This window comes from Caloenas nicobarica, chromosome 21 (genome assembly GCF_036013445.1).
Source record: "Caloenas nicobarica isolate bCalNic1 chromosome 21, bCalNic1.hap1, whole genome shotgun sequence".
Classification (NCBI taxonomy): domain Eukaryota; kingdom Metazoa; phylum Chordata; class Aves; order Columbiformes; family Columbidae; genus Caloenas; species Caloenas nicobarica.
In genome coordinates, this window is record NC_088265.1 from 2841698 (window position 1) to 2979796 (window position 138099).

The 138099-nt window shown below is 50.7% G+C and overlaps 7 protein-coding genes across 10 annotated transcripts; 3 read left to right on the top strand and 4 right to left on the bottom strand.

Moving 5' to 3' along the window:
* Positions 1-28516: 28516 nt before the first annotated feature.
* On the bottom strand, positions 28517-43490 carry TAFA3 (TAFA chemokine like family member 3). The gene is made up of 6 exons (XM_065649615.1): positions 43425-43490; positions 38258-38342; positions 37871-37986; positions 30756-30905; positions 29672-29796; positions 28517-28589 (listed from the first exon to the last, which is right to left on the bottom strand). Exons 3-6 carry the CDS (start codon positions 37983-37985, stop codon positions 28578-28580), a joined length of 402 nt encoding a protein of 133 aa, XP_065505687.1. The 5' UTR covers position 37986; positions 38258-38342; positions 43425-43490; the 3' UTR covers positions 28517-28577.
* Positions 43491-49954: 6464 nt separating this feature from the next.
* PPM1J (protein phosphatase, Mg2+/Mn2+ dependent 1J) lies at positions 49955-58809 on the top strand. 2 transcript variants are annotated; one of them, XM_065649273.1, is made up of 10 exons: positions 49955-50001; positions 51881-52007; positions 52514-52837; positions 53360-53472; positions 54540-54624; positions 56131-56249; positions 56448-56511; positions 56693-56800; positions 56926-57077; positions 57341-58809. In XM_065649273.1, exons 3-10 carry the CDS (start codon positions 52583-52585, stop codon positions 57486-57488), a joined length of 1044 nt encoding a protein of 347 aa, XP_065505345.1. In that variant the 5' UTR covers positions 49955-50001; positions 51881-52007; positions 52514-52582; the 3' UTR covers positions 57489-58809. The 2 variants fall into 2 exon arrangements, with proteins under 2 accessions (XP_065505345.1, XP_065505344.1); XM_065649272.1 differs by lacking the exon at positions 49955-50001 and adding an exon at positions 50315-50565.
* A 1402-nt stretch (positions 58810-60211) lies between these two features.
* RHOC (ras homolog family member C) lies at positions 60212-70227 on the top strand. Of its 2 annotated transcripts, XM_065649274.1 has the most exons (6): positions 60212-60331; positions 61540-61612; positions 67662-67819; positions 68478-68598; positions 68800-68930; positions 69399-70227. In XM_065649274.1, exons 2-6 carry the CDS (start codon positions 61606-61608, stop codon positions 69570-69572), a joined length of 591 nt encoding a protein of 196 aa, XP_065505346.1. In that variant the 5' UTR covers positions 60212-60331; positions 61540-61605; the 3' UTR covers positions 69573-70227. The 2 variants fall into 2 exon arrangements, with proteins under 2 accessions (XP_065505346.1, XP_065505347.1); XM_065649275.1 differs by lacking the exon at positions 61540-61612.
* An 827-nt stretch (positions 70228-71054) lies between these two features.
* On the bottom strand, positions 71055-77916 carry MOV10 (Mov10 RNA helicase). Its single transcript, XM_065649692.1, has 22 exons — positions 77740-77916; positions 76533-76629; positions 76289-76422; positions 75972-76210; positions 75652-75892; positions 75288-75410; positions 75028-75181; positions 74794-74948; positions 74518-74694; positions 74285-74432; positions 74034-74195; positions 73836-73939; positions 73519-73616; positions 73140-73259; positions 72952-73054; positions 72659-72782; positions 72383-72574; positions 72166-72240; positions 71933-72058; positions 71722-71810; positions 71464-71591; positions 71055-71154 (listed from the first exon to the last, which is right to left on the bottom strand). The coding sequence occupies exons 1-21, from the start codon at positions 77871-77873 to the stop codon at positions 71471-71473; spliced, it is 2916 nt and encodes a 971-aa protein (XP_065505764.1). The 5' UTR covers positions 77874-77916; the 3' UTR covers positions 71055-71154; positions 71464-71470.
* Positions 77917-80046: 2130 nt separating this feature from the next.
* On the bottom strand, positions 80047-91199 carry CAPZA1 (capping actin protein of muscle Z-line subunit alpha 1). The gene is made up of 10 exons (XM_065649456.1): positions 91146-91199; positions 86500-86563; positions 86187-86238; positions 85272-85335; positions 84297-84503; positions 83844-83923; positions 83344-83422; positions 82779-82850; positions 82062-82124; positions 80047-81492 (listed from the first exon to the last, which is right to left on the bottom strand). Exons 1-10 carry the CDS (start codon positions 91182-91184, stop codon positions 81352-81354), a joined length of 861 nt encoding a protein of 286 aa, XP_065505528.1. The 5' UTR covers positions 91185-91199; the 3' UTR covers positions 80047-81351.
* A 346-nt stretch (positions 91200-91545) lies between these two features.
* On the top strand, positions 91546-113495 carry ST7L (suppression of tumorigenicity 7 like). Of its 2 annotated transcripts, XM_065649518.1 has the most exons (16): positions 91546-91741; positions 92518-92600; positions 93838-93997; positions 94507-94561; positions 95224-95339; positions 96855-96933; positions 97752-97906; positions 98308-98405; positions 99031-99145; positions 100861-100933; positions 101580-101682; positions 104748-104898; positions 105105-105197; positions 107789-107928; positions 112661-112738; positions 112973-113495. In XM_065649518.1, the coding sequence occupies exons 1-15, from the start codon at positions 91549-91551 to the stop codon at positions 112712-112714; spliced, it is 1668 nt and encodes a 555-aa protein (XP_065505590.1). In that variant the 5' UTR covers positions 91546-91548; the 3' UTR covers positions 112715-112738; positions 112973-113495. The 2 variants fall into 2 exon arrangements, with proteins under 2 accessions (XP_065505590.1, XP_065505589.1); XM_065649517.1 differs by lacking the exons at positions 112661-112738; positions 112973-113495 and adding an exon at positions 109151-109779.
* A 6725-nt stretch (positions 113496-120220) lies between these two features.
* On the bottom strand, positions 120221-137741 carry WNT2B (Wnt family member 2B). The gene is made up of 5 exons (XM_065649200.1): positions 137284-137741; positions 124695-124915; positions 122418-122695; positions 121736-122000; positions 120221-121251 (listed from the first exon to the last, which is right to left on the bottom strand). The coding sequence occupies exons 1-5, from the start codon at positions 137445-137447 to the stop codon at positions 121022-121024; spliced, it is 1158 nt and encodes a 385-aa protein (XP_065505272.1). The 5' UTR covers positions 137448-137741; the 3' UTR covers positions 120221-121021.
* Between the last annotated feature and the right edge of the window lie 358 nt (positions 137742-138099).

Consider the following 138099-nt stretch of genomic DNA (forward strand, 5'->3'; position numbering starts at 1 on the left):
GAGATTATTTCCACTTGTAGCTTTGCAATTCCATAGTCCCAGTACCCACGTGCTGCCATTTCTCCCAGGTCGCTCTTGAGTGTCTGGGACTGCCAGGGATTTCGGTTTTGTTTTGCAGCAGCAGATGGTAAAGCCCAAGCACGTAGCTCACGGAAATTTGATCAGAGACCAAGAAAAGGAGAAGAGCAGCACTGTCCTCGAGGTACCCAGAGCTCCTGATGTAGCGGCTGTATGCAGGGAAGGCCCTGATCAAATTACCTCCCGAGCACACTGACTATATTTGCCTAGAAACCCAGCATTTATAACTGCATATTTTAAAATTGAGAAAACTGAGCTGTCTGCTTTCAGCATCCTGTTTCAGCTCCTGCCTGGCTGGTTTTATCACCAGCCAACACTGCTCCTATTCACTCATACCTGGATGTTTTTGCTGTAGCTGGTGTTCTGTGATTCATGTTTTTTGGTTTCCCTAAATTGGATTATTGCAATCTGAGGCCTTTTGGGCTGCCCACAGTCTGCTGCAGCACAACGCAGCGCTGTAGCTCAGCGTAACACGCAGAAGTTCCAGCTCTGATCCTTGTTATGGTTAATCTTCACCAGCTTCCTTGCAGAGAGTGGATTGAGCTGATGTTATACAGGATGCTCTGCGCTGCTGACCCCGCGGGAATCTCCTCGCTTCATCTTATTCGTGTAATTTTGAGCCAGCCGTAGGGTTGCAGAGCTGGGGCATGTCCAGTTCATCAGCTTAGCCAAACTCTGGGCTTACTTAGAAAACGCCATCAGGTTAAACAGGTTTTTTCCTTTCTGAGCTGTTCTCAGTCGGGGTCTGGCAGCTCACACACCTCCTCCATGCTCAGGATAACCCATCCTGGGCTGAGCGCGGTGGGACCGCGGTGACAGCCCAGCCCTCATCCTGCCACCCCCCTGCTCAGCCAGGAGTATCTAAAACATCACTGTACGTACATGGAAAATACAACAAACATCTCGTCCGGGGAATAAAAAAAAATATTTCCTTTCCATTCCCCTTTATGGTAGTTTGAGCTGATTTCTGGTTTGTCACTGGTAATTAACAGCAGACATCACTGCTTTTTCCTCATTTTATTGTCCTCTGATGCAAACAATTTCCATGGTATAAGAGCATTTTCTGGGCTGTGCCACACGCTCACATGGGTGGGAGACTACATGGCATTCACTTTGCAAAGAACTATTAAAAGTGACTCCAGGAGTCAATAAGCTATCAGCATCACTTCGGTTGCTTTATCAGTATTGATTCAGCTAATAATTATTTATCTTAATCCTAAGGCCCCCAGCTGCTGCCAGTTTAACCCTTTGGAGGAGGCATTTGATGGAGTCAGGCTCCCAGGCTGCAGGGGGGTGTCTCTGTAATGAAATTCCGCAGTGATTTTCTGCTGCGAGAACCCGAGCGCTCTCGCCCGATGACTGATAGGAAGCCCAGATAGATGGCAGTGGAAGGTGGGATGCCAGCACCGATCCTGCTCAGAGGCAGCGGGGTCAGGAGGGACCAGAGCATCCTCATGCCCAAACCTCATCTGGGTGCTGGCACCCAGTCCGTGTCGCCCCCCTCCACCCCAGCCAGGCAGGATCCTTGGTTTTCTGGCAGAACATTTGCGCATGGCATTGCTGGGCTTGACTCTGCCCCCTACCCACCTTAACCTCCTATGCAATACTTTCCTCCTCCTCTGACTCTCCAGACCCAGTAGTATTAAACACTAATTTCCCATTTATTCTCAATAAAAAAAATGTTCTTTAACTTCTAATAGCTTTCCTAAAGCCATAACCTGCTTTGTCTGTTGTTTAATAGGAAATCAATATTGTTGTAATACAATGAAATTACCATTGATTTATCTCATTCTAACTGGCAGCTAAACCAATAAGGCATTAGTCCATGTGCTCCTTCCAGGAGGTCCAGCCAGCTTCTTCAAGCCTGATGTGTTTCTCTTTGCTAATAATTAATTACAAAAATCAGGCATAAGGCTTGCAAAGGGGATTAGGCAGAATAACTACTCGCAGCACTTTTCTAAATTAATGCAAGAGTGGAACCTATCAAACCGAGATGCATTTTAAGTGTGGCCATGCTGGCAGGCGCAGGCAGCCTGAGCAGAATCCTGCTGCACGAGCATCCCCTGACCTGCAGCTTCAGGGTGTAAATTGTTCATCCCATCGGACGGGGATGGACCTGCCCGCCCTGGGATCACGCAGGCGATAGAACAGGCAGAGGGAAAAGGCCATAGTCTTGTCGCCTTGCTGGAGCTTTTGCTCCAATAGCTGGTGGTGGATCAGCCAGCAAGAAATGAGAAGGTAGAAGTAGATTTCTGGCCAAAGAAAAATGATATTTGTCTCTCACTCAGAGGACTGGGAGAGCCATTTCTCATTTTAATAATGCAGTGATTAACTTTGAGGCAGGAGGGAACGCTCCTCTGAGACAGGAACGCTCTTGACTGCAGTTTACATGGGATCTACAGTAATTCTGTTGTATTAATATAATTACCAGAAAATCCATTTCAATAACATAATCACGACCCATATTTCATTCCTCAATTACTGTTCTGATTAGAACAGTTTCTAAGCCATAACCTCCACACAAATCCATCACTAAAATGATTTTTAAAAGAGAACAATCCGATAATTACTCTCACCATGTTAAGCCAATTAGCCCAGTGGCAATGGAGCAGAAAGGTACTTTTCTTACTGGCTACTCATCAGCAGCGGAAAGAGAAGTTTCAGTGGAAGAACATGTCCCTCTTCAGAGGCCTTTTTTAAAAAACTTGCGGTCTTTCAAATAACGAACACGCTGGGACAAATCAGCCCTGAGCAGCAGAAGATGATGCACTGATGGAGTTAGAATCACAGATGGTTTGGGTTGGAAGGGACCTTCAAAATTCCCCCAGTGCCCCCCCTGCCATGGGCAGGGACATCTGCACCAGCTCAGGTTGCTCAGAGCCCCGTCCAGCCTGGCCTGGGATGTCTCCAGGGATGGTTCAGCCACCACCTCTCTGGCCAACCTGGGCCAGGCTCTCACCACCCTCAGGGCAACAATTTCTCTCTCATGTCCAGCCTGAATGTCCCTCCTTCAGTTTAAAACCGTCACCCCTTGTCCCATTGCAACAGGCCCTGCTCAAAAGTCTGTCCCCATCTTTCTTATCAGCACCATTTAAGTACAGAAAAGCCGCAATAAGGTCTCCCCGGAGCCTTCTCTTTTCCTCAAGCGAGATGTGGGGGAAAGGAAACCCATGGCAGGTTTTTGACACCTTAACTGAGCAAAATGTAGAAGCCAAACTGTCAAACTCGGTGGGCTGTTCCGGGCTGGGGGGAGCAGGTAACGCCACCCCCACGCCTCTGGGTCCTGGGGTATCACCTGGTCCAGATATCAGCCCTAAATGTCCTAAATTTAAACAAATTACATTTCCAGCTGTCCGGGAGATCACAACAACATACGAGGGATGAATCCCGCTTGCCTTAGCACTGGGATTAAGGAGTAGAAATACGATTGTTTGCCGTAAGAAAGCAGTTCAGAAAGCTGCATATTATACTTTATCGTGTTATACATGATGGTTTTGCACTGGAGTCCTCCGAGATCGTAATGAATAAAATCTTGACAACATTCTCTCCTGCATTAAACATTTTAAGCTGATCCTACAGGATACAAGGGCAAATTAAATTCCATTTGCAATTTCATGCATGACGCACAGGCACGGCCGGTGCCTGAGCCAGCAGTTTTTCAGTAAGACAAGCGTGTAAGTTGCAATTATGCAGTTACCTTCTCCCGTGTGCCAACACTGTTATTACTGACAAATTTATAAATGAAAATGTATGAATGGTATTAAATTCTCCTTCAAGGATGTAGCAAATTAAAATGAATAACTTGTAAGACTGTATTTGAAAAAAAAAAAAAACCCCCAACAAGACAAAACCCACGAGCCAACACAACCGTGTCCCACTTTGCTCCCATCAGAAGCGCTGGGGGAGAACCCCTGTCCCCACGCCGGCAGCACAGGGATGGCTGTTCAGGACAGCAGCCCTGGCCCAGGTGGGCTCTTCCAGACACTTTCTGTTTCTAGAGCTTCCAGGGAGCTTTGTTCTTCCTCTTTAAACTGTGAATAACTGGAGGAGCCCAGTGATGCAGAACAGCCAGGGCTGCAGAGCTCATTAACAGCTTCTGAAACAAAAGCAAGACCTTTTTTTTTTTTTTTCTTTTTTTCGTCCCTCAGCATTTCAAAGATCCTTTCATTACTGGCAGAAAAGCACAGGGCTCCTGCTTCCACCTGCCTTCCGCTCCAGTGGCTGGACCACGCCAGGGAGAGCCGCTGTCCCCACCGGCCCCTGGGCACCCCAGCAGAGCCCCCCCCCCAGCAGAGCCCCCCCCCCACCCAGCAGAGCCCTTCACAAGCCCCCCAGCGCCTGATGGAGCCGCCCTGGGAATCCTTTTCCTGCAGAATTTACAGTCACCCTCTGACCTGTTAAGGCAACAACCTGTCACTTCTGCAAGATTAACTGTATGGGTTCCGGCTGACAGAGGCTCATGCCGCTAATTTTACACAATCCACAGCCCTCATGTCTTTGCACTTTTGGAGATGTGCGAGAAGTGCAGCACGTGCAAGCTGCCGTATTGCTGCATGGTCTTTCTAAGCAGTGGAACACAGGCATTTATTAAAGGTTTCTATCTAATACACATCTCATGAGATGCCGTAGCCCAGGCTTTTCTTTATTTTCCATCCTATGTGACTGGGTCCCATGCAGCCTTCTCCAGCCTGAAGGCAGCTGGGACTTTTTTTAGGCCAAGAACAATACCGATGCAAAGTTCTAGCTTACCTTCACTAAGCAAACACAACAATTCTCTAAGCAGCAGTTAATTGTACCAGTGTATTTCACACCCTTCCCACCCCCTGGCAATACCAGCCAGCTCTGGAGAGCACAAGAAAGGGGCAAGATAACAAACCTTTGTCTCAGAGATGAACTTCCCTTTGGAGGAATTAAATTCCTGCCTAAGTATCCCCAGCCAGCCAGCTCGGTGATCTCCTGTCCCTCTCCATTGCTCAGCGTATGCTGATCATGCTCCATGCAAAAGTTCAAAGCCATTTCTGGATGCATTTGTAAGAAGGTCTGCGTTAATCAGGTTATAATGTAATACGCTGCTTAGTCCTCTGGAGGTGAAACTTACACTTTTCTTCAAAGCAGTTCTCTCTGATAACTTATAACCTTCCCCCCCTCTGCCTTCCTCCTCCTTCAGTGTTATTTCCCCACTGGGAAGAAGCGATTTCTGTGAAGTTATCATGTACAATATCATACACCAGACTCCTCCGCTTTGGTCTGTCTTGGTGCAGCAAGAGCTCTGCAGCAGAGCCCCAAAAACACGTGGGGCGGGAGGTGCTGCAGCAATTCCCATCCTGTGCCCACCTTCTTGTCCCCATGGGCTTTTGCCCACCCCCCCCCCCCCCATTGACTTAGATTAAGAAACTCATTGCCTCAGACTGCAAAAAGCCCCATAAGACCCTGGCAAGGAGAAGGCATCAGTACAGATCACAAGGCAGTGCTCTCCAGCCTCTTGCATCCTTTGTTTTCCTCTTCTTCTCTCTCTCTGCTCTCTGGCTGTTATTTATCCATGCAATTAGATCAGCCAGCTCTGCAGCAGGAGTGCATTTGCATGAGAGATTATCTGTCTCCCACCACCAGCTCTGCAGGAGCCAGCAGCCGCCAGCCCCATGGAGCAAGACCTGGTGCAGGCTCTGGCACTTCACAGCAAAGAGGTTTCTCCTCATATTCAGATGGAATCTCCTGTATTTCAGTCTGTGCCTGTTGCCCCTCACCCTCACCACTGAACAGTTTGGTCCATCCTCTTGACATCCACCCTGGAGATATTTATCAGCATCACTAAGATGCCTCTCAGCTTCTCTTCTCCAGCCGAACAGCCCCAGCTCTCTCAGCATTTTCTTATCAGAAAGATGCTCCAAACCCCTCAGCATCTCTGCAGCTGTACTCACAGAGTCCCCACTGCAGGCAGCTCCTCTCTGAGGGGCTGGTACTTGCTAAAACAAGCTGCAGAGACACCCTAAGCCCAGCACCCTCTGCCCCCAGCCCTTTAAAGCCATGCCCAGGTGTGGTGGGCTGCAAATCCCGCAGGTGGGCTCCACCGATGCTCAGCCGATCAGCAGCACCTGAGTAAAGCCACGTAGCTCCCCACCATACCTGCTCACCTCTCGAATTTACCTAACCCTGAAAACACCGTCCTAATTAAAATATTGATGCAGGGAGGTGGAATCAATTGGCAGCTGGCACAGCAGGACACGCTTTGCATTAAATAGCAGGCGACTGGGTTGTTATGGACTCCTCAGGTGACATTTAATGGCTGTTTGTACAGGAGAAGAGGTGACCCCTGCCTCGGCAGTGCCAACAATTAGCAGAGAGCAAGCCACAGTGTGCGCGATATTAATGTCGAATAAAGACTCCAGGTCCTACTCCCCTCAAGCAACGTGGCAAAAAGCCGAGCACTTATTTTTCAAGGATGACAAAGGTCCCATTTTTGGGGTCCTGGGATGCAGCTCTGCATAGCTTATGCTGGGGGGGTAGTTATCGGTTATTGCCCTGGGACCTGGCACACCTGAGGGGACAATTTCTTGGGTGTCTTTAGGCAAAAGGCTGTGAGCTGGAAATCGGGGGGCTCAGCCCCATTCCTGCACCAGGAGCAGTGCCTTCTGCTGCTGAAAAATGTAAAAGCAATATTACAGGGAGCATCAAAGGGCTGGGGAAAGTATTGTTAACCTACATCAAAGATGGAGGCCCGAGCAAGCGGCTTGGCAGGGGTGGTGGAAATCACGGCAGCAAGATCAAAAGGAATAAAATACCAAGATCTGCAATATTTCTTTGCCAGCCAGAGAGATAACTAAGAGAGCTTCAAAGGCATCTCCTGTGCTCGTGACTGACTGATAAATAAATAAATAAGGCAGTTGGCTCCTTCTGAGCTCAGCAGCCAGGGGATGAGGAGCAGCGAAGGGCTCCTAACCCCGCTCGATGGGATCGCTCCCTGCCTTCCCATCTCTGCTCCATGGAAGAGCAATAATCTACAAATGGGTGCAGGGGTAAATACTCAATGGGAAACACCACCCGAGGTTTTCCTACACTATACATTCATTTTCCATGCATGGTCCAGGAGTTTCAAGCCCGGAGAGCGGCTGTGGGTGCACGACCCAGCAGCAGAGCATCCCTGGGCATCCCCGGGCAAATCCTCTTTGGCTGCAGGCTTAAGCTGATTCTCTTTGATATTGCTGTGACTCCTTGCACAAACCTTCCTCCCAAGCGTTATTAAAGGGGCTATTAAAAGACTGACAGAAGTGTAAGTTTTCACACTCTTGTTACAGCTGATGTCTGTCAGCAGCAGCACCCAGAGCTAATTAACAGCCCGTTATCAAAATATGAAACTCAATACTTGAAAGTAACCTCTTTCTTTCTCCCAAAGTATGCTCATAAAATGACACATCAGGTATTTTTTTTCCTTCCATGCGTTACACGCAACTTTCTAGGTATTTTGAGAAAGCACCACAGATTTCATTCTTTGCTGCCTCCAAAATATCGATCCCTTGTTCTGGGGGAAAAGCCCCAAGGGAGCAGAAGCACTGGTGGGGTGGGGGCACCGGGGCTGGTGCCCACCTTGGTGGCACCGAATGGTCCTTCCCAACACACAAACCCTGGCGGTGTCTCAAAATCAACCAAATGGTCAGCGTCACCCAGAAGAGGCTCTTGCCCATTGCCTCCTAATTTTTACGGCGTGGCGGGGTGGATGCCAGACATCTCAGGCTATTTGGTTTAATCCAAATAGCTTCATATTCCTTCTCTCCTTCATACGCATGGGCTGGGTCACACATCCACCAAAAACCATGGGCGCAGGAGTGACAGTGCAGTTCCCTTTGGAGGCAGAACCCTATTTTGGATATTCTGCTGGTTGTTGGTCTTCCTGTCAAGAATAAGCTCCAGCAGTAAACCCACAACTGCTGTTGAACAAAGGAGGCAGTTCTTTCATCTAAACGGCAAATTCAGATAATAAGCAGGGAAACAGCTCGGCTTAAAAAACTCTGAACAAACTGCAAATTATTCTGTTTGAAAGAAAGGAGCCTGTTCTCGACTTTCAATTGGACAGTTCAGTTTTGACTGCTAGTGGATCAAAAGATGCATTTCCAAGTGTGGGAAGGCAGCGGAGCAGACTAAGCCCTGTCTAAACCCTGCCAGCTCCCTGCCTGGGCTGGTTCTTTGCCCAGTGGCTTTACCAAGAGTTCACTCAGGCTTACCCGTGATTATTGGGTCTTTAAACTAGTAATGATTAAAATGAAATAAGGCAGAAGGCAGCAGAAGGCGGACTGAACTCCCTTCACTGCAAACACATCAGGCCCCTCTCCCTCCTGGGGTAACAAAACACATAAATAGTCCTTTTAACACTGGAATGCAGCCAAACAGGAAGAAATTTATTCATGGTGTTTTTGCAGCTTTTGTTTGGGGATCTGCAGGGGGGGATTTCAGTGTAAACCTGCCTGGCTTTGCTTTTGTTAACCCTTATCTTGCTTTCTTTTGAGGGAAAGGGAAAGCAGCAGAGCTTCAGGCAGACAGCGGGGGTTTGTGTGTCCTGCAAAAAGAAACAGGTATCCGAGTCATTCCTGGAAGAAATTTCCATTGAAGTGAGACACAAATGCAGATGCTAAAACCAACAGGCTCCTGCTGGGCTTGTGGGCTCACTGGTCTCAGCGCTTTCTCATCTTTCCATTTCTGCTTAAACACCAGGATTTATTTGTGTTGTTTCAGCATTTGTGTAGGAGAAATATCACCCTGACATTCCACAACATCTCCATTGTCCTTTGCCAAAATCAACAAAGCAGAAAGATACCTCATTGTGCTCACATTTCTTTGAATAATAAAACTTTTCCCACTTGCAATTTTATTTCCGAAATGTTTTCCCTTTCATAGATGCTCTGGTAGTGCAGAAATTGTGAGGAACTGGGAGACACGGTCTTGCACATCATCCAGACTGCCCAACACTTGCTTGTAGCCTCCTTGGAAAAACCCAGCCAATGACTTTTGTACCAACTTATTTTATTGCTGCTTTAGGCTTAGGAATGTTTACCGTCACCTTGGACATTTCACATTTTTTATGACTTGCATATGATATACGTGCAGCTACCCTTCCTAACAAAAGCACAACAGAGAAGGTGAAGAACATGAAAGGGTTAAACGACAGTGACAATTCATCAGAAAAGGTCTAGAACCCGCACTCCCCCCAGTGCAGAGGGACCACATCCCTGCCCCAGAGCCAAAAACTGGAGCTGAAGGATGGGAGGGAGATGCCTGGATGGGGAAAAATGTCGTTTCCAGCTCTGGGTGAAAGTGTTCAGCCCCCACCACGAGTGGTTTGAAGTACTGTATATTTGCATTATGAAGGACCAGATTATACATTTTGTTTCAATACCATCTCTAAAAGCTGGTGAAAACTGTCCTTTCAAGAAGTGACTCCTGTGATAACAAACCTGTGTCCCACTCACAAGGAGCTCAACCCCTTTGCAGAGCAGGGACAGCAAAGGGGTGCAATGATGTTCCCCAGGGGGGTCCGAACTGTCCCCTGCAGGGAGCCAGCTGGCTGCTGGGAGCAGGGCAGAGCAGCTCAGCTCCCATGCTTGGGAGCATTTGTCTCTTACAGGCCTGGGAGATGATTATTTCCATTCTGGGTGTAATAAAATACACAGGGATGCATGCTGCCAAAGTGCTCCCTGGCTGCAGTGCTCAGCGCCTGTCTCCGTGGGAGATAATGTGGTTATTCCACAGCTGAAATGATATACAGAGGTATAGGAATTCAGCCTATAGTACCTGAATTACTGATCCCTGAAAATGTGCCCAAATAGTAGAATTACAGAGTCATAGAATCATTTCGTTGGAAAAGACCTCAAGATCATCAAGTCCAACCATAACCCAGCCCTGGCAATGCCCCATGTCCTGAGAACCTCATGTCCGTCTGTCCAACCCCTCCAGGGATGGTGACTCCAGCACTGCCCTGGGCAGCCTGTTCCAATGCCCCACAGCCCTTTGGGGAAGAAATTGTTCCCCAGATCCAACCTCAACCTCCCCTGGCGCAACTTGAGGCCGTTTCCTCTGGTCCAACTTGTCTCTGTCCATTATACGCTGGGGCTGCTGTCAGCACAGGGACATTGTCACCACCATCAGCACAGGGACATTGTCACTGCTGTCACCCTCCCTGCCTGGGCTCGTCCTGTCCTGCTGTGGGGACAAAGCCATGTCCGGGGGGGTCCCACAGCCCTTGTCCACCCGCAGAGACAGAGGGTGAAGAGAAGCTGCTCTCTGCTAATAGCACAGCTGGAAAAATCCCTTTTTCTGTCTGTGTGCTCGGGAAGATGAAGGGGTAGTTTACGTACTGGGAGCCATAATCTGCAGTGTGATTTACGTATTTTTGTTGTCTCCTCTAAACATATTTAGGGGATTAGAGAAAGCCCACATCATACAAGGGATATAAATGTTATTAAGGGAGATGTATCTTTCAGCACAGGCTGCCTGAAAAGTGTGCAGCCAACAGTGTTTTAAATACCCCAGTGCAGTTATTCATAGAACATGCTTTTTTTTTTTCCCCTTTTTTTTCCTACTGTAACTGTAGTCATTATTCAGCCTTATAACTATAATGGATGGTTGCTAGATGCCTTCCAAACAAGCCAGCACAATGAGATACAGACGGTTAACCCAAGGCAATTCTCTAAGGAAATTTCATGTTGGGCCCTTTAATACACTCTTTTTGAAATTATTCAGATAAGTCAGTGCATAGGGCACTGCTGCAGGGAAAAGATTGAACCTGGAACAAAGTGGAATGAGATTTGAAATAATAAAAATAAAGAAAAAACACACAGGCAAGCTCCAGGTACACCTCGAAAATTCAAATGAGCTCATTTGCAGAGCTAAAAATTTCCCAGGGACTCAAGTTGATTCAAAGAGAAATGTATTTAATTTAAAACAACTCACTTCAGGGAGCTCTGAACTGGGATGAAATGTATTAAATAATTGATCAACCAGGGAGTAAGAAAGAGGAGGAAAAAAAGAAAAAAGAAGGGAAGAAAAAAGGCACCTGGCTGGCGTGTGGAGCTGGGGTGGAAACACCCAGTTTAGAATTCGGTGGGGTTGGGGACGCATTGGATCAGGGGACCCAGAGCCACCCAGCGCTGTCCCCAGGCCTCGGTGACACCGAATTGCCAGCAGCCAAACCAGGGGCATGGGGGGGAACCCCAGGACAGCGTGGGGACGGTCGCCTCATCCCAGCCGAGTGACACGAGCTTTTATTACATTTTCTTCCAGCCGCAAAGTCACACAGAGCATCCATGTCCTCTGACTTGGTATTGGTTTCCTTTTTGCTTCGCCGGGTATTTTACAAAGCGCTTAAAATAAAACAAATATATTTAGTCCTTTCTCCTCAGCAGCTCTAAGGGCAGATTAAGATGTAGCTGGTATCAAAACACACATACCAAATATTTTTCTGCAGTGGTTTGGATGTAAAATGGAAACACACTTTTAGTGCTTGGATGTAACACTGCCGTGTATGTAAACAGCAATTAAAACCTGCAGCTAAACTACATAAATCCACCAGCAACGGAATAACTGCAGTTAAAGCGGAAAAAATGAAAAGGAACTGCAGTTCATTTGCATTTTTTGAGAGTAATTTTGTTCGGGCTGCAGTCGCACTGAATGAAATGTAAGTTCTAAGTACCGTTTCACTGCGCCGAGGCCACATTGGGATGCAGGAGGCTCCGAGCTGCGGCCGGGGGACCGACTGGTCCCCATCAGCTCCCAAACCCTCATCCCCACCGAGCCCAGTTGAACTGGGGAGGGTCCGAGCAGCCCCACAGCCCGTCGGACAGCACTGCCTCCTTAAATCTTACTTCTGTTGAATTTTACTGAAATAGCTTCCTCGTATTTAATTAAACCAAGAGGTGGCACAGCCTTCCAGACAATGTGCCAGCAGCAGCGGGCAGAGGAGTTAATGAACCCTGAATTTAAGACACGTCTCTTGACTGCGCGCCTTACGTACTCCTCCCTCCTCACATGGGCTGGTGTTCGTGGCAAACACCGGGTGGGTGCGCTTGGAACTTCAAATAAATTAATTAAATTAGAGGCATAAACGTAATTGTTATCCACTTCATTTACCCTTGACTGCAATATTCCTGCTCAATAAGGCTCGGCGAGGGAAACGTGTGATGCACCCTGGATCGCGGCTGCTGGGGGGTGGCAGAGCCCCCCCCAGGCTCCAGGTGTGACCAAAATGGAGCTGGTGTCACTGCCTGGGGACAGCAGCCGCATCCAGCACGTCCTCCAGCCACGTCCCCCCGCACGGCTCCTGCTCTCAGCAGCATGACTAACGAAGGCAGGGGAAAGCAGCATCGGAAAGGCTCGGGCTCAAATGGATGCTGGACAAAGGGGCAAATCTCTTTTCCTTTGGACTGGCACTGGGGTGCCCAGCTCCGGAGCCGAATTCCTTGGACAAGGAATTACTGGAGAGAGTACAAAGATGCTGAGGGGTCTGGAGCATCTTTGTGCCGAGGAAAGGCTGAGAGAGCTGGGGCTGTTCAGCTGGAGAAGAGAAACTGAGATGGATCTTAGTGATGCTGATAAATATCTCTAGAGTGGACCAGCCCCTGTTCAGTGGTGCCCAACACCAGGGTGAGGGGCAACGAGCACAGACTGAAACACAGGAGGTTCTGTCTGAACACGAGGAGAAACTTCTTTGCTGTGAAGGCGAGCTGAACCGATCTGAGCCGAGCCAAACCGAGCGGGGCTGAGCTGCGGCTCTCCCCAGCAAAGACCACTGAGCAAATGACAAATAAATGCTGCTTGCTGTAGAAGATGAACTCAAATTGTAGGTCTCATACAGAAAGATGAAGCAGGTGATGGGAATGGTGGAGATAAGAAGAGGCTTAATAGCAGATGATGAAGCCAGGTTTACTGTAGGCTAATAATTGGTAAGGAAACTGATAGTGGCTCTCCCTCAGTTAGCCTGAGCCCAAGGGTCTGTATTTCACACAGGCTTGGACACCCCCAGAGCAGCGCTGGCAGGAGCCAGAAATTTAAGAAAAAAAAAAAAAAAGGGAAAAAAAAACCACCCCAAAATCATACAAGGCCAAACAGCAATCTTCTTCCACTCTTTAGGAAATACCAGCAGGAATTACCCTGCGCCCTGCAACACTCATGTGCTCTGCTCCCTTTCTGAACCAAATACATCCCGTGGAAAAAGTATTGATGGCATAAATACGGACTAACGAGAGGCAGGCAGCCCCAATGAAGGCAGTTAATTGCTTATCACACTTTCCTTTGGCTGGCCCCTGGTGATTTTTTTTCACCAATGAATAATTCAACAGCCACTGACACATAAGTAATATCTCCCGATTTGCATTGAGCATCGTTCATTAGGAAGAGGAGGAAAACCTCACTTATCCTCCAGCTAGTGCCAGGGAAATGAATATGCCATCGGTTCAGCTTCTTCTCTGGGACCTGGAGACACAACGTGTCATTTGGCAAACAGGAGGGGAGGAACGTGTCCCCTCCCCAGGGAACCCATCCAGCCCCCGTGATCACCAGCGCAGCAGGGATGAGGGCCGTGCCTCTCAAAATCCACCTTATTTCCAGCATCAGCCTCCTGGCATTTTTTAAAATCACTGAGCACTACACAGAGCTGATAATCAGATTTACTGGTGGAGCTCCTCTGTCTCAGAGACCCAACAAATCCCTTTTAATCCTTTTCTTAAACTCTTTCTTACAAGTGCTTACAACAGAGTTTATCTGTTAGCTTTGGGTCTAATTTTGGTTTCTAAATGCATTTTCTTTTCAAACGAGGCCATAGCTGCACTTGTTATTTCTAAGTGACTGAAGTGGAGCAGATTCCACAGACTTTACAAATATTCCACCACCCTCCCAGCCCACATACCATTCTGGAAAATCCATCCAAACCCGCAATCCCTCATGTGTGCCAAAGGGGCCAGGAAAGCACCGACACGGAGCCAGGCAAAGCTCGGGGGTCTTTTTCAGGAGAGATGGGTGGGTTTGTGGCATGCGACACAGTGACAGGACAGGGACACCGCAGTCCCATGGCTTGGCTGGGTCCTTTCCACAGCTGGGAAAAGTCTCCCATGTGGAAAAAAATAGTGCATTTTTAACCCGTGGCCAATACTGGTAAGCCAAATTCAGGCAAGGGTAAGGGGAAGAACAGTATTTTGGCTTCACACCAGCAGCAGGTGCTCCCCGCGCCTTAGCAGGGATCTTTGTGAGTGACGTTACAGGTGATTTAGAAACCAGCAGACAAAAATCAATCACCCACTCCATTTATTTATTTTTTTTCTTAAAGTAGGAGCTACAATCGTTGCAACAAGTGATGAGATTGTTCTCCTGTGAACATCTCCTCATTACATCCCAACTCAGGCTCCGAGGCACCTTCTGGGATGGCTGCAAGTTATATAAAAGCCCAGCCTGAGTCACACCAATTAATCTCTGCATCAGCAGCACCACTCACTGCTTTTCCTGCACGTGGTTTTCTAATCAACCAGTTCAGCCTGTTCCCATAGAAACCAAGCAGCACATCGCTACAGAGTCACGGCTTCTGGGGTTTTTTGAGTTATCATCAGACCTTTATTCTACCCCTGATAGCTGGAATTGGGGACAGCCACTCTGCCTTGACTGCCAGCAGAAAATGGGACTCGACCATGAGTGCTCCTGTGCAGGGCACCTGGAGAGCTCGTCAGGCTGCACAAAGTTTGCTGTCAACATCTGCATCCCACCCATCTATTCCAGCTGTGCCTTTGTGGTTTGCATCTGCTGCCCACAAGCATTCGCTTCTTCTCTGGTTGATGTGTGCTGCTAAATGTGACTTTTTCTGGGCACTGAAACTCGTTGAGGTGCTGAGCCCCTGACTTCCTCCGGGGAAGGAGCAGCAACAGCGTTGTGCAAATTGCTAGGCCAGATCTGCTGAAAAACATGAATCATGAAAAACACCACTGTGCGGCATGTCCCATTGCTGCTTGGCATGTCCCATGGTTGCACGATGTGTCCCATGGCTGCTCGGCATGTGCCATCACCTTGTGGCATGTCCCATGGCTGCTCAGTGTGTTCCATCGCTGTTCAGCATGTCCCATCACTGCTTGACATGTCCTATCATTGCTCGGCGTGTCCCATGGCTGCACAGCATGTCCTGTGGCTGCACGACATGTCCCATTGCTGCTCGGCGTGTCCCATGGCTGCTCGGCGTGTCCCATGGCTGCTCAGCGTGTCCCATGGCTGCTCTTAGGAGCAAATGTTGTTAAAGACGCTTCTGCACAAGCTCTCTCCTCAGGTTCCATGGGCTGGGGTGCAGAGATCCATGGTCCCATGGGGGCGCCTCTGCAGAGCTGCCCAAGGACCCCACTCCACTGCAGGAAAAAGCAAGTCTCAGAGCTGCATCTGATGGGAAACCTTAGATGCTTTGCCCGGAGTTTTGTTTTTCCATCAAAAGCTGCTCATGTAAATATTTACTGGCAACTACTCCCATTTTATTAGTGACAGGGCTTTGTGCAGGCTGTGTTTCTGAAGGAAATACTTTAAAAATCTGCTTGATGTATTCAAATCATCTCCAACGTATTCATTGAATTTGCTCTTTTTTTTTTTCAGGAGTGAAATTCCTGCACATATGGCTATGCTTATGCAACTAGTTGATTAGATTTTACATTTCCATGTGTAATTTATTGTAAATTGCCTGTAGATTCATTAAAACCCCCCATCCTTTAAATATGTCCTGCCAAATCTCTTCCGTGCATTTTATATGGAACAAAAATAGGGTGATTCTGTATTCTAAAGGGACACCTACTGATAAGAACATGTTGCATTCATAGTAGTTTAAATGCAGAAAATTCCTATCTTGCTGGGATTTTAAAGCCCCACTAAAATGTATTTCAAGGAATCAATCAGTACTGAGTCAATGTACAAGAATTGCTTTAATAAATCTAAATAGATGTGTCAGGCTCTAAGTGAATTGCACATTAAATAAAATCCGATTCTTCATCGAATGTATTGATTGTTATCATTAAGAGCATAGTTGTTACACTTTCTGAGCAGGGGGCTGATAGAAATAACAGCAGCAGACAGCACTATTTTATCACAAGCTGTAGCAAACTCGGGAGGGTCGACACGTGTCCTTGTGAGCCCTGGTGATCCCTTAAAACCTTCATCCTACACCAGAGAAACCTCAGCCCTTGCATATTTCTGTCACACACACCTTAAACGAGCACAAAACAGAGAAGGGATATATTTTCTGTGCAACCCAGAGAAATATGAAGCTCATCTCCAAATGCATCTTCCCTGTTCTGCAAGAGCACTGGGAGGGGGCTGAGAGCTGCTCCCCAGGGCACCTCCCAGCAAAGAAATTTCTCCTCATGTTCAGATGGACCCTCCTGTGTTTCTGTGCCCGTTGCCCCTCACCCCGGCGTTGGGCACCACTGAACAGAGTCTGGTCCATGCTCTCGACACTCACTCTAGAGATATTTATCAGCATCACTAAGATCCCTCTCAGCTTCTCTTCTCCAGCTGAACAGCCCCAGCTCTCTCAGCCTTTCCTCAGCAGAAAGATGCTCCAGACCCCTCAGCATCTTTGTAGCTCTTCACTGGACTCTCTCCACTAATTCCTTGTCTTTAAACTGGGGACTCTAGAAAAGAACATCTACCATTTGCGTGGTGCGTCTTGGTGGTCCCTGCATTGCGAGCATCCAGTATCGCAAGATCACATCTTGGGGTACAGACCCCAGTTGGCTCCGTCAACACAAATGTTGCAATACGGAACAGTGATATGTGCTTTTCCTTCACACATTTTCACTTTATTTTGCCCTTATGTTTTCTTTAACCCTCTTAAGCAGTTTGGGACAGATATTCCATAAATGTATGTTCTCCCCAAAAAGCTGTTTTCCAAGTGTGGTTTTGATGTACAATAAGCTGTACCAATGTCTGATTTATAAGGCATACGAAGTTTCTGACTGAAAAAAAAATATGATGAATTTCTCAGGTGTCTCCCTGATTTATTGACCATGTGGCAATTTATAAGTCATGTCAGCAACTTCATAAGTAACACAATTAATTCTGAAGTTATCCCCAAGTTATCCAAGTCCTGTGTCACTGATGAATACGTGATGGGTCTGACTTATAGGTTGGCTCTGAACTATGACTGACTCTGAAATAAGTCACAAAGCTGAGTCATAAATCACAAGAGATGGATCTGGGTACACCACTGAGTCGCAAGATCACACACCCTGATTTACGGGCCGGTGAGGTGGCGTCTGCATTATCTCATGGTTTATGAGTAAATGTCAAGGTGTAAATCTGGGACAGTGCTGCCATCAGGGCGAGGAGCCAGCGGGTGCTGGGAGCCCTTCGCACCCGTCCCGGGAAAGGGCAAATGGGGGAATAACCACCAGAGAATGAGGAAAGAATTGAAGTTGCAAAATGCCACTGCTCTGTCACTTGGGCAGAGTGCCGTGGTGGATACAGCGCTGCAGAGGGGACAGTGCTGGGGTGGGACGGGGACGTCGCCAGCAGGTCTTAAAGGGAGGGATGCGAAAGGAAGGTGACACTGAGAACAGGCACTAGCTTGCTCTTCTACTCTTTAGCAGAGATGGTTGCTGCCCCCTCACCCCCCCTTCCTCCCATTTGCCCTTTTGGAGTGGAAAGGGGTTGTCTTTGGTCTTTGAATTTGTCCAGCCTGGCCTGGGATGTCTCCAGGGATGGTTCATCCACCACCTCTCTGGGCAACCTGGGCCAGGCTCTCACCACCCTCAGTGTAAAACTTTCCTTCCTCATGTCCAGCCTGAATTTCCCCTCCTTTAGCTTAAAACCATCACCCCTTGTCCTGTTTCAACAGACTAAAAAGTCTGTCCCCATCTTCCTCATTGACCCCTTTTAAGTATGGCAAGTCCGCGATAAGGTCTCCCCGGAGCTTCTCTTCTCCAGGTTGGATTCCCCGGCTGTCTCAGCCTGTCCTCACAGCAGAGCTTTGCCAGCCTCAGGTCATTTTTTGCTCAGCACTCCACAGCAGCGTGCACGGACTCAGTGAGAGCAGCAGCACAGCTGCACCAGCCCCATCATTGCTCTTAATGACAGCAATTAGCAGGAAGGGACACGAAGTGGGTGCCCTCCTCCCACCAGTGCGTTCCTCCCAAACCTCGCCTGCCGACAGGCAGCACCGCGAGCAAGAGCCGCGGCGCCGTGCACGTAACAAGGCGTTCGTCACCGTCCTGCTGGTGTTTGCACACCCGTGCGTGAGGCCGGTTGTGGGGAGGCACTGACAGTTTTCTCCTTGCAGGTTGATAGCCACGGGTTTGCCTCACATCTCTGTGCTCACTCGCTCTTCCTGGGGTACCGACGCTACAGCAAGCCCGGCTGGCACTGGCAGATATCACAGGCTATTAATTAAGATGTCATTTACAGGCCCACTGGGTGACCTTAATTAAACTATAAAATGGCAAACACTAATAAGAAAGATGATATCCCCATGGGTGGTGAATCAAGTACATTAACCTCCTAGAGAGGAAGCTTTCCTGCATCTGATGGAGACGAGAGATGTCCCAGCTTGCTGTGAGGGCGAAGCCCGGTGTTGGTGGCAGTCATAGGCTGCTCCCCCACCCATGGGACACCTTCCTCCAGCCCCGCAGGGTGGCACGGCCACGGTTCCTCCTCCTGAGCACGATGGGACGGGTGACTCCTGCGGACTTCAGCTTGGACCTTTCCTCGGACCATCTGCTTTGAAGGACCACCAAGATGGGTTTCCCTTCCCCTTGCGAGGATCTTCTCCCTTTTCTCTTGAGCTAGAGCTCATCACAGGCTGAAACGGAGATCACCAGAAACCGCTGCGGCGCGGTGGTTGTACATGAGCTTTTCTGTTTGTTTTCCTTCCTGTGCATAACTCAGATGCTGTTACACTAAACACTCATTTCATATTCCCAGGAGGGGAGGGAGATGTCATGGGAGACACATTTACATTTGTAAACTGCAATCAAAACTAATTAAAACCAACACAAATACTGATTAATAGAAGAGGGAACCTGATGCCAAGTCCCATGGCCCCACCCCAAATAACAGTGGCTTATTTTTTAACAGGCAGACTTGCTTGTTCTCTTTCATTCCCAACATCTGGTGGCACATTTCCAGGTCCCAGCTCCAAAGCAGCCTGGCAGTGATACTGCTTTCGGAAGCGATGTAGGGGAAACTATCTGATGGCTGAAGCTTGTTTTGCCAGAAACTCAGCTTTTTCTTTAAAAACTCACCACCGGGACATTACAGCCTGAGGTTAAGCTTCATCCCTGTTCTCATTTTGCACTCGGTCACTGGTTCAGTTTATTTTATTAAAGCTGAATTCATTCCACCAGTTCAAATACTCATCACTGGCTTTGCCAGGTATAAGACTCCCTGTTCCCTGCACATCATCCCCAATTGCTCACTCACAGCAGAGCGCTGGGATGTCAGCCCTCCCACCCAGGTCTCAAATGGAAGCAGGTCTACAAAGGTAATGGCGTGATGGTTTTAAACTAAAGGAGGGAGATTCAGGCTGGACATGAGGGAGAAATTGTTGGCCCTGAGGGTGGTGAGAGCCTGTCCCAGGTTGGCCAGAGAGGTGGTGGCTGAACCATCCCTGGAGACATCCCAGGCCAGGCTGGACGGGGCTCTGAGCAACCTGAGCTGGTGCAGATGTCCCTGCCCATGGCAGGGGGGGCACTGGGGGAATTTTGAAGGTCCCTCCAACCCAAACCATCTGTGATTCTATGAAAGGGAGTCAGGAATGCAGCAACCCAGTGATTAGCACAAGCAGCAATTATTACACCGGTTCACCTGGCTTTTCCCTTTGCAATGAGCCTTTACTGGGACGGTGTCTGGCAGTCACTTCTTTCAAATCACAGTTTTCTCACCGTAAAAGGCCATTTCCCCCAGGCAGCCAGCAGGGATTTTATTGTTTAAATAGTGTGAAATCCTTCTTTATGAGGCCACTTGCCTTCTGGTCTACGAGAATGGCCTTTTGCAGCATCTAATGTTCCCTGTTAGCCCTGATGCTATTTGTTCAAGAGACAGCCTGTATACTCCAGGCCCCGCTGTCCTGCTCTTCAGTTGCTAAGCGCTGAGGATTTAAAGATAAAATGACCAATGCTGCAGGTGAGGACTGCCAGGAGCCACATCCACAGGTGGTTAATCTTCCCATTTCCCACAAAGGATTTTAACAGCATCTCCTTGTGGAAATGGGAGGTTTGCTCTGCATATGCTCCCGTTGTGCGTTGCTGTGCAAAGCCTCTGATTCAAAGGGAAGGTGCAGGAATTAAAACTAAATATTAATCAGAGTCCGCAGAGCCCACACCTGTGCCTTTTCTGGGTTGGGTTCAGGATTCAGGCAGACTGCATGGAGATGGCACCAGCTCACTTGTCACCGTGACTATACACAGTTTGATGTTCCACCTTCAGCTCAACTTATTAACCCACCGTTCCTTTCAAACAAAATATCACACCGCTTAATTATTTTTTGGCTAACCGTTCGCAAATGCCACCAGTTACTGAAAACATGACACCGTTGCCTTTTTGTGAGGCGCTGGAATCAGACTCCATGCCACCCTGTGACAGGAGCATCGTAGAACTGCATTAATCAAATCGCACATCAGTCACAAAAATTGAGGAGTAATTTGTCAAAGTCACAGCCATGCTCGATAACCGTTTGGAGATGACTAAGTAATTAATCAATAATGCATTCTCACCTTTTCATTTCCCCAGGTTTCTGTGACTTGCACAGTGGAATGGCTGGAAAATAACAGAGCGAGTTGTCTGGTGGCTTTAGCAGCAGCACCGGGTGTTTACTGGGGGTTATTTCAGCACCTTCCCTGCTCTCCTGCCTGTCTGTGGGGTTTGCACAGCTCGTGCCACCTCACACGACCACCACGGATGCTCAGAAGCCCATTTCGAGGCAGGTGGCACCAAACGGAGCCTCACAACTTAGTCTGAATCCCTCTTTCTTAATGTTCTTGAAATAACATTCTCTCTGACACAATCCAACAATAAATGAAAACATTTCCCTGCGAGACAGAGCTGCTACTTCTTGAATGCCGTAAGAGCGATAATTTGATTAATAAAATGGTCAGATCTGCAGTACCAAAGGGCTTTTCAGCTCAGAATCAATCACTTTACATCTATTGCTCAATGCCAGATCCACTGAATGCATTGTTGAACTCAATGAAAACTGTGTTAGTAATATTAAGTAATTAGTAAGATTAATGCTGTTGCAGAGCTATATAACCTGTGCAGAATCCAGATTGATTAGAGTTAATTATCTTCTGCCTGCTTAAATAATTTATATACTGTTTTCTCCACTATGTAAGAGCAGAAAAACACAGAAGATTCCCTTCTTGTGTCTGCCAGGTTGGTTCATTTTGTGCCTCTGAACCCCCCATCACCCATCCCGCTGCCCGACCGGCTCACGCACCCTCACATCTGCTGCTGCAAAACCAAAAGGGTTTTGACTGAATTCACCAATCCTACATGCTGTTTGGCCTGGAGGGCTGATGCAATAACTTATGCAGGATCCCGGCTTTCTAATCAAAATTTCATTATTATAAATGATTGCAGAAGTTTTCATATTCTACGTTTTGTCTTTGCAGAGAATTTTAAACACTCTCTAATTTTGTCCCTTGGTGCTGGTATGTGCAATAATCCTGCTGATCCATATTCATATCCTCGCAGCCCTGCAGCTCCTGCACACATTTCACGACTCATGGAATAATTTTCTTAAAGAACTGAGTATCCACAATATTTATTATTGTTATTAATGCAACATGATTTCAGCCCCTTTAATAATCACGGGACATGATTCCCAGTGTATTTAAATAATTGATTGACTTAGAGCTCACTCATATGAACGCATCCACAAGTGTTTAATTGGATCATGACTTGATCCTGGCTCTGCGCAGTGTATCATATTACCAATGAATCAATTATGCATCTCTCTGCTCGCAGCATCTTTGTCCTGGCGGCTCAGAGGACCAGGCTGCGCTGGGAGCACTGTGCGGGGGTGGGTGCACCAGCCAAATTTGCTGGGGAGAAGGTGACAACGAGGGATGCGGCCAGTCCTACTCCCCAGGACTCAAGGCACAACCAGCTCCCAACACGTGTGGGGAAGCTGGGACCAGAGAAAAGCACATCATTAGAAGGCAATGGAGCATGTGCTAATTTGCCCATGTTTTCAGTTAGCAGGCATTTATTAGGGATGTCTGATTTATTCATATTCAGGTCAACCTGCTAATATCATATTAACCTCTGTTACCACTGATGTGCGCAGGAAAAATTTCGAACCACGCTTCGCAGGGATTTCTTTTTCATCTCCTCAGAGCATCGTTCGGTGGCCTTGGTCCCCATGGGCAAAAGGGCTACGGGAGCAGCAGCAGAACCTGGCAGGGGAGCAGCTCCTGCTTTACGGCTCTGGGGCTTTAAACCTGGTGGCAGAGGATGCTGAACGGGCCAGGAGAGCGAGTGCTAGATCATAGATCAAATGTTCCTGCAAATGTCAACACAATCATACACATGTTTTCATTTTTTGACCCATTAACTAACTACAAAATTTCTCAGTAATCCCCAGCAGATGAGCATCAAAGAGAAGACCTATGGTCCTCGCTAATCCCTTTATGATGAAATAATGCTACAGAAATCAAATACCAGCAGTAAATCAGGAGATTAACAACAAGCTGGGAAATGCACAAATTAAATTGCAGCCTCCCTCCCTGCTTTGCCCAAGCCACTGCAGCCTCCCCAGCAGGAAAACAAGGTTAGAAATCACTTTATAAAAATGAGACTCTTCTTTAATCCCCTGATGCAATCAGTAAGCGGGGCCAGTCCAGAACAAGGCGATGCCTGTGCAGCCCCCCCGGTCTCCATGTGCCTTTCACCCAAGGAGGTGACAGTGAGGGTCACCGTCCCCAGAGACCCCGCGGGGACACATCCTGCAGCAGGGCCAGGTCTGCAGGTGAGCCCCAGCAGCGCCGTTTGCGTCCTGACTCTGCTTTTATTGCACAGAAACAGCTGAATGAATATTTTATTCCCTCCCTTAAGAGCATCTCCACAAACGCGCATTTTAATAAAACATGAGGACGCATTTTTTTGGAAGACCCATCTAATGCTTCAAACAGCCCCATCATAGCTTATTAAGCAGAGCAAACACTGCGCAGTTGTATTTTTATCTCGGTGACTCTAACGCAGTCCCACCACGTGCGAGGCAATGGTGAAGGTGCCCACGGCCCCGTGTCCCCACGTCCTGGCAGGGGGGTTGTGGCTGCTTCTGCTTCTGTCCCCACGTGCCTGCAGGACAGGGCAGGACCTGTGAATGTGCTGGAGCCACTTGCTTCACCCCCTCGGTCAAACAGAGGTATATCTACTCACAGGGATGCAAAAGAGAAAGAAAAACTATAGAGTTTCTTAGTGAAAGGTATTAGCAAGATAGAAAAACACGGAACCACATGCTCCCGTGCAAACACGCACTCGCCAGAACAACTGCGTCAACCTTCCACCTGTTTGGATCATATAAAGTGGACAAGAAGGACTCTGCTTCTCAGCTCATGAGACAATTTTGGTTTTCTGCGTTCCTAAATATGGCATGGGAGCTGCACGGTAACTTTTTTTCTGTGATCCTAGCAAAAATCTTGCTGCTTCTTGTTTGAATTAGTTGTAAAAGCAGCGATAAACCAAATGGCCAGAGAGGAGCAGCAGTAGGAGAGTGGAGGTGTCAGAGGTGACAGAGGTGACTTCTGCCTCTTCCTGCTACAGGGAAAGGGAGCTAATTAATGAGAGGAGGAAACTGAAAGCCAGTGAAAGAAAACGTTCCTCCAGCCCCAAACTGGGGCTGCAAGAGGCGACGGACGGCAAGTCCTCGGCAAGGTGATGTAGGAGCCACACCGGCAGAAGTCACAAGTTATAGCAGCAAAACAAAACAAACCGGATTCGGGAACGAGCACAGAGCTGTCCCAGCAAGGTGACGGAAAGGGGCACCAAGGACTCAGCTCCTGGGGACACCAGCTTCTTGCACGGTGACACGTGGGTCATGGTACACGGTTGTGCACAGGGGTCCTGGCCCGGACAAGGTGAGGTCCCACCAGCAGCATCCCTCGGAAAGCTCCTGCTCCATAAAGGCTTTACATTACTGCTGACAGGTAGCACTGATTTATAAAGGAGAAATAAATGAGTCTGCTCTGCAATTTCACCTAATTTTGTCTCCCATTTCAATTTGCCATCTTTCAGCATAATGCTGGGTGGTTAATTATGTTTCCGTCTTATTTCTCAGATAATACCCCCCTTGTACTGCACGTTGTAGCCGCTCAAAGGGTTTCATTTTACCTTTCATTTCACCTCCTAGCACATCTCTAAATTTAGTCAGCTTGTAATTTTGGGGTATTTTATACATTATGCCTTTATTATTGTGAAGTAAAATGGAATCCTTGTCTTTTAATTCACTCTCTAATAATCCTCCAACAAGCCTTAATACAAAAGGCTTTTTTTTTTTTTCCTTGAGACTAATTGAATGGGTGTAATTATAATTCCCAGGGAGATTATATTGAAAGTACCTTAACTGTGACAGTTTCCTCTGACTAATCGTCCCTTTGGCAACTTGCAAACCTTGGCTGGGCAAGTTCCCCATCAATGACTGCGATAATGTGCCGAGACCAAGCTTAGGGGGATTTGGGCTTGGCTCTGCTCCTGGGCCAGGATCTTGAGGTCTCCAAACCACTGACGTGGCTGCAAGGGCTCCTCTGCCTCCCAGGGACCAGCGACACGGCCCCACATGGACAGGAGGGGACAGATCGTCTGAAGGAGCCAGGGGGGTAGCACTGTCCCACCAAGGGACCAAGGACACAGGGCATCGCACCAAGTCCTTGCCAGGGGAGCAGGTGTCTGGCAGCCACAGCACAGGGATGTTCCTGTCTCCATCACCCTCTTCCTTGACTTAATGCTCCTGCTCGAAACGTTCTGTCTGTTTGGCCAGAGGAAGGCATTGAGAATACAGAAATAGAGCACAAGGCAGGAGTGCCAGAAGCCACGGCAGCAGCATCCTTCCCCGGCTCCCCCCTGGGACGGGAGATAAAACCAGCTCTACCGCAGGCTGCAACGCTTTCCTCTGGAAAGTGTATACCTGCCAGGAGGGGAGCAGCGATTTTCCACATTTGTGTGCTTCACTGTGAGAGGCGAGGTCAGCACTCAGCAGAGACACCAAGGGGCTATTTCCTCACTAAACCGTGTATTGCGGTAAGTGAAAAAATAGGCGTTAAGGGTGGCTGTTATGCAGACAATAAAATGTTTATATCAATGTAGGTGTCAAGCTCAACACTTCGGCAGAGTGGATCCTCCACATTACGAGTCAGCTATGAATATGTTTAGCCAAGCAGGGATGCTCCCAGCAGCAGCCCAGTGTTTATTATTAGAAATAACAGACTTCCACTCTGCATTCAACAGCCAGGGCTCTTGGTGGGAGACAGGACACAGAAGGTTGCTAAGAAAGCACAAAGCATCTTCTCAGAGCTGTATTGCTCTACATGAGCCCTAAGAGCTGAAGAGCCCAGCAGCTGAAGCGGCCGCTGCTCTGCAGCCCGGGCACAGGGGGAAACCTCAGCCCGACCCAGAGCGATGCCAGGGACAGCCCTGCTTCTGCGTGAACAGCAAGAAGAGTGATGAGCAGTAAGCACCTGCTCCTGCAGCAGCATCCAGAACATCACTCCTGCAGCAGCAGCACCCACCAGCTCCTGCACTCTTTATTTAAGTTCTCCAGGGGCCAGATTGCCTATTGCCCCCAGGTGCCCTCACACCGCAGCCTTTAACCCCTTCCCATCCCCAGGTCCTGCTCCTCTCCACCCAGCTCCCAGACTGCTCAGCTCCTCTGCCCCTGGTCCCTCCTTACCCCAGGACAAGCACCAGTTTCTGCTGACAAAGCCTTTTCTGGGGCTCCACCACAGCACTTCGGCAAAGGCTGGTTCACGCAGCCCAGCCCAGGCTCTCTCCAGTCGTTACCTGAGCGCAGCAGGGTAAATTATTTGTGCTGGGAACAACACTCGATAAATGAGCTTGACCAGCTGTTTTTCAGCCTGGCAGGCCTGGCCCAGAGTGGGCACAAGTTGTCCCATCTGTCCCCCAGCCCCTGCCTCCCTTGTCACAAGCGCCGCCCTGTGCTTGGGGGACAAGTCCTGCCGCTCCTCTCTGCGAGGACAGATCCTCCTCTTTTTCAATACTGAAGAATCTCTTGATTATTCTGAATGTGTTGTTTTGGGTTTTTTTCTGTTTTTAACTGATAAGATGTCCCTCCAGATATATCTCTGCATCAAGAGAGGTACAGAAAGCTAACAATGGTTTTTTTCTCTATCTTTTGTCCATCTCAGTCTCATTTTCCCGGGGAAGGAGGCTCCTGTTGTGCATCCCTTCTCCTGATAACTTGTGGCCCGGGTTTGTCTCACTCCTTTGATGGAGGAAAGCCATCTCAAGGGTATTTTCAGTCACTCAGCTATCCCAGGACAGAAAGCCACCACGCAGCAGGGACAGTCCCACAAGGAGCTCAGCAATATCCTAATGTTGGGAGAGCTCGATGTCCTCATGTGCTACCGGTTCCTCCTCCATGGGACTTTGCCCTCTGCTGCTCCTCCAACCATTCTGGCCAACGCAATAGATAACAACGAAACCAGCATCCAAACACGTGTCGAAACGCGAAATCCCTTTGCTGGGTAACCCAGCAGCCACACAGAGCCCTTTACAGGACAAGCGCGCTGGCAGCACATCAGCGGCTGTGGCCCCAGGGCATGGGCTACTTGCCCATCAGAGATGGATGAGGTTGTCACCAGTCGGATCTCAGCGTGCAGAGGTGGAGAGACACGGACAGACACATCCCTGCAGCAACATCAGTGAAATAGAGATGAAAATCAGTCCGTTGAGCATCACCCGAACTGTTCCTCTGCGGTTCGGCTAAATGAAAGAGTATGCCTTTTTAATGCAACATGTAATTAGAGAGTGTAAGTCACAGCCAAAAGATTTTATTGAGCCAGAGAAGTACGCATTTGCATGAGTAATGAGAGCGGCTGCTGTTGCACGAGCCAGTGGGGACAGGAACAGCCAGGACAGAGCCCCAGCCTCTCTGCTTCGGATCCAGTTGACACGAGAAGCGCTCTCAAAGCCTCCCTCTGCTGCAGAATGAAAAGATCCTTTTGCAGAGATTAAAATGAATTTATTATTTCACAGTCTGGTATTTACATCACATCTGGAGCAGGTTATTACGTACCCCATTACAAAAACGACTAAATAAGGGATGCAGGCAGCTGCCTGCACACCAGCATCCATGGGCAGCATTGTGGTCCTGGCCCCCCCTGAGCCGGGATGTCCCTGTGGGGGTCACGGATGCCCAGGGAGCTGTTTGCCCCACTGCGATGCTCTTGCTCAGGCCACGTGCCACCGACCCCACCAGCATGGCAGCGCCGAGGTCCCCAGCCCCGGTGACATCAGGAACATGGGCGTTTCATCCTCTACCCTCAAGCTGCCCAGCCAGGGGAAACAGTGCATCCCAGAGGAGGTCACGAGCTCAGGGCCAGGAGATGGTACATTTTTCTTTATTTTTAATTAACGCAACATAGCCTGGTTTGGTTTGGGTCTCTGGCTTGATATCTGCACAGTGTCAGGCTCACCAGACCTCAGGGCTTCCCCCGCACATTATTCTGAAATTAGATTGCAAACACAAGCAGTAACTTGGTGCCTGGGACTTGCACGGTAGAGTACAGATATTAAACTCGCAGCCTGATTAACGCAGTTACCGGGGAAGGAGAAGCCAGCAGCATGCTCCGGGGAGATATTTCGCCATCTCCGGGGACTGACGGGGTGTCAGACAGCCCTGGCCACACCGCTGCATCCACCACACGTGGGCACAGCAGCCAGGTCACGGGGCAGGGAAAGCACAAAGCTCTGGGGGTCGGAGCAGCCCCCCAGGTGACACAGGGTCAGGGCTGGAGATCAGCACCTGGGAACCCATCGAGCCAGGAGCTCTCAGTCAAACCGGGGAGGGTTTCACACAACCACTGACTTCCCAATTCCTTATGTGACACTGATTCAACATCTCGGGAGATGGGGAAAGGTGATTCACAGCAATGATTTCAGCTATTTCAGAACAAAAACCACTTTGGGGGACTGCTGTATGTTGGTCTCTGTATTGTCAAGAGCTCTTGCATGACTGGAGTATTCTATTTAAGAGGATGGGAAAATCAGCCCATTTTTTGGTTGGTGAGTCTGTCCACAGGGCAGGAGGGGACCGTAGAGTGACAGGAGTCTTGCAGGTGTGCTGGGGTCCCACACTTGCAGCTTCTGGGGAAGCCGGAGCTCAGCAGATACTCCGATCCGGTACCCAGTACAGTCCCAGCAGCCGGCACAGGATGGCAGCCCCAGAGCATCTCGGAGCATCCCGTCTCCATGGACTCTGCCTGGGCCGTGTCCTGCTGCCGATGGCTCCGCAGAGCCCCAGGGACCCACGCCGGGCTGTTTGGAGGCTATCGGGTGACCTGCAGGCAGAGGAGAGGAGTGGGTAGACACTTGCTAATGGGAACAGTCCATCTCTTTGCAGTGTTACCCAACACATCCAGCCAATTCCTTCCCATCTGCAAATTGTCCATGAGCAGCCTCGGGAGATGCAAATATCATTTACTCTTTGCGTTCATTTACTGGGGTGGTCATTAATGGGGTGGGTGTCAGAGGATGGAGCAGACTCTGTTCAGTGGTGCCCAACGCCAGGGTGAGGGGCAACGGGCACAGACTGAAATGCAGGAGGGTCCATCTGAACATGAGGAGAAACTTCTTTGCTGGGAGGTGCCAGAGCCTGGACCAGGCTGCCCAGAGCGGGTGTGGAGTCTCCTGCTCTGAGACATTCAAACCCGCCTGGACCGACCTGTGTGATCTGCTCTGGGGACCCTGCGTGAGCAGGGCTGGGCTGGGGGAATCTCCAGAATCCTCTTAACCCCAACCATCCTGTTATTCTGTGATTCCAAATTTCATCTTATGGATTATTTGTGAACTCTTGCTCTGGCTATAACTCCCGCAGAGTGGAGGCTTTGGGCTAAGTTAGCAGCTGGGGGAGAAATAAACAAACAACATGAATGTGGGAAAAAGACAATGAGCTAAATGTAGTGTGGCAATTATTGGTCAGTGATGGATGCCCAGGGCCAGAGGAACCTTCTTGGACAGCCACAGAAACACTTGAGCATTAAAAGTGCTTTCTGTGCACAAAAATCATGGCAATGAAAAAAATCTCAACATGACTTAATACGATAATTTTATGGCAGGGCATGTGGGGTGAGAAAAACTAAAGCATAAGGAATGATTACACTCAACAGTATGAACAATTATTACAAAATTATGCAACTGATTAACCATGGCATATATGTAATTACTAATGAGTTTGATAAAATTTTAATTATACCTTGTTCTTCGGGGCATTCAGCAAGCCATGAAAATAATAATCATGTAGCGCTCTGTCACAGATGATTGCCTTTGGGATGTTTTCCTGGGTTTTCCTTGCCCCAGGCTGGGGAAAGCAAAGCCAGGCTTCCCCCCCAGCACCCTGCCGGGGGACACAACGTGGACATACCTTGGTTGTCTTCACTTTGTTGCCGCTACTGCAGCTCCAGCCCGAGAGGTCGGGCAGCACCTTGCACTCCTCTCCGTCGAGGCACGGCTCCATCTGGCACCACCACTTCTGCAGCACGATGGAGGCTGGGGGAGAGATGGCATCGGCGGCCGGGCTGTGGCACGGGGGACATGGGATGGGGGACACGGCACGGGGAGGCTGCTCTGGGTGCCGGGGTGCCAGCCCTGCTGCCTTTGAGGGGTGCAGGTGGGCAGGGGGTGCAGCGCCTCTCTCCATCACAGCCCACGTTTGCAGTGACCCAGCCTCATTTGACCCAACTGCTCCACCTGCCTCCAAAGCACCCGGCTTTCTCTCCCTACCCCGGGTAAAGAGCCTAACGACAGCCCTGTCCTCGCTCCCAGCAAGAGCAGGGAGCACAGCGTGGCTCACTGACCTACTGCAGGCTCCTCTTACAGAGGCAATGGGACCATTTGCCACTACTCGACTCTCTTAGGCTCTTGTCATTGATGCCTCTGACGTGGGTAACCAGAGAGAGCTCCCCTGACTTTGGGAAAAATGACACACGCAAGCTGTTTGGGACAACGAAAGCTGTCCCTGACAACTCATCCTGGCACTCATAGGACACCGGCTGTCAAGCAAATCAATACCATGCTGGCAGAGGCTGCAGCTGCTCCTACCGGCTCTTCGGTGATGCTGTTTGATAAAATATACATGGCCGGAGCTTTGCTTAGTGTTCTTGGCAGGTGATGGTGCTGCATGGCTGGAGTCATGTCCCTGCAGACACGCAGAAATCGATGCTGCGGCGCCTGGCTCCGGTGCAGTGATGCGCTGGAACAGCTTGAACCACTGGAGCACCATAACCCACCCATGGCACAAATCCCAGGGCTGCACAGGGTGGGATAACGCAGCCACACCGATGGAGCGTCCCCAAAACGCTTCCTCTCCCCCTCTGCTCTGCTGCAGGAGCCCCTGGGCACATCTCTGTTAATCCCAGAGGCACAGAAACTCTGCACCAGCCTGACCGATGGGGAAGCCACAGCTGGGAGGGTTCTCGGTACCCGGCTTGCGGCCGCGGGGTACTCACCATCCACACAGGAGGGAGCCGCCCGTGTTGTCCCTGCCACCTGTCCCGGGAAGCAGGAGCATTTCACCGTCTGGGAGCGCTCCTCGATCTTGTTCTTGTTGCAGCACCTGTGAGCTGCAATGACTTCGCACGTGCCGGGCTCCACATGCACTGCGGGACAGAAATAGCCGCCGTCACGCTGGGTTGTGCACGGAGCCCCCAGGCCACCTCCAGCAAACCGGTCCTGCTCCAGCCCTCCTGCATCCGAGCTTGTACTAACAGCCCTCACACCCATCCATCCTGCCCAGCAAAATTAACAGCCTCTTGTCACGGCCGAGCCAAGAGCTTTATTGAAATCAGTTAACATATCAGTGAATTGTAGCTAATAATGCGATGCACACTTTACTACAAAAGGGGATGGTGCCTCATGCTGCCTGTGGCTGCAGAGTCCCACCACCTCCGAGCCCAGCTAAAACCAACGCCCCCATCTCACCATCACGCACCATCCTCTGGCTGGAGGAGGGAGGACCAGGACTGCATTTCTGCCTTGAGGTGACACAGAAACATCACGGTGTTCATCGGAAATCTGTGCTGCTCTGCTGCTCCCCCTCCCAGCGCCATTAAAATATTAAGAAAGAAAGAAAACTAATGTGCTGGCTTATCACCTCTGGGATCGAGGTTTAGAAGCTAGTTAGCATCGCAAATCAATGACATTTGCTGGGTAATGACCCACACAAGCACAATACAAATTAGCCAGACAGGGCTGGACAGACTTCATCCCCATGACCTGAGAGCAGGAGCTCCCTGCACGTCCTGTTTAATGAGCACTGGGGGAGCGAGTGCCGAGCCGAGCACTGAGACATCCCCTGGGTCACCGGGAACAGGCTTTTATTCCTGCAGCGAGCAGGAGCCAAGCTGAGAGGGATGTGGGAAGCTGCGTTTCTGCAGCGTGCCATCCCCAAAGGCGTGCAGACAAGCACGCATCACTCTGTCAGACCTGGCCGCTCCGTGCCCTGGGCTCGGGAGGGGACTGAGCCCCTTCCACAGCCCGGGGCGCAGGCAGGAGCCCCCTCACAGGAGCCCTCGGCTGCCGCTGGAGCCAAGGCTCGGGAAAGGGCGCGAGTGGGATGCGGGGAGCCGAGCAGCGTGATGCTGCTGCTGCTGGAGGTCACGGGATCAATGAACGTCCTGAGTTGGAAGGTACCCACAAGGATTATTGAGTCCAGCTCCTGTCCCTGCATAGGACAACCCCAAAATTCACACCATGTGTCTGAGGACGTCGTTCAGTCTCTTATTGAATAGTGACAGGCTTGTGGCTGTGACACCTCCCTGGGGAGCCCTCTGGGTGAAGAACCTTTTCCTAATGTCCAAACTGAATCTCCCTGGCACATCTTCCTGCCATTCCCTTGGAATGTACCACTGGTTGCCAGAGACACCAACGCCTTGCTCCTCTTCCTCCCCTGGTGAGGAAGCTGCAGACCACGACGAGCTCCCCGCTCAGTCTCCTCTTCTCCAGGCTGAACAAACCCAGGGACTTTAGCCACTCCTCATATAGTTTCCCCTCCAAACCCTTCACCAACTTCATGGCCCTCCTCCAGGAGCTTTTGGAAAGCAGCCACTTCACCTTCTCAAACGAAAGCTCAAGGAAACGGGATCTCTCCCCAGGCACCTGGGGAAATCCCTCTGCCTTGCAGCAGCATTTTCACAACCCTGCTGGGAAATCCTGATCTAAATGTAACCTCTCGGCTTGTGCCAGCCAGGCACGGCTGTGCCAGCTTGCAGCCCAGGCAGTCCTTGTCCCTCTCCTGCTCCCACCATGCCCGAGCACCAGGCAGGAGATGAAAGAGCAGGACATGAGGAGCCGCCCCAGGACCCAGTGATGCCACCAGCCTGGGGACATGGCAGAAAGACACCGGCTGCTGTGCAGAAAGGCCACGTCCCAAGGTGAACATGGGCAGTGACAACACGGCTCATCCCCGGCAGGCTGCTCCGGCGGGGAGCCACGCACCCCTGCACCCGCCGGCACGGGGAGAGGATGGGCCGCGCAATTACCACGCCTTTAATTGGGCTTTATTTATTGTTATTTCATGGTCATTTTATTTTAATGAGCCATCGCTTTTCATTTCTGCCCATAATAATTACACAATTACCTATCCTGGAAGTATTTTGTAATAGCATCTCTGGCCATAAATTTTATCCTCCCGTTTAAATGCCATCATAATTCAGCTTTAATGATAATTTCCATTCTTTTTGTATGCAGAAATGGTAGACTTCGGTGACAGTGAGAAGGAAAGCAACTCATTACAGAACAAACATGACTGTTTTGCCCTGGTTTTATGGTTAATGGGATCGTCCAAATTATCTGAGGAATCCTTGGCTTTGGCTGACCATGAACCCCCATTCCCACCATGCTCTGGCCCAGGACCACAAGGAATCCTTCACCCATTCCGCACACTCCAAAAAAGGATTTTTATACTCTCCAACTCCTTCAGTGCTCACACTTAGTTGTGGTTTCGACTCATTTTTATAAAAGCCTTCCTGCAAAGCTTCATTAGCAGAGCTCTTCCCAGGGGGAAGGGCCAGACGACCCTTCTGCTCCCTCTCACTTCTGCTCTCCGGCTTCTCATTTTCAGCTAATTTAAAAAGGTTCAGCCGAGGGAGAGCCGGGCAGAACTGAGAAATCACTCATTACAGCCATGCAATAAGAGCTCGCTAACACACCAGAGCCCTTTTAATTTGCTCAAAAAGGTGCAGCACGGAGATAAAGCAAAAATTCAGCTGTGGCTGAGTACCACAGCAGCTCGGTGCCGGACCTGCGGGCACCCGCCGTGTCCCTGCCGGTCGCACCAAGGGACCACAGCCATCCTGGGTGGGTGTGCAGACAGAAAGAAGATGCTCCCACCAGGACAGATGGACATGGTCCATCTCCAGCTTGTGCCTTGCCCCCAGCTGTCCATGCACAGCACGGGGGGACACAAAACCCAGAGCAGACCAGAGATGCTCTCGCTGATGAGACCCTGCAGCAGGCTGCGGGGAGCACGAAGGGCAGATGCGAGCTTCAGAACAGCAAGGTTCAGAAAGCCTTTGTTTTTCCTCCAAAGCAGACAGCTTTCCTTTGAGCCAGTCCGAGCCCAGGCAGCTGCTGCTCTGGGGTCAGGCAGCAAATTGCAGCGATCCGGGCAGAGCTGCCACCCAGGAGCACGGTGCATGTGGATGGACGGCCCATCACCCACAGCCAGGCTGCTCCTTTTGCTGAGCAGCAGGAAACTTCGAACCAGAGAGGACTGAAAATGCAAATCAGATGGATGGTGTGTTTAACAGCAAGAGCAGGAAAACCCCAGAGAGCCTGGGACAAGTTCCAGAGCCTCTGGCATGCTTCTCCCTCCCATTTTTCTGGTATTTCCCCCCTGGAACCATTAAAAATAAAAAAAATTAAAAAATAAAAAAAAAATCTTATCTCATGGAACCACAAAAGTATTGTAAGAGCACAAGGCTTTTGAATCCTGCATGCAAAAATAAAACAAAAACGTTGTCCTACTCTGGCTGACCTTTAAGTGAGCTGCAGAATATGGTTTTTTTACAGCATAACCCAAAATGAAACATTTTGTGTGTCTCAGGAAGGTGTGGGCACTGCTCCACATGTTCAGTGTAAAATATCTCTCTGCTTTCTGGTGGAGAGTTGTAAAATGAAGATAAGTTGAATACATGTAACTGCCCAAACCCTCCCATGAAAACCAGGACCAAGCAGCAGCGGCATGAGCGATCTCTGCTCCCTGCCCTGCAATAACTCTACTACTAATATGCACTAAATAATTAAAGTCTTAAAATCACTCCTGCCTTAGTTGCATGTATTATTTAAGGGGGTTTTGGAGAGAAGCAGGCTTGTTTTTATTGCTCATTATCACTGCGTGTCAGCTGGGATTTTTTACTACCTTGTCACCTGAAGACTCCACATCATGCTCTGCCCCGCTTCGTTGCATGTGCGAGTGTGTGCACATGCGTGAACTGCCCGTGCAAAACCCATCACTTCACACTTGCAAGCAGAAAACCCAATGCCTGGGCTGTGTCGAGCACAGCTGCAAGTGTTCTGCCACCGTGCAAGAGATGGACCAACACACAACCTGCAGTGCTTCCCATCACCCAGCACAGCTCCTGCCTCATCTGGAGAGGGTGGCTCAGGAAAACATTCCATCTGGATGAAAAGGCTGCGCACAGAATCATAGAATGGCCTGAGCTGGAAGGGGCTCACAAGGATCATCGAGTCCAGCTCCTGTCCCTGCATAGGACAACCCCAAAATTCACACCATGTGTCTGAGGGAGGAACCAAGACTTCACCAAGCGAGAGGCAATCTTGCAGAAGCATCTCACAAATAAACGCCACTGAGCTGCTGTCTTCACCCTGAGCAACGACGCACTGACCAGTAAATCTCTCTTACAAGATAATCAGAAATCAGCACTCTCCATTCACTCAGAAAAACCTCATTTCCTCAAAGCAAATCCCAGCTGACTAAATATCTTTACTTCTGCCCTGGGTTGAGCAATGAATGTGAATGAAGGCAAAGATGGCACTTTGATTATCAGCATTACAGGGGTTTAGCTGAAGATGCTGGGGCCACCTTTCGGGAGCTGTATCCAGCCAAGCAAGCCTTGTTCAGCACGTAGAGCTCACCACGTTACGCGGGGGATTAAATTGCTGGTGAATCATTCTTCACCGAGGAGTCTTTTATTCCATTTCCAAATGACTTAATCTCTGCACTTGATTCATGTGGCTGTTTAAATCCAACCACGTACCCCAAGAAGCACCGCTCGGCGTGGACACATCACTGTCCCCACGTGCTGGTAGGCACAAGTGATCTGATTTCCACAGCCAGATGTTCACAGTGCAGTGTTTCTACGGATGGCCAACACAGGGTTTGCACGTGGGCTTTCTGGTCAAGAAATTCATTAGTTTGGGGGCTCTGAAACCTCGTGGCCACATTGTCACAATTAAAAATATTCCTTTGCTATCACTCTTTTTTAAGTGCCACACCTGGTTTTAGTTGTGGACAAACACAATGCTCTAAATGGCTGAAGGGACTGGGTACGTCTCTCCTGTTCTGCACACAATCCAGCAGCATTGCTGATTCTGGGGGTCACAGGCATCAGGGGTACAGATATCTCCATTCCCACCTCTGGAGCAACTCCATAGGCAAAAACATAACTGCAGGCTTCCAAAGACAAAACTGTCATCGTAACTGAGAATGCAATGTTTCAAACGTAACCTTTAGCAAAAACCATCCCAAATGAAGTAAAAGCAGAAGGCAGACAACAGGAAAAGAAAGCCCGTGAACTCAACAAGCAGACTCAGAATTCCAGGTTGGAGCCCATGGAAATCCAGCCCAGCAGAGGAGGCAGCTGCAAAATTCGTATAATGCCAGGAATCCAGGATGTGCAGAAAGAAATCGTGTTAATAACACAGAGCAGGGTCCAACTTTAAAGTATTTGCTCCTGGTACGCCCTCTTTGCTGTGGGTTACCATTTGCTTGAGTAAGAAGTACAAGATTTGGTCCATTGTGGATAAGTCTGTGTGAGTGAAAAATCCCCGGCTCTCTGGCTGCAAGCAGGCGAATACATGAACTCCTCATGTATGGAGTGAGATTTATACATAATTCACACCCCAGGAAGACACTGAGGCATTTGCACTTTGAACCTAGGGGAGTTGCTGGGGCCAAAAAAATCACTCCAGAAGCGGCTGAGGAGTTTTTATCTTCTCATGCACCTGCTACAGGTTAGAAAGAGGGGAAGGCAGGTAACTGCTGACTCCTTGGCTGAGGGAGTCACTCTGGAAGATGCGTTTTGGTTTTAAGCAATGAGCGAGGGGATTATAGGATTAGAACTGCTTTAACTGTCAGGCAAAAATGACAGAAATAGGGCAGGGTTAGGTGTGGGGTCAGGCACACGAATAATTGCAAGTTAACCCTTAAATGCCTTCTTTTCCCAACACAGGCACAAGGGGCAGACAGCACGTGCCCTGGGATCGCTCTGGACTCCGAGCACTTGCCTCTGCTGCCAGCGACATCAGCTCCCAGCCCCATCATCCTCCCACCCACCCTCTCGCGGGGGACAGGAACCCCCAGCCCTAGGCCAGGGGACCGTCCCCCCCTCTGGCAGGACATGCACGAAGGGCTGAGCGCGACTTCTCAGCTGCTTCTCTTCTTGAAACACAAACTTCGACTGTGGGTTCATATAACTCCTCCAAAAAAAATTAAAAAAATAAAAAAAATAAATCGCGCCGATAGCACAAGCCAGCATCCCAACGTAGACACACAGAGTGGGATCTCGAAGCCACTGCTGGAAATGACAAATTCGCACCCCAGAGCCAAGGCTGCGCTTTCCAGCGAGACTTTCAGTTCTGCATCAGTTTACACTTGTTTCAAGATGATCTTTACAACCAGAGGGCTGAAAATCTGTATTTCTGATCAAAGCCTAAAGTGGAGAGCGTCCATCACATAACAAGCGTTGTTTGTGACACCCATTGCAACTTCAATGGAAAGAGTTATGGCTCGCTGCTCACAGATCAAGAATTACCTTGGTAATACTCTGAAAACATAGATACGTCTCAGATTTTGCTACAGACATGAAGAAATTGGCTTTTCAGCTCCTCAGACCAGCTATGCTCACCAAGCAAGAGTTTTTAAGAGTCCCAGGTCAAGTATTTACAGGTCATAACTCCAAGGGACATCTTTACTGCTCTACAGCTCCAGGTTCCTGCTTGTCCCCGAGAAGCAGCCCAGGGAGTTTCCTGCATGTATGGACACTCAATGCAAATCCCACGGCTGTCTCCGCAGCACTGGAGAGAAAAGAACGGTGCCCCTCAGCATCTGTTTGCTGGATTCTGCCCTGCGCCTTCAGCACACTCATCCTCATCGCCTGGACTTTGCACACCCCTGGGCCATTGGCCTCTGGTCCCCAGAGAGATGCTCACCGTGACCAGGGACCACCTGCACTTGTCCTCCCACCCAGAAATGATGGGCAGGCCCTCACCAAACATCTCGGCTCCATGTAACCCCCACCCTGGTTATCCCACGGAGACCCCAAGGTACCACCAGCATCACAGGGCGGTGGCACACAGGGAGTGAGGACGTCGCTTCCCCTACCTGAATGGCTTCTGTGATGGGTGGAGGCCAGCGTCAGTCTTCCCCACAGCGTGGTAAGGCAGAGAGTGAGCACGAAAACCCATTTGCTCAGGCTTTGTATGTCTCTCTCACTCATTCTACCAAAAACAAGAGAAGGGTGGAGGAAGATGGGCTGAGGAGGGTTGGGAGGTGCAGCCCCCACATACAGATGCTGCTGCATGGAGCGATGCAGCCCCCGAACACGCGCGGTCACCGAGGTGACCCATCTGCAGGGACATGGCCCTGGGAGACAAGACACGCACCCGGGATTCGCCCACCGCCCTTGGACGGGCTCAGACTTCTTCAGCATCACCAGCCATTGCGGCAGGACAGAAGGAAACCCCAGCAGCACAGACGAGCGATAGTTACCTTTTACTGGGGATTCACACCAGCGCCTGCGCTTCTGCCAAGCCCGGGGAGGCCAGGTCTCTGCGGAGGGCAGACATCAGCGCATCTGAAAGGAGAGAGAGAAACCTTGGGGACACCCTGGGGCTCAGCCAGCCCCACGCCAGCACACATGGCACACCCCAAAACCTCTCTGGGAACTCAGCCCGTCACCCTGCTCACCCCCATTTAACAGCACTGGCTGCGCTTCAGAGGAGTCGCTCCTGGTCGCACGGCTGAGCGCGCGAAATCAGGCGCGGTATAGTATGTTATTAACGCAGATCACAAATGCTAAATACAGACCCAGAGTGCGTGGGAAGAGCTGGAGTAAATCGGTGCGAGTCATGCCCAGATATTGCCTTTTCCGTGCGCGGTTCCAGGCTCTCGTCACCCTTGCGTCAGCGAGGGCCCTTGCAGCGATGCCCAAGGTTTGGCTCTCACGGGCTGGGAACTTTGCGAACTGCTCACGGACAGACAGACAAACGGCACCGTCTGTCCCAGGGCCCAGCCCGACAACCCTTTCCAGGAAGAAACTGTTCTCGATATTCAATCTAAACCTCCCCTGGTGCAACTTGAGGCCGTTTCCTCTCATTCTGTCACTTGTTCCTTGGAAGAAGAGGCACCGGCCCCGCTGCCCGCACCTCCCACTGGGGACCAGGCAAACCCAGGCTGCTGGGAGAAGAAATCTTTAATTTTCAATCATCTTCTAAATTTCTATCTGCTCTGAACCAGGCTGAGACAGTGAAACAGCCTCATATAATGAAGTGCCAGAATAGAAAATGCTGACATTTTTTAATCAAAACAAAGTGATTTAAGGTGGCAAAAAGGGCATTTCTTGTTTTGAAGCATCTCAAAATGAATTGTTCCGTTTTAAACTGACATTTCAAAAGGAAGAATGTTTCATTCCAAAATGCTGATTTAAAATTGTTTTGATTCTTCCAGCTGGAAAAAAAATACATATAAATCAGAAAATGTCACAAAAAATGTTGACATCTGCCCAGAGAGAAAGATATCTTGACAAAAAAAGACATATTTTATGCTAGCAAGTAATTTAGAGGTAAGAAAATACTCCTGATTAATGGGGTGGGATAGTCGGCTTGGGGAGGAGCAGGCTGCAGTGTGGTCGGGGAGGGCACAGACACGCAGATGTCCCGCTCTCCTGTCTGGTTCCATCCCTGCCCACCGGTGACAAGGGCCCGATCCTGCTCAGCACAGCCCTCGCTCAGGCTGCACCCCCTGCTGCTGCCCTGGCCCCCTCTGCCCCCCACCACTGCATCGCCAGAACAACCCCAAAATGGCTTAATTTGCAAGAAAACCATCGCTCCTTGAAGTAGCTACAAGCTGATGTGACAGGACGGCACCGACTCTCTCGTGTAAAGCCGTATTTAAGCAATTTGCAGCGCTCCGGTGGGGCTGTTGGCAGAATCCGCCCTGCAAGAGGCTTCCTTGGAGGGGGCGTTTTCACACAACAGCCTGTGCTGTCACGGTCCCTTCAGAGATGTCACAGCTCGTCATGTGAATATTGATGGCAGCTTGAAACATGTGCTGTTTCCTCAATGGAAAAGTAAATGGCTCCCTCGGGGCTGCTCAGCCCTTCACGTGAATCCGACCCCCCCGGCTCCAAGCTCCTTTCAGGCAGGTCAGAGATCAGAAGGTCTCCCCTCAGCTCCTGTTCTCCAGCTGAACCCCCAGCTCCCTCAGCCGCTCCATCACCCTTGTGCTCCAGCCCCTCACCAGCTCCGTTCCCTTCTCTCAACTCGCTCCAGCACCTCAAGGGCTTTTGTGTCATGAAGCGCCCAAAATGTCTTGGCTGGACCAAAAACCAGGCTCATCGCCGGCCTCCTCCATCCCACACATGACCAGGACGCACTCCCAGTGTAAACTATATTTAGCTCGGAAAGGCTGAGCTGTTTGCTATAGCCAAAGAAGCATAAATAAATCACGGAGTTATCAATAATGCAGCCCGCACTGTCCACGCTGCGCTCAAAAGGGAAGGGATGGTGCTGAGGGGCAGGAGCCGAACCGGTGGCCAGAGGGAGCACGTGGGGTCCGGGGGAGCACGAGGCCGAGGTGCCACCCCCAGCAGCGGCCGCTGGGGCGATGCTCCTCTCCAAAGTGATGCCAGCACAGGCGCTCAGGGCTCCCACTCGTGCACAAACTCCCGTTAGAAAACACAGCTTCGCAGAAATTGCTATTTTGACAGTTATCAACCTCCATCATCGTGAGACTCCAACTACAAATGTTTGGTCTGACTTGAAATTTTTCAGCCTGGAATGTCATTTTGAAATGAAGAGTGGCGTTCTGGCACATCAAAGCACTTAATTTTTGATTGAAAACAACAGTATTCTCTCTTCTGTTATGTTCTGTTTGGAATTTTGTGGAATTTTTCATTAGCATTTTTTGTTAGCAGCTCCACACTGTCCTCTTGACCCCGGTCACAGGAACTAGAGCTGTTTTCCTCCTTCGTCATTAAAGCTACACGTAGAACTGCCACCCTCCAGCCCGGACTGCTCCTCTGCAGCTTGGCCGGAACGCAGCCCTGCACCCGACGCTGCTAATGAAGGAGACTCTGTCGTGCCAAATTATGCTCCAAGTCCTGTCGGTCTGGAGCATCATTTGCAGAAGTCTATGTGGGCTGGATAATTATAGTCCACAGAAACCCACCCCAAAAAACACCCAGAGCGAGGTGGAGGAGACCAGCACACCGGCTGGTCGTCTGTGCTGGGTGACACGAGCCCTCCCCAACACTGTCAACGTTTGTGCACACCTGGCCCTACAGTTCTGCTAGTTTTCCAAAAGCTATTTTCACACTCCTGCTGTTTCAGGACTTCTTGGAATTTGGGCGCTCTCATTTGGTGCAGGTTTTAGCCCGACGGAGCACAACCCGGTGCTCCGCTGTGCCAGGCAGCCCCGTGCCACAGAGCAGGGTGGACACCTGGCCAGAGACCAGCAGGCACAGAAACCTTCCCATGATGTTGGAGATGTTATGCTGCCCATTGGAAGGGGGTGATTTTATTTCAATACTTCCCTGAAGCAAAAAATCAGACTGTCTTAGCAAATGCCCCACTGTGCAGGACCACCCTGCGCATCCCTGCCATGCCACGCGGCTACCTGGCAAACCTCGTGCCAAACCTGCTAAATCTCGTGACAACCGCTGCCAAACTGACCCTGCTTTGTGTAAGAGGCAGGGCTGGACCCCCAGACCACACTGCCTGGCCCATGCCCACAGGAAAGATGTCCTTCCCTCGCCCCTAGGCACAGCTCCGTGGGGCACAACAGGCGATGGCAGCAGCACAGGGAAGCTGCTGAGCCTCCTGAGAAGCTGACACCTCCCTGATAGATCCTGACAAGCAAGGAGACACCTCCACAGTCCTCCGAGAAGGCGCAGCACGGAGCTGGGGCAGCGGCTGGCGTGCCCGCTCAGGTCTGCACTGATGGAAGCTTCATGCAGTTAAGGCTCGCACACTCCTACGCTCTGTCCTCCCCCAACGCTGCACTGCTCCTCCCCAAAGGGAAACCCCACAGCAGCAGGAGGTATTGCCCTCCAACTTGGCAAAGAAGGGGCAGGGGAACGCATGGAAATGCAGAGGACTCCTTCCCCCAGGCATGCTCTCTCCTCCTCTCCTCTCTGCTGATTTATTTCTGGCTCCTTGCTCATTCCTCCAGCATCTGCAGCATTTCCTTCCCAGCCAAGGTGAGCGGGGGGCTTTTAACTCTAATTCCACTCAAGCACAGGCCTGTTTCTGCTCCTTCACTTGGTGAATCCCACCACCTTGCTGCCGCTGGCATTTTGAAGGTCAGCTCTGCTGACAGCTCAAACTTTAGACTCATCCAGTGCCAGGAACCTTCCTCTGGCAGAGCATGGCCATCATCGGGGTGTTGAAACCCAAAGTCAACAGCAGCTCAGTCAATCTTGTCCCTGAAGAAAAGCAGGGGACTTGACAGCTCAAACTGTTTTCCCAGGAGGTACGACAGCTCACCTGTGCAGTGTCTTTGCTGGGGTGTGGGTGTCCCAGCACAGATGAGCTCTTCCAGGGTGAGGGTACCTGCACATTGAATAGCCCCTCAAGCCTCACACAGCATCAAAATGGATGGCTAAGGGTAGGAGGAGACTCCTGCTCAACACCATGGCATGGAACTGCTCCTGCCGCCCTCCAGAACACAGCTGGCACGACTCATGCTCTCCTGAGCCTCCCCTCGCAGGTGAGGGGGGACACCTGGTCCATGCAAGCTGCTCCCCACCTTGCACCCCTTGAGCCACCCCATGAGACAGCAGCACATCAGCTCCCCTGCCCCGCTGCAGCCTGGCCCTGGCCAGAACCAGACCCACCTCAGCTGAAGGAGTTCCAGCAGAGAGGAACAAAGCAGAGGAAGGCTGAAGCTCACATGGCATCCCGTCCTGCCTGAAGCTTTGGCTGCAGGGACCAGTTTGTCCCAAAGGCAGGCAGCGCTTGGTCTCGATTTCCCCTTCCAGGGTGAAGAAGCGTTTTTGGCTGCTGTAACCTCGAAGCTTGCCAGCAAGTGCTTTGCCTCCCAAAACCGCAAGCAGCTTTGCAGGGCTGGTGGAATCATGTCACCAGTAGCAAACTGCACCCTTGGCTAGAGCTCACCCCCGCAGCAGGACCCTGCCGGACTCAGGCCCCTCTCGGGGCGAGCACCCCCTCCCATGGCCACTGTCCCCTGTCGCAGGGCGGCCAGGGGCCGGAGGTGACCCCTTCTTTTGGAGTCACCTGTAACCGAGAGCACCGCGGGAGCTGGCACGGACAAACTTACTGCCAATACCCACCCGAGCCCCGCACTGTGCCCCGGGCCGCCGAGGGGCCGGCGCAGCGCGGGGGGTCGGAAACCTCGCACGGCCCCGGGGGGCGACACGGGACCGGGACACGCTGCACCCGGGCCGGGAGCGCGCTCCGCTGCGGAGCCCGGGCCGGCGTCCCCGGTGACCATGGCCACGCTGAGCCCGGTGGCTCCTCCGCCCCGACTCCCCGGCCGGTAACGGCCGTACCCCCGGCAGGGCTCAGCCCGCGGCGGGACGGGTGCGACATCCCCTCGCACCGCCCCGGGGACACCGACGGCGCTGCCGCTGCGCCGCGCTCGGCACCGACCCGGGGGTCTCGTCCCACCCCAAACTTTCCGTCCGAACCGCACATACCTGCCGGTGCCGTCCGTGCGGGCCGGGGCCGCCGCTGCCCATGGCCGCCGTCCGGCCGTTCCGCCGGCTCAGCGCCGCGTCCGCGGGCCGCTGCGGCCGGGGGCCGCTGGCATCGCCGGGCGGCGGCGGCGCCGGCAGCGCTGGGCTCGGTGCGGGGCTGGGCTGGGCGGGGGCGGTGGAGCCCAGCGGCCCCGGTGCCCGAGAAGATGCGCAGCGCCGCCTGCCGCCAACTGCCGCCCCGGGACCGGCGCCGGCGATCCCGGGCTCGCACTGGGCTCCCCACCCACCCATTACGGGTTACTCCTGGAAGGATGCTGCCCCGCCCTAATTAGCCCCGTGCTCATTAGTGTAGCCAGGAGTTAGGGCAGCTAAATCACCTGAAAATCAATTTTCTCCTAAAAAAGGCGTGACGGTACTGTATGGTGTGGGGACAGACAGACTGCCGGCCCCACTCACAGAATCACAGAATGTTAGGAATTGGAAGGGACCTCAAAAGATCATCTAGTTCAATGCTCCCACCGGACAAGAAACTCCTAGATGAGGTTACACAGGAAGGCGTCCAGGTGGATTTTGAATGTCTCCAGACTCCTGCCACACTCTCTCAAAGCAGGAGCTTGGCTTCCACCTCAACACACCAAAACGTGGAGCTTTCCTGGAGCCAAGAAGAGCTGAAATCTCGGTACCGACCTGGACCAAGCCCTGCAGGAGCCTCCCAGCCTGACACAGGGGACCCTGACACCCATCTGGGGCTTTTTTTGTCCCAGAGAAGCTCTAGTCTGGCCCAACAGACCCCACCCGGCGCACCCCCAAACACAGGTCTGCAGGTACTGTGCGACAACTGGCAGCAACAGGCCATAAAATACCACCAAGCAGCAAAAGCAAGGGTTGAATTTTCACAGCAGTTGCTGTCAGGAGTTAGTCCCACAGCCTCAGGACAGCTGATAGAAGAGGCTGGAATTGCATCAAACTAATTTTCTTTACTCCAAACCGTTTGCGTATCGATGAAAGCGTTTGTTTTCTGAAGACAGCTCACCATTTACTCTTGGACCTTTCACACCACTGCTCAGCTGGAAGCACTGAATGATTTCCAAGACCAATCTGAGTTACAGGTCAATGGCAGCTGTTCAGACAAACCACACGTGGGCAGTTTGCAAATCTCCCAGCTATTTTCTTTCCATGAGATCGCCAAAGCCTTTGTGCATCCCCTGTCCCCACCTAGGCACCAGTCCTTGGTTTTAAGAGGCCCATGATAAGAACAGATTTCTTTGCTATTTTATCTGAGGGAACTGAGTTCTTGTTCCCCCTTTTTAGAGTCAAAATTGCCTTATGTAAAGCTCCAATTAATCAGGCTTGGTTGCACAAAAGGGAAAAGCTTTACAAGATTAACCAAAACCCCAGTAATAAGATATTAAGGAAATACAAGCACATCATTCTTCAAATCAGAGGGTTTTAATAATAATGGCAAAAATCAATATGAAACCAAACTAAATGTGCTATTTGTATTCATCGGCTAATTTCACAGAGAGTCTGCCAACTCAGGTCTCCATTGCTGTGATAAGTAAATACAAGCATATTACTTTTCAGATCTCAAAGTTTTAATGGAAATGATCAAGAGCAAATGCAATCAAAAACTACCTTTCACACCAGCCAAATTCCAATTAAATTAGGCCAGATTATTCAATAAGGAAGCCTTCAAAAACCAAGCTCTTTATTGATGCAACAGTACAGAAATACAAACGTGCCACTTTCCGGATCACAGCATTTCAATGCAGGGGAAGAATTAAGACTTTGGAAAAACCGATTTCATTTAAATTCTGCAAAGTGAACACAGTATTTCCTCCTCCCTCTGACTTGTTGTTTGACTGCCCAGCAGCAGCCGTCAGCATCACCCTCTTCCCTCTGCCGGGAGCTCATTACTGTACTGGGTGGGAAGAAGGAAAAAAGGAAACAGTTCTTAGTAACTGTAACAAAACAGATTTGGAAAGGAACTGCACTAGAAAAATATTCATTATGAGCACTCCTGCTACCACATAGGAAATCGTTTCCCTTTAGACTGGAGGGCTATCGACATACCTGGAACCCTTCTGTACTCTATAGATGACCAATGCGCTTTTTTTAAGGAAGAAAACTCAGGGTTTATGACAAGAGCTTGGGTTAGATGGTTGTGTCGAAGCAGATGGGCACAGAAGACTTTAAATCCTCACTCACTGTGATCAATTTACCTGCAGCTGCTAATAGGCAGAGGTGTGCAAATTATTTAGTTGAAGCTGGCAACAGCAGAACTCCTGACGTTATATTCTTGGGGAAGATTTGTCCCACCCCATTTTCAGTGTCACTGCATTAAGATTCAAGCTGGTTTATCCACTTCTCTGACCAGGCCCTGACGTCTCCAGGCTGTTTCAGCACAGAGCACCTGACTGAGGATTTTATTCTCTTTTCAGAAGACTTTGCTGATAACAGGGAATTTCAGTGCAGATTCCCAGACTGATAATATGGGGTACAGGAGGGTGGATCCACCACAAAGGCAGGGACAAGCCCTGCTCAGGGTCCCTGTATCTTCTGGGATCTGGGTCTGAGCTTCCAAACTGAAAAGTAAAATCTCCAAAGGCTTCATAGATTCCAAGTGGCCTTATTATCACACATTTATTACTGTCTTTCTGTATTTCTACTGTCAGGCAGCAGCAGAGGGGGAAAAAGCCAAGTGACCCAAGGAGGTTCATCTGCTGACATCAATCTCTGCAAAAGGGGAGATGAGAGTAAAAAACCTGCAGGAAATCTGCACCAACACCAAGTTATCTGGTCTGCAAAGCCCTCACTACATCAGCCTGCGGAGAGGTCACTTACCCTGAGCTGCAATGCTCCAAAAGCTTTTCTGCGCGCGAGCAGGAACAGACACAGAACAAAGATGGGTGGTTGCAATCAAATTATCCCTTAAAAGAAATAACAATAAATTCTGAACTTCCCAATTACAGGGGACAGGCAAACCTTGGAAACCATTAAGAGCTGCTGCTTCTGTTGATGAATTATCCAGAGTGCACAGAGCTATTTGCTGAGCTTCACTGTATTAGACTAATTATAAATTAATATATTGCTCATTACACAGTAAAGCTGTGCACTCAACTAATGCACTACTGCAAAGAGCCTATTTTAAAACATCCTCTGGTACTTTTATGATCTAGATGTTTAATTTACTTCTGTTCTGGCTTAAATGCCACCAACATGTCATTCTTTCGCAAAGAAATATCCCTGGCTTTGTCCTACCTCCTTCTGGGCTCAGCAACATAGCTGAATGATCAAACTTAGATGAAAATTAGGAAGGCTTTTTTTAAATGCTAAGCGGTTGCACAAGAAATGAAGCAAAATAACACAATTTAAGACTAATTCCTGGGCTACTAGTTTTTGAATTGGTGTGTATCACAGCAGCAGGCTGGCAGGGGATTATCAGTCCCAGTGCTCCCCATGCACATGTGGCTGCTGCCCTGGGGAGCTCAGCTCCCCTTGTCCTGCACAGAGACAGGTAGAACCAGCGAAAGGGCTGCTCTTCTCAAAGAAAAATTGCTTTTTGAAAGGAATTGAAGTCTCTACTCCTTCGAAGTAAAGCTTTTCATTTAAGAAGGACTTTGGAAAATTATTCATCCAGTTCGCCTCTAGAAATTAAAAGGAATCATTTTTGTTATCATTTTCACATAGCTTTGTCCAGAAAGAGAGATGATGCCATAACCTTCCATCCCCTCTATTCTGCATGAGCAAACCCTTGGAGGTTAAGGGGGGAGAGAAGGATCCAAGAACTCATCCTCTGCCTGGAGCTGTGGGGCAGGGAGGCAGCCAGCTGAGGAGACAAAGGAAATGCCACTGTCCAAGTGCAGCAGAAGCCTCAAACAATGCTGAGCTGCAGAGAAACCTTGGGTTTAGACCAGCCTGAAGACCCCCAACAGCTCTGGATACTGCAGGAGAAAGTCTCCCCAGCTTTGCACACACTTGAGAGGAGTTACCGTAATTTAATTTTGCTAAGAAGAGCTCAGTGAGTGCAGCCTGGGAGTGAAGCTTCTCCAGAGCTGACTTTGGAAGCAGAAAGCTGGTGGGTTTAGTAGGAATCACAGAGGACAACAGATCTGCCCAATGAAGCATCCAAGGCCCACCTGAAGCCATTCCCATGGAGGGTGAGCACCTGGCCCTGTGCTCAGGCAGGGGAAGTTTGGGCATTCCAGGCAGGAACCCCGAGTGGTGGGAAAGGCAACAGGCAGAGCCAGTGACATTCAAAGTGGCCATTTACTGGCATTTGCCTCCTCAAGCTCATAGTCTGACTCAGTCTGTACCCATCTGTGTCCCCAGACACATGCCAGGCAGCCTTGGGAAGAGGAACACCAGACCCACAGACACGGAGGAAACTCCACATTGAGCTGGCAGGCAGGATGAATAGGAGGAAACGTAGCCTTCTTTCTTAGAAAACACTGATTAGCATTGCATTGTTCCAGGGAGCATTCTTACAGCATGTTTTTATGTCAGACCATTCTTTCTGCACAGTGCTTAGCATAACAGAAACAACAAATATGAAACAGGATCAGCCTCACACAGAAGTAATTCTGGAAACTGCCATTTCCTTCTTTCCAAGGAAAGCATCCTGGTGACTCAGCAGCACAGGGTGGATTGGCAGCCCTACAGAGGAGAGAAACATTCCCCAGAGAATCCAGTGGTTTGCAACCTTAATAATACAGAGGATATAGCACTGATAATATTCAAGACCCCCCTGTGTGACCAGAGATCCCACCAAGGGGGAAGGCATCTGGAGCAGAGAGAGAACCCAGGGCTGCTGGAGAGGGACCAGAGGGGTCCTGCCCGGCGACAGAAATACATGAAACTGTGTAACCTGTGCCAGGGCTGCAAACCCAGCCAAACCACGGGGCTCCCTGGTCCCCCCAACTGTGATAAGCCCCAAAGCAGCTTCTAGAGAGCTACACTGACCTAACAGAACCAGGAAACCTAAAATGATTTCTATGAGGCAGATAGGCTTTCTATCCTTGCTGCCCCTCACCAGAGAAGGGCAGGAGGCGGCTGAGGGGCTTTTCCCTCGGTGTAGCCCATCGCAGCCTCCTCTTCAGCATTATTTTCACCCCGGGGGTCGGGGCAGCAGGCGGGACGTGTCGCTGGGCTGGACCAGCTCTCAGGGCCGTAGCGCAGCCTGTGTCGCCACCCAGCGCCTCCTCTGCTCCCTGCAGCCCCCCCGACCGCCACTGAGCATCCCCGGGCAGACTCCGCCGGCAAAAGGACCACAGGGTGATGGAGAAACAACGAGAGGCTGAGGGCAGCTGCAGCACACCCCAGGACACACAACTCCTGCAAGGATGCAGAAGAGCAAAAAGCTCTGAGCAGAGAGATATTCTTATCTGGGCAGCTCAGTAGTTTATACAAGAGCTTGGGTATCCCTACAGTTAATTCTAAGCTACAATAAAATCTGACCACTTAACATGAGATGCAATGAAGAGTCATGCATGCATCTGCTAATAAAGCCACCAGCATCATATCTAGGCTTCCAACACAAAGAGGTACAGAACTGAGCTGCTTCCAGCTTTCTCTTTCAGCCTTCTAGCACCTGTAATAGGGGAGCAGGGGCATATTTATTAGGGAACACTTTAATTGGAGCCAAGCAACAGCTGGGACATCCAGCTGCGCAGTGGGTATAAAACAGGGCAGAAAATGAAGCTGCAGCATTAAGTAGGGGTGTGTGAGCAGGCAGCAGAAAGCAGAGTGAGAAAGGAGAGATGAGTTTGGGTGCATGAGGGCCTTAAAAAGGCAGGTTGCTGAATAGCTTAACACTGGGAATTAAAAGGTGAGAACATAGGGTACTGAATAAATTCTGTAGCATGATCTTAATTATCTCATACAGTTAAAAGAGTCCCGGCTGAAGAAGACAGCTGAAGTATATAGAGGGGTTTATAGAACTAGCAGGGAGAGCTTTGTTTTTGCTCTGACCTTGCAGCGCACAGGAAGAAAAATAGACAGTTTTCATAGGGAGCTGAGAGCACTGGCGCACACAGGTCTTAGGAAATGGCACCAATTTTACTCTCTAGTAGGCAAATATTGTATTTTTTTTTCAGCAGGTGTTTTTTTTTTGTTGCCATAGGAACTCAGAGGAAGGGAGATGCTGAGGTTGGGCTAAGTGATGCTGTTCAAGCTGCTAGATTCACTCTCTAAGCCAGTGGGAATATGTTGTTCTGGGCCAGCTAAATCTGCATCCTGATCCGTGCTGGAGTACAGCAGCTGGGATTGGAGAGATTCAGCTCACAGTCTTTCCACATTAACTCCTTGCTCCTCTGCAGGCTGGATGTTTATTAATAGCCTGGCATGGCTGCGAGTGGGTTGGGTTTTGTTGATGAGCACAGGGAGAGTGGCAAAGCACCTGTCGCTGGAGTGGGATGTTGTATCCGAGTAGGTGGCTCTGCTGGAGCCTTGGGAAGATCCAGCCAGGAAAACAACTGCTCATTTGCCGGCAAAGCACTGGAAGGGGAACAGCTACGCGTGAACAGGGCGAGCCCATCTCTCCTGTAGACGCATCTCTCTGCTTTTCCTCCTACAGCCGGTAAAAGACTTTCCCGCAGCTGCTTCTCGCGGGGCTGCGCGGCTCTGGCTCATCCCTCCGAGGCTGACAGCGGCGAGTTCCCCCCGGAGCTCCGGGCTGCGTTTGGGGTGACTCCTCTCAAGGGTTCTCCCTCCTCCTGGGCTGGGAGCCGGGTGGCTTGTGCACCGAGTAACTGCGGGGCGATGCGCTGAGCTGCTCCCCCGACGGTTTCCCCGCCGTTTCCCTCCCCGTTCCCTACCGGGGGGGAGCGGGGCGGGCCGTGGGGCGGAGCGGCGGGCCCAGCCGGGCTGGGCTGGGCTTAGCTGGGCTGGCCATGCTGCCGCGGGTGCGCGCTGCCGTGGCGCAGCTGGTGGCGGGGCTGGGAGCGGGGGCGGGCGGGCAGCCCCCCGCGGAGCCGCGGGGCGGCGGGGACGGGGGTTCGCCGGTGGGGGCTTCCTTCTGCCGGCCGGCCTTCCTGCAGCTCACCCCCGAGGAGCTCCGCCGCGCCGACGACCAGGCGGGCCGGGCGGTGCAGAGCCCCCGCGACGGCCGCCGCCGCCTGCCCTGGAGCACCGGCTACGCCGAGTGAGCGGGACCGGGACCGGGGGGGCGGTGGCGGGGGTGCCCTCGGGCCCGGGGCTGGTCGCGCTCCGGCTGGATCTTTGCAGCCCGGAGACGGGGGCGGTGGGGGGGGTTGGAACTGGCAGCGTTTGCACCAGTGTGGGATCCTCGGGAGCTAAACTGGGTCGCAGGCAGGGCGGTGAGCGGCGAGCTGCGGCTGGTTCTGCAGATGGGTAGATGGCTCTGTAAATGCCTGCTGATTTGTTTGTGCTCTTACCCATCCCTGGGGGTTTCAAGCTCTTATGTCTGTTTGTTTGTTTGTTTTCTGCGCGGATGTGCATAATACCCAGTGTTGCTGGTGGGGAACTGACACTGAGGGGTGAAGGAACTGCTGTGGTTCTCGTTGAATTCGGGGGAGGAGGGAATTGAAGCTGCCTGGGGAGTGGGACCTGATTTCGACTTCTCTTTCGAGGGCCCGATTCTCTTCTCCTTTCACTCTCTGTTAGTTCCATCCTTTACTGAAGGCAAGCTGTGAAGGTCAGGCTTTGAAGGCCACCTTTGCTGCTCAGTGCTGTCAGTCTACTCATGGATCCCTTGCTCAAGCTGATGTCCCCAATATACTAGGGAGATTTTTGAGATGTTATTTTGCCCCAGGATATACTGAGGTAGGAGTACCCGGAACAAATACCACCCTCTGTTCAGCAGTAAGACTTCTCTTTTGTCTCCTAATACTTCTTTCTGTAAACCGCTTGAAAAGTACACGTGGAAAAAACTCATCTTGTTGTGCATGGTGACAGCTTCCTCCTGTGAGTGGGTTTTGCACTCTAGTCCTGAAATCTGCTGTGCCAGCATAGGCTGTGAAAAGCTGATGTGAATCTTTTGCAGAAAAGTTCTGCTGGTTTCGTCTTCATTGACTTCTCCTCTTCCCTGAGGCACCTGCTCCCTCTGAGAGGTGATGGGACACAGATGAGGCTGTAATCTCTTTGCTGAATGTCCAGGAGTCCTGGCTGGGGTTGTGTGTGTTGAGGCTGATGCAGGGGTTCAGGCAGTTGCTGTGTTTAGGGCTTGCAGCAAAAAACCAACAGATTTTCTGGTCGCCTCCCTTGGTGGGTGCCTGGATGGCTGCGCTCCCCTGGACCCAGCTGTGCTGGTGGGAGTGAGCACTGCCGCTGGCCCCAGATCAACCTCTGCAACTGGTCTGGGACATCTCACCTGCGAAGAGCATCCCTGGAGACATGGGGGCACAAATGGGGGCTGCGGGGGTGAGGTGTTGCAGGGTGGCCTTTGTTGGAGCACAGTGTGAAAGAAAGAGCCTTTATATTTTGTTTCCTCCTGGCAGGGTGATAAATGCGGGGAAGAGCCAGCACAATGAGGACCAGGCGTGCTGCGAGGTGGTGTTTGTGGAGAGGAGACCCAGCCCAAGGGGCCGGCTGCCGTCCAGAGAAGGCAGCGGGGAGCTGCATGGGGTGAGAGCCGGGGACACAACAGGGAGGATGCCCGGTGGCAGGACATGAGATGGGGCATGTGGTGACGTGTGCCCACCACTGCTTTCCCAGGGATTCTCTTGGTTCCTGGGCTAGTTGTGGCCATCGTCCCTGCTGGACCACACCAGGGCTGGCTGGCTAGGGAGGCTGCTGGCCCGCATGCCCCAGAGGGCTGCAGAAGTGGCTGCTGCGCTGGCCTTGTCCTGCCTCCCCTTTGGAGGAGCCGGCTGCCAGAGACGTGCTGCTGGCAGCACAAGGTGCCTGACACAGCGCTGGGCTCGAGCCAGGGACCAGCCTGGCTGTCTGTCCAGTCTGTTATGTCCAGACACTCTTGATCAGCTGCCACATCACTCCTGCCTGTGCTGGGACCTGCAAGCTGGAGGCAAAGCCCTGTGCTGCAGTTCTCATCTGGTGACTCCAGCTGCTCTGAATTCCCATCCCATCTGCTTCCTCCCAGACTCACTTAACCTTCCATTCTCTCCCCACAGGACAGGAAGGGTTTTTATTTCCACTACTGGGCCTTGTTTGACGGCCACGCAGGCAGTGGCGCTGCTGTCATGGCATCCAAGAGGCTCCATCTGCACATCTGTGAGCAGCTCCGGGACCTTGTGGACGTCCTGCAAGACCCTTCCCCACCTCCCATCTGCCTCCCGCATGATGTGAGGACCGGCCTCGCGGAGCCGAGCCGGGTGTCCCTTGCAGAGTGTGATGGGGAGGTCCCCAATGATGCCACACCACGGTTTCACCTGGAGAAAGCAGTCTCTCACGAGAGCCTGGTGATCGGTGCCATTGAGAATGCCTTTAAGCACATGGTGAGTCCCTGCCTGCGGGGACACCCACGTGTCCCCTGGGAACATCTCTCCCTGTCTGCATTGGCTTGTCCCTGCTGGCAAAAGGCAGCTCTGCGGTGAGGACGGGGGTCTTGGAGAGGGCACTGCATTGCTCTCCTGTATTTTGGGGTTCAGGATGCAGAGGCTTTGGGCTCTGGACCTGTGCAGGTGCAGATTGCTTCATGGCACTTCGTTCCAGCAATCTCAGTTGCTCCCCTCCTATCTTGCTCTTTCCTTCCTGCTCTGCTGCCCTGGTGAAACCACATCCCCTGTTACCCTGCAGGACCCTCCTTCACCCTGGTCCTGCAGCTGTTCCTGGGCTACATGGGGAAAGGCGCCAGGGCCCCGTCTGGCTGCTGCTCCCCACCTGGATTGAGAGCTTGGCTTATTCAGCAGCCGAGGTGCTGCCGGAGCAGCCAGGCGCTATTTTGGGCTGTTGCAGCTTTGCTTTCTGGTGTGGGGCCACCTGCCCTCCCTGCCTGGAGCTGATCTCTGTCTCCCCAGGACGACCAGATCGAGCGGGAGCGGGTGTCCCAGCACCTGGCTGGGGGCTGCTGTGCCCTGGCTGCCATCTACCTCATGGGCAAGTTCTACGTGGCCAACGCCGGCGACAGCAGGTACAGCCCTGCCAGGCAGCCCCTGCCTTTCGCCTGGTAATTGGGGGGCACCTTGGTAGAGCAGGGCGATGCTGGGGGCACAGCTGGTGAGGAGCACCTGAAGCTGGGCTGTCCTGGGGAGGGCAGAGCCACCCCCTGCCTGCACACCCTCGGGACAGCGTGTCCTGCCGTGATCTCTGTGTTTGCCCAGTGCACAGAGAGGGCTGCAGAATCACCTCCCAAAATCTGGGATTTGCTCCCCCGGCAGTGTCCTGGCTCCTTCCCGGATGGCTCTGGATCATACACTGGCCCCAGCTGCAGGTGCTGGCCTGGGCTGTAAGCTGGGGAGTGAATATTGCCCTCAGCAAGGCTTTCAAAAACGTGCAAGAAGTCATTTTAGGGCACACTTCATATTGGTGAACTGTTTCAGGAGAAGGACACACAAATCTATGTGCAGACAAAATCCCAGGAGAGCTTGGAGCCCAAGTATTTTGACTGATACATGCATTTCCTTGGGTGTGTTTATGTATTTGCAGCTGGGTGTGTTCACACAGGGCAGCATGTGGGGCACCCGTGTTGGAGATCCTCAATCCCACCATGACCTCTAGAAACATCTCATAATCAGATGACTCTTTTTTTTTTTAACACAAGAAGCAACTGGAGCAGCCCCAGCAGCGAGCCGCGGTGCTGGCGTGTGCTGGGCACTCACAGCTGTGTCCTGCTACTGACGATTTCTGCCTGTCCCATGTGCAGCCCCCCTCTAAAGGAGGGTTCGCCACCTTTGTGCTGCTCCTTTTCTAACCATTTCCTGTCCTTTTGGTTTGCTCTGCTTCATCCCCCTCTGCCCCACGCTTCTCTTCCATTTTGCTCTTCCTCCCTGCCCCTATGCCATGCAGGAGGGAGCTGTGCCCTGCCTGCTTGGGGGCTATAGGGGGGTTTAGCTGCAGCAGAGCCATTAAACAGCCCGCCACCTTGGGGCAGGGAAGGGGTTTTACAGCCTGAGCAGGGAATCGGCCCTGTAGAGCCAGGCTTAGCTCCCCCACCATGTCTCCTTTCCTCTAATCTCATCCTTCCATGTTTCATTGCAGGGCCATTATCATCCGTAACGGGGAAATCATTCCAATGTCCAGGGAGTTTACTCCAGAGACAGAGAGGCAGAGGCTGCAGTTTTTAGTAAGAAAGACCTTTCTTCTAACTTAATTCCTGCTGAGCCACCTCCCAGCCCCTTCCGATGGCACTTGTCCATCCCAGCCAGCTCGCTGGGTTGAGGAGAGACTCTGGGACATGGGAACCTGCCCTGGCTCACTGGCATGGGGGCATCTTGTGGCTTGTGGCGCCCCAGTTTGCTGCGGGGTCAGCGTGGGGGGCTGTGCCTGGCCAGGACTTGGGGATCCCGGGCTCTTGCCCTGGGGCTGGTTTGTTCCATCTTGTCCTGCTCCCACAGCTCTGCTCCCTCACATGGTCGAAGGAGCCGCAGAGCTCACACCAAGCTCTAGTTTCTTCCCCAGCTGCTCCCTGGGGACGCAGGGAGCTGACGTGTGCCAGCGGGTTTCTAGTTTTTCTTCCTGAAAGCTCTCCCTCTCCTGCCTGGCCTGGACACCCCCGCCCCGTGCCACACAGGGAGACTTTTTAAGGTCATAAAGACCTCTCTGATGGCAGTGCAGAGGAGAGACGTTTGTGTTGGAGGAGGTCTTGCTGGATGTGATTTCCTGGCTTGCAAAGTACTTGGAAAAACACTGAGGCGCGCTTTTTTTTTTTTCCCTCGAGTCTATTTTTGAATGACCGAGAGGAGGGAACTGCTGCGGGTGGGATCCTCTCCAGCCGCTGCGATGGGCAGGGGGCCAGGCACACACTTGCTGTGCTGCACAGTGCCCAGGCCATGGTCACGGTCCCCCCCAGAGCAGGATGGGGCTCTCCATGCCTCTGCACCAAACCCTGCCCTGTTCCCCAGGGCTCTTCTCCTTTCTTTCAGCTCTTTCTTCCTCCATCTGCATTTTCCTGCTCTCCCTATTCCACGACCCCTGCACGCTGTGCAGCAGGAGGCTCCGGGGCTGCTGATGCTGTCCTGGGAAGGGGCTCAGTGCTGCTTCTCATCCCCCATCACAGTTTCTGGAAAGACCCATTGGCTCCTTTCCTTGGGCAAGTGCTGCACGTTGTGCTGAGCCTGGGGTCCTGGGAAGTGGCTCGAACTCCTCCTGAGCAGATTCCATATTCTCTTGGAATTCGCTGCGTTTTGATCCCTTTCAGAGATCCTTATTCCCCAAAACTCCCCGTACAAAAGCATCACCTTCGTGCTGGGTATTGGTGTGGCGCTCCCCAGCTCTTGTCTCCCCTCTGGATGTAGCACAGATGGGTGGTTTGGAGCTGCTTTACTACCACCTGTTTGAGTTGCAGCAGAGCAGCCGATCATATAATCATAGAATGGTTTGGGTTGGAAAGCACCTTCAAAGCTCATCCAGTGCAACCCCTGCCATGAGCAGGGACATCTCCACCCAGCTCAGGTTGCTCAGAGCCCCATCCAGCCTGGCCTTCTCTGTTATTCCCATCACGAAATGCCGTAGCCGAGGTCCCAGCAGGCTGGTGGGTCTCATGCCGCGGTGCCTGGTGAGGCGATGCGGGCGCTGCTGCCGGGATCCTGCTTTCCCAGCCCCGCGGCTGAGCCACCACGTCTCCCCGCAGGCGTTCCTGAAACCTGAGCTGCTGGGGAAGGAGTTCACCCACCTCGAGTTCCCCCGCAGGATCCAGCCCAAGGAGCTGGGGAAGAAGATGCTGTACAGAGACCAAAACATGAATGGCTGGTAACACCCCCTCATCCCCCAGCAGACTGCGTGCCTGGGGTCCCAGCTCCAGCATCCCCTCCTGTGGGACAGGGGCTGTGTCACGCTGGGTGCCCAGGTCGTGAAGGGACCTTGTCCCAGGGGATGCAGTGTCCTGAGTGGGCAGGTGCTGGAAGCCTTCCCCTGCTGACACCTTGTCTCTGGCTTATTTTTAACCAGGGCTTACAAAAAGATAGAAGAGGATGACCTGAAGTTTCCACTTATCTATGGGGAAGGCAAAAAGGTGAAGTGCTGTGATAGGAGCTGTGTGGGGGTCGCTTCCCACCTGCCCTTGCCAAGTTGGGGGTTTCCAGCCTGTTTTTGCTATTCGCTGCTGCTGTTCCAATGCCACCGCTTCTCAACTGGGAATGGAGGTGGAGATGAAGCAGCTTAAAAGTTTTCTGTTGATTTTTGCCGTTCTCCAGGCTCGGGTGATGGCCACGATTGGGGTCACACGAGGCTTGGGAGACCATGACCTCAAGGTGTTCAGCTCCAACATCCACATCAAGCCTTTCCTGTCCTGTTTCCCCGAGGTGAGCCTGGCTGCCCTGGGCCCAGGGGTTCCTGTGACAGCTGGAGCTGGTTGGGGTGACCAGATCTGTGGTGGCACGAGCCTCCTCTGCCCCTCGCTGTCACATCTTGCCCTGTTGCTTGCCAGGTCAGGGTTTACGACCTCACGCAGTATGAGCACTGCCCTGATGATGTTCTGGTCTTGGGCACCGATGGGCTCTGGGATGTCACCAATGACAAAGAGGTGGCTGGTGTGGTGATGGAAGTGCTGACAAGCTACGAGCCCAACGACCCGTGCAGGTGAGCTGAGAGCAGGTGGAGGACAAGTGTGTCCTGCTCTATAACGTCTTCCTTGCTCCTTGGAGCAGTGTCGTGGCCACATGTCCCTTGAGGCTGGTGCTGTTGGTGTGATGCTCCCCTGGAGGTATCTGAGCTCAGATCTCTCCAAGGGACCCTTCCCTGCACCTCTAGCTCTTCCAGCTACCTACCAGGGACTGCAGCATGCTGCTCCAGGGGATCCGGGGGCTTTGGGGTCACTGCTGAGCTGCTGTGCCTGTCCCCAGGTACACCATGGTGGCCCAGGAGCTGGTCGTGCGGTCCAGGGGGATGCTGAAGGAGCGGGGCTGGCGGCTGGCCAACGACAAGCTGGGCTCTGGCGACGACATTTCTGTCTTTGTGATCCCTCTGGGTGGCCCGGGCAACTACACGTGATGCCCAAAGACCCCGGGGCAGAGGGGCTCACTTTGCCTGGATGGAGGGGAGCAGGGTGCCGCTGCTGCCTTGGGGCCACCTCTCCTGTGAGTGCTTGTTTCCTGAACTGACTGTGAGAAGAGTAAGAAACCTGGAGCCTCTGTGCCCCTGCCCGGAGCATCCATCTCCACTCGCTGCATCCCAGCCCTGGGTGGAGATGGAAAGGCCTCATCCAGAGAGCAGGAACTGGGATTGAGGGATGGTGGTGGTTTTTTTTTATGCTGCCACATTTTTTCATTGCTGTGAAAAGCCCCAAGTCCTTCCTGGCTTCTCGGTGTGTCCTTTGCACCTCACCCCAGGCTTGGGTGTGCTGGTTCCAAGGATGTGTGATGGCCATTGGGCTGGTGGGACACTCGTACCTGGAGAAGCGTGTCCTTGCTGCTGCCATCATATCTTCTCCTCCTGCCCTGTGACACTTGCACCAGTGACACTGGCCCCTCACACCTTGGTCCCAGCTGTGTACCTTGTTTTAGTCTGTGGTTTGGGGCAGCGCTCGGTCACTGCGCACACTGAGAGCCCCTGGGCAGGAATGAGCTATTGCACTGGCTGTGCTACGGGTTCTTCCCCCACCCCTCTTCATGCCTTGGATCACTGCTGTGTTTCTGGAGCCAATTATTTATTATTAACTGGAGAGCTGAGCTGGAAAAATGTCTAAATCCTTCCTTGGTGTGGGGAGTCTGTATGAATATATGTCTGTTTTTGAGCGGTTCTAAGTTGGCCACTGCTGAGCAGCAGTTGCACACAGAGCAGCCCTATTCAGCCCAGCTTAACAGCTTAAATGTGCTGCATGGATCTGCTTAGCTGAGGGCTGGAAACCCAGAATAAAAGCAGCTTGGTTGTGACTGGGAGAGGAGGACAACTCTGTCCTTTTTCTTAATACAGCTGGTGCTGAGCAGAGCTGTAGAAGCAGTTGATGTCTGCACAGGATCTTATTTTGCATCACACATACCTCTGACCTGGAGGATGCATTTCCTGGACCTCTGCAGAGTGCTGAACACTCCCAAAACATGTAGGATGGTCCCATCCTGGCAGCGGGGTGATGGGGATTGCTGGGCCATGGTCCCTTGTTTTGGAAAAGCTCTGTGGCACTTGCCGTTTGTGTCCTGTTGTCACTGGGTGCAGCCAGCTCTTGTCAAGTGTCACCTCTGGTGAATGTTGTTTGTCTCTTGTAATCAGTGAGATGTAAATAAACTGGGTGCGTTTAATGAGAAGTGAAAGTTATCCAGCAAGATTTTAACCTATTGACATCTGTGCTGAAGAGAACAGGGAGTGACAGTGGGGCTGGGAGTCTGTCCTTGCATAGCACAGTGTGTTTAAATAAAGGTTTTGCCACTTGCGGTCCCACTTCAAAGTCTTTCTTGCAGAGCTCCTGCAAAGAAGATTTACCTAAAAGCCAATTAGCTCTGATTAATTGATGTAGGCAGGCTTGGTAGCAAACAGGCCCAGGCAGAGCCATGTAAGCTACTGTCCTTCTGCCCTTGGTGCTGGCCAGACCCCTTGGAGCATCCATCCCTCCTGTGCCCATGGGGACTGGGAACTGCTGCCAGATTCTGCACGGTGCTGCTTGGGTTTGCTGGTGGCTGGCACAGGCTGCCTGCTGGAAGCATCCCTGCTGTCCCCCATCCCCTGACTGCCACCTGGTGCTCCTGATGCTCACACCTGTTTTTCTCCACAGTGGTTTACACAGCCCTGTTCCCCTGGCATGATGCTCTTTGTGCCGGTGGCTGAGAACTGGCTCTGCTTTTCCAGGTCACTGCCTGGGAGCTGCTGGATAAAGCAAGGAGGCAGATGCTGTTGTATTTAAAGCTTCCTCTGTGGTTCCCTTTTTTTACTAAGGAAACATTTCTTTTGGACCCAGCTCCTGGCTTGGGGCTTGATAAATTAAGAAAAATTGTCTCCAAGCCCTTAAAATAGCAGCAGTTTATGAGCCCGGGTCTGGGCCAGGACCCTGGGGCTGCCTCTCCCTGGCAGGGACCCAGCCCTGCAGCTGGGGTGTTGTGGGAAGGAGCAGCCTGGTCCTCCTTTTCCTACAGCCCAGAGCAGGAAAGGAGACCCCAGGGTGTCACCTTGGTGTGGGGCACGGTGTGTCACAGTCCTCCTTTATCAGTACCCCTGCAGAGGGGACTTGAGATCCTGGCACAAGGCACGTCCCTCACACCCCGGCTGTTTCCGATGGTGGGAAACAGGGTCTTCCCCAAGGAGCGGAGCAGCCGGCTGGGTGGCACATGGGGGATGCAGGAGGGGTGCGATGGGGTTCGGCTGCTGGGATTTGCTTCCGCTAGTGGTGGCTTTTGGCGTTGCCGTAAATAAAGCTCATGGCGGGGAGAGGTGTCTCCTCGAGAAGGGCTCCCATGGTGATGGTAGAGGATTCCTGGCTAGGAGGCAAAGCACGGAGTGGTCTTTGCTATTGGTCCTACCTGGGAGGGGAGTTTGGGAGCAGCAGCTCAGCCCTTCCTGGCAGCTCCGGATGCTCTGGGAGCCGAGCGCCGGGATCGCCCCCCATCCTGCCTGGCGTCAGGAACCTAAAATAACGAAAAAAAACAAACAAACAAACCCCCTTCCGGGAGCCCAGGCTGGCTGCGGCCCCACGGGGGTTGCGCGGGGAAGGGGCACGGCCCCGGCCCCGCCCTTCGGCTCGGCTCAGCAGGGCTCGGCTCAGCTGAGCGCGGCTCGGAGCGCTCCCGCCCCGCCTTCCGCGGGCGGCCCCCGGACGGGGCGGCACCGCCCGAGCCGCTGCGGAGCCGGGGCCGGAGCTGGGACCGGAGCTGGGACCGGGACCGCGACCGGGGCAGCGGCGGAGAGAGGTGCGGGCTGGGTCGGGCAGCGCTCGGGGGGCGGGGGCCTGGGGGGCTGAGCGGTGTGGGGGCTGGGGGACCCTGGGGTCAGTGCTGGGGTGGAGGGGAGAGGGGGTGCGGGGTTACTGGTGGGGTCTGGGGGACCCGGTGTGGTCAGGGGTTACTGGTGGGGTCTGGGGTTACTGGTGGGGTTTGGGGTTACTGGCACTGGTGGGATGGGGGGGTCAGCGCTCGGGTGCTGTGAAGGAGCTGGACATGGGAGGTGGGTGCTCTGGCCGGGATGGGTGGGGTGCAGTAGGGTGGGGCGGGATGGATGGGTGGGTGGGGTCCCTGGGTGTGGGGTTGGGATGGGCCAGTGGTGGTTTGGCCACCACGGGTTGTCCTGCAAGGGTGGCCTTGAACTGTGGGTCCTGACGTGTGGCTACTGCCCAGACAGGGGTCCCTGCTGTCCCCCAGCTGGTGACCGACCTGGGCTGGGCTGAGAGCCTGGGGGCTGCTGCCCCGTCCCACCGTCCCCCCTCACATCCCCCCTCACATCCCCCTGCTCCAGTAGCGTCCTCACGTGCGGCCTCGGTCACGGAGTAGCCGTTCTGTGTTTTCTTCAGAAAAAGGAAAAAAGTTCCCTTTGCTTACTGCTGAGCTCATTTTAAAACATTTATATTAGGGGGGCTTGCGGAGGGGAGGAGAAATAATTGTGTAATGTCTTAGGAGCAAGGGAGCATTCCAAAACCATGACTGCGCGGCCCTTTCCAGCACTAACAATCAGGCAGCCAAGTCTTCCCAGCAGCAACCAAACCCCCTAAATCCACCCTCAGTCTCTCGGTACCCCCTGGGAAAGCGGCAGCGTGATCCCAGGGGCCGCTTTGTGGGGTTCATCTGCACGGGGGGTGGGCTGGGGACGGGGACCCGGCTGAGCTGAGCTCTGCTGCATCCCCAGCAAAGTGATCAGGTTGTGAAACCAGAGATGAGGAGGCTTTGGCTGTCTGTATTTCACTGAGACCAGTTGCATTTTATTTTCATTTTTCCAAGTGCTTTTTGGTGTCCGCACAGTTTTAATTTATGTTCAGCTCCTCCTTCTCGGCTCCAAGTAGTATAGCTAAAGGCTGTGTGGGATTTTATGGACCTTAAATTGAATCCATGTTCCTGACAGCTACAGCTTCTCTAGGGAAACAGGTTTTTTTAAGTGGAAAATAAGCCAAGTCACTGTCTTCCAACAGGTTATCGGGAGCATTTAACGAGGCTCACCTCCTAACTTGCTGTTTACACTGGAGAGGCGTATTGACATGAAAAGTAAGGAATGTATTAGCAAATATTGATTGGCTCTGGGGCAGCAGCAGTCAGGCTTTGCACAAGGACAGGCATCTGCTGAGATTGTGGCATGTTATTTGGAGCTTTCAGCAAGACACTTGTGCGGCCGTGAGTGCGGGAAGGCTGTCGCTTCTGTGGGAGGTAAAATAAGAACGTGGCAAGATGTCTTTTGGAAAAGGAGACGAAGGGCAGGCGGCGTTTTCCCACAAAGTGCAAGCACTTGTGGTTCAAGCCTTGTCTGGGCTTTAAAATTCTTCTGTTCGAAGTCCCTTTCTCTGTGTTTGCTTGTGGATGTTTTTGTGGGATTTAGCAACGAAAACAAGCCGCTCTGCTCTGAGTCTGGATCGGGGCAGTTGCCCTTCACTGCTGTGCTGGAGCGTGCTATAAATCCAGGCTGCCTAAAGAATAGCTCACAACTTTAGAAAAAAAATTGTAAGATCTAAAATCACTGAGTTTGAGCTCCTATATTCATGATCATTTGGATCTTGCAGGTCTAGGTCTTAAGCAAAAGCTTCAGGCTGCTTTCCCGGGGGGAAATACAGCTCCTGTCCTGGGTGTTCGGTGCTGGGTGGATTTGGCAGCAGGGCAGGTGGGATGGGAAGGCTCCAAGCAGCGGGTGCTGGTGTTGCTGGTGGGTGTGGGTCGTGCTCTGGGTGTCAGCGATGGTCGGTGGCGTGAGCTGGACACTGCTCTCAGCTGAAAGGCACAGCTTGGCCTGCCCAGGGGGTGCGTGAGCCTGAAGTCGCAGCTGCTGCTCTGCCAAAACCGGCGGCGCTTTGATGGGCTCGAAGCTGCGATCAGCCCAGGAGCTCGGAGCCTGAGTTCTGCCCTGGCCGGCGCATTTCCCTTTGGCATCGCTCTTCACTTCAAGCCCTTTTTGGAACTTGCTTCTATATAAGAGTCCCTCTGATACCCGAGCCACTTGCCAGGACACTTGTCCTGTGCTGCTGTGACTTAGACGTCTCAGCAAATTAAGTTCCCCTTGATGGGTGTACCTGCCAGATTTTCATCTGGAAGTTCACTTTCTTTTTGATTGCACCAGCTGTGCCAGCAAGTCCTACCAACTTAAAACTGTTTTTGTTGTGAAACAGCACTGCAGGGCTTTCTGCTGGTTAATTCACAAAAATGACCCGTGTGCCTCTGTCATTCTGTCCCCAAACACTTTCAGTCTCATTCCAATTACTTTACTTTGGGGGCAGCTGCTGCCTTGACACACACTTTTGGGGGGGGTCCCTGCTTGTGCTGCTTGCCCTGTTGGTGGGGTAGGAGGGGAGGTCCCCCCCATGCCCTGGCAGCTCGGTTGGTGGCCTGGGGGTGGCCAAAGTGGCTCTTGTTTGCCCGGTGGATGCTCTGCGGGGTCCTGTCCTGAGGTGCCCTCGCCTGGCGTGCCCGATGGCAGCAGCCCTGTGCACACACACGGCCATGTTTAGAAGCAGAGACAGCTCGTCCCTGGCTGCGCTGGTTAGAAAACATCTTCTGTGCTCCCTGCTGGTGTTTTGTGCACTCTGGATGCTGCGAGCTCCCTTGGGTCTCGTCTGTGATCCATGTTGCACAGCCTGAGGTTTGTGTCTGGAGGGTTTTAAAACCCAGTTACATGCCTCGTGGCGGTTCTAACCTTGAGCCTGGTCTGTTTTGCATTAGCCCAGCTCCTTCCCAAAGAGGAGTTAAATCAAAACAGTCCGACCAAGCACTTGGATGCTTTTGTTTGTTAAACCATTGCAAAGTTTAGCTGAGCTGAAGACACAGCAATGCCAGGAAGATCTGTCTGTTGAAGGAGGTGTTTTTTCCTTCTGTGGTTGTGTTTTGGTGCAGGGGGTTCTGGATGGGTGCCTGGGCTGTGGGGTGATGGGGCTGCACGTACCAGGCTGGCTGTTCCCTGAGCTCCAGTCTCGGGGGAGCAACCAGAAAGCTGCTAGGACAGAGAAATATTTTCTCATCATCTGACAGGCAGCCTGTAAGGAGATGCTTGGTGACAGCTCTGCAAGGCAGGAATCACAGAATCATGAAACAGTTTGGGTTGGCAGGCACCTTCACCCATCCCACCCCTGCCACGAGCAGGGACATCTGCACCAGCTCAGGTTGCTCAGAGCCCCGTCCAGCCTGGCCTGGGATGTCTCCAGGGATGGTTCAGCCACCACCTCTCTGGCCAACCTGGGCCAGGCTCTCACCACCCTCGGGGGCAAAAATCTCTTCCTCATGTCCGGCCTGAATCTCCCTCCTTTAGTTTCAAACCATCGCCCCTTGTCCTGTCAACACCAGCCCCAGCTCTGTTCTCCTGTCTCTGACCAAGATCACCAGGGCAATGCTATCGCTGCATGAGTGCTGCTGGAGGCTTGACCTTCCTTGCTCCGCTCTCCTCTGCTCGTTAGGGATAAGGGCGTTTTGTTCATAGTGGGACTATGAACCCCCGGGGGCCGTGGGGAGCTGGGGGTGTCCCTGTGACAGGGCTGCTCCCAGCACGGCTCAGTCCCCACCAGCCCTGCCTGCAGGGCTGTGCCTCTGGCCAGGGCTGTGGGCAGAACAGAAATTCATCTGATTTTGCTGATAGGCGGCGTGACAGGTCCAGCCAGGGCGCGGCCGACAGCAGCAGCGCTTGGGAATTTCTGCTTTAGAACAAAACCCCTCTGTTGGCTCAGGGAGCTCAAGTCTCGCCAAAGAACTTTGTTGAAAGGGTTCTGTCCCTTGTTTGAGCCTTCTTCAAAGCGTTACCGTCCTTCCCTGCTGTTTCCTGAGATCCCGCAGCAAGACACTGGCTGACGGCCGCATCCTGCTGCCAGAGGAATTCCCTATTTCCTGCTCAGCAGGAACTTCACATTTTGAGGCACAAAGCTGGGGGAGGCCAATAATGCAAGGGCTGTCCTGGAACCCTGGCTGGTTTTATGGTGATGGCTTTAGAATAGCTGCTTGGAAAGCAGAGCAGAGCAATTTGGCCTCATTTTACCATTTCTTGGCATGCTGGAGGAGCTGCCTGCTCAGGATGAAGCCGGTGTGGTCACCGCGGGCACTGCTGGGACTGGGGCACAGACCAAACCCGGCGCTGCTCTGCGGGAGCTGCCAGCACAGTCGCTGCTCCCCTGCGTTATCTCTGGGCACGGGCATCTCCAGTGAGGCACCTGAAGTGCTGCTGGTGCTCCCAGCCCGCGGGTGCTGTCTGGGCCGGGTTGGATTGCCAGCCTGGCTGGGCAGCCTTTGCTGTAACTCGGGATGTTAATGCTCAGCAGAGTTTAAAATCTGAATTTCCGCGTCTGATGTGAGCGACTGTGTCCTTTTAATCATTTGGCCTGCTAGCACTTGTAGCAAAGCTATCCTCCTCAAACCGTCTCCGTATTTTCCACTCTCTTATCTGCTCGCAATCTGGGAACAGTGCAAGGTCCCAGGGACTGGCCTCGTCCTGCTGAGTGACAGAGCATCCCTGGCAGAGGAACTGATGTCCCCCGAGCAGAGTGCCACCGGCATCGGGTGCTCGTGTCACGCTGGCTGGCTCAGGGGACGAGGACACGGCCGGGGCAGCCCAGCCACCCACTGCGGAGCGTGATGCTCGCAACCTCCTCGTCCTGCTTGCTTTGCACGCCAGCTCTACATTAGTAATGGGCTATTTCTGGGCTGCTCTCGTGAGTAATGGAATGAACCGTACTGTGATTTTGGGTGGGGACGGTGCCTGTGCCCTCTGAGTCACTGCTCAGCATCACGCCGGGCTCGGGAGCCGTCCCGGGGCGGGGTGGACACCGGAGGCCGTGGGAAGGAGCTCTGGGTGCGGGGACTTTGCTCGGTTTGGAGCCGGGACAGCGTGCAGGCGGGGGGGACGGCTGCATCACCGGGCCGGGACACTCCGGTTGTTGTTGTTTAGGTCCGATGTCCAGCAGACTGGGCACGGGCAGATCTCGCTGTCTGTCTGTCTGAAGCGGGCGTTTGTCTCCCTGGGTATCCTCTGTTCTTTGAGCTGCAGATATGTCTCCTTCTGTGTTCTGGGGATTAGATAGCACTGCAGCCCACACCACCTTTCTTCCTCTGTATGTCTTTGAGATACGGAGCCGCAAGGCAGCAAGTCACATTTTGCTGTGGCAAAGGAACTTTCTAAGTAAACAGACTTTTTTGGCCCACGAGCTCTCATTTTTCCGTGCTGCGGAGGTGATGGCTGGAAAGAGGACGAGCCTTTGGTCAAATGAGAAGCATGGTTTGCAAGGGGGGTGATGCATTTCTTATGTCCCCAGGGATATGCTGTCCTCAAGAGCTGAAGAATCCTCTCTTCAAGTGGGCAGGAAGCAACAGACTCCTCCAGCCCTTTTATCTGGCTCCATCACACACATATCATGTCTCATTGGGATGAGTTTACTATTTTTATTAATGGCTCCACAGCACTCAGCAGCCATGGACTATTCGTGCTTTGGCTTGTGAGCCAAAGTGCATGTCACCTACAAAGATCTGGGGCTACGGCAGAGTCCGGCCCAGATTTGGGTGAAACCTTCTCTCTCCTGCCCCAGCCGCACGGTGTGTTGGGCAGTTGGAGTTGTGAGAGCTGTGGTGGTCCCTGAGACTTCCCAGGCGTCTGTGGGACAGCCTTGGGGACAGGGTTTGTGTGGCAGCCCTGGGGACAGCCCTGGGGACAGGGTTTCCTCCAGGCAGGAGCTTAGCACTGACCTGCTAAGTATGCAGATGAGAGGAACTCTCCTCAGGCTGCTTTTGAAATGCAAGTCAGCCACTGAGTCTAATTTCTTAATCCTTCTCTTGCAGCTAATTATGATGCAGCCTTGCTTGGGTTTTTCTCTTTTCCTTCTTTTTATTTCAGAGGAGGGTGTGGGTGTGATCACTCTAGGAGGGGACAGGCACTGGGCTTTCGTTAAGGCTCCATGTGAGTGTCCTGGTGAAATGCAAAGTTTGCCATGTCCAGGCCTTCCCAGCATGATCCCAGTGCAAACTGGTCCCAGCACTTGCAGCTCGGCGCATTCATGTAGGTGTGAGCATCCTTCCCGCACGGTTCTTTCCTCTGCATCTCCCTGATGCTTCAAGCACAAACTGTCCCTTCCAAGCCCGCCACGCTGAGCACAGGGGTTTGGAGAGGAGCAGGACTGGCTGGAGGACATGGAGCATCCCTGCCTTCCTGAGCAGTTTTCTGGTCATCTGTCATTTCCCCCAGCGCTCAGAGCAGCCTGCGCCCTTCCAGGGATTAAACCCTGAGCTGTTGGTGTGCGTCTCACCCGGGATTTCTGCAGGGACAGCGAGCGGGTGATGTGCTGCGGGTGCACAGGGAGCGGGTCGAGCTCTTTGGGGTGAAGCATCTGAGGAGCTGGGGATGGGAAAGAGATTCTGGACCAGGGGTTGGGGAGGGACGTGATCCCAGCACCGCCGATTTTCTCGTGCCTTGTTCAGATGCCATGGCAGGCGTTTCATGGCATTGTCCCACGCCATTCCCAGGCTCGGCTGTCATCTTCTTTTGAAACTCAAGGATGCAAAGGCATAGTTTAACTTGCAGGACTGTATCCTTTTGACTTGGGGCAGAAAGCAGCCTGCTTTACTGCAAGGTTTCAGCTCTGTTGCTGAGTGATGTCTGGCAGCTTCTCCTGCTGCCGGTGCCAGCATCAGCTCTCGGTCGTTATGTGGCAAAGGCTCCTTTGTCAAATGGGCTGGGACGGGGCCAGCCCAGTGCCGGGTGCCAGGCGTGCAGGTTGTGCTTGCCCAGACCTCTGAGAGCTCGGCTTGGTGTGTTCCTGCTGCTGATCGGATTACTTGGGAGCCGGTGAGCATGCCCGGGTGAAATCTGGAGTACAGGGTCTGCCCTGAGGAATTTATAATCTGAAATTTGGGAACAGTTTCTTCCCCAGAGGGCTGTGGGGCATTGGAACAGGCTGCCCAGGGCAGTGCTGGAGTCACCATCCCTGGAGGGGCTGGACAGACGGACATGAGGTTCTCAGGGACATGGGGCAGTGCCAGGGCTGGGTTATTGGTTGGACTCCATGATCTTGAGGGTCTGTTCCAACCGAAATGATTCTATGGTTCTCTGCTCTGTCCCACTCCCCTACTCTTGTCCCCCCAGCGATGGCGGCCATCAGGAAGAAGCTGGTGATTGTGGGAGATGGTGCCTGTGGAAAGACGTGTCTGCTGATCGTGTTTAGCAAGGACCAGTTCCCCGAGGTCTATGTACCGACTGTGTTTGAGAACTACATCGCCGACATAGAGGTAGACGGGAAGCAGGTAAGAACCGTCACGGGGTGCTGGAGCTGTCCCTGTCCCCTCAGCCCCGCACTGGCGGTGCCGCCACCTGGTGCTGCCACATGGGTTGGTCCGCACGGCTCAGACGCACCCGCAGCGCCGGGGGAGCCCCACGGTTCCCACCTTTCTGGATCACCCTGAACCTGCCTGAGTTTGAGAAAGACTGTATCACAAAATCCCGGGCTGGCTGGGGTTGCGGGGCCCTCTGTAGATCCCCAGCCCAGCCCTGCTCATGCAGGGTCCCCAGAGCAGATCACACAGGTCGGTCCAGGCGGGTTTGAATGTCTCAGAGCAGGAGACTCCACAGCCGCTCTGGGCAGCCTGGGCCAGGCTCTGGCACCTCCCAGCAAAGAAGTTTCTCCTCGTGTTCCGATGGACCCTCCTGCGTTTCAGTCCGTGCCCGTTGCCCCTCACCCTGGCGTTGGGCACCACTGAGCAGAGTCTGCTCCATCCTCCGACACCCACCCTGAGATATCGATCCCATTGATCAGATCCCTCTCAGCTTCTCCAGCTGAACAGCCCCAGCTCTCTCAGCCTTTCCTCGTCAGAAAGATGCTCCAGACCCTTTCTATAGCTATAACTGAGTAAGATAAACCTGCTCGCTGCCGTCCTGCTGAGCTGCATCCCTCTCCCGTCGCAGGTGGAGCTGGCCCTGTGGGACACGGCGGGACAGGAGGACTACGACAGGCTGCGGCCCCTCTCGTACCCGGACACGGACGTTATCCTCATGTGCTTTTCTATTGACAGCCCCGATAGCCTTGGTAGGGACCAGGGCACGAGGGGGGGCTTGGGGCTTCTGCAGGACTGGGTGCTGCTGCTGGCCACCCCCCCGGTGTTGGGAATCCCCCATGTGAGCTCCCCCCTTCCCCTGGGAAAAGCCCAGAGCTGATTCCTGCAGGTTTGAGGAAGCTGGTGGGGAAGCAGCCCCTCAGCTCAGGGGGGTCCACGTGTGCTCCTTGCAGAGAACATCCCCGAGAAGTGGACGCCGGAGGTGAAGCATTTCTGCCCCAACGTGCCCATCATCCTGGTGGGGAACAAGAAGGACCTGCGGAACGACGAGCACACGCGGCGGGAGCTGGCGAAGATGAAGCAGGTGGGGACAGCCCTGGGGACAGTCCTGGGTCCTGCTGCCTTGGCCAGCATCTGCTTCTTCCTGTGCCACCTCGCTGGGGCTCCCCTTTCATAGAATCAGAGAATAGTTTGGGTTGGTGGGACCTTCCCAGCACCCCCAGTGCCCCCCCTGCCATGAGCAGGGACATCTGCACCAGCTCAGGTTGCTCAGAGCCCCGTCCAGCCTGGCCTGGGATGTCTCCAGGGATGGTTCAGCCACCGCCTCTCTGGCCAACCTGGGCCAGGCTCTCACCACCCTCGGGGGCAACAATTTCTTCCTCGTGTCCAGCCTGAATCTCCTTCCTTTAGTTTAAACCATCACCCTTTGTCCTGTCGCAACAGGCCCTGCTCAAAAGTCTGTCCCCATCTTTCTTTGCCATGTGAATCCTGGGCTGGATGCCCCAAGGGCAGTCACTGTGCTTTTCCCAACCCTCTTTTTAACACTTTCCAGGAGCCAGTGAAGCCCGAGGAGGGCAGGGACATGGCCAACAGGATCAATGCCTTTGGCTACCTGGAGTGCTCGGCCAAGACGAAGGAGGGCGTGCGGGAGGTCTTTGAGATGGCCACCCGTGCGGGTCTGCAGGTCCGGAAGAACAAGAAGCGCCGGGGCTGCCCGCTGCTGTGAGCAGCCCGGCGGGCCAGCAGGCAGCTGCCTGCGCCCGCTGCCTGCGCCCGCTGCCTGCGCCCGCGGGGAGGGAGCGCTGGCAGACGGCCGACGTGGGACCTCACGGTGCCAATACCTGCCCCCAACCCTCCGCGCGAGAGCTGCCACCCGAGCCCGTGGGGTGTCCCTGTGTCACCCCAGGGCTGTGAGAGGCCAGTGCCTTCAGTCCCTGCTGCTCGCTGTGGGCCGGGTGTTTGCGTAGCTCTCCGCGTCGCCCCGTTTTGTACCGATCTCCCTGGTTTCTCCTCTCCCATGGGGATTGCTGCGGTGTTCGCTCTCCCTCCCCGGCTCCCGGCAGGTGCTGCAGAAGCAGGAGGTGCCCCTGGCTGCTGCCCACAGCTCGTGTGCAGGGTCTGCTGCACCCTCGGGTGCTCTGCCCGCTCCCCTTGGCCGTGTGGGCACACACCGGCTCTTTATACAGACTTGCCCAGGGCCGTTTCCAGCCCTGTCTGTGTGCAGAACTGCTCTGCTCCCGGGACCTGCGCTGGGGCAGCGCCTCTGCCCAGCTCCGCCAGTAACGCCTTCTTCCAGTGTGTGTTGGTCACGGACTTTGCACCGGTAAACCGAACTGCCTAACTGGGAGAATAAATGCAAACTGGGATTTCAGTGATTGTAACTCTGCTTGCGTAGCATCCTTCCGGCTGTCCTTCGTGCCCCCGTGCTGCTCCAGGCTGCTGCCTGGGGACTGGACCCATGTGCTGCAGGGTGGGGGGGGGGTTGTTTGGCCCCCCCAGCCCCTCTTGCATCAGCTGCTGGTGCAGGATCAGGGCTCATCACCACATGGTCGGGTAAGACCCTGCGAGCAGCTTACGTGAGCAGGGCTGGGTGGGAGCTGCCTGGCCGTGCCAGGTCCGTGTTGGCAGAGCAACAGGCACTGCAGTCGCTGCTAGAGCTGTCCCTCCTGTCACCATCCCTCCTCTGTCACCATCCTGGAGCAGGACACGGCAGGGCTGCAGCAAGCCTGTCCCTGCTCCAGCAACTCCAGCTGTGCTAGCAGGGCCCAGGACTTGACATCAATACATTATTTTTTCTCTAAACGTTTATTTCAGGGAAACAAAGGGTGCCTGCACAGCCGTGCCAGCTCTCAGCCAGGCAGCTGCCTGCAGGGAGACCCCAGCAGCCTGCACCTGGTGGGGTCCCTGCCCGCGCCCCCGTACCCACCACGGCAGCGCTGAGCTCCCCTAGGCACCCAGCGGTGTTCTTCGGAGGCCAGACGCTCGCATAAGACATTTATTGAGTGGTAAGACCAGTCACAAAGAATTGGCTTTCCACTGCCGTGCCAAAAACTGATTAAAATGGAGAGTGGTCCCAGCCCAGCACTGGCACAGTCCCCTCTGCACAGGAAGGTGTCAGCCCCAGGCTGCTGTGAATGCCAGCGGGACCACCTTGCCTGGGGGGCTCAGCCCCATCTCCGCAGGGATGCGGGGTGCTCTGAGCACCCCGGGACCAAGGCCGGGGGGAGCAGGCGGCTGCTGCAGGCCAGGGGCAGGCTGAGGGGTGCTGGAGCTCTGTGGGGCTTCTCCTCCTTTCCCACATGGGTTTCCTGCAGAGAAACCCCATGGCAGAGTCAGCCCCTAAGTGAGGTCGTGTGCTGAGCCCTGTTGCACTCACTGCATGGGGCAGTTGCTACTCGGCTTCCAGGAGAGATGTCCCTGCGCCCCTCGCACACATGAACCACAGAATCATTTTGGTTGGAAGAGACCCTCAAGATCATCGAGTCCAACTGTTAACCCAACACTGGCACTAAACCGTATTCCCCAAACGAGCCCATGCCCTGGCTTGGCACCAGTGCAGCATGGCCGTGGCGCTGCTGCTCCGCCAGGCTCCACCAGCAGCTCCCAGCTCTGCTCACCTGGCTGCTAATTGCCGAGGTGCAGCGCGTGGAGGTTGGCGGCGAGGCCATCCTCATCCTCCGCCGGGCTCTCCTCCTCGTAGGGGTACCCCGTGTAGCCGCCCTGCTCCCTGCAGTACCTGAGGAACCTGTGGGTGCAGAGCCAGGAGTGAGGGCAGGAGGTGGCACTGGCCACGCTGTCTCCATGGGCTTGTCCGCGGGCAGCAGGGGAGGGCAGGCAGGAGCTCATGAGCATCGTCTGCAGCGGGCAGGGCTCACCTCTGCCAGTGGTGGTCCTTGCTGAGCACGGCTGGGTTCCCCACCACGATCAGCAAAGCCTTGGCCCTGGTGATGGCCACGTTGAGCCTCTGCAAAGGGAACAGGAGCGAGGGTTTTACTCCGCAGCAGCGCCTTGTCCCCCTCCCCAGCCTCACCCAGAGGGGTGCAGGGGGTGCCAGGGGAGATGGGGCTGCTCGGGTCGGCACGGTACCTTGGGGTTCTTGAGGAAGCCCAGCTTGAAGGTCTGGTCGAGCTGGAGGTACTCGCTGCAGCTGCGCACGGTGGAGATGAGGATGACGCGGCGCTCCTGGCCCTGGAACTCCTCCACAGAGCCCACCTGCGGGGAACAGCAGGTGAGGGGCTGGGGAGCACCCCTGGGGCTGGCGGGGCTCCCTCTGCCCACGGTGGGGTGGGCTCCTGTCCCCTCTGCACCCTGGACCGTACCTTCAGCAGGTTGATGTCCGGCAGCTTCCGCAGGACGGGGTCCAGGGAGGTGATGGCTTTCCGGATCTTCTCCACCTGGGAGGAGGCACACAGCACGGTCCAGCCACCACCCAGCTGTCCTCGTGTGCCAGCCCCAGGGCTGCCCATAGATCCCAGTGCCTCCTGTGCCCTGGGGAGGTCTCTGCCCGTCCCCTGCCTGCAGAGCCCTGTCCCTCACCTGCTTTCTGTAGGGAGAGATGATGCCGATCTCCTTGGGCGAGACGCTGGGGCAGCCCCGCTTGCCCCGGCTCTGCAGCAGCTTCTGGAGGTAGTGGACCAGCACCTCGACCTCAGCCGTGTTGAAGAACGAGGGGCTCTTGGCCTCTCTTCGATCTTCCCCGCAAACCCCGTGGAAGATGATGGGGAAGCCCTGGGGATTGGAGAGCGTGGGGCTTTGCTCTGCCTGCGGCTTGGGGGTTCCCCATCAAGGTCACCTGCCTGCTGCCTCCCTCACTTTTTTGGGAAGCTCATCCCAGGCACAATACATATTCCGGACATCGAGCTCGTCGGTCTGGCAGGGCTTCAGCTCGCTGTCGTAGAAGAGCTCGTTGGGGATCCTGAGGATGGCCTCGTGGGACCTGGCAGAGGCAGGACAGTGCCCAGGGTGGGTGCCACATGCACCCAGGACAGCGGGTGCGTTCCCATCTCCCGCACCAGCTGGGATGCTGAGGGCTGTCAGAGCCTGGGGTGCAGGCACAGATCCCACATCCCTGCCCGTCGCCGTCCCCATGCTGTCCCCATCCCCACCTGTAGTTCCAGAGCAGTTTGGTGACGAACTGTGGGTTGTATCCTCCGCTCGACCTCTTGTACAGGGGGTTGTGCAGCATCAGCCTCTCCAGCAGTGAGGTGCCTGTGCCCAGAGAGACCCTGTGGCTCCCCGTGAGGCTGCTCGGCCCCTGCGTACCAGCAGCGCTCCCATCCCTCTCCCCGCTCACCCAAGCCGTGCTCGATGGCCAGCGGTGACCTCAGGACAGGGCCCAGCTGCTGGGGGTCTCCTGCCAGCACCAGCTGCCCCCCGTTGGGGTTGGTCTCCTGGTCCACAGCAGTCAGGAGCCCTGGGCAGAGGGAGAGCTCAGCAGGGGACAGGAGGGTTGCCAAGCCACAGAGAGATCATAGAATCACAAAATAGTTTGGGTTGGAAAGGACCTTCAAAACTCATCCAGTGCCCCCCCTGCCATGAGCAGGGACATCTGCACCAGCTCAGGTTGCTCAGAGCCCCGTCCAGCCTGGCCTGGGATGTCTCCAGGGATGGGGCATCCACCACCTCTCTGGCCAACCTGCTGGTCCTCATGACAGCAGCCGGGCACCACTCACCTGCGATGGCGATCACGCTCTCCGGCTCTACTGCCTGGCCGCACTCATCGATGAAGACGTGGGAGAAATACCCTGGGGGGAAGTTGGCTGACACAAGCCTGGGGGAGAGATGCAGCGAGGCTGCCTCAGCGTGCCTGCCCTGGCTGGCCATCCTTCCTCCCCTTGCCTTCATCCTCATCCTCCCGCAGAGGAGGGGTCCCCCCTGCTGCGCACCCTCCTCCACACACCCCCACCGCACCTGCCCACCCAGCCTTGTTGCAATCCAGCCCCCGGGTCCACCCGCTGCAGGTGGTGGAGACAATCCCAGGTCCTCCAACCTTCCTGCTGTCACCAGCGTGGTGATGAGGATCCGGTAGCGCCCCAGGTGCTCCTTGCTTGGGTACACGTAGCAGCTCTGCTGATCATCCCAGTTGCAGCAGGGCTGAAAGACGGGCGTTCGGTGGGACTTTGCTCTTCCCAGGGGCTGCCAGCCCAGATGTGCCGTGGGATGCAGGGACAGAGGGGCAGGGACCTACCCTGATGTCAGCAGGCACCTCCTGGTAGTTCCTGGAGCTGGCGATGAGCCTGTAGATGTACCGGGGGGCAATGTCCTTGACAAGGCGCTGGCACAGCAGATCTGCGGCACTGTTGGAAGGGGCACAGGCCAAGATCCGGGCGTCCTTGAAGCACGTCCAGACCTGGGTGGGAGGAGAGGGCGATGGCACTGAGCCCCATGGGCTGGGGTGGGCAGCGATGCCCAGGCTGGACCTGCGCACCAGCCACTCACCTGCTTGATGGCTTCCACCAAGGTGACCGTCTTGCCAGTCCCAGGGGGGCCGAAGATGAGGTATGGGGCTGGCCTGGACATCCCCGTCACGATGTGCGTTACAGCTCTGCACTGCTCCTCATTCGCCTGCAGCTTGCGGTCGAACCACCTGTGGGAGCAGAGGCTGAGCCTGCCGGGTCCCCATCCCCTCCCGTCCCCCTGTCCCCTCCCGTCCCACGGGCACAGGGACTCACCGCGGCTGGAAGGTGCCTGGGAACAGGGACTTGTGGCAGGAGGCGGTGGGGAAGAGGAGGCTGGACAAGCCGCGCCGCATGGCCAGGACTGCAGCCCGGTGCTGGAGCTGCAGCGGCAGCCGGCTGAAGGTGAAGGTCACGTCAAACTTCAGATTGTTCACAAACTTCTTCTGCAGCCTGGAAAAGGGTGGTGTGAGCAGGGCACGGGGACGCTCCCCCATTCCAAGCGGTGCTGCCGGGGCTCTGGCAGCCTGGTTGGGGCTGGACACCACTCACTTGGAGGAGAAGCCCAGCCTGACCTTCTCCAGCTCCACGCCGTGCACGTAGCCCTTGTACTGGATGAGCGGGGAGTGGTCCCGCTCGCTGCTCAGGTTGGCGAAGAGGTGGTCGCCCTTCAGCACGGACGGGCGGTTCTCGGCCACGCCGGGCACCTGTGCCGAATGGCCAGCGTGATGGGGGCACCTGGGGAGCCCCAACACCCCTCCCACCTCCCCAGCTCCCCCTACGCACATCGAGGACCAGCAGCCCCCTGTCCTGCACCATGGTGACATCCTGCATGTCGTAGCGGCGGATGTCCACCTCCATCTGGATCTCCTCCAGGTGCAGCAGCAGCTGGAACTTCTGCTGGTAGTTGTCAGCCTGCAGAGGGGCCTCCAGCAGCGACCTGCGGGCAGCAGGGATGTCACCGTGGCCCGGGGACACCCCAGCTGAGGGGCAGCGGGGGGGAGGCACAGGGCTGGGTGGTGGTGTCCCCAGCCCTCGGCACTGACCGCATGGCAGCCCAGCTGGAGCTGCCTTTGGCGTTGGGTCCGAGCAGGATCGTGTCCTTGAGGCTCTTTGCGTACTGGTAGGTGCCCAGAGGGATTTCCCTCTCCAGTTCGTTTTTCAGCGAGCTGGGCAGAGGGGACAGCGGTGTCACAGGTACTGCAGGGTTGGGCTGCCCCCAGGCTACAACCACCCGTGGCCTTGGCAAGCAGAGTGTCCCCAACCCTGCTGTCACCAGCCATCGCATGGGGATGAAGCACCGTCCTGGGGTGCCAGACAGCCAGGTCTCAAGGAGCTGAGCCTTGTCCCAGCCAGACAACAGGCCAGGGCCCTCCGTGCAGGATGGCAGCAGGTGACCCTGCCACATACCTGTCAGGAGGGATGCCATCCTCCGTGATGACGGTGACAGGGCGCCGGAGGCTGGCCTGGTAAGGCTGGAAAGGCGCTGAGGGGCCCAGGTCCTTGGCCAGCTGGCTCTCGGCGACAGCAGCGATGTAGCGCCTGATGCTGAAGGGCTCGTCCGGCTCCTTGGTGAACTCGAAGACCAGCACGGCATGGAAGTACCCATTGCAGGTGGTCAGGCACCGCACCTGGATGGGGTACGTGCCGTCTGCGAGGCAAAGAGGCGACAGCTGGGTCCTGCATCTCCCCCGGCGCCGCAGGGCGCAGGGCAGGGGACGGGACCCTACCTGGGTGCAGCAGCAGGGACTGGCCCTGCGTCGCCCCTTGCTCGTCCGTGAAGGAGAGCTCCCGCGCCTGCCGGCGCGGCTGGCACCGCCGCAGCGTCACGGCCTCCGCCCCGCGGTTCTGCACCAGGACGGTGACCGTCCGGGGCTCACCGGGCACCACTGTGAAGCGGATGTTCCCGTTGCCCCGGTCGTGCTCTGAGACGATGTCCACCCCGTGCTTCACACGGATGAACTCAGCCCTGCGGGAAGGGAGGGTTCAGGCTTTCCCAGCTGGGGCGGGGGTCTGTGGTCTGTGGGCAGGGTGCTGCTGGTCATACCACTTCTTGGCATGGCTCTGGGGCACTTGTGGAGTGGAGCTGGGCTGCTGGTTTGAGCCAGGCGCGGACACCACCGTCTCTGCATTCGTCCTGGGTCTCCGGTACTGGTCTGCCACCACCACACGCTTCTTCACCTGCAAGGAGCAGCCAGCATCAGTATGGCCTCAGTGTCCTGCCAGGAGTTCCTACAGGGCCAGTCCTGGTGGGTGCAAGAGCCACTACCCCAGCCCAGGGCAGCCCTCACCTTCTTGAAGTGCACCGATGCTCCATACACCTGCGCCTGGTGAGTCACCCTCAGCGCGTACAAGACGCAGGAGAAGTTGGGTGTTTTTATGTCGGTCCTGCGCAGACAAGAGAGGGAGGTTTCTGCGTGGGTTGGAGCAAGGCTGGGCTGCTTGTGGCAGAGGAAGCTTAGAGGAGGCGAGCAGGACAGGAGGGTGAAGGGGGGCACTTGGTGAGTCCCCTCTGCACTGGGGTGGAAGGCAGAGGGAAAAGGACTGAGGCTTTTCACTGGCCTCATGCAAAGCTTACATCCCTGCAGGCCACTCCAGCAACTCTATGCTGTGCCATGGTGGTGCCAACTATGCCATGGCGGTGCCAGCTGTGCCATGGCAGTGCCAGCTGTGCCACGGCATCACCATCTGGCCCTGACAACCACACAGTCTCTGTTCCTGCCAATGCACAAGCAGCAGCAGGGCAGGGAGGTGTCCCTGTCCCCATATCCTCGACAGAAGAGGCTGTCCAGAGGGGTCAGCCCCTGGCACAGCCCCAGTGGGGGTCATCCAAGGCACAGCCACAGCGCTCCCGGCAGCAACACCTCCCCAGGCACCTCCTCCTGCACCCCAGGACACGTCCCACAACCCACCGGCAGGCTGAACCCCCACTTTGCCAATGATTAACAGCGGTGACATTGCACAGGGGCCAGTGTGACCCGTGTCAGCTGGGTGAAGCATGGCAGGCAGTTGGTGCTTGAGGCCGTGCCCAGGCAGCTGCTGGGGGGTCCCTGCAGCCGGGGAACATCCCAATAGGGCTGTGGCGAGATGGAGGGGTCTGGGGAGATGCGGGGCTGGTGTCTGGAGAGGCAACTTTGCCTCTTGCTGCATTTGCAGCCCAGCGGGACACAGGCTGCCCCAGCAACGCTGCTCTGTTTTCTCTGTGCCTGGAGACAGCAGAGCCCCTGCATTTGAGTTTTAACTAGTCCAGGTGGTGCTTGGAAAGCACATGCTACTCCATCCCACCCCAGCAGGTGATGAAGGAGGGTCCCCGAAGCCCCCCAGCTGCTCCCTAGTGCCACCCTCACACCCAGCTCCTGGCCAGAGCTGGCCTGACACCCCACTTGAACCCCCAGCAATGCTGGCTGGGGACCAGTGATGCTGGCCGGGGGAAAGGACGATGCTGGCTGAGGGGACCGTCCCACACGACGCTGCCCGGCTCTGACCGAGGGCTCTCACCTGCCCCGAAACTCCTGGGTGTAGATTCTCCGCAGCTCGTCCCGCCGGCTCTCCTGCTCCCGGCCCGTGTCCCGCAGGAACTGCACGAACTGATCCCCAAAGCGCCGGGACTCCGCCACGCTGAACTGCGGCATGGCCGAGCCGAGCTGCGCCGTGCCGAGCCGGACTAAGGTGTGCCGGGCTGTACCGGGGTGTGCCGGGCTGTACCGGGCTGTACGGAGCTGGGCTGGCCCGGGGGTGGCCCCGCACGGAGAAACGAAAGCGAAAGGGGCCGTGCGCCCTGCCGGCCCGCCCGGCGGGGGCTGGGGGGGCCGGGGCCGGGGGGGCGGCTCCTGCCCGGCACCTCTGGCCCGCAGCCCGGTTCGGGGAGAGCCTCACCCGGGGGTCCCGCACCCCACAGAGGGTCCCTGCTGCGGTAGCCAGGCGGTCGCGGGGTCGCCCTGGCTGCGTGCGGGACTCGGGACCCCCAGGGGTGCACCCCTCGCCTCGCGTGTGCCGGAACGGACTGTGCTTGCAGGACCGGGGGAGGACGAGCTGTCAAGTGACAAAGGTCTGGGCTGGTTGTCATCCCCTGGCGCTGACTGCCCCCAGCCGGGGCAGCTGGCAGGGCAGGAGAAGGGCCCAGGTGCATCGCATGGCTGTATCCAGCGATGGGGGCAGGAGCTCCCAGAGCTCACACGGCTGCTCTATAAATAGGGCAGCAGCACCAGGAGCTGGTTTCTCTGTTTGCCTCTGCTTTTGCTTTCCTGTACTTTCACCTGCTTGATTCCTGATTCCTCACCTGCTTCTGTAAAAGAGCTCAAGACCCTAGGACTGCTCCTGGTGCTGCTTTTGCTTTGTCTGGGGTCGGGGGATGTTGGGCTAAGTCTGCTGTTATCCCCACCTTAGCTTGAGTGGCTTTTCATCTGACCCAAGCACTACAGGTGACATGCCACTGTCTGGTGGCTGATTGACTGTGATGGTGTAGGACCTTTGGCAGGTTGTGGGAGGGCTCTGAGGATTGAAAACTCTGTTTGTTGCCTTTGGAGTAGTTGCTTGTAAGTCTTTCTGGCATGTACTGTGGACAGAATCCTGGAGCTTTAAGCTTTGATGTTGTGAACAGATAGGAAATCTCTTTCCTTGGTGGGCAGCTGGGTAACGTGGCTGCTGTCTGGGCTGGCAGGACTCATCCTGCAGTGCTGGGCTGGCTTTGCCTTCCCCTGGCTTAGTTAAGCTGCACTGCCTGCTCACTGTGATTCACCTGGGGCCAGGCTTTGACTTTTGTACACAGCCTAGCCCAGGATATACATTACTCTGGAGCAGGCTGCAGTGTCCTCTGAAACATCTGGTCTCCAGCAGGCGATAGCTGATGGTTTTAAGGATTAGAATGCGTCTGGGTGTGTGTCACTGCTGTGCTGGCACTTGCTGCCCCAGTGGCCGTGAGTCACACCAAGTGTTGCTTTTCCAAGGAAGAGATAGGAGTTGGAAAGGGGCTGAGAGTGGGACAGCTGACCCTGCTGCAGAGAAGGGTGGTGGGGAGAAGCTGGAGGAGGCAGGCAGGGAATGAGCTGTCCTAAGGGATGATTAGCTACAGATTTGGAGAAGGACAAGAAGATAGAAATGGTCTTAAGGCTGGTACAAGTGGCAGTGAGCTACTCGCAGTTTAACTAACCCGGAGTGGCAGAAGACTAGCCTTGAAGCAGATAAAAGCTCTGTTGTGTGCAGAGCCTTATCTCAGCCCGCTTCAGCTTCGCATTCTTGGAATTGCTGCAGCGCTTGTCTGGATGGGACCAGGGCCACAGCCCAGAGCACGTCGGGTGCTCATCACCCCAGCCCTTCCTCTCTAGGTGCTGCGGGCAGGGAGGAAACCCCTTCACAAACAAGCACCCGCTGGTGGCAGCTCTGGCCTTGAGCGGCTCTTTGCACAGCGGCAGAAAAATCCTCCAGCACCGTCCCACTTTGTCCTGGCGCAGGACGCGTCTGGCAGTGAGTGCCCCACAAATCGAGTAGAAGAGGCGTTACAGCAAGACTCAGATGATGAGCAGGACAACCTTGTCCACTACGTGTTCCCCAGGGTAAAGTGCTTTATTAGAGCTGTGTGACTTTTTCTTTTATTTCTAAGTTCTTAGACCTCTGGTTCCCTGCTCTGTGTCACCGGTGGGTTCGCCAGCAATGTCACCCCTGCTGTCATCTGTAGAGCTGCCTTCCTCAGGAGATAACACAAATGAGGTCACTGAAGAACAGACACAAATGGCTTTAAAACAAAGACCCATGTATTTCTACTAGATGATTTGATACAGAAGATGCCTGTAGGATGAATAGTCAGTCTCAACAGCAAATGCAAAGATATTTTATTTAGACAAAACTTCTCACAAAAGATAGACACACTTATTTTGTGGTATCACTGTGCAAAACCTGAAGTGTAATGCACAGGCAGCCCCATCCCTATCTCCCCAACCCCCTTTCTTTGTGTATTTAAAAGTAGGAAGACAGTAGCCAGTTTAAAAGCCAGAAGCTGCAAAAGGCCCAGTGATCACTCAGTGCAAACAAAGCAAAGGGAGTTCACCAAAGGGGTTTAATTTTGCAGTGAATCCACGTTCTGAGTTCTGACTCGTGCCTCTTCAACCTTAGGACTGCTATTTTTGATTTTACAGAAAAACAAAGTAATATAGAGCAAGCACTTAGCAATGAAGAGATTCATTCCAAAATCACCTTCAAGTACGACAAGAAACTGGCCACAACTGAGACAAAATGGAAAGTTTTTTTCTCTCACTTTGGTGCAAGTTTATTTATTTTGTATGCTATCCATCCATACACCTGTGATACAAATTCTATGAACCTGCCACAAAGCATTAAAGCACAACATTATCTATTATTCCGTAGATGTTTGCATTTTTAATCACCATCCAGCCTACGTGGATCAGCAGTGATTTAACAGAGGAACTTGCAGTTCCGTAAAAATGCAGATGTCTGATAACCGTACACACACGAGGGGAAGGGAGAGCAAAAATGTTCACTTTTGGGGAACGTGGCTCAAATCTTCAGATTAAAAAAAAAAAAAAGTCCCTGGAAGAGCTGTCCATGTAGGGATTTCTGTAAAGGATCCTGTAAACTCATTTTATATAGCAAAATCTAAGCCTGCAGGCTTTTTGCTTTGTGGAGGTCGGTAATAAGGATACATGAGGCCTTCCTGTCTTTTGCATTTCTGACATCTTGCAGCACAGCGCCTTGAGCTGTTGACAGATCTGACAACCTGGAGTACCTGGAGCACTTGTATACGGGTGAAGGGAAAGCTCTGCACCTTCAGCTGTATTTATCGTAGGGCTTTTCCAGCTAGGAAGTTTTCCAACCAGTACAATCAGTGACTGAAAACAGCGACACTTCCGAACCATGAATGTGGCTTAATTAAAATGACCTATCAGCAAATGCAGTCACAACAGGAAGTTTATGCGGCAGGAAACACAAAACACAAAGACAACGCTATTTGTTCCACAGTTCTCTCTGAGGCTAGAAAACCTGTTAACTTTGAAAGCCCTAGAAAAACGCTGCACTGGTTTAGAAACCATCTACTTGGCATAGGACCACATTTTGTTTTTTGCACACAACCATTTTGTAAATCTCCTTATTTCCACGTTAAGCGTTCTGCATTTCTTTGCCGATCTTGTAGCTGAGGATTTTGTTCCAGTCGATCTTGGTGCGGGTGACAGGGAGCTGCCGGCGTAAGGCTTTGAAAGTGGTGTCTGACATGGTCTGGTAGTTCTCGCTGATCGCTGTCTGCAGGGGCGAGGAGATTGTTAGGGCAGTAGTAAGATACTCTGAGAAAACATGACTCTGTGTTAAAGCCTCAAACCCCTTTCTACAAAGCAACGGCATGCTATTAACTAAATAATGCAGTCAGCAGTGCATGTGCAAGTAAAAGCGTTTCTGTTAAAACTCCACTGTGAATGTAGCAGCATCTCCTTAGGTGTTTCACTGACTTCTCTGTATCGAGTCTCCTTGCACGCAGGCTGGGACAACGTAAAAAGCTGTCGCCCGCGTTTCCTCTGCCTTGTTTTTAACTGGTACAGAGGAAAGTGTTTAGACTCACCCACTCCCCCTCCATGCCTGTTCCTGGCACCATTTGTAACCCTTTAAAATAACTATACAGCCAACTTGATTAGTAATTGCACATAGCTTTACAAGTCTATTCTTTAAACAAACACTACTGCCCTTTTCAAAGTAATTCTTAGAGTCAGTACCAGACTCAGCCAGAAACAGAGAGGTCGATTTTTCTATGTTTTCATTAACAGTAAATGGAAACCGATATAATTCCATCATATTTATTTAACAACCATTGATCTTACCTGGTACTCGTTCTCTGCATTTTCTATTATCTTAATAAACTCCTTAGCTGTCTGGACATCACTCTACAAAGGAGAAAAATAATTTTCTTTATGTTTAATTAAGAGCAACTTACAAAAGCCACACTATAGATTTCTTCTGAAATGATAGGCTGTGTATAGATGAAGCAGATAACGCCAGCAGCTTCTGCCTCATGTGTGGCTGGGCTCCTTTTCGCTCACTATGGATGTCTCGGGTGTCTGGGTGAGGTTCAGGACAGACGTGCGTACGGGCTCGAGCTTGTGCTCTAAACTGAAACAGCACTGCACCCTAATGAGCACAAGGGAAGCAGCTCTTCATGGGATGGAGTGGAGATTTTGTGACTGTTGCTCCCTCTACGGTACTATACGACTTCTAATTTTACTATACGACTTCTAATTTTCCCTTAGCACACGGCTCTCACCGTTTGTTTCCCTTGCACGTAGGTAAAAAAGCATATTCTGCACTCTTTAACTGAAACTCGTAAGCTTTCCAATACAGACTGTACTTTCTAATACAGTCTAACTTTAGGCAATTGAGAATAATCTGGATTTCCCACATATCTCTAAACACTACAACTACACTGACTAGTCACCCTAAAATTACACCACCTTAAAGTCAAGAGAATGTAGTCATAGAAATGTTTGCTTCATGAGATCTTTAAAATAGTTGCTTTATCATAAATCTTTTAGCACACTTACTGAAACCTGTACAGAGTCCTGGATGTCTTTATGACTGACCAGTTGAACATTGCCATCCTCATAATAATGAACCTGAACAAAGAGACAAGATGCAGGTTATCATTAACACTCATTTTATAATCCCTAGAGCCCCCAAACGCTACCAGAATGGCACAACGGTGTTGTTGTGCCAGTCTTCTCTGCTTACGTGGAGACTAAAAGCAGGATGGATTTTCTAAAAGGTTTCATTCTTTGTCAAGACTGTTCAAGATTATGTTAATGCAGTAAACGCCTAGAGTTGAAATAAGAGCAATTATAAAAGAATTCATGATATAGGTTTTAGCCCTATAAAGTGAAGCAGACTTGGAGGCACACAGGGTAATGCTAATAAACCACAGGCCAGATGGTAGATGATGCCCAGAACACTAGTTTTAAGAATTAATTTATGTAATTGTATATTTTATTTGTATCTTGACTTGAGAAAGACATCTCGGCTGTATTTCAGCGTCTCATTCCAAGTCAAATGCATTAGTGTAAGAGAAGCACAATGCAGCTTCTCCTGTTATTGCCAGAAAAAGTAACTCACCTGGATCTTGAGCACCGCAGCCACTTGAGCTGTTGGTGGTGTGATGGTAAACTTCCATTCTGATCTCCAACGACCATTCCTAAAAACAACCAAAGCATTAAAACTGTATTCCAAAAAGCTCTAACAACAAAAAGAACCAAATTAACACAAGCAAGTTCTTTCTGCTGTCATCTTACGACCAATATTACAGTGCTCTACATGGCATTGAATTAAACTTCAGAAGCACAGCTGAATACAGTGCAGCTTTAGTACAAATTTGCTCCAGTGTACTTGTGCTCTGGAATATGTATGGGGGGCATCCATCTGACTCTGCTAACGTGTTCCTCTCTGGATAGGCACATGGAAGGCTTTAGGTAAATGCCAAGGAAAATGGACTATGGAATGAGAAGCAGGATTTTTGCGAAGCCCAAGAATACCTGCCCTTCAGACTGTGACAGAAGATATAAAGGATTGGTTTGTTTAGTAAAGGAAGAAAATACACTATGTTGAAATAGTCTTACCAGAAGTTTTTAGGCTGGAACTGGTGGCTCTCAATACAGGCAATAATTGTCTGCTGCCCATCTATAGATTTACCATAAACCTGTATTTAAAAAAAGAGTTAAAAAAGCCCAAGAGCTGAGGAAAGCCATTCTTAATTTCTGTTCTTAGCAGCATTGTGCAACTTTGCTATTGTGGTATCTCACGGGGAACATTGTCCCACACCTCCACTTGCATATCTCTGCAAATCATGCCTCTTTTTTTGTTAACAGCAGGTGGAAGGTGCTTGGCAGTCACGACTACGAGAAATAAGGTTTAATGCATCTTTACCAACGTGTGCACCCTCTGTTACTCCAAAGTTAGCAAAAACGCTAGTGAAGATGGCAAACTCATGCAGCGCTGCCCAGCACAACGTCCCCTCAAGGTACCGACTGACATAAGCAATGAACTTGAACAAAACAAGGTGGATACTCAACAGTGCAGAAGCCATTGGGGTAATGATCTTTCACGTAAGCTCTCAATGCGCTGTCACAGGCATCTCTCCACTGTTTTAAAGCTGATTCCATGTCCTCAGGCTGGGGGTCACTTGCTTCTTTCCTTAAATGATCAAACTTGAAAGAAAGTTTGTTTCTTGGGTCTAAAAATCTGCCGTTGCCCAGATCACCATGTTCTGTGATTAAGACCTATAAAAGAAGTTGAAATTAAAATATACTTATGCTGCTGAAAATGTGCTGTTCTGTGTTTTTCCCTGACTATTTGAATAGATTCTTTCATTGAGCTATAATATCACATAAAGAAATAAGGATTTGCAGTAATAATTTCAACTAAGAGTAGTTGTAGTGAGGGTGCAGGTGAACTCTCTGCTCTTCAGTGATGCTGCACTTAGTCTTCTGTCCCAGAAATGGCTATATTATAATAAAGTATGTATTTAAAGCTGTGCATCTTTAAAATACAAACAGGTGGTTTTATTGTTAAAGCTATTTTTGCTGTTCTCCTTCCCCAGTTCCAATGGAGATTAACATTTTTTTTCCTCTGGAATTTACCATTTATTGTCATGCTCCACATTGCAATAGCTCTCCTTCTGGAAAAAAAATACTATTAAGAATCTACTACTGATTGTCAGTAGGGACTGTAAGCAGGTGAGCTTTAAATACACAGTAATCTTTAATCAAACTCTAAGTAGAATTCCAGTGACTTTAACATGGAGCTTTACTTAAGGAACAATGAATTAGAGTTACTAGGTAGTATCAGACAGTACTTAAGGGAACATTTCACCTATGCTGCTTCTATGAGAACAAAAGTCTGGTAATACGATGATGTGTGGGAGAAGGAGGAGAGTTGATAACTTGTGAGTAGAATGAAACTAGTCAAGATCTCCATGAAACAACATACTTATTGGGTTTTGCACAGTGTAGTAACACAATGCTGAAGTGTAAAAAGTTTTTTCTTACCTGATCATCATACCCTTCTATCTTCACCGGAGTGAACTGATCCATGTTATACTGTGCAAATGCACTGTTAAGAATTAAAAGAACATGAACTTTAGCTGTACAGGCATATTTATTGACTCCAGACTAAGTACATGGTGTGATTTATATCACAGAAAAATTCAACTTAATTTGGCAAATAATACACATGAGCACTCTGAAAGGATTTTTTCAACGCCTTTTATTGATGATAGCTATAAAACCCCAGATCTAAAGCCAGGTTTATTTAGAGATGACCAGGAAAGTACAGAGTTCAAAAGTAGAACAGGAGGCAGCCTGGGGGAATATGAGCAATCCAAGGCAAAGGAGGAACCAACCCAGCTGCAATTTAGACAGCAGCAAGGTAAACAAATGAGGAGACTAATATTGACAACAATTTTCGTACATAAAGACCTGCTGACAGACGTGTCACCTAGCTTGAAGTAAAATTTTAGCATTAAAAAGCTAGTATGTGTAACCTTTAAGAACCTTTTGATGAGCATGTGCAAGTAAACAAGATATTTTGAAAGCGCTTTTTTTTTTTAAAGGGCAGTTCTTTTTCTAAGCTTCAGCTAAGGATTACTCAGTGTTTCAGGCTTCACTTGCTTTACAAATCGTGCTTCAACATGATCAGACATTCCTGCTGCTGCAGAGTTCAGCTTTTTGGCAGAGTGCCTTCCTGTCGGTTTTATATGGCTTCTACAGCACAAATTCCAATTTAGGGCTTTTGAAAAGAATCATCTGTGCCTTTTCATTGTGTATTTTGTTGGAGGTAATAAAAATTACAGAATATTGCTTGCAATGTAACAGATGTCTTGCTGCTTTGCAGAATTACAAACCTAAGAAGATATATGCATCTCTGATGGTAATTTGACTTGTGTTTGCAATATTAGTACTTACTGTGCTGCTCCTTCCCTGAGAAGATTGTCGTTGTTAAGCAATAACCGGACATCTGGAGAAGAGAGTGTTCAGGTAGGTTATTGGAATTTTTGATGAAATGTTTCTCTTTATGCATTTCAATTTCAACTGTACAAATGCAAACATCAAAATGATTAAATCATTTCATGAAGCATGTGTGGTTGCAGAATGACAGCATGCTTTTCCCTTGCCGCTTCTTAACCTTAGAAGCAGTATATTGTGACACAGTCTTAGACTCTTCTAATAGATGAAACGTGAGAAAAATGCTAACATACATTTTTCCTTATTTACTTACCATTGAATACTTCATTGAATTCTCCAGGTGGTGCATGAGTGATGAATTTTGCAGCTATACGCACCTACAATAGAGCAGAAAAGTAACTAAACTAAAGGCAAAAGATAATTTACTGAATTCGTATGTACTCAAACCTACACTGAAGCAGTTCACCAACAAAACCAACTCTGACAGTGAGAGGAAATGCCAGATTTAAGGAGCAATCTACACATGCATTGTCAAAATAGAAACAGTCTCATAAGACCAGATTTTTTTCTCAGTGTAACCAAGCAGAATAATTCCATATGTACTTGGTAAGAAGTGCAAACTTCACATGGGCACCTGTAAAAATGGGAACTGTTCAACCTGCTCGGCACTAACCAGTCTGAAGAACATCAATGCTGGCAGGTCACTCTTCTGGCTGACATTCCTAAAGAATGTTATTTCCTGATCCCTGCTATTAATTAGAATCCTAAATGCCAAGGTATATAAAGAACCCACAGCAGTGACCCTGTAACTAGATGGTAACCTGCAGCACAGCCCTGCAGCTCAGGAGTGTGCGACACGTATTGCAAGACGCTGTGATTCCCTGTGATGCAACTTGCGCGTTGCTGATGACCGGCTGGAGGAGCAGCCGCTGTTTCGTAGCAACCAGCATTGTGAAGGACGAGAGGCAGATCCCTCTCAAAACAGAGCAGTAAATCAATCACATCAACTGCCATGGGACTGATTCCAGAGTTAATTATGCCTCACGCACTCTGAAAAGTCAGCGAGATGCTCAGAGTGCAGGAGGTGGGATGGAGATACAAAGTAAAAGCTGGGAACTGCCAGAAATGGGGGAGATGCCGGAAAGTGCCAAAATGAACCCCAGAATTCTGACAGAGCCTCCAGATGAAACCATCCAGATTTCAGCAGGTTATTTTATTTTTCCTTGATCCTCTAATGCTGCCTGGCCACTTCTAACCCTGAGCAGCCTGTGCCACTGTTTAGCACATCACTCTTCTCATCTGGAAACAAGATTTTATTTGAAACTGTACTGCAGTCCAGACATGAGCTGTCAGTGTAGCGGAAGAACTCAGGCATGTGAAACTGTGAGTGATATAATAAATAACTGAAAAGGCCAATTGTAAGGAAAATACCTGAATGTCTGCAAACTCTGAAGCTGGAAAAGAAAAACCCGTTCTCTTCTAAAAAGTAATAAAATCGCACTGTGTTCTGAAATCCAATATACATGTCTTGGATTGTTAGAATTTAGGTGGTCTAAGTATTTGTTCTGTTGAAATTAGTAAGAGTTTATGGTTTTCGTAATCAAATCTTTTATGGTTTTTACAGGGCCAAAGGGAATAGAATCATCTTGGAAGACCTGAAACAGGAAATGTTACAAAATTAAACCTCTCCCTTAGAATAATAAAAATGTCACATTCCTTCCAACAAGCTCAGCTAACAAAGCTGCGCAATCGCCTTTCTTGCTCAACTAGACATTTATTGAATACGACTGCAGAACAGTGCACGTTACAACTCTACTTTTTCTACTTTTCATTTGGAGCAGTAAAAGAAAGTGTGTATGTATCTAACTACTTCAGCTGAATTATTGCCAGAGCTGAAAATAACTTGCTTCTTTCAACAGCCTTTCTTGTTTTAGTTAGAAAGTGTTTGTATTGTTTGTCACATAATGATTTAAAGCAAGCCATGAAAGGAAATAAGCACCTTTCCAAACAAAGGGTATTCAGTATCAAGTAACAACTCTGCCTTAACTGGGTTGAGTTTCAGATGAAAATAGATTATTTTCCAAATTAGCATCTATTTTTTTAAAAAACTACATTTTTATGCCTTAAATAATTAAGCAATATGAATGAAAAACTAAAAAGTCTGTAACTTGTGTAATTGATACAACACAGAATGTCAAACCATTTTCTCCTAGTTTTCTGCTTTTAAATAAGGTTAGTAAGTATACAGCAATCCTAAAAATGTAGCTGTCCGAAAATTTTCACTATTTAGAGAACTGTCATTAGAAAACATTGCTGTTAGATTTTAATTATCAGGAATTTTGACTGTGAAGAAGATAACCTGGCAGCAATTAAGAGGGACATTGCTGCTTTATGTCCCCTATGGGCTTTGCTGAGAGCCAGCCCTAAAAGGCTGAAAAAATTGTGAAATGAGCCCATATGCGCTTCTAAAAAAGCGCAAGTGTCAGCACAAGTACAGGCACGTCAGGCTGTGCTGAAGCGCTTACAAATATGTACATGATGCCTCTCAGTGGGAGGGTTTCAAGGGAATACATCCTGCAAACCACCTCCTCAGATGAACAGATATATAGAAATAGCATAAATGGAAAAATAAGGCCCTAAAAAGCCATAAAACTTAGTATCCTACACATTTATGCAACAGTGTTGTGGCTGCAGAATTGTACTGTACATGGAACCCTCATAAAAGGGGCCACAGTTTTAAGAGGTTGACTTACAGGTCAATGGGTTCTCATAAACCAATCTGCGTTAAAAAAGCCAAGCAAATATTACAGGAGAGATTTTTTTTACAGTCTTCCACAAATTCTTCCACTTGGAAGGAAGAACAAAACTAAATCGACACAAAAAGGCCTCTGCATTCAATCAAACATCACTGCGAAACCAGCCATAAAGCAAACCCTGCAAGTGAAAAGTGTTTAGTTTTATAAAGTCTCCCTAATGTTGCCTCTCTTGTGGAGCAATAAAATAGTGTTTCAGTCACACTATTGAAATCAGGAGTGGAACGCAGGAAACAGGCTGCAGAGTAATGAACTTTAAGTGTCAACCATTTGCGTTGCTGTTTGGTTTCAGAGCTGATTTCTTCCCAGCGGTGTCAGCTCAGTGACAGGATGCTTGTTTGCAGAAGCACGAAAATAAGACTTTCTGCAAACTGCCCGACTTCCTGCCCATCGCTGCCATTTCAGGTGCCTCTGCAGCTCAGAGGAACTTCCTGCTTCTCAAACAGGGACGTGTCCGAGAGGGAAACTGCTCAACCACTAATTCAAACTGGCAAATGGCAGGAGAATCAGCTTAAGTAGACAAGAGGGTATGTTGCAGCAGAACTTAAATGAAAATGAATCCCTCAGCTTACCTAAAATAAGCCTATAAAGAATAAAGAAATGAGGCTTTAGTGGGATTTAATTAATTTTGTTGCTCTATTGATTTTTATTTGTTCGATTTATTTCAAAGCACTAGTAAACTCAGACTGAAAAAAGGAAATATATATAAAAGCTCTAGACCCATCTGAACGGTTATAAAGCAGATCCTAAGGTAAATATTTGCACGTTTCTTTTTCAGATCCTCACGTAAGATTATCTTTTTCTACCTGTGCCAGGCACGGAGCTACTTTAAATTGTATCTCGGTTGCCTGAGCTGGGACACGAAGTAGAATGTCAGCTCTGATTTCAAGTAAAATCCCATCTACTTCACCAAATAAAGTACTTCGGGACACGTAGTTCTGAAGAGCCTTTTCATGAAGGGGAAATCTTCCCCGCAAGTGCGTTGCAAGAACTGGAGACTTCGCCTCCTTCGCTCTCAAACCATAACCTCCAACAAAACAAAGCTTCAGCTTTGTTTTAATTTTCACATCAAATGCAATGATGTCTTCAGTTTCAGTAGCTCAAATGAAATTCAGCCAAATGATATCTGGTAAAATATTTTACGCACCACTGGACAGATTTCAGTTATGTGCTAAAGACCATATGAATTCCGTTCTGGAATACTTCTTTCAAGTAATGTTCATGTCATCTAAAAGATTAACTACACGAATTGCACCTTTAAAGCTCTATCTGCTGGTTTCACAATGAATGTCCCTGTAATGAAGCTGAAATTGGCAGTTTAAGGGAAAAACAAAAGCAGGCTCCAGACCTGTAGGATCCTTGAAGATCTATGAGCCTTTACGCCCCCTCCAGAATGTTAAGGAAAAAAGCAAAAAGCTACATGTGATATTTTTGTGATGTAAGAAAGAGTAACAGTGGATTTTTAAACTATTTTTTGTAGGTAACCAGAGTTATCCGGCAAAAAAGACGACCTCTTCATTTGTCAAATTAAACTCGATGCTGCTTGTAAAGCTGTAATTTCCCCCACATTCCTATGCAAGAGAAAAATCTGTTCATTTCTCCCTTTCCTAAAATAAATATCGCTCTAATTGCTTCTGCTCAGTCCCTTCCATCCAGTATAATTTGTCAGATCCACATCAAAGTTACTATCAGCAGCTGGGACAGGCAGAAAACGCGAAAACACGCTCGGAAGGTGTTTTGGAACTGAAGAGATGTCACAGCACCTTTTAAAGGCGCTGCTAAATTTGTTGACCTGAGGGGAAAAAAAAAGTCGAGGAGCAGAAAAATACACAGTGTGTTTCAAAAAGACGGACCCGATTTCAAAGCGGTAACCGAATCGCTTTGAAATCGCCTTCCCCTTTTTGAAACACCCGGTATTTTCACGCACAAAGACGGGCCGAGGCACCTCGGCTGCACCCGGGCGATGAGGAAACCCGGCCGGTCCCTCAGCCGGGCCGGTCCCGGGGCCCGCCCGCCCCGAGGCAGCGGGAGGCCGGGCCGCAGCCCGACCCGCCGGCACCGGGAGAGCCTCCTCGCCACCCCCCGCCCGCTGCCGTCCCGCGGGTGCCGCTTGCAGCGGTGTCCATGTCCCTGTCCCCGTCCCCACCTTCTCCTCATCCGACACCCGCTCCTCGAAGTCGGCCATCTTGGCAGCTCTGGGCCCGGCCCCGCGCGGAGCATGCTGGGAGCGGCACCCCGCCTGCCGCCGCCGGGCTGCACCGGAAGCGCGGCCGGCGCCATGTTGGCTGCGGGCAGACGCCGCGCAGCGGCCATTATAAGAGAGGGCGGGGCGGCCGGGATGGGCTGTACCGGTAGCGGCGCCGCGGGGCTCTTCGTGCCTGCCGGGTTTGGCGTGAGGGGCCGCTCGGTCCGCGCCTCAGCGGTGGGGGAGCGGGGACGGGCTCAGCAAGCCGCGATGCGCCCGGGGAGCGCCCTCCCCGCCCTGGCAGAGCCCACCGCGCCCCGCCCCGCCGCCCGGCCCGCCCCTCTCCCGGCGTTCCCCGGCGGCCATGGCGGACGGCGGCGGCAGCGGCCGGGAGCCGCCGTGCCCCGGGGCGGCCGCGGTGCTGCGGCGCTGGGAGCAGCTGCGGCGGCGGGCGGCGGCGCCGTGGGCCCGCGGGCTCCTGGCCGTGGCCGCCGGGCTCGGCCTTTTCTACGTGGTGCTGCGGGTGCCGCTGCGGCTCCGGGACAGCCTGGCGGCCGGTGAGGCGCGGCGGGGCCACCGCGGCGGGGCTGAGGGCTGGCCGGGGGAACGCTACCTCGTGGAGGGCTGCGGGGACACCGGGGCGGGACTGGCCGGCCTGAGCCCCCCGGGGCTCCCGCTGCGCCGGGCCTGGGGGCGCCGCGGTGGCCGGGGGCTCCCGTGGTGCCACCCGGGCGCTCCCCGCCCGTGTCCCGGGGATTCCCGGCCGTGTCCCCGGTCCCACGCCCTGTCACTTGTGTCCCCGCAGACCCCGGCCCCAGCCCCGGGGGTGTCCAGCCCGGCTGCTTTTTGCCACCGATGTCCCCCCCTGCCCGGGCTGGTGGTGGGTGACAAAGCTGCTGTGCAGTTTGGGTCAGGGGAGCGCTAGGAAACTGCATTCCCTGTGAACGCCAGGAAGGAGAGCTCTGCGGAAAATGTGTTATCTTAACACTGAAGATGAACTTGTGGCAAAACAGCACGCCTCTGGTTTACATTAAAATGAAATAATGCATTAAATTAGCTTGTCGTGGTCCACCAGTTGTGATATGGTTCAAACCGCAGGCTGCTTTGTCTAAGAACTTACACTGAATTTTTTACATTGGGTATATAACCTAATTCACTGTCACAGATGGTGATAAACTAATATATGGAAAGAATTCTCTAACGAAGTAACATCTGTGAAAGTTACCAAATATTCTATTATATATTTCCATAACATTTAATTGAGCATTGTGTAATAAAAAGGTGATCGTGTTTTTCAGTTCTTCTCATTAAGTCTTTTCGTTTCTTTTAACAGTGACTGTGTTCTTAAGCACTTTGACTCCGAAATTCTACTTTGCCCTTACAGTGACTTCGTCTTTTATATCTGGACTGATATTTGTAAGTAGTCCCCTATTTTTTAATTAACTTTAGCACCTCTGAGGTGTTTTCGTTAGGGGTGAATGCAGTCGGCTTTTTTTGATCAGACTCTAGAGGGGGCCTTTGCATTAGGAAGGAACTTGTTTAGTACCTTCTCTGATGTGTTGTACATACTCTTTGGCTGGGTATGTTGGGGTGAGTCTAAGGAAAATAATTTGTGCCTGTTTTAGAAACTCAGGCTTGTTTTAAGGGAGGACATTTCTGTATGTATATGTACATATATGTATGTATATACACAGATGCATAAAAAATGCAAAATATACATGCAAACTCTGCAGACCTCTCTGACTAAAGGAAACACTGAGATTTTAATCTCTTTTAAACTAAGTAGTTAAGAGTTTAGCTTCCCACATTAACTTGTGTGGGGAGAGGAGGGGGCATCTGTGCATGTGTCATCTTGTAATGATCTTAACGACTTTGGTGTGAAAATGAGCCAATAATTCAGCTCATCTGTGGATGACAGTGTGCACAGATGTGGCTGCCTGCCCAGAATTGGTGGGACACGATTGCACCGTCGGTTCTGCTGGGGCAGCTGTTTCTGCAGTGATGAGCATCTGACCCTACATACGAATCTTTTGAGTTAATCTTTATTTTCAGTATTAAAAGCTAAAGAAAATATCTCTTCTTATCAATTAAACCTATTTCTTAGGTGATTTTTTTTGTAGCGGCTCTTTTTTTTTTTAAAGAAAGTGTCTTGTGTGGCAGAAACAACTTGTTTGCTGTAAATCATGTTGCTTGGATTTTGATTGAACGACCTGAGGAAAGCCTTAGAAAGAGATGGATTCTGCTCGCGATAGGTTTTTAATGTTGATTTGCTCTTAAAAGAAAAAACTAGTGGTTATTGGGCAGTCAGTATTTGCTGTAATGCAGTTCTTGCCTCTCTCCGTGGTTTTACTACACAGGCACTTTCTGAAAGGCTTTAGAACTTCTCCTAATGATCTGGAGAGGGAGGAACTCATGTTTGACTAAAATCTTACTGGTTTACTTCAGTCCCTTTCATGTTATGTGGGTGATCCTGCATGGCAGGACAGGCCAAAACAGATAATTAGTGTTAATTTGTACGTAGATAAGTTCTGTCTGTAGTCATTTGCAAGGGGCTGTCCTAGCTGTGAACAACTCGCTCTTCATCGCTGATGTTTAAACTGGAAGGGCATTGCCTGAGGACATTTCTAATGTTTTTTTTTTCCTCCTGTGACAGGTGTTTGAGTGGTGGCACTTCCGAAAATACGGCACGTCTTTCATCGAGCAGGTTTCTGTGAGTCATTTGAGGCCCCTCATCGGTGGCGCAGAAAACAGCCCTGCAGCACCAGCCGCCTTCTCGGCTGGAGAAAATGAGACGAGCAGGCAGAACATGCCAGGTGATGGTTCTCGTGTCCCAGCAGCTTCACGTCAACTGGCTTTTAAAGGGCTTTGACTCTGCATTAGTGCTTGTAACTGGAAAAAGGCCTACGTCTTATAAGGTGGTTTTTTAAATAATGGTAAAGTAATAATGTATCTTTGGCCTAAAACATTCATTATGAAAAACATCTTTTAGAAAACATATTACACATTTAGCTTAAACTGTTTCAGTAGCATTAAGTATTTGCTAGTTTAAATATGTGCAAGACAAACATTGCATGATTATAAACAACGGTGTTTAGTCTTTCCACCATGTGCTTTTGTACCCCAGTAATGCGGGGGAGCAAAACTATTTATGCGATAGCAGAAGCTTAGGGAGAAGAAGGTTCTTGTGATTGTGGTCAGGTTGTCAAAAAATAACATTAAAGAGCTTTTGGAAGTAAAATTTTGTTGGCATTACTGTGTTTTAAAGTCAAGATAGTATTTCTTGTGCTCTTAATTCAAACTGTTTTTTTTTTTTTTTCCTCAGAGTGCAAAGTCTGGCGAAATCCTCTCAATCTTTTCAGAGGGGCAGAGTATAGCAGGTATTAATTATCTTACTTTCCACTGCATGTTTTTAAAATGAAGCGGGAGCATACATGACGACTTCACAGAGCTTGCTCTAGTAATATCAGAGGCAGCTGAGACTGGCAATGTTATAGAGGTGATTGATTGCCCATCCTGTGTTCACAAGGCACCTACCCAAGCTTTGGCAGTTTCAGGGTTAAGAATGCAAATACTACTGTAACATCTCTTAAAGTAGGAGAAAAATACTCCAGAATTCTTTTCCTCCTCTTTTCAAAAACTCTATGAAAGTAATGGTCTTACAGCTTTTATCACTTTATTCAGAAGTTGTGACAGTGATTCTAAATCTAAATTCTCTTTTATTACACTGCTAGGGCTGTGTTGTAAGTCTCCTTGTGTTATTTCATAGGAAAAGCTGCTTCCTAGGAAACCAATTCCCGAGTTTTTTAAAACTTTAGGAGCAAAATGACTCTTTTTTTTTTCCCTTCTGCAGGAAGCCTTCTGGCAACCTGTAGAGATTATGGAACAGTAGTACTTGGAAACTTCTGCTTAGTAGCTCCCGTCTCTTATTAATAAAACTTTTCTGCAGTGGCTTCAGTCGTTAGCCACACCAGATATTCCCTTTGGTCTTGGCATTACTATTAATTAAGAGTGACTCTTACTGAAATTTCTCCCGTTAAAGATACATGTGGGTGACTGGGAAGGAGCCCCTTACATACTACGACATGAATTTGTCTGCTCAAGATCATCAGAACTTTTTCACGTGTGATACAGATGCTCTCCGGCCTTCGGATACAGGTACCAATGTCCTGTGCATAAAGTATAAAATTGTTGGGAGAACATAAAGTAGGTATTTTTTAATATACTTCAAGTTATGCCATTTTTGCAGTGATAGCCTTTGTCTACCACTTAAGAGGTTTAACAGATGTATTTAGTAAAAAAGTGTTTTTTACCTTCTGCTTTCTCTACTCACTTTAAGGCTGTCAGGATCCTGATGTAGTTTAAGATCTCGCACTTTTCAAGTAATTAACAGCGCGATGTTAAAAACCTGGATTGTATTATCAACAGCCAAAGACGTGGTCTCATTTAAACCTTAGTAATGAATAGTGCAGTCTCCAGAATTTTTTCGTTCCACATGTTTAGTGCAGAAAACGTTCCCTACCTGGTTATTGTCAGACGAGGTGTGAACTATTGTCAATTTGTCACATTCTGGAAGCGTTATTTGTCAGCTGGCTGTGACATGCTTGATATGGACGGTGTGTTTTTCTTTCACAAATGGAGTGTATTGTCTCACTTACTAAGCCAAGACTAATATTTTGTTTCCAAAAGAAAACTCCAACATTTTTCCATGTTATTCTTGCTGGACAGCAGAAGGTTTTATTCCAAAAGAAACATGTATAGATTCTTCAGTTTTCTTATCGTACTTGAGATAGGCCAGATATGTAATTCCACGAACGTCAGGTTTTGGAGTTCTTTCAGGACTGTTATTTAGTGTGAAAGCTATTAATTCTGCATAGAAAATGGTAACTCCAAGTATGTTGTTTTTCTTTTGCTAGAAGTTGGTTTTCAGTTTGGGATTTCTATTTTTCCCTAATGGAATTAGAGTCACTGCACTGAACCTTGTTTGTTTGTTTTCTGACCATAATTTTGGATTTAAGTTGTAATTCAAATGACCCTTTTGAATAGATTTCACTCTTTAAAATTGTTTCCTAGGACACTTTCTAATAAAGTGATAAATTATTATGGTACGTCTTGATTTGGCTTTGCTGTCTTAAGGAACTCAAATGTGCTTCGTAAATTTAAAAAAAGCAATGGTTTAACCCTTTTATGAACTGGTAGTTGTCTAAATACTTAAGTATGAATCCATACCTGTGCAAGACACATCCTACTTTATCACTGTGTGCTTTGATGTTCTGTTTGAAAGCTTAAATTAAAATTCTGTGCAGGTCCCTGCAAGAACCTGTGTTTAACAGTTGTTCCTGCCAAGCTTTCAACAAGCCTTGGGAACTCTTTCCAAAAAATCTGTAGCAATTTAGAAACTGTACATCTGCCTGGTTATGTAAGCTGCCTTTGCCTTGCTGTAGGAGTTCTTAACTGGTCAGTGAATAATCCTCCTGGTGGTGTTGCTTTCTGAACTCAAATTTAGGGCATAATGCGAAGTTGCAACATTTTGCTGGTGGAAACTCGTGCAGGAATTAAAACGCTTGTTTACTTTTCCCTTTAGTGATCATATAGCAAACAGGAATATGTGAAATGGAAGTGAATTAAGCTGTCCCTGTCCCTCACCAGCCTTTCCATATTTTTTTGCGACAGTTATGCAGAAAGCCTGGCGAGAGAGAAACCCTCAAGCCCGGATTAAAGCAGCATATCAAGCTTTGGAGTTGAACAATGAGTGAGTTTAGAGTACAAGTTCAATTGCTGTATTTCTAGCGCGAAAGATCAAGTGAGTGATGTTGAGCACGCTATCAGTTTCTTGTTCTAATAATTTAGATTTAGCGAAGTTCTCAATTTAAGGGGGATTTCTGTGACATTGAGAATGACACATGTGGCTGTCAGTGACACCAAAGTATTGAACCGTTCCCTTAAAAATAGCTTTTGTTTTCTCTCTTTCTTGGGATTTTTTTTTTTGGTATCTTTGTATCAGTAGCAATAACAAATGAGAAATCTTACTCAGACATGGAACAGTCTAAGTTGAATACGAGATCTTTCAGAGATGGCATTGTGGTAATATTGTATTTGGAGTTCACAGATGCCACTCTGGTGAGGGATTTAAAAATGCTCTTATAACACAAACCAAAGAATTTCGCACACTTCTGTGATCCATTTTGTTATGTAGTCTCATTGTTTTTGTGTAAAATGTCTACCTCCTCGTTTAAAAAAAAAAAAAAAAAAGCAAAGCAAACCAAACACAAAAAAGCCTTTCCAGACAATTACTGGGGCATTTTTAACATTTTTAGGAAACTAATTTGACTTGCTGTTGCAATTCTTTCTTTTGTTCTTTCTCCAAATGTGTTGGTTTATTTCTGTAAAACGGATTAAGTTTCTGTTTTCCTGACATTCACCGTTTGAACTCAAGTCAGTATTCTGGTACTTAATTATTGTCAGTGCTTAGTTATTAAGCATAAGTGAAAACTGTCTAATGCTTTTAACACGTATTTGAAGAGCACTGAACTCTGTCCCTCGGGATAATTAGTTTTTTCCTGATCACAGTTGTGCCACTGCGTACGTTCTCCTGGCCGAGGAAGAAGCGACAACGATCGTTGATGCCGAGAAGTATTTCAAGCAGGCTCTGAAAGCCGGAGAAACGATTTACAGAAAGTCGCAGAATTGCCATTCCCAAAGTCCCCAGCATGAAGCGCAGCTGAGTAAGCACTTCTGAATCACAGCAACTCTTCGTGTGATCAGAAACGTAAAATGCAAGTTAAATTAGTGATTCCCAGTTCGGTGAGGCAGTTCCTACTATTTTAGCGATGCTTACGCATCTTGGAAGGTTGGATAGGCAAGCAAGCTAACGAAGCAATTAGTGCGTGTCAGTAGCACCTTCTTTTATTCCACCCAACATTTTGGGAAAAAAGCAGAATTTTTTGTCATTTAACCTAGTTAGAAGTTGTTGGCATTGGTCTAGATGGGCCTTGGTTGGCACAGCAGTTGTAATTATTTTGTGATTTACATGTGGTTAGGAAAAAAGTCGTGGGGTTTTTTTGGGAGGGAGGGTGAAGTGAGAATTAAAACAGACTAATTTTTTTGTCTTTGTTGTCTTAATCAGGAAGAGACACCAATGTATTGGTATATGTGAAAAGAAGACTAGCTATGTGTGCAAGAAAACTTGGAAGGATACGAGAAGCTGTAAAAATGATGAGAGATGTAAGTGGGGAAAAAAAAAAATAAAAGAGCAGCTCCTGTTGTTTTCACTCACGTTGTCCAAATTGATGGTTTAAAGTTCCTTTCTAGGCATCATAATGAATCTAATGAATGATTTTCCAACGAGATTTGCACATAACGGTTCATGTTTTATGAGAACAGTTTGTTTTAGTTACTACATCTAGGTTTTACATTTTTACATTATATAATTTCACATATTCACAGTCCTGTTGTCCCGTTTGCTTTGTGCTTGACGCAACAACTAACTTGTCAAAATAGCAGACTTCATACTTCGTCATGATTTTTCTTTTATCATAAGTTATTTTTACGTAGGAAAATATTACCGACCAAAAGAAATCACTGCTGAAGATGTGCAAATTTGTGTTGAGAGCATGTTGTATGAACCTCAGTATTCTTATTTCTGGTAGGAGGGTATAGGAAAAAAGCGATGCCTTAAAGGTAGAAATGTTGCAGTTCTCTTCATGCTGGTTACACACCAGTTTCTAACACTGCGAAAGAACAAAAACGTTGAAAAAACTTCCGTGATTGTACTGATTCCTGTTAAGCATTTCAGGGATTCCAGAGCAATTCTGATGTGCCCAATTTATTTCTGTTTACCGATATGCAGCTGATGAAAGAGTTTCCACTTCTCAGCATGCTGAATATTCATGAAAACCTCCTGGAGGCCCTGCTGGAGTTACAGGCTTATGCAGATGTCCAGGCAGTTTTAGCGAAGTACGATGGTAAGTGATGGTCGGGAAATCCCAGTGGTTTTGTGTAAGAAGGGGTGAAGGGGACACGGTGTGCCCGTCCAAAACCAGGTGTCTACCCATCATCTCAGCTCGTCGACTCAGTTCCCTTCATCAGCAACGAATAGGTGCTTCCAGAGTACCAGTCTGGTGTTTTTGGTTTCATTTTGGGTGATGCAGTCAAGTTCGGGCAAGTTAAATTGCACACAAATTACGTTTTAAGTTTTTAAGTTATTTGTAGTCTGTAAAGAAATCTTTGCGCTCACTTTGTTTCAGTTCAAGGATTATTTTATTTTTTTTACTCTCTTCTACATCCCTGGTTATGCCTAAATTCATTGGTCTTTTTCAGTCAGCACGTAGCCCTCTAAGTAGTCGATGTAGATAAGTTGGAAAAGGTAGTTGTCCTTTCTGTCATCCTTCAGGTTTGGCCTCGTGATTCCGTAATACTGAGGTGGTGCAAGCTTTGGTCCATTAAAGGGCTGTAGTTTGCTGTCCCTTTCCACCTCAACTAATGCGCTTCAGGTGTTGTATGAGTTTAGATAAAGGTTAATTAGATACCTACTTATTTTCTTAGTGCCCTCAGAATTTTGACACCGAGATAATGCCCGCATCGTTAGTGCACAAAGTCTTGCTGTCCCTTAAAATCATCTTCATGTAAAAGCAGTATTTTGTGTCGCTTGTTCCTTGCCCTTGAGAAGTCGGTGTGTTCTCTCGTCTCTGTTCTTTATTGCTTCAGGGAATCAAAAGTGTGATATTCGTGCTAAATCCTGTGCCCCTTGTGCCACCGAGCAGCCTCCTCTTGTTACTTGACCATCCATGTTCTTCTATGTGGATTCTTACTAATTTAAACAAAATTCTTTGCTCTTTTTTTCCCGGCGCCTCTATTTTAACATCAGGAATTGTGACACGTTCTTCAGAAAAGGTTGCTGATTTTTTTTTTTTTCTAAGCATCTGGAAAAATGAGTGTGAGCTTCAAACTCTCTGTAGCGCCCCTGTGTTTTGCTTGACACGACAGCCAGACTTCTAGTAAGTGATGGACAAGCCCAGGATGGGATTTACAAAAAAAGCAAGAGCCATCTGACTATACACAACATGGTACTTGGGAATTAGACCCCAGACTTTGTCTGCTTTTAAAGTAAACTTTACAGTGGAGTGCTAACCTTCTAATCTATAATTGTCAGCTCAAACTTGGCCTTAGATATTGTGCAAAACTTACAACTAATAGAAATTTTCCCCATGGAACTGGAAAAGAATGGAAAGTGCATTTTCATGAAAATTTGTCTACCTGTCTGTAATGTAATTTTTTTGGGTCAGTTTCTTGTCAGTCTTTCTTTCAGAATTATGTAAAACTGTGTTAATGTACAGTTGCAAAATTAGGTGAAGATTAGAAGCTTATTTTAAACCTTTGTGGACTAACACAGGAAAAACACACTTCTTAAGTTTTTTGAATTCAGTTTCAGTGTCCTGGTACATTTAGAAGAAAAAATTACTCTTTACCACCTAACTACAACTCAGAGTTTTTAATCTGAGACTGGTGACCAGAAAGAAGACAGTGCAAAGAAATTCAGAGTTTCTAATCATAGCTGAGATGTTCCAGATGTTACATTCATTGTCTGCCCAAGTGAAAATCTTTAAGCTGAAAGGATGTGGGTTTAAAATGTTTGTCTTGCCGTAGAATCTTACAGCGTAATTATTTTATTTTATCATAGATATCAGTCTTCCAAAATCGGCAGCAATATGTTACACAGCAGCCCTGTTAAAAGCCAGAGCTGTTTCAGAAAGGTGAGCAAGTTGTGAAAACAGCGGTTTGTTGCTAATCTTGGGTTACGGTGCAAAACATGATGAAAAAGGTCTAAACCCAATATATAGCAGTTGCATTTCTAAGAGCAAGTTAAAAGGATTCATATATACGTTTATATATGTATGTGTAGTTAAACGAAACTCCAAGTTTCTTTTAAGCATCCGTAAAGTTAATAGAGGTGAAGATGTTTCTCATGTGCACACACGCGCTTTTGTATCAGTTTTGTTTTCAGTGTCTTGTTATGTTCAACAGTTCTGTGTTTTGTGGGTCGGGCGCAGGATGTTTGTGGTGGTTTTTGCTGGCATTTCACTTCCATTCCAGGCTGTTGGCACAGCTGATTCTGCCTTTACCTCTGAGTAGGGGATGTTGTAAAGACCTTGTGAAAGACTGGGCACTCGATTACCTTATGTGATTGACATGAAGTTTCAAAAAGTTAAACAAAATATTGTCGTATGGGCATGGATGACAGTCAAGATACTTACTTTAACATGAGCAGTTGTCTCCTAGAAGGGTTTGTTTATCTTTCTTGATAAATCAGTCGATTTTTAATGAACTCGAAGCTTACAATACAAATAGACACCTGGTTAGCATTTATTACTTTTGTTCAGCATGGGATTTTCCCTTCAGGTTCTCCCCAGAAACTGCCTCCAAAAGAGGGCTCAGTACAGCAGAAATTAATGCTGTGGAAGCAATTCACAGAGCTGTTGAATTTAACCCTCATGTTCCAAAGGTAAGAGTATTTTATTTCCTATTGGATGACTTTTTATTGTCTTCTGAAAAAGTCCTGTTGTTATTAGAGCCTTTCTAGCCCCATGTTTTCTTGAGCTTGGCTGTAACTCCAGCCGTTGAGTTGTCAAATGCAATAGTAGTTATATCAGATGTTTTCAGTGGCCAGTATTAGTTGTTCACAATAGGAGATGATCAAACAGGGTTTTTTGCAAAAAAATTTAAACTGAATTTTTCCTAACTTATCGGAAAATCCAATGATGTATTCATGAGGGCCCATTATTGGGTAAGGGGTAAACATTAATAAATATACATTCAGGTATTTAAAATCCCTGAAGCCAAATTAAGTTCTCCAAACAATAACCACTGGTAATATTTCAGAATACTTCTTTTCTGCTGTGCTTCCAAGCACAGCTCCAGAACTCCGGTTAGTGAAAGATCTACAGTCAATTATTTTCTTCATCTGCGTGTAAACAAGATCAAGAGTTGGTAACTTAATGTCTGGCCTCACTTGAAGTGGCCAAGATGTGGATTCTGCTGAGCGTTGGGTAAAAATAAAATATTGCGTTGCTTTTTATTGTATTAGTATTGAGGATGCCTTCAGTTGGAAACCTTGAGTGCAGAAGGTTGGCTTAGTCCTGGGCCTAATCCTCTGCAAATGATCGTGGAGTCCGAATGACTATTGCTGTGAAGGCTCGAATTATCCCGCCGCTCTATTCTGTCTGCCTGTCCAATCTAATAGAATGTGCACTGAGAAAGCTAATTGCTCGGAGAAATTGCTGCTTGTTTGCATGACTGATCAAGAGCGCAGCAAGTTCATTTCAGACAGTCTCAGACAGGTTTTTCTTTAGCTTCTGCCTTGAGGGGAAGAAGATTATAACGCATTATCATTATCTAAAAGTTCTTTTATTTTGTATATCCTCCAGTTGTTTCAGGAGCCTCGTATATCTTTGTAGGGAAGTTAGATATCATTTCAAACAGCCTGTTTGCAAAATAAGTTCTGTGGTTCTACAATCACAGAAACTGATTCCAGGTTGCAGTAATTTGATCTTCTGACTGTATAACCATCCAGTCGTCTTCATTTTTTTTTAATTACAGTATTGCCTCGAAACACCAATTTATTAGATGGCAGGGCAGAATTTTACTGGTGTTCTAGAGCTCTGAAATGCTCATAGTCAAAGGAAACAAATGAGCAAGGGCACAAGCAAGTGATGCAACTTGCCCAGTGGAGTAGTGAGGAAGAAAATCTGGGTTTTGAATTTGCAGCCAGTTCTGTCCCGTGGACTAAAAATAAGGAGTATGTAAAGCAGAGATTCCTTGTTCTTGCATCGGATGAAAGTGGTTTTTGCATAAGGAAAATAAAATAATGTTCGTTTCTCTTTGTTCTGAGTTATGCTTTTACAAAGATGGGTTTTGTTTGGAAAGTTAGGAAGGCATTTTAGAGTGCTAGAAAAACGGTACTCTTAAGCCATTTCAAAGTAGAGATCTTTAACTCCACTTTTATAAAGCATGAAACAATCTTTTCCAGTCATCTTCTGAATATCTCAGAGACTTTTATTGTGTATAAAGTCTTCCTTAAGTCTGCAAAGCCCAAGATATTTTCAGCGCCTGTTTCATGGTTAAACACCGACACGAAAACCTGCCGGACGGTGGAATTTTTCTGTTTACGTGGTACCGTGGGCACGGAAACAGCCGAATCCTGGAGTTCAGTGGTGGCAGTAGCGGCGGTGGCGCTTCGTCACCGCGATCGCGTTTGTCCCCTCGCTCCCTGCGAGGGTGTTTTTGTACAATGGAAAAGTGGCACCGCGGAGAGCATGAGGAGTCGGGTCAGGGGTCAGATATTTGAGACCATTTTCCCACAGCAGCCCTGTGTGAGTGATCCTTTACTGTGTTAAAAAAAAAAGAAAAAGGAAAAAAAAAAAAAAAGAAAAATTGAAGAGGATTAAGGGGATTAGCAAGAATATTACCCTCTGGAGTGTAGGCCCAAGGCACTAAGAGAAGAACCTAGCCAGGCAGTAAATGTGCTTTATTTGGCCAGGGCACAACCCCTCCTACATTCCTTCAAGAATCTGAATGGGAAAAGTTAAGTCCTCAAACTGGATTAGTAAATAATCTCATAGTTTGTGGCATCTGCTGAAATAAATCGGCGAGTTAGCTGCATTCTTACACTTTGGGAGACAGTCAAAGGGATCGCCAGCTACATCGATTAAAGATGTGGATTAACTTTGGCTGTTATTGAGTGGGACACTGTATGTTAGGAGAGAACAACTCGCAGGTAAATACTAGGGCTGAAACTGTCATTTCATTCTTGTAAAAATTACTCATCTGTTTTTAAAAGCGAAGTTCAAATGAATACCTGTCGTCTTTTAATATACCATGAGAAAACAAAATGGCACGTCCTGTGTTTCAAGGGAAATGGAAAATGATTAATCCTTGTGTTCTTTGACCCTTCCGTGCATCAGATATTCTGCTGATGTAGGGAGAAGGCTGAAGCTGAAAAAATCTGCAATCGGAGATGCTTTGTGGTAGTCCAGCAAAGCCGCATTAAACCGAGATTTTCCTGGGTTAGGTTTATTAGTCTTCCTTTGGCTGCATACTGACACTTTCTGGTTTGCTGCTCATACTCAAGAGCTAACAAATACTTAGCTTCCTACACTGAAACTTTCAGTGATTAAATGATGAACAAAAATATTGTTGTGTGGGCTTGTTTTATTATTATGATTAAATTAGCCTAAACTTGTAGCTCATAGGTATTGTACCTGCAGCATTATACTTCATGTATATTCCACGAGAATGCATTTTTATTTTGCCTTACTGAAGATGTATATTTTCCCTGATATTTTGTGTGTGAAACCCCCATTTTAAGAGCCTTACCCCCAGATCTGTGTGTTGCTCATTTTCCCTCCCCGTGCAAGCGCGGGCTGCACGTGCTGTGTCAGGATCGTGCTGCGGCTTCGTGCCCGCATGTGGTATGTTCGATTATGCCTCAAACCATCATTTTATGTTTTACACTTAAAGATTTCAGAATATTCCATGTAACCAAGTGCGCTTTCCATTTGTTACTTCCAGTATTTACTAGAAATGAAAAGCTTAGTGCTACCCCCAGAGCATATTCTGAAGCGAGGGGACAGCGAGGCAGTAGCGTACGCTTTTTTTCACCTTCAGCACTGGAAGAGGATAGAAGGGGCTCTAAATCTGCTGCACTGTACATGGGAAGGCAGTAAGTTTTAAGTTTTTAAATTTTTAAATTTTTAAATTTAAATTTTTAAATTTTTTTTAACTTTTAAGTTTTGTTTTATTTTCTTTTCTGTACAGTATAGGCTGATCTCTTTGCCTTTACTCACCCCCAACACGATTGGTTCTCTTTGTGAGAAGTTGGTCGCTTGGTTTAGATACAGATCGAATGTCACTCGCTCTTTTTTTCAGCATTTAGGATGATCCCGTACCCGTTAGAGAAAGGTCATCTCTTCTATCCCTACCCGAGCTGCACAGAAACAGCAGACAGAGAACTGTTGCCAAGTAAGTGGTTTCTAAGCAGTAATGATAATAAAACATGAGCTAAGGACATGTTCAGTTTGCAGTATTCTGTATTTACCTTACTGTGTTTTTTTTAGTTTGAGCTTCCCGGGAAGGGGATTCAGCTATTTGTTGATGTCCCTCTCAGACGATCCTGAAGCACTTGACTTGTGTGCGTGGTGTAATAAATGTTAGCTTGATTCTGTAATAAGTCCTTCGAAGATGGAGTCTGTGTGTGGTACGTTCAGACTAAGCTGGGCCAACGATTCTTTAAATTACTTCTCAAAGACGACGTGGATTTGACTGCTGTTGTAGGGGAGCTTGTAGGAAGGAATAAATACACGGTTCCAGTCCAGCAGAACCTCTCTGTCATCTTACAGAGAATCCTTAGTTAATCCATAACTTCTTAGCATACGTATTACTGTCATTAATTCCTTGGTATGTATTTGCATCCATGTTGGTATTTTTGTGGATTTATCCTAATGCTTGTCATTGTAAAGTCATCTCCAGCTGCCCATTACTTCACGATTCCTTCATGCAATTATGAGCCTACATCTGTTTTTTTTTTCTTTAGGAAAGGCAAACAAACGAAATCATTAGGGCCCGTGCTCATCTTATTTAGGAAAACGGCATTAATTTAGATTAGAATTGGACTGTTAATTGCACATGTTAATAGAATTCCTTTGGGGCTGCACTTCTACATCGTGAAGAAACGCAAGTCCCAGGGGACTGGAAAGTGCTACTGCAAAAGCACCAGCAAACCCACCGAGACCACAGCTGTGGAAAGGAAAACTACACATACGTGTTTCTATTTAAAAGCCCGAAGTTATATTTAAAATGTGTAATTTAAATTTGCCCCCAGACTGCTCTAAATTACTCATTTCTCACTTATGCAGGATATTGCACAAGGAATTCCTTGGTTAGCGACTAACCCTAAATTGTAGACTTCCCAGCATAATTAAACACCAACACATGCAGATATTTCAACACGATCACTCACGCATTCCTGTTATGTTTTAAATATAAAACTACCCATAAATAAAATCATCTTAACACTTTTATTGCAGTACTTCCTTGAGAAATCTTGACACTTCTAAAATTTTCCTATTTAAAATGATGATGGCCAAATTAATGATTCAAAAATCCTGTATTGGTCTGAGTAGCAAGTTTTCAAATGGGTGTGAAAGCATAGAATTATCTTTAGTTTTCCTTATCTATTTCAGATTTCAGTTTCCCAGTGTAGGGGAAAAACTAGTGCAAGAAGAATCCTATTGTTTTTTTCTAACTTACATTGGGACTTTTTCTAAATTATATCGCTCCACAGGTGAGTTTCTGTGTAGTGTGAGAACATAAGTGTTCCATAGGAGAGAAGTGGTTTCTTTGGTGTATGTTACTGTTTTACTGCATCATGGCCGAGCAGGGCTGGCTGTGTGTGAAGAAGGTGAACTGATAATCTCTGGGATAACACTAAATATCTCTGAAGGGTGTTAGACATGGAACTCCGAATGTTCTACTCAGTTGTGCTCCAAAATCACATACTTAAAAGCAAACCAAAACCCGGGTGCTTTGCTATTGATGAGCTGCAACAGCACAAGCCACTTTTGCTGGGCTTGCTCTTAGAATGGGAACTGGGAGGGTAAAGTGTCTTTTCCCTCCTCAGACTTCAGTTTAAAAATTAATACAATTGTATTTTCTTGTTTTATGAAAAGGCTTACATATTGAGACCTTCGTTACGTTTTAAAAATGGCTTGTCAAGAAGCATGCAGCCCTTTCTTAATTACTTGCGCCTGTAGAAACTATTCTACATTTAAAAGCCCTTTAAAATCATTGGATAAAAGTCAGAGCTGCAGGTATTTGGGGCCAGTAATTGCAAATTCACTAGGCAGGTCCTCAGCTAGTAACAGTAGTAGTGTCTTGAGTGCTGAAAGCTCCATCTGCCAGCCCTCAGCCTGTCTAATCGCCGCCTTTTGATTTTGTTACCATAGATTGGAAATTGCCAGGAGCTGCTATGTACAGAATTTATAACCTAGTCCTGGTACTGTTTTCTTTGAGGTCTACTCTGTCAGCTGCTCTGAAAAAATTTACTGTAGCCTACCAACCAGAAGTCCTTGAAAAGTATTAAGGAGCTACCTTGCATGGATGTATAACAACGGTGGTTGGTTTGTACTTGCTCAGGTTCTTACAGGATGGGGAGATGTGCTGTTCTCTTCAGGTAACAGCATTAATGCTTCAGAGTGGTGAAAACACCTGAATTGTTTAAATTGGTCTGACAGCTTGTGAATTTTACAGTCCTTCCGTCTGTCCTGTCAAACAAGTAGGTACCAAAGCCTAAGCCTGATGAAATGCTTCAAAAACAAAACCCATGCAAGTGAACAAGAAGATTGGGAAGAGAAAGACGTGATGACTGTTAATAATGAAGACGAGCATTTAAAATTTTTGTGAAGTTTAAGTGCTGGAACCTAACGTGCTGCCCAATAGTTTTGAGTCCACGCTTGCTCGAAAGTCTAGATCTGAGTTACAAGACAATAATTCAGAAAACTGTCCTCAGTTATCAAATGACAATATTGTTCTTTTTTTTTTTTTTCTCCTTTCAGCATTTCACGAAGTCTCCGTTTACCCGCAGAAGGAACTCCCCTTTTTCATCCATTTCACAGCAGGCCTGTGTTCCTTTTCAGCGATGCTCGCCCTGCTCACGCACCAGTTCCCCGAGCTGGTGGTTGTTTTTGCTAAAGCTGTAAGTACTGTCTCCATCGTGGGCTTTGCTTAGGTCACTTGTGGGACCTTTGGGAGGTTTGAGGTCCATGGTGGAGTAGGCTCTGTTCAGTCTCAGCTTGTGGAGCATGAATTATTTTATCTGCTTTTGTAAGAATCTCGTTAGTGACAAACACTTGTTGAAATTTGGGCAAAATATCTCTTTTGACAAGAACGTGAACTGTTACTATAAACCACCATGGCTTTAATTTGCACTCTTATGGCGAGAGAGCAGCATTTCAACACCAGAGAAACTTTGCCAGAGAGCACTGCGGTGAGTATGGATTTTATTCTCATGGAAGAGGAAGACTGCAGTGTGAGAGCCTTAAAAAATAAATTTGTTGAGTGGAGATTTGTTCCTGTGGGTGTCCTCTGGGCCCACCTCTTCTGTCCTTTTCCCCACCCTGCTCCTTTTAGGGTTTCTTTTCCTTGCTTATCTGTTAACATTGCTGCTGGCTGTAACCTTGTTCTCTTTCCCTGGATGCTGAAAGCATTTGACAGATGGAGATGGCAGCTTCTCCTCCCCACCCTCAAACTAAGCCATGCAGGATATTTGGCTTTTTTTGAAGTTGTGGATCTCATGCAGTAGAGCAAAGTGGCAAATAAAGAGCTCTGAACTCTCAATGAATCATTTATTCTAGCTTCACTAGTCAAAATAGAGGGTGAAAGACGTGCTTTCTTGCTGTTTTAATGCAGCAGGTAATGGCGAGCGGGGAGGTAAGCCTTTTTTTTTAACAATAGTTTGTTTCTAAAAGCATTGGCTTTGCTAGCAGTTCTAGTCTCCAGTGTCCAAGTCATGCAGATCTGAGAGTGGGGCCTCATTTCCACACAGTTCTGTTGATCTTTATGTTGGAAAATGTAGTTGGACATGCCAGTGACATATTTCAGTGCTGCTCATAATTGGCTGGGTTCATAGTAACTAGGGTCTAACTATCTGCTTGATTAATTCTGTAAGGACTGCATTAGCAAAGTTGTATGATTTCCAAAGAGATACAAGGTCAAATGTTATGCTAACAAAGAATTGCTTGGTGAACTTCTCTCTGCTGGGTTTCTTGAACCAAAAAAAAAAAAAAAAGAGACTTTGTATGAGTTAGTTGGCTTTGCATAATGGCATTTTGAACATCAAGTGACATGTCCAAATGTGGGGAAATAACTCCCAGGGTTTGGTCATTTGGCAGTGTGTTTCTTTTGCTTATTTTCTGTAGGAAAGGGTGGATAGTGTCTATTCAGCTGCAAAGATGATCAAGAAGCATGTGTATCATCACGTCACTCCACCGACCAAGTCACAGTGACAGGCACAGACAAAGGGGCTCTTGCCGCTCACGCTGCCAGCTTAATACTGGCAAAAGTGGAAACCGTTGAGATAAACACACAAGAAGTGAATTCTGTGTTCATCTCTTGAGATTGACAGCTGAGAAGAAAATACCATCTTCCAGTATTCTGCTATATTACATAGAATTAATGTTAACTCTCAATCATACTCTAATCACTAAGGTTCTTCCTTGTTTTCATTACTAGATTATTGTACTCTTGATCCCATTCCTGATGTTTTCAGAAGCGTTCAGAAAACTTGTAAGAAACAATAATATTCAATATCAAGCTAAGGCTTCCAATTTTATTCATAGATTGCTTCAGTATTTTCACTATAGATAATGCTGTGATGGCTGTGAAGACTTCATAAAGCATTATGTCTTGTGCTCTGGAGGTAAAGGGCAGTAGCATTTAATTCAATTTTTCACACTGAAAAGGAAATTTATCTTCTCTTTAAAGACACCCACCTCTCCACCCAAGAATACTGTAATAAAACAATTATTTACTGTATCTAGTGTTATATCTACAGGTAATTCCCATGCTTTAAGCTTTCAAAATGATTTTTTTTTTCCTGCGTATTTAATTATTTCAAGTATTTTTTCATGATACTGTGTTTTAACTTCTACAGTAATTTGAGATAATAAAGTTCTAGATGGTAGATACCTGGAGTGCTACGACCTTAGTGAATTATTGGAATTATTGTTGGGATATGCTTCCAACGAACTGTGGAATTTCCAGCAAATCTAGAACACAGTTTTAGGCAATCAGAAAGTATCGTGTATATGGGATTTTTCACTGTGAATCTCTAAGTAACTTAAATATTACTACTTAGATTATGTTTCAGTTGCTTCTTAATCAAACTGTTGTTTCCAGCAATTGAATGTACAGTGAGCTGCATGCCGCTACAGGGGCGTAAGAAGTCAAATACCTTTCTATTAACTTGAAAAGTCAGAGTTTACATATTTTCGTTTTGTTAGTGCTTGAGTTTGTTTCCTCCGTAATAAATCACAGGGTAAACCTTGGTGAATTGCGAAAAATATTCCAAGTGGCCAAAAATCACAATGAAGCGCTGACTGGTTCCAGTGTACACAGGGTAATACACGATCCGCAGGGGCTGGAGCCCTCCGGTGAGCCCAGGGAGCGGGCACCCGAGGGATTTTCCTTGTCTTGAACACGTAGAAGGGTTTGCAGACAGAAGTGTTCATTTTTTACTGATCCAGCTAGAGCCAGCCGTGGCTTATTAGCTCTCTGAATTTGGACTTACACTACAGAGACCTTATTGCGGCCTTTCTGTACTTAAAAGGGGCCGATAAGAAAGACGGGAACAGACTTTTGAGCGGGGCCTGTTGTGATAGAACAAGAGGTGATGGTTTTAAACTAAAGGAGGGAGATTCAGGCTGGACACGAGGAAGGAATTGTTGGCCCCGAGGGTGGTGAGAGCCTGGCCCAGGCTGGCCAGAGAGGTGGTGGATGAACCATCCCTGGAGACATCCCAGGCCAGGCTGGACGGGGCTCTGAGCAACCTGAGCTGGTGCAGATGTCCCTGCTCGTGGCAGGGGGGGCATGGGGGAGCCGGGAAGTTCCCAGCAACCCAAACTGTTCAATGATTCTCTTCTTTGCTTAAGGGAAGATGCACCGTCTGGGTCGGTGCTGGTGAGGACAGGAACAGCGCTGTACGAGCCGCGCTGCGGGTGCGAGCGCTCTCAGCGGGCGAAAGCTCAGCCTAACTGCTGGTTTCAGCTAGATTTCTGATCTGTTAGAGAATCAGTGCTCTTGATCATCAGAGAGAGCTCTGTTTCTTATGTAGTTGCTGTTCAGAATTGTCTCAGTGAGTGGCGGAAGGGAGGAGGTACGCCAGAGAGGTGACAACAATCTACACAGTTCACTGAGCAAGCTGAAAAACTCTCTCACATAAAACAGCGTCTGAAACTGCAGATAAAAGGGTCTGATTATTTTTTCCATTCAGTATGAATTTTTATTTGTTAATAAGTACATGGGTGGAGAACTGGGTAGCTATGTTATCACCTTGCAAGAGCGTTGTTGCGCGGTTCCTTCTATAATATCTTATAAAGACACCGAGAAGTCTGCCCTCGAGAACTGGATATGCCGAGTGACAGCAGGCACTGTAAATAGCCTTAGAAGTTCTGGAAAACAGCTTACATGCTTACCTTTCAAGCAAATCAACCTCTTTCTTTGAGTCCAAACTGTATGCTCCTGGAATAGACCAGTATTAGCTAATATCGAAGTATTGAAAAAATATTGCAGCGGTGTTGCTGCTGAATCCTACTGAAAACAACTTCCTTGTGCAGGGAATCGGACAGAATCCGAAGATGCTCCGTGTTCCAAAGTGTTTTGATATGGATTGCTTGATATTTTCACAATAAAGCCATCATGGGACTTAAGTTAAAAATTGGCTAATTTTTATGATGGCAAGATTAGGAGAAAACATTTCTCATTCTCGTTGTCCTGTAGCTCCCTGTTAGAGGGTTCTTTGCCCTTTTGCTGATAGCAGCCATCTAGAGACAGAAAATAGGACTAAACAGAGCCTCGTCTGGCAAGTCCTGCTTTCTGTGACAACTCTGCTTTACTTTCCGAACAAATCCCCCTACCACTTTCCCCAAAGCTCATTAAATGAGACTGGAGAATTAACTTTTCAGCCAGCTGCTGAACTTTTCATATTTATAAACACTTGAGTCTTTTGCTTATCTAAGAGAAAATGTGTATAGTTTGGAGATGTGCACTTCCCTGCCAATGTGTAATGAGTGGTTCTACACTTCATAGAAAAAAAAGCCTGAAGTTTCCTGTCACAGCTGAGTGTCGATGCCAAGGGCAAAGGTTTCTTGCCTTGCTAAGCTACATCTTAACTCATGCACTTAATGTGAAGGTGCCACACGCAAACAGGCAGGGAAGAAGCTAGCGGCAATGAAAAGCTCCCGCGCTGCTGCGAATGTTATGTTTTAAAAGCCTTTTTAATGTAATATTTGAGGTTATGATAGAAGCCAGGAGAGGCAAAGTAAAACCCTCAAAGTAAATGAGTCCTGTCACTGCTGCCTCATGAAAAGAGGGTTTGTACGAGGATAACACGAGTCCCAGTGGAATAACTTGGGGGATGGGTTGAGAAGGTGCAGGGGAGTTTGCACCATTTGTTTTAGCCTAATCTTTATTTCTGGAACTGTTTAGATGGCACCTAGAATATGGATCCTGTCTGGAAGCACCGGCTGGTCTAGGTGGACGGTCTGTTCAGTTTTCACCCGTTTGAGTCAATGCCATGTAAATAATCCATGTCTGAACATCGCAGAAAACACTCTACCGGCCTGCTCGGCAGTGCGGGCTCGGTGCTGGGGGTGGCTGGAGGTGTTTGCAGGACGGAGAACCACGGTGCTCACCCCTCTGCCTCCTCCTAGGTGCTGCGGGTGCTGTGGCCGACCAGTGCTCCCAGTGTCCTGGCCTCCAGCTGAGGGACCGTGCCGGGGATGCAGGGGGTGAGTGCACAAACCGTGGCTTATGGAGGGTTTTTTTTCTTCATTTGCACGCCTCGGCTAATATTTAATGTTTACAAGCCTATTTCATGGCATCGGCGTTGAGGGCATTGTAGCTCTGTTGCCTTGAGGGGAAGACACGGAGTGAATTTTTTTTTTTGTTCGTACATTGAGCCTGTAAAAGGATGTTGGTTTTGAAACTGAGCTAACTTCTTGTTGTTGCTTTGTTTCTTCCAGTGCTTTGGGAATCTTCTTTCACCCTTCAGCTTTGTTATGGGAAACACCGAGGTCCTCCTGCTGTCCACTCCGGCGCATCAGCCGACTCCAGTGAGATTGGAGTGTCCTTTCCACCACGGTTCGGTTTTTGTTGTTCTCACGAGCCTCACAGCAACTGGTTAGCTCACCCTAGACGTGTGGGGCAAGAGAAAAAGCTGTGTTCTTCAAACTGGTATCTTTGACAGGCTTCCATGTCAGTAATGGTGCTTAACGTACGAATTTCTTCTTTGGCCTCAGTCTGTAATCATCTAAGAAAATAGTTTTTGTTGAGCAATACCTCTCTTAAGCACTTGTACAACTGGAAGCTCGTATTTCCGCTGTAAGAAAGGACACAAACTGAGCAGGTGTTTGGAGTGTTGGCGCTTCCTTCTCAGCTGCAGATGCACCAGATAATTGGCTTAGTTTTAATTTTGTAAGCCTTTTCAAAATATTTGTTAACAGCAAAGTATGGTTTTGCTTTCTTTATTAAAAGGTTGCTTCTTAACACGTTGAATTTGTTGACTTCTTAAGCGTCTGTTTAATATAGATTATAGTGTGCAAACAAAGATCTTCCGTATCCTATGAGCTTGCATTACCCAAGGAAATTGTAGTATAAGCTCTTTCATATTGTTACTTTAGATTTAAATCTTTTTTTAATCCTTTCAAACTGCTTTGCTTTGAAGAACAGGATAGTTTCTGAAACTGCCCAAAGTGGTTGTGGTATCTGCATGGGAGTCTTTTTGAGGAGGCCTGAACTTTCAAGCGTTAGTCCAAAGTGCTGTCGCTGTTGATATCCCGACTTGCAGAGACCCAAGATGTGGAGCACTCTGCAAAGAAATTGCTTCATCTGCGGACCAGCCACAAGGGTTTGTTTACTGCAAAGGTGAAAAGATGGCTGTGGCGGCCAAGTGGTTTGAGGTAATTGGTGTGACCTCCATTTCCACTCTCCCCCATTAGAGAAAATGTCTCCTTTTTCACGTTCAGGTCCACTGCTCGGCATTGAGGAAGCAGACCCGTGTTAGCCAAGGCTTCTGAAAAGTGGAAGCGGTAAAAATAGCACAGGCTTGCGGATAAATGCTAATTCTCAGCTCGTAAAAAGTTCTCCGTCATCTTACATTTCATGGACAAACACGTATGCTTACCCATATTAAGTAGGGAGATTTTACATGTTTAATCTTCACTGATCTTTGTGAAGGATTGATGTGAGCTGTGATGTTGGTGGCTTCTTTCAAAGGTGTTGCAGATTATTCTATTTTCTGAATCCTGGATGGAGTAATCTTGCTGTATCCTACTCTGTTCTCTGAAATAGTACCTGAGTCAATCAATTACAGGTCAATTGGAGTTGACCTATAATCCATCTTGACTCGGAAGACTGAGGATGATTTTTTCTTTTTTTTTTTTTTCTTCTTTTCAAATCCTTCTTTACCTTTTAAACAAAGTATTATGAAGCGAACAGTCACCTATGCATCTCATATAAGTGTTGCTTATTTGTAACTTTGGCTGAGAGGAAATTAATGTGTTTAGGTAGAAATGCCATTGTTACTCTCCACTGTATATTTCTATTGACTGGGCTTTAATCCAAGTTAAATACTTGAATTCATTGAGGAGTCAAGAGGAGAGCCCTACAGAAAGGTACTACCAAATTTTTTTGAGTTGCCTAACTACTACTAGGTCATTTTCTCAACTTTCTTTCCAGTTGAACGTGTGCCATCGGGGCTGTTTCTCACCGTGGAATCATCGTGGTGATTAATAGATCTGTTGTGTTCGTGTAATTTCACTTCTCGGTCCGCAGGGGCCCATAAGGTAACCAACCTAATGCTTTTTAAAGTTGAACATTTTCCAGCGTTTGTGTGGGGTTATAAATGAAGCGCTGCCTCCCATGTATCATCCCAAGAGCTGCTTTCTTTCACTGTCCTCCCCTGACATAACAGTAACAGAAAGGGGATGGGCTTGTGCTGAAAGTGGAGTTGGCAATGGGCTGTGTCGTGAGAATCTTCCCATCTCGAGAAGTTCTGGAGGAAGGAGGAGCTCCTCGTCTCATTTCCTAACAGGATGGTTCGTGCTTTATAGGAACATTCCTTTGCCACTTAGGAGCAGGGACTGACCACCTGATCCATGCCATAGTAATACAAGATCAGTCCACATGCAATTTGGTTGCATGCATGTGTATGTGTATATATATATTTATATATAAATTGACAATTATGGTTCAGGACAGATAACCGTTGATTGTTGCCATTTCCCTGAACCATGACCTTAGAGCCACTGGGATGGCAAAAGCCTTCCCACGGGGCTGTATGTGTCTTAAATTTAAATTTCATTCCAAGTAGCCACTGAAAGTCGGAGAACTTGAAAATCAGCATTTATTTACATACCCAGTGCTAATAGGTGTGTTTGTAAAACAGGGTAATTATAGTCTGATTCATTTAGGCAGGATTTGCATTTGGGGCAGGTTTGATTTGTTGTTTGTGTGTTGGGTTGTTGTTGCTCAGAGTGTCTCACCATGTCATGACAGGTTGGTTTTTGATCAGAATGCCCAGGCGGAGGAATGCTGCATTGCTTCCTGCCAACCTCTTACTCTTCCAGAAGTTATCTCCAAGAAGGAAAGAGGGAAGGGTTATCAGATAGTAAAGCTATTGTTTGTGAGGCAATTAGGCAACTAAATTCTTGTGTGAATTTGCCCTGCGTTAGCACTGATGTTACTGGAAAGTGTCTAAAGATGTTTGTGGATCAAGAATTTTATTGCATGTGTATCTGGAGAGATTACACAAACATGATTTGTTATCTTGTCAAAGCAGAACTTTCTAGTGTTGGCTGGCTGGTATTGCAGGGTTGTGTCCTCCAGAGGTGGTGACTTCGTACTGGACAGCTTTCATGGGGTAGAGTTTGCCACTGGCTTATTGGTGCTTTATAATAATAAAACTCTTAAAGCAGCAGTGAGGCAGTTTAGACTAATAAATATTTCTGGGTAAAGGCAACTCTAGTTCATGTGGCCTTATAAACCACATCAGAGTTATCTTCTAGGGACTGAGTTGCGGTTATTTACCGTGCTGTGAGTTCTTCGCTGGCACTGGGGATAGATGATGCCTCACGAGCTCGTATGCATATGTATACGTGGCAATGGAATTTGTCAGGTTATGCTGACAAAGGTGTAGTGGAGATGGTCACCTCTTAGCCCCGGCTGCTGCACTGGAGTGGTTCTTGGTCCAGGTTTATCGCAGGCCAGTTCCCTTCCCGCATCTCCGACACTGACCAGGGTTCTTTATTCCTGCTCCTCATCCTGGAATTGTTGTGAGGGTGCCAAGGCTCGTAGATCCGTGACTCTGAGCAAGGCAGGGTTTAAAGGTCATAGTCAAGACCATTAATAACAAGGTGCAAACGGCTGGTTTATATGTAATGTGAAGCTTTTTACTTATTTCATTTTTGCACTTTGGGGGCTCTGTTTGCTTATGGAGCACTTGGTGTCTGGTACCTATTTAGGCTGAGAGCAGGCAATTGGGTTCCTTCAGGCCTTCAGAGGAATGCAGAAAATTGTTCTCTGGTGTTGTAATTCTGCTGGGATAACTGGAGCTTATTTGTCTCACTGCTTATTAAATGCATACTTGTCTTGAGGTCTTTTTTTTTTTTTTTCGGAGAAACATTGGGTGAATCCCAAGGACCACAAGTGAGAGGAAGATTCCAAGGGGAGGGGGAGAGTGAAGTGCCTGCACCTCTCTACAAACTGCATCATCCGCCTCCGGTGCCAGCAGGCTGAAGAGGTTAAATATGAGAGCAAACTCCCTTGGAGAGAAGGAGATGTACGTACGGGGCTCGTACAGACATAAATTAACTTTGCCCTTCCCCCTGCCCAGAGATGACACACGGAGGGGAGATGCACCTCCCAGACTACTAATATATGGGGTGTGTGTTTGGGAGCCACGTGAGGCTGTGCGGAGGGTTCGGAATGGAACCAGCTGTGGAGGTTGGGAGCAGATGTGCACTGGGGCCGTGTTCTTAGCAGAGGACAGTGCTGGTGGCAAGTGCAGAGAGAGCAGATGAGGTTCATACCCCACCAGCCTCTGAGCAGTACCCAGCTTGCCCTGTTTTGCTGTTAAAAAGGACAGACTCACTCCTCCCTTTTGCCTTTAAGGCTGTATAGGTGATGTGTGAGCTATTCTGATCTGCCTCTGTGTCAAATCTCTAAACACAGGGTCAAATTGACGGTAGCGGTCATAGTGGGCTTCTGTGTACAGTCTTGTGTGGTCTGAATTCACCCAACTTTTCATAGAGGAAAGGCAGCTTCAGTTTGCAGCTCTGTCTCTGGTCTCCTGTCTCCCTCCTCCCTTTCTTGAGCACACCCCGCTGCCCTCAGCACTGTAGGAAGAAGACGGTGCTCAGGGATGCTGCTCATGTGCTTGGAATTTTCCTCCTTTCCAGCTTCAATTGTTGTGTTGTACTTTTTGCTAAAGGCCCTTCGGTGAGTCTGCTCCTTGGGGAACGCTGGATAACACACCCACACTCGTTGCATCAGTAAGGCTGCATCCACGACGATGAGGATGTCTCTCCATCGGGGATCTTCTTGCTTGGGTTCTTTCTGGCCAGTGACATTTTGCTTTTGCTCTGGATGCATTGAATTTGTGCAATTATACCAGGGCCTCATCAGCTCGGACCCTTCTGTTAAGAATCTCTTGATGTCTTTTCTAATTTGGCTGTGCGCTATCATCAGTTATAAAACAGGGTGACACAGTATGTGACTATTGCATTCTCCTGCATTGACTCATCAGCTGCGATTCCAGAGCAGTAACCTCTGCGGCTTGCTGGAGCAGCCCTCCCTGACTCGCCTTCGGTAAAACGGGATGGGAAAGCTCCCACAGATATTATGCAAATATTAAAATGCCCCATAAATCTGTCCCCGAGAGCTGGACCTGCACAGCAGGTCTGTTGTTGGCACAGGTACACGAGCAAAGCTTTGTGCAAACGTAAGACAGCGTAAAACTCTGAGGTCCCTCCATGCCCTGAATGTGGACCAGCTTTCATAGATTCTTTTTCACTATGCTGTATTCAAAATAAGAGAAGAGCGTTACAGAAAATAATGCCCTCAGCTTAATCTGTGGAAGAAATGCTCAGCTCTTCTGTTGGGTAGACTTGAGCTCCTTGGGCTGTCTCCAGGTAATACTGGTGCCTCCTCTGTAATGCTGGTACCTGTGCCCAGGTGGTTTTACTCTGATTTACTGCTGTGCTGTGGTGAGGAGGCAGCTGCAGAGGGTTGTCTTAGCTACGGTTGTTCTACAAAGTACTGAATGCATCCACTTTTAGTATCTCGGCATCCAGTTTTAGCATCTTGGTGATGATACGGGAACGGATGAAGCCAGTAAACCCAAGACAAACCTGTCCTCGGGAGTTTTCTCCTTTGTTTTAAAATGTTGAGCATCTGCGTTCAAAGGGAAGAAGTATTTTGGCAGCAGCCGTTGATTAAGGTGTCATTCATCAGGTGGGGCTACAGATCTGCTCCGGGGCAGGATTTCTGCTGGAAGACACTTCCCAAAGTCCTCTGGAGAAGAAGAAATGTTTATTGATGCCTGACCCCAGGCACTGGGTCCCTCCCGGCCCATGGAGTGTGCCCTGCGTTGGGAGCAGGAGGGAAGCTTGGATTGATTGCCCAGGGGGCAGCATTTTCTTAAAGCCTGCTGTAAATTGATGGTAGGTGGGGCAGTAATGAAGATAAATGAGAGAGCTCTTCCCGGTAGATCAGCGTGCGTGCTGACGGACCAGGCTTGAAATGCCTTTGGCCTGGCTCAGACCTCCGCCTCACCTGCCAGCATTCCTCAGCACAGCCCAGACAGAGCAAATCTTGGGGAAAACTGAAATTCAGAGGACTTCGAATGGGCTGGGGGAGAGCTGGGAGCCCCCCAGGAAAACACCAGCTCGAGTGCAAGTTCTGCAAGAGCAGCGAGGGCGAAAGGTGCCGCTCAGTCACTCCGGCATTCAAGAGAGGTGGTTTAATTCTACAAGAAACAGGTTAGGCAGTGGGGCGGCAGGATTCTTGTAACTTTTAAGAGTTCTGTTAAAACGTCACCTTTTTCCTTGTCCGCAGCTCTGCTGAAGGTCCTGTTTCTGCATGAGCCATCTCAGCAGTGTCTGGCACAGAGTAAGGTGCTCTAATCTGGCCCATGGCAGACTTCTAAATTCTTCGAGCAGTTCCTATCAAAGCAGTTTTCAAACTCTCACCACTTAAACTAATATTTCCTAGGGCCATTGGATAAAATCCCTGTTCAGAGATGCTCTTTGTGCAGTAGCCAATTGGTGGCTTAGGACCAGAATAATCTTTGCCTTAAGCCCATCCTGCTGCTTTGACCTTCCTTCAGACATGGCTGTTGTCACCTGCTCAGCTTCCTCTGCCCACACATCTTGACTCCCCGGGGAGCTTCGACAGCCCCTCCAGCAGCACCAGCAGAGCCCAGTTAAAACTATTTACAGGTGAATGTTACTGTTGACTCGCCCTTTCCTGTAGTTGTAAGCTTAGAACTCTGAAAACTTGCTTTGAGTGTGTGAAACGTCCTTACCTGCCCATCTGCCCAGTGATGATCAGCATCAGGAAAATTAACATTTTTCCTGCATCAGGGAGAAAACAGCCCTTGGCTGGGCAGCCGAGCTCTGGGAAGGAGTGTGGAAGTACCTGTCAGAATATGCTCAGGAATTGCAATGATTAAGGTTTTTTGGGATCAATTTAGTTTGCAGGTTCAACTGTCTTATTTGTACATTAAGTCTGTTTGTGTGGATTGGTACCTTTTGACCAGACCCTATAAAATATCTGTTATAGTAAATCAAGCACCTTTGTAATCATTGCTTGCCCAAGTTGGGGGGAAAAAAAAAGAATTGAGGAAATTTCTAGAGGTGAGATGGGTTGATCTCTGTAACGTTTCTACTGGCAGCTCTGCAGCTTCAAATTTAGCTGGTAGTTGAAGCTTTGGGGGTTGGTTTGGGGTTTTTTGTTGTTGTTTTTATGGGAAAGGTTTGCAAGCTAACCTAGCACCTCCTGCTTGACCCAGTGCCATGTCATGAGATGTCCTGGAGCTGCTCATGAAGGATTCCCCAGGGGTTTTACATGCTGGATCTGTGGCTTTCTGGAAACACCAGGTAACTCCCAGGATGGGAGTTCCGCGGTTTAGGACTGTGGGAGCTGCAGGCAGGTAGAAGAAATGTGTGTAGGAATTCAAAAAGCAAAGAACATCATTTTCTGATACAGGTTTATAATGAATTTTGACTTAAAATAATAAGCAGTATACACAACATACAAGTGAGTTTTACAGAGACACTGTTGTATCTGTCGACTTCACAACCTACCGGGAAGTTCACGTTTGGTTTGCTTTCTCTAGCCCTCTCTGTCTGCCAGCACCTGGGGGTGGCCCTTGTCTTTGTGCAGTCACTCGGGTTTCAGTCCCAATTTACAGCTCCGCTTGTCGCCTTGGCTGGGGAGACGGAGAGAAGCCTTGTGCGGAGGTTGCTCTTGCTCAGTGGGGTTGGTGGTGCTGGATCTGCTCGAGGGGAAACGCAGGTATCACGGAACTGTCTCACAGATCCGTAACACCCTTCCTCCGGCCTTGCAAAAAGGTAAAAAAGCAAGAGTGCTTTCTGCAAGAGGGGATTATTCTGAACTAGTGTGTTTTTGCTGGCGAAACTTTACTGCGACATAAAATCTCTGGGGAGGTGCAGGTTTCCTCAGCCATCTCATCCCGACAATCGGTCCTCCAAGTCCGTTTCGGTTGCGCCGTCCCTTTGCAAGGAGAACAAGGGGCAACGGCAGTTTCACAGTTTAAGCAAGGACTGCAGGCTCCTCCTAGGTACGGGATTAGTTTTGCTGAGCAAACAGAAGGGTCCACAGTACCTCCTGGGAAATGTAGTCCTTTCTTTAGTGCTTTGCAGAATTAATTAAATAAAAGCCATGCAGTTGAACTAGAACTCCCAGAATGTCATGGCCCTCAGGGCACGGGGTTTTTAAAAAATTGCAAGGGGGGGGTGGCAGTGGATTCTTCCCTTGGCATTCCCGTCTCCTCAGGTCTGGTCCAACCACTCGGCCCGTTTCGGCGCTTTACACGTGTGCACGTCCACCGTGTCCTCGCACTCCTTGCAGCGCACAGCGCAGCACCAGTGGAACTTGCACTCGCACTTGGTGACGCGGGTGACGCGGCGGGTGTCGTACCCCCGCCCGCAGCACATCACCTCGCAGCCGTCCGTCCCGCGGGACATCTTGTTGCACACGCGACCGGCTGTGCCCAGGGAGCCTGGAGAAGGAAGCGAGAGCAGGTCAGGGCGTTCAAATGCTTCTTCACCCTCCGCCCCACGGTTATAGCAGCGGTAAGATTGTGTTTGGTTTTGGGCTGCTTGTGATAAGAAAGCCCTTGAGGTGCTGGAGCGAGTTGAGAGAAGGGAATGGGGCTGCAGCACAAGTGTGATGGGAGCGGCCGAGGGAGCTGGGGGTTCAGCTGGAGAACAGGAGCTGAGGGGAGACCTTCTGATCTCTGACCTGCCTGAAAGGAGCTTGGAGCCAGGGGGGGTCGGGCTCTGCTCCCCAGGAACAAGCGCCAGGAGCAGAGGAAACGGCCTCAAGTTGTGCCAGGGGAGGTTGAGGTTGGATCTGGGGAGCAATTTCTTCCCCAAAGGGCTGTGGGGCATTGGAACAGGCTGCCCAGGGCAGTGCTGGAGTCACCATGGGCTGGAGGGGAGGAAGAACCGCTTTTGGGCAATGACTGGAGCTTTAGTTTTTACCTGCCGACTTGTCCATCACGCAGTAATCAGGTGAGTTCTCAAAATACACCAGGTCTGTTTTGGTGGGCTTCCTGAAGTTCTTGTTGGCCACAGTGAAGCCCGTGCCGTCCTGGTTCATCGTCACCTGGATGGCCCCGTTGTATTTCTTCCTCAGGTAATCCCCTGTTTTGCGAAAATCTGACATTGCCAGCCAACAAGTCCTTAGTGTGCAGGAGCCGCTGACCCCGTGGCATTTGCACTCCAGCTTCAGGAAACGCTTCACAGCCTGTGGGAAGAGGGATGTTGTGAGGACCGGCCGGGTACCGGCATCACGGCACCGGCATCGCTCCTGGGTCTGCTCATCCCTGACGCAGCTTGTCAGCCCTGTGGGATGGGGTTCCTAACGGGAGAGGGGTGCTGCATACCGAGGACCCATTCCCACTGTCACTGATGCCAGCAGCAGTGAGGACACATCCTGCGGGCAGAAGTGGGGTACTGCCACCCCCCCGGGCTGTTTCCCATGCAGGGAGGCACTGGGAAGGCAACTGGAGGCACTGGGAAGGCAGAGCAGCGTCCTGCCCCATTGTCTGCAGCAGGACATGCCCTTTGGGGACACCCAGGGTTCCAATCTTACCCCCAAGCTGCTCCGGCCACCCGTTCCCCTGCGGAGGGGTCCTGGTGGGACGCTGGGGACCGCACTCACCATCCTGCCGCAGCGGTTGTTGTGCAGGTTCATCAGCGCCCGGGCGTCCTTCACTTTCTTCTCCTTGGCGTCCACGAAGGCTTTGGCAAAGCGGATCCCGTAGTTGATGTTGTCGCTGCAGCCGCCCCAGTCGAACTCCCCGCGCTCGTCCTTGGAGCGGCCCCTCTTGAGCGGGTCGCAGCTGCAGGCCTTGAGGTCCCCCTGGCTGCACCCCCGCGTGATGGCGTACACCACCCCGGCCGACGAGATGGCGTAGACGAAAGCGGCCTCCCTGCTGCCTGCCGCGGGGAGAGAAACGGGGATGGGGAGTGAGCGTGCACCAAGGAGCAGAGCACTGGGTGTGTACTGGGCACCGCTGAGGACAAACCTTGAATCCTGGGGGCAGTTTTGGGCTCCTCAGGCCAAGAAAGGCCTTGAGGTGCTGGAGCGAGTTGAGAGAAGGGAACGGAGCTGGTGAGGGGCTGGAGCACAAGGGTGATGGAGCGGCTGAGGGAGCTGGGGGTTCAGCTGGAGAACAGGAGCTGAGGGGAGACCTTCTGATCTCTGACCTGCCTGAAAGGAGCTTGGAGCCAGGGGGGGTCGGGCTCTGCTCCCCAGGAACAAGCGCCAGGACCAGAGGAAACGGCCTCAAGTTGCGCCAGGGGAGGTTGAGGTTGGATCTGGGGAACAATTTCTTCCCCAAAGGGCTGTGGGGCATTGGAACAGGCTGCCCAGGGCAGTGCTGGAGTCACCATCCCTGGAGGGGCTGGACAGACGGAGATGAGGTTCTCAGGACATGGGGCAGTGCCAGGGGTGGGGGAATGGTTGGACTTGATGATTTTGAGGGTCTCTTCCAACCAAAAAGATTGTGGTTCTAGGGTGTCACCTTTGCAGCTGGGGGTAAGACCATCCTGCACATGGATAAGCCAAGTCCAGCCATCTCTGCTGGTCACCAAGCCCAGCCTCGGCTTCCCTGCCACCTTCCAGATTAAGGGGAATTTCACGCTGAGCTGGGTGCCCCTGGGTGCCGAGGCTGCAGGACCAGCTGTCACCCTTCAGCCGGGGCCGCCTCCCTCCCAGGGCGATGCTGAGCACGGGAGCTGGCGCCAGCTCCGGCCGGGCTCGGCTTTTCCCCGCATGGCACAGCTTGCCGCCTGCTATTTTATGTCTACGGTTCAAGTTCGCAGCTGTTTTTGTAACACTGTAAAAGAAGCTGCAAATCAAAACCATGTTCGTCTTCATTTTGAGAGCCTTTGAAAGCAACTTCAAAGGCAGCAGAGCTCTCTTTGGGCCTCGCAGGATGGGGCTGTGGCGAGGAGCTTTCATCATTCCCCATCTTCTGCCCGGAGAGGATGCCGGCAGGAGGAAAGGTGCTGTCGTGGGGATGGAGAGGCTGAGACGGAGCAGGCTGCAGCATGGTAGGGTGAGTACTGCATCCCGGTGCTTCCAGCCCCTTTCCCTCCAGCCAGCTCCTCCGGGGGTCTGGATGCAGGATCTGCTGCCGTGTGCCCCACCGGGCAGCTGCCCCATCCCCCCGCCAGCTGGGAGCAAGCCCCCCGCTCCCCGGCTCCATCTCACATGTCCTCCAGATGAGCTGCTCCCGGCTCTTCCCAGCCGCCTTTGATTTGGGGCTGGACGCGCCCCGGCACATCACAGGGCATCGCAGCATCTGTCCCGCAGTGCCGGGGCTCCCCATGAGGCTCCTGGGGTCCACTCGCTGCTGGAGCCCACGATGCTGCTCCTGCTCTGGAACCATCCCCATCCCTGTCACCATCGCCCCTTTCCTCTTTGCTCCTTGGGTACGTCCCTGCTTGTGTCACATCTGTCCCTCACTGGGAGTGGGAAGGTCCCTCCCAGGCAGGGTCTGTGCCTGGCTGTTTGTGCCATGGTCCTTCCTGCTCCACATTGGAGCCCGAGGTGAGGATGGAGCCGTGGCTCTGGTTGCCTCCCTTGCCATGCAAGGGAACAGCCAGTTCCCACGTGAATCACTGAGTCCTGGCCAACCCTGCTCTCCAAATATTTATATATCCCATTACTGTTTACATATGAGCCCGTTCTCTGGAGGTGTCTCCTCCTTCCCCCTTCTCCCCCAGGGCTCCCCCTGCTCCGTCTCGTTTGGTGCAGCTATTCCAAACGCAGTTGCTCTGCACCCATTAGTGCTTGATTAATTTACAGGGAAAGGCAAAGCTCTCCTAAAGGAGTAACCCAAGCCACCGGGCACGGCAGCCCAGCCAGAGGAGAGCCCCTCCCAGGGAGACAAGGCACACGGTGGTGGGAAGGGGATGGGGCAGAACCTACTTCGCAGCATGACCCGGCCAAAGACGGTGTGGTCCCGGTCCAGGGTGCTGCAGTTCCAGCGGTGGTGCCGAAATTGGTGCTGGCATTCCCGGATCCACTCCTTGGCTCCCTCCCCGACCGACTGCATGATGTCGGGGTACCTCTGGCACAGCTGCCGCTGCTTGTTCACCAGCCCGGGGATGTTATCGCAGATCACCCTCGCGCCCAGCGCCCCAATGTACCTGCAAGAGAGAATGATGCCGTTACCTCGCTGCCCGCAGAGGCAGGTACAGGGCTCTGGCTCCCCGGGTCCTCACCATGCTTGGGGGGATCTTATATTGAAGCCCACCTTTCCCTTTTGTCTTTCTAGCTGTGTTACAGGTGCTTTGGGCTCTGTCAAAGGTGTCCCCCCAGCAGGGACGTGCCCTCCTTGCAGCATCTCTTCAGCGAGGGGGGCCAGGGATGGAACACGCTGTGTGGTGGGTGCTGTGGGTCAGACGGGCAGGACGCAGGGACAGGGCACTGCTGAGCCATCACAGCCGCTGGGCTTTGGCCTTTGTGTTTAACAAAATAATCCCAGGCGGGCAAAGCTCCGCTCTGTGTGCGCGTCGCTGCAGCAGGGGCCCCGTGGAGCACATCGTCTCCCCAGCATCCAGCCAGCTCTGGGTGCTGCAAGGCAGGGGGAACCATGTCGCTGAGAGCCTGAAATCTCCGTGAGCTCCTGGGGTGGCAGCGGAGGAACCTGCCGATGTGCAAAACCTCCCTCCCAACCCTCTCCCCTACATCCCAGCCCTGCTCTGCAGCCCGGCCCTGCTGAGCACAGCAGGATGGAGCCCAGCTGAGCCTGGTGCAGGATCTGCTGTGGCTGTTCAGCCTGGAGAACAGGAGCTGAGGGGAGACCTCCTCCATCTCTACAACTGCCTGAAAGGAGCTTGGAGCCGGGGGGGTCGGGCTCTGCTCCCAAATAGTGTGATAGGACAAGGAAATGGCCTCAAGTTGCACCAGGAAAGGTTTAGGTTGGATCTTGGGAACAATTTCTTCCCCAAAGGGCTGTCGGGCATTGGAACAGGCTGCCCAGGGCAGTGGTGGAGTCACCATCCCTGGAGGGGTTGGACAGATGGAGATGAGGTTCTCAGGGACATGGGGTAGTGCCAGGGGTGGGATAATGGTTGGACTTGATGATCTTGAGGGTCTCTTCCAACCAAAATGATTTTATGTCTCCTGCCTGCACACTCACATGGACACACTGTGGGAACACAGGTCCATGGCACAGGCACCCATGCGATGCTCTGGTAGGGGTGAGAGGAGCAGGTTTCACCTCTTGTTGCTGCAGTCCTTTTTCATGCTGTTATTCCCCTGCATCTCCTGCACTGGTGAGCGCTTACGATCATGCCCTGACACCGGATAACTGGGAGAACCACATTGTGTCTCCTGTCCTGCCTGTACTCTGCCTGCATCCCAGTCCCCTCCTTCTGGCCGGAGCTCAAAGCAGAAAGACAATGTGCAAACAACGGTCTGGTGGAGCCTGGCTGAGCCCCAGGGGCAGCTTTCCACGCACGCGGCGGGGGGGACCCTGAGCTCTGCCCGCAGCCTCGCACCGGCCCGGACAATGTGGCAACGTGGAATTTTCCATCCCGTTCAGCCCCAGCCAGGCAGCGGCTGCTTGTGCTGGGGGATGATGTTTGCCACAGAGCGCGGAGCTGTGATTCTGGCTGGAAGGGATGAGGTTTGGGTGGGATTCAGTTTTTCCAGCCCCCACCCCCCCCAGACTGGAAGAACCTTCCTTTAGTAATAATGAAAAGCAATAAGCTTGGGCAATATTTCATTGTCTCTCTCGGGCCATGTTCTATCACTTCTATCAGCCCCCGAGAGAGCTCGCAGGCTCAGGAAAGCCCTGCAAGCACAGAAAGCAATGGGATCTGTTCCCTTTTCTTAAAAAATATTTTGTTTAAACGTTGGCAGAAGCACAAGGTCATCTCAGGCTGGAGCTGAGGATAATAAACCCGGCTCCCCGTGGCTTTGCAAGCCCCGACTCAGAGCCAGTGAGCATTATTTTCAGAGGTTTGCTCGTCAGCCTTTGATCCTGCAGCAAGGGACACGGGAGATGGCGGAAGCCCTTTAGGAAAGAAAAGTCACCAGGAGCTCATCGAGTGATGCCGGTTGCTGGTGTTTTAATTGCCTCGCTTGTGCTGGGCCATGACAGTGGCCGGTTCCTTCCTGCGGTGAGCAGGACAGGGCACAGGAGCATCTCCCCAGCTGGATGATGGCATAGGGCAGCGGGCTTGAGTGGGAATGCTGAGATCCTGTGGGGACGCGTGGCTGGGTACCCTGGCCCTGAATTCATTCTACCTGGTTCCCACGAGGATGGGGGACAGCCGATGTGTCCCTGCCAAGAGCTGGGACAAGGCTGTGGTGCCACAGGATCGAGGGGCAGCCACAGCTCCCCTTTGCTGGAGGGGAGAGATGCTGGGAAATCTGGAAAAGGTAAAATGTTCTCTGATGGGCCAGCTCAGCAGGGGCTTTGTGGTGACCCTGGCCACCTCCAGTGCTGCTGAGCTGTGGTACTGGCCTTTGGGCACAGCGGGGGGGGGATGCAGGGCTGGCTTTGGGGGACACGCTGGTAGAGGAGCCAGCAGATAAAGCACAGACTGACCCCATCCCCTGGGAGACTGAGATCAAGGTAAACCCTCCAGACAAGATAAACACCAGGCACTCCCTTTTTCACACTGTCAGCTGATTACTTCTCGTTAATTCTCCTGCCAAATACCCAGGTCAGAGCAAACATTATCAGCAGGAGAAAGTGGAAGGAGAGCAGGGTGAAGGGCACCGAGGGACGACCTCACCGTGCAGGGTCCCAGACCCCCGCCAGGGTCGGTGGCTGCGTCTCCATTTGCTCGTGGCTGCAAAAAAGCAGCAGATTTGCTGTGGTACCTACAGGTCTCCATTGGAAATTATGGTCTGAAATCCATCCCATGATTGCTGGGGCATTGGAAAGCGGCATGGCACAACACGGAGGAAAATTCCTCACGTGTCTTGGAAAGGCTGCGGTTATCTCGGCGGGACGGAGATCTTCCATTGCGTGAGAAATGCTCCAGTTGGGTTCAGTTACTCTGAAATGGAGCGAGACGAGGAACACCAGGAAAATTGTGCCAAGCAGAATTTTGGGAGGGAAAAAACCCAAACATTTGTTTTGGATTGATTAAAGCATCCCTTCCCATTTTATTTCTAAAAATCTATGACATTTTAAAAACACTGAAATAGGAAAGACAATGGATGTTCTGAGAAGTCCCCAGCTGCCTTATCAGAACTTCATTTTTAAAAAATGAAGCTGTGCTGGAAGTGGCAAATTTCTGTGAAATGCTGGACTCTTGGGGAATCAGCATTATTCTAGCAGAAAACAAACCAAACTAAACAAGCCCCGAGTTCAGAAAAGTCTATGAGAGGGAGCTGCTCCTGATGCTGGAAGCTGCTTGGGCCAGGACTTCTGCATGGTCAGGAGGAGAGAGGCAGGAGCAGCCTGCAGCAAGGAGCTGAGAGTTAATCATGATGGGCATGTGAGGATAATAACCCCCTGCCGTGTCAAATGGGGGTCCATGGATGCTCACCCAGTGTCTGGGAAGCCCCCGCATCACCTCCCTGCTCAGGGCAGAGCTGTTTGCTCCACTCAGGCTCGCAGCGACCCCGCTGCAGAGTTTCCTTCTTGCAAATCAGCCTCTGGCCACAAGCTTGCTGTGTTTCCCGTTTGCTCCTAAAATTCAGCTGCCAGGAGGTGGGTGCGAGCTGCGGTGCTGCGGGAATCGTTGTGCCACCACGCACGGCACTGGACCTTGGCCACCCTGCTAGGAGCAACTTGTGCAGCAGCAGCAGCAGAGACCGGGGATTCCGCGTTACAAAGGAAAGTGCTTTCGGAGCCTGCAGGTAAAGCACTCCCCGCTCCCCACCAGCCTTCTTCCCCTCTGCGAGGGATCCATTGCATCCAGACACATCCACCGGTGCAGCCGGAACGAGCTCTTCCCAACCGCCCGCCAGCGCCGGGGGAGCAGGAGACAACTGTCACATGTTGGCTCCCAGTTGTTTTTCTTGTTCTAAGAGTCTGCTGACTTCGACTCTTGTAAACAAGGAGAAACCTAAATTGCTTCTAAGATAAACATGCAAATCAGAGGCAGACGCGTCTATTTACTTGGCAGCGTGCATTTTGTGCTAAACCCCCTTCCACGGCTTGCCTCCGTGCTGGATGTGTCCTGCTCCCGCACTTCCCACCAGAGCCTGCCTGGCTTCCTGAAGGACTTGCAGACTCCTCGGGGAGCTCTTGCAGAACCGTGTGGCCCATGTCATGTCTCTGCCTTCAGCTCCAACTGCTCTGGTGAAAGTCTCAAGAGCTCAGAGCTTTCCTCTCCTCCCTGGACGTGCAGCTCCCGCGGGTTGGGAGGGGATCCCCGCAGTTGCATGTGGGCTGCGAATTCCTGGGATATGCTGCATCTTGTCCCAAGGATCAGATCCCAGTATGCCTCACTCCTCCTCCGTCTTCAACATGCTGCAGTCTTTTTTTTCTGGACCAGCAAACTGTGCTTTTGGCTCCAACACAGCAGATGCAGCTTCCTGGTTGCTGAGCTCTTTAACAGGAAAGACCACCAGACACAGGGGGATCAAGAGCATGGTCAGAGTCTCAGGCACCTTTGGAACAAGCAGATGGGAACACGTCCCCCAAACATGTTGGCATCAGCCTGGCCAGGGGAACAAACAGGCTGAGCAGCTGCCAAGAGGTTTCTCTGGCTCCCAGGAGCACCAGGCTGTTCACGAGGGCTTAGGAGCTGCCCTGCAAAACCAGCAGTCAGAGGGAACCACAGCTCTAAAGACCAAAGCAGGGGGATGCTGCAAAGGGGAATTCAGTTTCCCCTTCATTATAAATCTGCCTGGTGCCGGACAAACCTCCCAGGCAGGACCGCTGCTGTGGCACGCCGAGAGCTGAGACACAAAGCTTCTTCACCGTCACCGGTTAATGCAGAGAGGCTTCATGGCTGAAAAATGATGGCAGGTTAACCGGTCTCCTTCCTGTGGCTTCTCTCTCCCCAAGGATCCCAAAGACATTTTGCAAACTGTTTGTAGCTCCTTGTTTGGCAGAAGAGCATGGACAGAAGAACAGAGTGGAACGCAGCACCTGGGGAGGCAGGAGATGCTTTGGCGAGACACAGCGCCATGGACCTGGCCAGCGCGATGGCTTCGAAATCATCAAAATATACTTCTCCAACCTGAGGCTGGGTCTCAGCACAGGCAGCAGGCTCAGCTCTGACATCCCATCTAACATGTTTCCAGCTTGAGAATCTGCCTTTCATGATGCTGCCTCTCCCCATCGAGCGCAGGCTGCGCTCAGCTTGGCTAAGACAGTTTGGACGGCTGAAATCCCTGGACCCCTGGCCATGTCAACTGCTCCTGGGGGTTCCCAACGGGCTCTCCCTTTTGTTACTGGCAATGGGGAGATGCAGGCAGCCTGGCGCTGTGTGGGGATGGACAGAGCACACTCGGGAGCTCTGGACTTGACCAAACCGCATATAAAGCAACAACAAAACAAAAAACAGGCAAGAAAAGCGCCAAGGTGGTGTTCCCGGCCTCTCAATTCTGCATCTTCTGATGGCCACCGCCTGCCTGGCACACTTATCTCTCCTACCTCATATGACTCAGGCAAATAACCTCGGTGCTTTTTGGAAGAAACGTGGAGCTTTGAGCCACTCCACAGCTCCCACCGGTGTCATCAGACACCTGCAAACCAAGCTGGAACTGGGCTCGGTCCCGGCTCAGGACATTCCCCTCGGCACTGGTTCTGCTCTGGCCCCCGAGCATGTTGTGCTGTGGTCAACTGCAAACATCTGCTCCCAAAACCAGCCCCAGGACGGGCTGCCTGGCGCTGCTTTAGGCTCCACCGTCATTGGTGGCGTTGGGGGTTTCTCCAGGTCCTTCTGCAAAAAGCAAGTGCTGGGAAACCACCTCAGTTCCCCTTGTCCGTGGGGTGAAGCATGGTCCAACATGCGCCCAAGCACCATGATGTGAGGACATCCCCGGCCTCTTCTGCTGGATAAGTGCTGGGGGACAGAGGATCCCCATCCCCAAATCCCTGGTGAGAGATGCTCAGCCTGGCCCCAGCTGGGAGCTGTGAGCTTGTTTTGCACAGAGCAGCGTCTTCTGCTGCGGTGGTTGAGATGAGAGCGGGGTTTGGATTCTTGGTGGTATCAGAGGCTTTGGAGTCCCTCCCCTGGGAAACCTGATTCACCTCCCCATTGCTCTCATGATCACTTTGATAGTCCTGAAAGATCAACTTGGGAGCCAAACTATCTTGGCTTCTGTTCTCTTCCCATCTCATGGAGTCTCACTCATCTGTATTTTGGTGGAAGGCTGGAAAGCCTTAGGCAGCTATTGGAGACACCTCGTTCTGATAGGATCAAATCCAACATCCCTGCCTCTTTGCCTGATAAAGAGCAAATTCCAACGTGCCTGGCAGCGTTTCACCTCTCCAAGTTCTTTGCATACTTCCCAAGGATGCTGCACTTTCCTTCCTCTGCCCTCCCTGGCTGTGGGCAGACAATTTATAGCCAACTGCAAAGCACTTTGGGTTGCAAGGTGCTATAGACATTTGAGATATTATTTTATTATTATAAACCCTCAGTATTTTATTAAGCGCCACTGGGAATGTGGCCATCCTGGCCTGCTAGAATTGTTAACGCCTTGGAATGATTAATAGTCCTAATTTCCTCACTTAGAGCCACTACTCTGTATGTTGAGAGCGTTAGTCTCACTTGAATAATTTTTAATATCATAATGCTGAGCCACTACCAGTGCCATTCGAAGTACATATTTTTCATTTTCTGCACTGTGATCTTTCTATTTCTTGTATGTCCAGTTATCTGCCTTTGGTACCTTGTCGGAGTCCCCTCTCGGTGGTTCTCCTGCACTCGTCTGCAGCCAGTGGGATGCAGATTCTGTGGGAAGGACTGAAATGTCCAGGAGATGCTGCAGCCCCAGCAGCTGGACCCGAACGAGCTCCCTGCCCTGCACCGGTCAGCGCTGCCCTGCCGTCCCCTTGGCTGATGTGGGAGGGTTTGATATCAGCATCTTGTATCGAGAGTGACGTGGAAATCACGGTCTGTTCTGCCTGCAATGTGTAAAGGTGAGATACGGTGTGCACAGAACATATATCGGGTGAGCAGCAAAGCCCCGGAGCGCTCGGGCTGCTGCAGAGCCGGAGGAGGGTGAAGGTGCGAGGTTATAAAAGCACAGGGAGAAAAGGACTCCGGTGCCTTCAGCAATAATGGCCAAAATCTCATTCAGTGCTGAGTGAAAGCTGTTCCTCAGAGGCGTTGTTGGCGGTCTTCGAATACAATACAGGTTGCTCATAAAAAATATGCTTTATCCTTAAGTATTTTTTTCCCCCCCGCCCCTCCCAAAATCTCAAAGCGCTTTGCTAAGAGGTGGGGAGGTAAGGCAGTTCTGTGGAGGTAAAGTAGGGTGGATGCTGCTTCTCTTGTCCACGGCATATCTTCTGTGCTGGTGCAAGCTGCTCGAGGCAGAGGCTGCGTGTTTCTCCAGGACCTGGCCCAGCACCCATGTCCCGCTGGGCTGCAGGCACTGCTGAAATCGGTATTAGTCATAGGAAAAGCTAATGAGCTTGGACGAGCAGAAGGATTTTTTGCTTCTGCATTTCTTTGTAAGAAAGATTTCCTATAGGTGAAAGTGACCCTAATGAAAAATGAACTAAGAAACACAATTAGGATTATTATAACGGTGCAGAATGACTGAGAGAACCCATCTGTTCAATACACCCCAACCACGAACACCAGGCTGCTGCAGAGGCCACAGGGTTCATTCCCCATCAGTCTGACATTACTTTAAAACTTATTTTTCAAAGCGCGGCTGCCTGGACAGCCGGAGCTGCGGAGCGCCTCGGGATAAAGACTTCCCGGTCGCTGACCTCCTGCTTTTATTGCCACGCAAAGTGTTCAGCAGCAACAGACGTCCAGCCGGTGCGAAGCCCCCGCGGACTCGCCATGCCCTGAGCGCTGCGCATCATCTCCCTTCGAGGTGGCGAGTCCCCCTGGTACCCAGCCTGTGACATCCCTGGGGATGAGACCAGCTGGATGGGAAGCTGCTCTGCAGTGGGAGAACTCATGGAGGAGGGAAGGGCTTGTCCATGGTGCCGGATGGCATTGGGAGCTACCGACATGTGGTCCTCGGAGATCGTGAGCTGCTTGACCCTCTGCTAGCAAAGCTCTCCTGGGTCTGCCCTGCTTAGGCTGGCACGGAGGGAAGGCAGCGACCCCCCCACGCACCCCCGAGGGCTACACCGCGGGGCTGTGGAGCTCCTCCAGGCAGCTGTCTTTCCCTTGGCTTAATTTCAAACATTCCTATTGATGCTATTTCCCCTCCCACACACCTCGGTGTGATGCCTGTTTAAATGAGCCCCTCTCTCTTATATCCTATATCCACACCTACGTGTGGCTTGATTTTTCCATTGCTCTTTGTGCCCATCCACTGCACCTGGACAAGGACCCAGTGCTGGTGTCATGACGAAACGCACGGCAAACCAGGGAGAGGAAGGGCTGCGGGAGGGAGCACTGGTCCACCCTGCCCGTCGTGGTGGGAATGTCCCCTGCAGTGGGAATGTCCTTGCCAAGCCCTCAGGAAGAGCTTGACACCAGGTCCTGGGGCTGCTCCAGCATGGAGGGTGTGACGGGCGCTCCTGCTTCACGGCCTCAGGACAGACTTGAGGAAGAAATTGTTGCCCCTGAGGGTGGTGTCTCCATCCCTGGAGACATCCCAGGCCAGGCTGGACGGGGCTCTGAGCAACCTGAGCTGGCGAAGATGTCCCTGCTCATGGCAGGAAAGGGACTGGATGAGCTTGGAAGGTCCCTCCAACCCAAACTATTCTCTGATTCTATGACCTGCCCTTGGTGTGTTTTCCCTGCCTATGAGCATAGACCTTCCCTGGCCAAGTAGTGGAGCTGGAGTGGGGTGGCTGCCTCACTCTGGACCAGAGCATCCCCAAGAGTGTCCATCCAGGGGTGCGGTGGCTCTGCCAGGAGCCCCCAGAACCCACCGATGCCTTGAGGAGCCCCACGTGGCCGCCGGGCTCTTGCACGCTCCCCAAGCCTGCACTAGTCTTCCTTCCACAGATTTGTTTTATCTCTTTGGGAGCCTGATGCCTCCCATCTGTTCCAATGCCAGATGAAATTAAATATTTGTAGTTTCCAAGGGCTGTGGTTAGCAATAAACAAGTTAGCTAATGAGGATTTGGTGCGCCAGGGGGTTGGAGGGGTTCATGTGGGCTCGCAGGCAAGCGGGTATGTGTGAGGGTGGGGTGCAGGGGTGTGTGTGCATACGGCTTTGTGTACATTTTTCTTTAACCAAACCTTCAATTTAAAATGGCTTTCCACACCAGAGCAGCCAGCGGGGCTCTCAATAGCGAGTAAACTCTACATAGTTATTTACACCAAGTTTGTTTATTGCACAGTTTATGTTTATAAGCAACATTCATCTAATCTTCCAGATCTTTCGGAAGGAATTTCAGAGGCCGCTTTCGGGGCTCTCGCAGCGCGGGGCACAGCCCTGCCAGGCGGGCGCCCGCCCCGCACGATGCTCTTCTCCCTACCCCGGCGCGCTCAAGTGTAAACGGGATTTAGGGATTTTTCCCGTTGCATTCCTTCTTAATTTTCCGTCTGTGTTTCAGCTGGTATTTTGTTGCTAAGTAATGCTCTCCAGTTTGGGAGGGTTTCCGCATGGATGCTGCTCCCCAGTGCCAGCCCCAGCCCGTCCCCTCTGCCTGTGCGAGCGCTGCTCCGAGCGCAAACACACGTACCCACGGCCACTTCTTCTGAGCGCCAAAGTTCACCAATTCCTGGCGTTTTTGTGAGGCGGCGCGGGCCACGCCTGACGTCACTGAAAATTAATAATTTGCAGTTGTTTAGAAGAAACATTTGGTTGATATTTCCTTTCCATGTACTGTGATCAGAACTGACCCAGTTTTTTTTCTATGAATCTACTTTAAAAGTCAACTCTGAAAATGAGAAGCATTTCCTCTATTTCCAAAAGTTTATTGTGTGTGAATCCCTAGAAGAATTTGGCAATAATAATGAAAATAAGGAACGATGATGCACCACCAAATGTATTTACTGCAATATCAGTAGTGCTAAAGATGTGCTTGGAAACCTATGTAAATCACTGAATAACTTTTTCCCAAACCACAGCTGGTTGAAACCATTTTCAGTAAAATACGATTTCAACTAAACACGTTATTTTATCAGAACTGACAGGTCCAAGCAGAACACAACTTGCTTCAATGAGGGCTTTTCTTAGGAATGCTCTGGTCTACAGAAGAGAAAGTACATTTGAAAATGTGAACTTTAGAGTTTAATGTGTCTGGGTTCTAAGGTTTTTTTTTTTAAGTTACACACTTAAGGTCCCTGAGACCAATTCTGCTTGCTGAAAATGTTCAGTGTTGAGGAGCTGCCCCACTCCCATTTCTCCGTCGGCCAAAAAGCTGCCAGCCAGGGAGTCTGTCTGCAAGCTGAGAACACAAACTGCTGCGGGAGCTAAATCGAGCTCCCTCCAAATAAGCCACAGCTACCGAGGCTTAAAATGTGGCTGGTTTTCCTCCCGCTTGTTGGGAAGAGATGTGCGTTTGGAATTAGTGCAGACACTGCGGTGGAGTCATTGTGGGGAGAAGTGGGGTACAACAGCAAGGAAAATAAGTGTTTTTCACACTCCTCCTAAAGAAAGAATTTTCACCCCTCAGCCAGCACCCAAGTGTGTCACCAAAACTGCCCAGCTCTGGGCAGACGATGCTGTGACTACTCCAAACCTCGTCTTTTTCCAGCTATTTTACCCCATGTACTCACTCTTCAGCTCTAACAAGCCTCCACTTCTCTTGCCTCCTCGGTAATGAAGTGAAATAATCCAACTTCTCTGCTGCCCAAAGACTCTTCCTTCCTTCCTCAGCTTTTAGCATATCAGCAACATCACCACCTGCACAGATGCTGTCCTGTCTTCACCTGCCCTGCTGGGTGGGGAGATCTGGAAGCCAGGCCAGCGCTTGTATCAACCTGATATACACCGATAGTGATTCATTTTCTTGCCCAGAGATTTCAGTTCCACGTGGGCTGATCAGGAGATCTCTGGGCATGGCCGGTGATGGCATTGGTCTGGCTAGCCCTTCATCTGTGCCCCCCAGAAGCCTGTGCTGCCCTCTGGAAGAAGCTGCTCCCCAAACAATCCACCTTTTTGTGGCCGGTTCCAACCCGCTGCCCGAGCAGCATCTCCCCCGGGCTCCCCGCTTCCCCCCCGGCTTTCCCGTTCACCTTCCTCACCCTGGCATCGCTCTCCCAGGGGTGCCAGCGTGGCCACAGCTGCCACACGCCCAGACGTGCTCTCAAAACACTAGGAATACTTGTGTTATCGGCACGACTACTAAGTGCTACCGAGCCCTCGCAATGTGCTCCACAGTAGCCGAGGAATTCCAGAAACGACTGTTCTCTTTCTGTGGCAGATGCATTGAATTTGATTAAGTTCTGCTTCACCCACTACGAGGTGCTAATGATGATGAGATAGGTGTGAAAAACGGTGATTTGCACAAGATTAGAGAGGACTTTTATAGGGTGGGGGACACTGAGAACTTTTCTGCAGCAAACTATTTTTTCCCCTCTAGTGTTACTGAACTACTGAAGCAGCTTGGAAAACTTCACAGTCCTTGTTTTCCTAATTGCTCTCATTCTGCATACAAGAATTTTCATTGTTACAGGAATCGCGACAGGAGAAGATTAATTTCTAAAATGCTGCTATTTTCTGTGGTATCGTTTCTCTCTGTTGCAGATCTTCATCCGAATGAGGGAGACCAGCAACTTCTTAACTTACGAGAAGCTATAGTACAAGTGCGCGGGGCGTATGATACCGCAGCCCGCAGGGATCTGGGAGCTTCAGCGTGATCCCGGGGCTGCAGCGGGTGGATCAGGGGATTCGCTCGCTGCTGCCGCTTCGCAGGTACAAACCCTACCGAGGGACTAATCCTGCTTCCTGCCGCTGCCCGGGCCGGCATGACTTTCAGGGGGGATCACGGTTTGTGGGGCTCTGCTCCCCGGCAGATGCGGCGGGAGATGGGGAGTCTCTCGGCGCCGGGGCCAAGCGGGAGACGACGGCGCCTTCGGGGCGCGGGGATGCTCGGGGAGCACCGCGGTGCTGCGCCCCGGGGAAAGCACCGACCCCACGGCAGGTTGAGGAGCCGGCGGTTTCCCCTCTCAGCCCGCCGCGCTTCCCCGGGAGCCCGAGCCGCCGCCGGAGCCGCGCAGGTGGAGCCGAGGGGAGCCCCGAGCCGCGGGGCTCCCAGCCGGGCCCCGCGATGTTCCCGGGGGGAAGCGGGGAGCCCGTGCAAGCCCCGGCCAGTCCCCGCTGGCTCCACCGCCCTGCGCGGCACTCCCACCGCCGCACGTCGGACGCTGGGCTCCGGTTCGGCGGGGCTCGCTGCGCTCCCGGCCGGGCTTCCCCATCCCCATCCCGCGACAGGGCACCGCGCAGCTCCCGCCGGAGGCAGCCCGGGGACCGTCGGGGCGGCGAACCCGTCGCGGGGACTCACCACCACGAGGAGTCGGCGCGGGGCGTCAGGGCGAGCAGGAGGAGAACGAGGGGCAGGCAAAGCCGCGGGGCCGCACCCGCCGTCCGAGGGAAGGCTCCGCACTCCGCACGCCCGGGGGCCAAGGCAATCCCAGGAGACGCTTCCAGGCGGTTTGGGCTGAGCATATCTCTCCGGGGCGGGGTCCAAACGGAGAAATGACCGGGGAGGGGGGTCCTGCCCGCGCTCCCCTCGGGGGCACTGCCCGTCACGGTCCCGCGGCGCGGCTGCCGGCTCCGCGATGCTGAGCGAGCCCCGGCTGGGCCCCCGCTCCCAGGCACATGCTGCTGCGCGGGGGGCGGCAGGGCAGGGCCGGGCCGGGCGGCAGCGGCGGGGCTCCCCGAGGGGTCCCGGGCCGGGGCGCTCAGTGGGGCCGGCGCCCCCCGAGTGGCGCGGGGCGGGCGGCGGGGCTGGGCCGGGCCATAGAGGTCCTTGCGCGGAGGGCGAGGACGCACTGGGGATGGGAGCGCGGAGGCTGTGGCCAAATATTGACAGCGCCCGCCGTGCTCCGGGCTCTCATTGGGCAGAGTCAGAGGCGCGGAGCCGCCGCTCCGGCCGGACCGACCCCCACCTCCGCAAGGGCACGTCGGACAGCCCCCTCCGGGCTCCTGCCCACCGCCGGCGGGGCTGCCCCCACCACCGCCCCGCCGCCGCGCACCGCGGCCGCTCCCACCGCCGCGCCCGCACCCGCGGGGACGCGGCGCGGAGCCGTCGGCCGCGGCCGCCCCGTCGGGCTCCGCCCGGGGAAGGGGCGCAGCGGGATGCTCGGGGCCGGGGCCA

Excerpts from the sequence above, each read along its gene's own strand:
- TAFA3 (XM_065649615.1), bottom strand. The coding sequence starts at position 37,985 with ATGAGTGAGAGAGACATACAAAGCCTGAGCAAATGGGTTTTCGTGCTC. Across the intron at positions 30,906-37,870 it reads CCATCACAGAAGCCATTCAG|TGCATGTGGAGCCCGGCACG; the intron begins GTAGGGGAAGCG and ends TCTGTCCCGCAG. Across the intron at positions 29,797-30,755 it reads GGCTCCCTCCTGTGTGGATG|CCTCCATCGTGCTGCAGAAG; the intron begins GTGAGTACCCCG and ends TCTCTCCCCCAG.
- PPM1J (XM_065649272.1), top strand. The coding sequence starts at position 50,315 with ATGCTGCCGCGGGTGCGCGCTGCCGTGGCGCAGCTGGTGGCGGGGCTG. Across the intron at positions 52,008-52,513 it reads GCAGCGGGGAGCTGCATGGG|GACAGGAAGGGTTTTTATTT; the intron begins GTGAGAGCCGGG and ends CTCTCCCCACAG. Across the intron at positions 56,512-56,692 it reads TCTATGGGGAAGGCAAAAAG|GCTCGGGTGATGGCCACGAT; the intron begins GTGAAGTGCTGT and ends GCCGTTCTCCAG.
- RHOC (XM_065649274.1), top strand. Across the intron at positions 67,820-68,477 it reads TAGAGGTAGACGGGAAGCAG|GTGGAGCTGGCCCTGTGGGA; the intron begins GTAAGAACCGTC and ends CTCCCGTCGCAG. Across the intron at positions 68,931-69,398 it reads AGCTGGCGAAGATGAAGCAG|GAGCCAGTGAAGCCCGAGGA; the intron begins GTGGGGACAGCC and ends AACACTTTCCAG.
- MOV10 (XM_065649692.1), bottom strand. The coding sequence starts at position 77,873 with ATGCCGCAGTTCAGCGTGGCGGAGTCCCGGCGCTTTGGGGATCAGTTC. Across the intron at positions 74,949-75,027 it reads GGGGGCTGCTGGTCCTCGAT|GTGCCCGGCGTGGCCGAGAA; the intron begins GTGCGTAGGGGG and ends CATTCGGCACAG. Across the intron at positions 74,196-74,284 it reads TGGTGGAAGCCATCAAGCAG|GTCTGGACGTGCTTCAAGGA; the intron begins GTGAGTGGCTGG and ends CCTCCCACCCAG.
- CAPZA1 (XM_065649456.1), bottom strand. The coding sequence starts at position 91,184 with ATGGCCGACTTCGAGGAGCGGGTGTCGGATGAGGAGAAG. Across the intron at positions 84,504-85,271 it reads TAGAAGGGTATGATGATCAG|GTCTTAATCACAGAACATGG; the intron begins GTAAGAAAAAAC and ends CTTCTTTTATAG. Across the intron at positions 82,125-82,778 it reads AGGACTCTGTACAGGTTTCA|AGTGATGTCCAGACAGCTAA; the intron begins GTAAGTGTGCTA and ends TCTCCTTTGTAG.
- ST7L (XM_065649517.1), top strand. The coding sequence starts at position 91,549 with ATGGCGGACGGCGGCGGCAGCGGCCGGGAGCCGCCGTGCCCCGGGGCG. Across the intron at positions 95,340-96,854 it reads TCTCCGGCCTTCGGATACAG|TTATGCAGAAAGCCTGGCGA; the intron begins GTACCAATGTCC and ends TTTTTGCGACAG. Across the intron at positions 101,683-104,747 it reads TTAACCCTCATGTTCCAAAG|TATTTACTAGAAATGAAAAG; the intron begins GTAAGAGTATTT and ends TGTTACTTCCAG.
- WNT2B (XM_065649200.1), bottom strand. The coding sequence starts at position 137,447 with ATGCTCAGCCCAAACCGCCTGGAAGCGTCTCCTGGGATTGCCTTGGCC. Across the intron at positions 122,696-124,694 it reads TGGCCGGGTCATGCTGCGAA|GCAGCAGGGAGGCCGCTTTC; the intron begins GTAGGTTCTGCC and ends TCCCCGCGGCAG. Across the intron at positions 122,001-122,417 it reads ACAACCGCTGCGGCAGGATG|GCTGTGAAGCGTTTCCTGAA; the intron begins GTGAGTGCGGTC and ends CTCTTCCCACAG.